Source organism: Poecile atricapillus, chromosome W, assembly GCF_030490865.1.
Source record: "Poecile atricapillus isolate bPoeAtr1 chromosome W, bPoeAtr1.hap1, whole genome shotgun sequence".
Lineage (NCBI taxonomy): Eukaryota > Metazoa > Chordata > Aves > Passeriformes > Paridae > Poecile > Poecile atricapillus.
In genome coordinates, this window is record NC_081288.1 from 62,158,975 (window position 1) to 62,302,462 (window position 143,488).

At 42.7% G+C, this 143,488-nt stretch overlaps 4 protein-coding genes across 4 annotated transcripts; 2 read left to right on the forward strand and 2 right to left on the reverse strand.

Annotated features, from left to right (window-relative positions):
• Positions 1-5,253: 5,253 nt before the first annotated feature.
• Positions 5,254-45,430, forward strand: LOC131591762 (laminin subunit beta-4-like). The gene is made up of 34 exons (XM_058862799.1): positions 5,254-5,287; positions 6,512-6,669; positions 9,754-9,889; positions 11,518-11,591; positions 12,223-12,411; positions 12,566-12,629; positions 13,174-13,388; positions 14,661-14,781; positions 15,419-15,607; positions 16,203-16,382; positions 17,086-17,195; positions 17,645-17,724; positions 18,701-18,851; positions 19,782-19,913; positions 20,633-20,818; positions 22,017-22,138; positions 22,846-22,966; positions 23,914-24,091; positions 25,432-25,575; positions 25,791-26,022; positions 27,623-27,780; positions 29,360-29,584; positions 30,695-30,915; positions 32,088-32,184; positions 32,506-32,881; positions 33,246-33,406; positions 36,556-36,761; positions 37,707-37,910; positions 39,453-39,597; positions 41,393-41,597; positions 42,208-42,346; positions 42,582-42,758; positions 43,770-43,923; positions 45,291-45,430. Exons 1-34 carry the CDS (start codon positions 5,254-5,256, stop codon positions 45,428-45,430), a joined length of 5,424 nt encoding a protein of 1,807 aa, XP_058718782.1.
• A 2,471-nt stretch (positions 45,431-47,901) lies between these two features.
• Positions 47,902-50,190, reverse strand: LOC131592104 (putative cuticle collagen 80). The gene is made up of 4 exons (XM_058863380.1): positions 50,181-50,190; positions 49,790-50,074; positions 48,875-48,969; positions 47,902-48,398 (listed from the first exon to the last, which is right to left on the reverse strand). Exons 1-4 carry the CDS (start codon positions 50,188-50,190, stop codon positions 48,339-48,341), a joined length of 450 nt encoding a protein of 149 aa, XP_058719363.1. The 3' UTR covers positions 47,902-48,338.
• Positions 50,083-92,726, forward strand: LOC131591917 (laminin subunit beta-1-like). The gene is made up of 33 exons (XM_058863037.1): positions 50,083-50,225; positions 50,380-50,549; positions 53,198-53,333; positions 55,291-55,364; positions 57,214-57,402; positions 57,510-57,573; positions 59,069-59,271; positions 60,545-60,665; positions 60,763-60,951; positions 61,222-61,401; positions 61,814-61,926; positions 62,758-62,837; positions 65,320-65,455; positions 67,516-67,674; positions 68,402-68,529; positions 68,980-69,103; positions 69,637-69,841; positions 70,001-70,144; positions 70,242-70,473; positions 70,988-71,151; positions 71,610-71,834; positions 72,647-72,864; positions 72,972-73,068; positions 81,878-82,247; positions 83,889-84,073; positions 85,272-85,513; positions 86,974-87,177; positions 87,562-87,706; positions 88,446-88,653; positions 88,820-88,961; positions 89,807-89,983; positions 91,231-91,390; positions 92,282-92,726. Exons 1-33 carry the CDS (start codon positions 50,189-50,191, stop codon positions 92,416-92,418), a joined length of 5,358 nt encoding a protein of 1,785 aa, XP_058719020.1. The 5' UTR covers positions 50,083-50,188; the 3' UTR covers positions 92,419-92,726.
• A 4,552-nt stretch (positions 92,727-97,278) lies between these two features.
• LOC131591846 (dihydrolipoyl dehydrogenase, mitochondrial) lies at positions 97,279-112,102 on the reverse strand. The gene is made up of 14 exons (XM_058862948.1): positions 111,993-112,102; positions 111,005-111,080; positions 110,213-110,292; positions 106,622-106,690; positions 104,803-104,872; positions 104,347-104,447; positions 103,888-104,031; positions 103,622-103,723; positions 102,385-102,575; positions 100,831-101,001; positions 100,259-100,448; positions 99,742-99,879; positions 98,394-98,483; positions 97,279-98,291 (listed from the first exon to the last, which is right to left on the reverse strand). The coding sequence occupies exons 1-14, from the start codon at positions 112,029-112,031 to the stop codon at positions 98,226-98,228; spliced, it is 1,527 nt and encodes a 508-aa protein (XP_058718931.1). The 5' UTR covers positions 112,032-112,102; the 3' UTR covers positions 97,279-98,225.
• Between the last annotated feature and the right edge of the window lie 31,386 nt (positions 112,103-143,488).

Below are 143,488 nucleotides of genomic sequence, written 5' to 3' on the forward strand. Positions count from 1 at the left end.
TTCTTAGCATTTTCAGCAGTACAGAGACCATTAGCAGAATAAGAGCACTGTAATGCTCTAATAACAGATACAGTGGTGCAAAAAGCTTTCCGGTGAGAAGCTTCATGATTAAGGTGGCAATAGCATATTCCTCTTCTTTTTTTCTTTACAGTTCTCTCTGCTAAGCTTTCATGTGCATTAATACATTTTTTTTTCTCTTAAATTTAGGGAGAATAACTATTTCTGATTAATAGGCCAGAAAAGCAATGAAAAATAAAAAAAAATCAAGTCCTTGTTTATTGTTATGAGAAGGTACCCTTGAAAGAGTCTTGTCCAGTTATACTGCATGAACTCACTGAGTAAACTTAACATGAGAATGCAACAAGTTATGTGACAGATTTCAGGATGAGAACATCCTCCCAGTCCTACTGCCAGCAGGGAAGTGTCAGGACCTTAGGAAATAACATGAAACATTGTATCTTGAATATATGTAGCTTGACTAGCACTTTTAAAATCACACCGGTATTTTAAAATAAATATACTATCTTTTTTGTGCTTCAGGAATGTTATTCTCCAGTCAAGTACTCCTGCTAAAACCACACTGCTGCTTCCCCCTCCCCATCCCTCCAATTGGAGGCACAAAGGCAAGAGGTTGAGATAAGAACAATTTACTGGAAACAGCAATGAGATAAGAAAACCAACAGTAAGAGCAACAACATTAACAACAGAGGTGTACAAAAGAGGAAGTGATTCACCTGCAAAAATGCTCACCACGGACCCCTTGACAAATAAACAATGCTGGAGGGATTCTCCCTGCCATGTTTACTTCACTGGAAGGAAAGAGAGTTCCCATCTCCTGCCCCGGGCAACGACCTGAGCTGGTATTGAATAGTATCAGGGTCCTGGCCATATACCCTCCCAGCTACTGCAAAAAATTAACCTGTCCTGGCTGATACCAGGACAGTCTTTAGTGATGATTACTACTATCAGCAACTCTGTGCCTGCCAGGGAGATAATATTCGAGTTGAAGCTGCATTTCTTGTTTGTGGTGGAAAATCAAAGACTTCAAACTTGCACACAAAAAGTGAAGGGCACTGTGGGGTACTGTGACTGTAAGAAAAAGAAGAAACCGCTCATATCTTACGCATGGACTTGACATCCTTTTGAATTCTGGAAAAGCTCTTTAAAAATATTTATTAAACACAAGTTTAAAAGTAGCTGTTTCTTCCAGGATGCACAATATGGAGGAGCAGTCAGCCAGTGGGATGTGGAGGCAAGGAGGCTGGGGGGTAGCCTTTCTCTCCCATCATATCTGAATCCTTTAGCATATCCCTCTGCTGTCCTTAACTCTCTCTTGAACAGATTTATGAAAAAAACCCCTTCTCTTACATGATTGTAAACTTACCATTCATTCTGGTTTTATTATTCAGTGCTACATTCTCCCAGTATGTAAAACCACAAATAACACAGTCTTTGCCTTTGAGAAATTGTATTTTAGGCATAAGACAGTCTAGAAGAAATGAGTGCAGAAACAAAAGAGGGGAGAAAGAAATTTAGGAAGATCATTTTGATTTTCACACCATTAGATTTTGTTTAAAGTTTTGGCCATGGGTAGGATTCATCTCAGTGGAGTTTAGTTGCTTAAAAAACAGCAATAAAATACATCTGTCCTAAACTAAGGAGCTGAGCTGCCCATAACCAAAATAAAACAGCAGATATGTCCAAAAGGGGATTTATCTCTTTAAGGTGTCTAAAAGAGGTGGTGGGATGAACTCTGTAGGATTCCCTGTCTTTCTCCATTGACATGGAGGAAGCCTGAGTGATTTGTTTAGATTAAATACTTACTTTTTTTTTCTTACTTTCACACAGTAAGAATAATCCTAGACTCAAATAATTTTATTTCTTATTGAAAATTTAAAGTGGTGGCTCTACTCCTGCCTCTTCCCTCACTGCTAATTGGTGTCTGTGAAAGGTATATATGCTAGAAATTCCCATTCTTTGTGTGTACTGAGGATATGCCTTGGGCCTAAGCAATGACAGCCCTTGGACCTGTGATGACTTGAAAAATCACACACCAGTGCTATCTACCCTCCAGCCAGCATGGGACGAGTGATGCATTATAAATCCAGATCCTTTACCAGTGCAGAGATTAAAGAAGCAAGAAAGAAGTTTCTTAATCCCTGCCTCAAGCAGTTTAAAACATCCTTCTTGCTTGGGGTCCTACATAAATCTGAACACAGGACTGGTTATACTCTGCAAATAAATCCTCCTTGATATTTACTTCTCACATAACTTCTCTGTAACAAATTCTGAATTATCTACAAAATATGCTAATAAAATGTCAACTATTTTATAATTTAGTAGCATCATAGTAATAATACTTTCTTCACTTATATGTGTCTCTTTCAGGCAACATTTGACGTACAGTTTGCACATAAAAGGTAAAACTAATATTTAATATATCATTTAGTCTTTTTCCTAATACCAAAACCCCTAAGTATAAACAATCTACAATAATTAATCATGCATGAGTGCAAACCAAATGCAGATTAAATTGACCTGAAAAAAAGTCACAAGTAATTTCCACATGCATTTCAGGAAAATAATTTCAAAAAATTTAAGTATAAGAATTATATCTGCTAGAGTTAACAATCATAAGAATTGCAGAGGACACTGGTACTGAGCACTGCAGTAGGATAAGAGAACACATTTCTTTTTTTTTCCAAAGGAATAGGAACAACCGAAAGAAAAGGCAGTGATAATTTATAAAACATATTTTGCTCACATAGAAAGCCTTCTGTTTAAGGATGTGTGATGATACTTGGCATACTTTCATGAATTAAGCCTTACAAACAGTCAGAGGGTATCAAATATGTCATCTCTAAAATTGTGTATCAAGGTAACCTGACATTGTGAAAACTGTAATCACAGTGCCACAGGTTTCAACAAAGACACCAGAAAACAGTGGCCAGCTCTGTGCTTGAGCTGTTGAACACCATTTCACAGCTGCTCCATCACTGTTTTGCCTATGACCATGCTGTACCCACACATCAATCCCTGGCCTGTGCTTGCTGCTGGGGACAGTACAGCCAAAACTTGTGCTGAAATGCAAAGACATGACTCAAGTTGCCCTGTTGTCTTCAGTTTTAAATTGAGAAAAAGCTAGTGCTCACACTGATGATCCAGAGTTTGAACTGTTTCAGATTTGGCTCAATATGTTTACAGAAGTGCAATCACAGCTGTCTGGCAGGCATGTTTACAGTCACCTCAGAACCCCAAACAGCCCTCCAGACCATTCACACTCCTGCTGTGAGGAGTTATCCTTTTTATCCTTTTTAGCCCATGCTCGGATAATCCAGAGCCACTAGATTTCTGATGTTAACTAGCTATAAAGACTTTGATGTTTGGTTTCAAGACCAACTGAACAGATGTTTAATTAAACAACAGACAACGTGTTGTTTGCCAGCATTTTAAGAATCTCAGCCTTCTGTTTTCAGTTGCATGAACTTTTTCTGCCATGAACTTAACCTGTCACAATTGTCTTTCAATGAATATATTTGCTGATGCCAGAAGCAGAAAGAGTTCACAAATCAAGCTTTTGACAGGTAGCAGGCTGGGTCTCATTCTCACCTACACCTTGGTGCCTCGGGGGACGTGCTGTCTTCTCCAGCTGAAGTGCACAGGTATGCTTTTTCTTGCTTCCCTCACTCAGCTCTGTTCATTCCCAGCTGCGACACTTGGCTGCCTGGAACCCAGGTAAGACTTCTTCAGTATTTAATTTTCCTGTTAAGCATGGAAACAAAGTATGTTGGGGTTTTTCTGGTCCTTGTTTCTCTGTTAAAGAGAGTCAGGTTTAGAGGATATCACTGGTATTACATGTCACAGTGTTAGAGTAGGAATTGGATGTGTACCTGCCAAGATTGCTCACCAAGGGCACCTGTATTTCACTACAGTGCTGTCGCAGTGATTGCATCTTAAATCATCTCTGAGTCTGTCCATTTTTCTGACAGAGTATAAAATTTAAAGTCCAACACAGGAGGAAAATATTTACTCAGTTTTGCCTCGGACAGTGGATCTGTGGCCAGGTCTCTCTGTAGCCAGGGAGCAAGGCACAGCTGCATGGATGCTCACCAGCATCACCTCCCTGTCACATACCAGGCTCTCTGTGGTTGTGGCAGGTGAGAGTAGCTGTAGCAGCATGAAAGCCTGGCGACTCTTGCTAGCTTTCCCTGATGAAGTATTCATCTAGGTACAGCTGTTGCGTCATGTGCTGTGTGCACCAAACCCACATGGAGCCTGTAACATCTGAAGTGCTTTTGTTTATGTTCCCACTACTCTGGGGGTGTATTTCATTTAAGTTCACTCAGTACAGTGATGGCTGTGTGAAGGTGAGGAACAAGAACACAGCTGGGAAGTGGTGCTTGGGGCATGCTCATACAGGGATGCCCCAGCAGCTGGAACTTTTTCAGGGCACACCAGCCCCGGTGAAGAAGGAGATGAAAGATGCAAAGACAGGGGCAGGTTTGGTTTGGGAGTTCTACTTGGTGGCGGGATGCTGGATTGTCTTTTATAGCCATGGCTGCGTTTTGTCTTCCCAACAGAAGTTTTGTGTTGGCAAGTTTCACTTTTCTCCAGGTAAATAGGAAGAGGAAGGATGCCACAATGCCATAACCAACCTCTCTTGGACTCATACTGAGGCTCCCCTGTATAAGTTTTTTGCATCGATGCTGACATTACCTGGTTTTCTTCACTACAGCTTAAGATGCATTTAATGTCATGTCTTTGACAAAATTTATAGCACCTGACATCAGGCATTTCTCAGAGGCATCTTCATTAGGATTCTGACTATGTTTTAAGTTAATGAAATCAAACAAGAACCTCCAGAAAAAGAGCTAGATCTCTGCAAACAGCCCTGCTGAATATACTTAGAATTGAGCTGTTTTTATTTGAATACTACAATATTTTAGCTGATAGCATTCTGATTATATTTTACACCAAGTGTGAATATGTTTTCATGGTCTACTCTGAAAGCCTTTGTGAAGTGCTCCTCTGATTTCATTCCAGTTTCAGTGCCAAAACTTCCATCATGGGATTTTTTTTTCTACAACTAAATCAAAGCCAGGGTTTCCATTTAGTCTTTATATTTTTATTACATCTCTGTCCCTTTACTAAGGCTGGTTCTGGGTACACCTGTGAGCCCTGATGAGAGGGAGCACCAAGTAATGGACCAGTTTTTCTCTTGCAGCACTACCAGTCAGAGTTTGATGGGGAGGCATGAGGCTGGGGCTGGCCATCCTGTTACAGCTCAGTAAGTACAGATGCTACAGTTACTCAGGCCAATTTTGAAATTTTATCATGATTTACACACATCTCCAAGATTTTGTCAAAGCACTTCTTTTAGGAAAATGCTGTTGAGAAACACCTGACAGTGAATCCTTATTCCCCACTCTCCTACCAGTGAGGGACCTACGAGTGATAAGAAACCTTTAAGTACAAAGAAAACATGCATGTTGTGATTGAGTCTGATTCAGGTCCTGAAAGGGGAAATCAACATCTGCTAATGAATAATGAGCATGGATATGTGTAACTAAAAAGAGCAGGCTAACTAAACAGGCACTGCTTTACACCTAAGGAGTCAAGTCACTCATCATCTGAATTACAGCCTGAGTCACAGACTGAAATCTAGCTATAGAATGCTGTATTTTTACTGCTGTAGTTGTGTTTCTAGTATTCTGTGGAATCTTCAAAGTATAAGTTGTTGGGGTTTTTTAACTGCACCTTTTCTAACAAGTTGAGCCAAGTAAAGCTGAACAGATATAGCCTCCAAGGTACCCATTCCTTTTCAGAGTTTCAGGACAGAACTTGTTTAAAAGAAAAAGCCCTGTAAGGGAAGTCTTAATATAATGGGGAAGATACTGAAAGTTGCTTCAGGCAATACAAACAAAAAGTCCTGCAATTATTCAGAGAATTCAGAATTATTCTGTTTATTTATTAATGGCCACTCCATGGAGTCTGAGAGGGTTCTGACACTAAACTAGGGATTCATTGCAAATTAAAAGAAAATCTGAGGGACTCCTGATGGCAATCCTGGTCTCAATCCTGGTCTCATTTCCACCATTATAACTTGTAAATCAATGGAAATAAGTGGAATTAATTCAAATCTGTCTCTGTTCACAGAGTCAACTGAAATGCTCACTGTTCCTTTGTAGGATTGCTGGCAATGAGTGTATCAGGGCAGGAAGCACAATAAATTATTTCTCATGGCAGATTGGCATTTTACTGAATAATGTGCTGAAATATTAAGTTTTAGCATAGATTTGCAATATACTAGTTATATTTTTTTATGATTATTTTGCAGCAGGTGTGTTCATTACTGAAGCTCTTTAAAAAACTTATAAGTAAGGACAAAAGGGGTACAGGCAAAGGATAATTGAGTTTTCTCAATGTGTTGGGATTTAACTGATTTTGTCTGGAGAGTACCGCTGGCTATACAAAACAATTTAATCTTTCTTTGATCTTCTTTTATGTTCAGTGCTGATAAGACCCCAGCATGCACAGCATGACTGTGATGCTGGGTCCTGCCACCCAGCCCTTGGGGACCTTCTCCAGGGCCGCAGCAAGCAATTGACAGCCTCATCAACCTGTGGGATGAACAGCCCTCAGAAGTACTGCATTATAGGCTACCTAGAGGTTGGTTTGCTTTCTCTTTTAATAAACTGAACTCTTATTACTAACCATATTCTCACTCTTCCTACTAACCATACTCTTATCTGTACAGGGAATTTGCCCAGGCTAGGAAGCTCCTGTGGGAGTTACCTGAATAATTATCAGACAGTGCAACACTAAGTCTGGGGGAAGGCTGTGCCTCACTGCAACACATATGGAGGGTTTGGCAGCAAACAGCCCCCGCAGTGATGTATATCTTCTCAAGGGGGAGAAACATCCCTGAGATGCAGAGATTGAGCACAGGGGTTTCTGAAGGAGCTTTACTCCAAAAGTTCTCTTCCCACTCAGGCCCCAGAGGTGAAGCCCACAGTCTGTGTGTGTGAGTGCAGGGGGAGTGGGGTCCCAGAGGCTGCAGGACCTTCTCTGGAGGACATGTCCATATGGTGTTGAGGCAGCTTGTTGAGAGAGTCACACCATACACTCTCCTCTCTTTTGATCTGAAATAAGGCCAGTGTTGCTGAAAGCAGAAAGCTGCCTCTGAAAAGGGAAGACCTAATTCTGTGGTTCAGGTTTTGGCCATGTGGCTGGGTCAGCAGATCCAAAATGTGGCTGACCAGAGGGTGCCTCTCATTCCCTGGCTGCAATGATGAGGGGGAACCACTAGGTATATGGAAGGTGTGCAGAAATGAGGATTCCCCTGTTGTACATCCTGGAGGACTTGGCCACACTGAGCTAATAAGTCATCACAAATAGAAATATTTTCACTAAATAACAGCCTAGGCTGAAGAGGAAGTTAAAATACAGCTTAATTTACAAGCAATTGAAAATAATTACAGTTCATGACCTTATAGCTTAATGTTGTGACACATCTGCAGAGTAAAGTATGGACATGGAACCAAGAACTGTTCCAAGTTGCACATTGTATCAACAGTTTTCTGCAAAATGTCTCTCAAAATGTAAATATCTCTTTCCTTTGTTGAAATAGCCTGAATCTTCTTTATGGCCTTAAAGTTGGATGATTGCCTTTTACTCTTGGTTTCTAGGAGGAGATCAAAGAGCAATAAAAAATTAATATTTTCACTTGCCTGTACTTATCCTTTGAATTATGTAAATACAGACTCATGAAAAGAAGCAGCTGTTCTGAAATAATCCCTGTGATTTCTGCTTCAACATATCTTGACCCCTGGTGGTTATCTCCTGAAGAGGGTGAAAACTACAAACTCTGGTTCTTTGCAGAGCTTGGGGGAGAGAGATGATGCTCTGGCAATGTGTTCTGTTCTATCAGTTTGCCTTAAATGTGTTGTCACCTACAGTGCATCAGAGTCCCAATTCAATTTCAATTTGCTTTCTCACCAGCACATTTTGAATGCTTTGCTGGAGGTAGACCAGGAAGTTTTGCATCTTGCATCTTGTAGACCAAAGTTCTTCCTCTCCCAGTTCCCCGCCTGATGACTTGTGTCAGGCTTCATAAAAGCAAACCTTACTCATGAAAGTGGGTATTAGTCAACGTGCCAAGCTACTGAGAGCCAGGATTTAGCTGGGATTCAGACGGGGAAAAAAGTAGAATTCAACTGCTTTGTGTTTGGAAAGAAGTGCTACAAATAATTTTTAGTCTTTAATATGTCTTACTGTTTTTAGAATATAGGTTAAGTGGGTTTTAGCTCAATGATTGGATTTACTAGTTACACATGTTTTGAAAGGAAAAGCCAGGTCACTCAGTGTTGAGGAGAATATAAAGCTGCACAATTCAGAGGCAAGTGGGATATGCCAGGCATGAACATGCACATACTTGTCTTTTGAAGCAGATTTTTATGGAGCAACCTTAAGTTGCCCCCATGTCTTATTTTATGTCTATATAAACCAGAGTGTGAGTGTGCACAGTCCTTCCAACTGCTTCAACAGACTGAGATCTCCTTACCAGAGCTTTGTGAAATGAGATGATAGAGCATTTTTTTTTTTTATTTCACTCTCATCTTCTAAAATGTGCATTCATGCACTTGTCAAGTGTAGCATAGAATGACTGAATATAATACATAATTACCATGTTTAAAATATATGAATTATACCATACCTGTAAATCTATATCTCTTCATTTATTTAAATACAAATAATTCCCAGATGATTTCATAATGCAAAGATGTAAAAACTATTCCCAATTCTTCTCTGTGGATCCTGAGTGTGCCAAGAGGATGAAGCACACAAGAGTGTACTTCTCTAACCATTTCCTTCTGGGTCGTTTTCAGCCTCCCAGCTATGAGCACTGAACTCATGTCTCCTTCTTCAGCTCCCTCTGGAGTGCTGTGTCATCCCTTCTTCCTGCCACATTCCCCAGCAGCTAGGCACACAGCTTGGGCATTATCTTCTGCTGTGGCGTATTCCCTCATCCTCCCACTCAGGCTCTGCCCAAATCTCCTCAAGTAGTCAGTCTGCCCAGTGTGTCCATCCGTGCACACCCTGCTGAATAGTTCCCTAGGGCCCTGCTAGCTGTGATGGCTGCTCAGGCTCTCCATATGGCCCAGCACATGTTATCCCAACCCAGCATGTTAACCTTGTCACCTCTTCTTGGTCTCCCACTCAATCTGCATTTTACCACCTTAAACAGGAGCTCCTTGCCCTATCAAAGCCTCTCATTCAGAACTGATATTTGTTAATCATTACTACCTTCGTCTTCTGCTTGTAGCATTTTCAGACAAGACCCTTGTATCCTATTGATTATCCTGTTTTTCCTCCTTTACATTGGTTTTAAACTTATCCAGTTTCCTTATGCTTCAAAAGACACTGACACAGTCAAGGTGGTGGTGTCATCCCAAAGCATCTACTTACCTTTTACCTGGTCTTACTGGGATCCCTTCTCCACAACTGAAAAAGTCTAATTTTTTTTTTTAAGTACCTGGGGAAGACCATGACCAACACTTTAATATGTACATGCTTCATGAATATGCTGGTTCTGTTGGGCTTGTGTATGGAAAGTCTGAGTGATTAAAAGCACAGGCATCCAAAGAAACAAGACAAGTTCAAGCCTTGCAATGGCATAAATATATGTACATCCACTTAATTTTTGGTGGAGAATCCAAATTAAGCTTTTATTCTGCTTATTTTTTTTTCTAGGCTGAAGAGAAGTGTTTTCTCTGTGATTCCAGATACCCATATAATCCCTATACCCAGCACAACAGTCACATGGTCGAAAATGTTATCACAACGTTTGAGCCCGAAAGGAAAAAGAAATGGTGGCAGTCAGAAAATGGTAAAGTTTCTTAGAGAAAATATTACTGCAAAATGTTACTGTGAGATTTCCTTACATAACTGGCTTTCACAAAGTTGTCTTCATGAAGAGATGAAAAAAAACTGCATTCTTTGATTAGGTAATACTGAGAGATTTAAACACATTTCTGTGTAGCAAGATAAGATTTCAGAAAGTCTGTTTTTCTATGGACAAGTTTTAAACTCAGAACCTCCAAGAGCTGTCCAGAGGACCTGTGGCAATGCTGGGTTATACATGAAAACCATATATTTTCCACAGGCTGTCTGCCCTGTCAGAAAATTTTCATTTGGGGCAAAATATACATTTGCTTACAGATGCAATGTAAAGACAGTGTGTAAAACACAAATACCCATTTAAAAAAATTATTTTAAAAGCACTAATATTTCAGGAAAAAATTAAATAAATCCTGGCTATCAGCTCCCTCATTCTGATACTCCCAAGTTCCTTTCCTTCAGGGCTGTTCCTGATGTTTTAATCCCCCAGCTTGTATTGATACCGGGGGTTGTCCTAACCCAGGTGCAGCACCTTGCACTTGGCCTTGACAAATCTCATCAGACTCCCATGGGCCCACATCTTGAGCTTTTCCAGGTCCCTCTGCATGGCCACTGATCCTTCACATGTGTCAACAGCACATAGGCTTTGTGCCCTCTGCAACTTGCTGAGGATGTGTGCAATCCCAGAATTGATGAAGATAGTACCCTTACAGCTTCTCTGGGAAGACATGCTAAGAGGAGTAACATTGACTGTCTTATTTGACATACAGTGATTACATGAAAAATATTTGAATGGCTGGAAATAAAGGCATAGAGAAATAAGATAGTATGTTATCTCTATTTTGAGTATCCAGCTGAAAATCCATTAGCCTTGTTTTTTTCATGGAGTTTAGCAAGGATCTGTCACTGGCTTTGGACACCACTGCCAATAAACCTGTGGGCCAGCTATGAGAGGAGCTTTCTTTCTTCTTTCTATCTTTCTTCTGGGATGAGGTCTCATGCACAGCCTGGTCAGTGAGAGTCCTGACATGGTGCATGTAGATGTGCACAAAGGGGATATCAGCTGAGCTCCTGCAACTCTCTACAGAGAATGTGTGATTTCTGGAGTGGTTTTTTTTCCATATTTGTTTTTTTGGAAAGACGATGCCTGGCGCAGTAGCTGTTCATGACAAATTTCACATCTGGAATTATAGAAGGGTTTAACAGGTCTGTTTAGCATGAAGAAAACACCTCATTTTATTAGTTTTCTTTTTCTTTCTTAGAAATAAGTAAATTACATGAATGGATTTTAAAAAATAAACCTAACTGGATATAGAAACACACAAACCCAGAACCCTACCATGACCACCATTTACAGCCTGAATTATGTGAGCAGGACCTTCAACCACCTCCTGCAGCCTCTGCTGGTACCATGCAGCATTGCTGGTACCAGTGCCAGGAAGGGAGCACATTGTATTGCCGCAGAGAGAGCAGTCCAGCTGCACTGGTTTGTGTACAGGGGAGGCCCTAAAGGGTCTAGCTGCTCTGCTGGAAAAGGCATCTCTAAATCCACAATGGGAAAACTGTCTTAGCAACCCCTTAAATGAACTGTGCACTTAATTTTCCTTCTTTTTTCAGGCATTGACCACGTCAGCATTAGATTGGACCTAGAAACTTTATTCCAGTTCAGCCATCTTATCCTGACCTTTAAGGTACATCTTTTACCAGAGCTTTTATGCAATGTTATATTCTAATTACTTAACCACAGGAATAAATAGCTTAGAGAGGCAATGAAAACTCCCTCTTTAGAGGTTTGTAAGAACAGGTTAGATAAACACCTGTCAAGTATGGTTAAATTATAGTTGAACCTGCCTTAGGGTCAGAGAATAGAATGAACAGCTTCCTATTTGTGTGCCTTCTGGTCCTATTTTCTATAAATCCAAGAATTAAAACTGAAAAAATACTTTGCAAAATTAAACTCTAAAGATGTAGGACATATCTAAACTGCAGTTGTTCTTTCCATTTAGTTCAGCTCATGCGTATCTATTATGATCCAGATGATTACAATTTTTTTTTTTGTAAAAAATTCCTATATTGTTATGGTAAACTTCCTTACTTAGAAAGTAATCATATATCTATATGAAATGTTACCTTTCCCATTTGCTAGAGAGAGGTTCTAATGAGCTTTTTCAGAGACCCCTGTAACCATCATTGTACCTGTAACAAGCCTATAAGTTCTCAAATACAAAATTTTAGCATCCTTCAAAGGGGAATATCAATATAGCAACCCCTGAGGTGTCTCATTAATGCCTGCTTAGGGAATTCTTGAAATGTTTCTTGCAGACATTTCGGCCTGCAGCAATGCTGGTTGAGCGCTCTACTGATTTTGGTCAGACCTGGAAAGTGTTCAGATATTTTGCACATGATTGTGCTGTTTCTTTTCCCAACATCTCTTCTGGTCCAGCAAAAAGTGTTGGAGATGTTGTTTGTGATTCAAGATATTCAGACATCGAGCCCTCCACTGAAGGCGAGGTACTGTAAAGTGTCTGTTTGTATAAGTTCAAATCATATGTGGAACTGAAGGTCTCTTGTCTGTGTCTGTGTCTGCTAAAAGCAAAGGCCTGTTATTTGAGCCCTTTGGTGGCGGCTCATCCCATCTCTAGAGCTTTATTGATTTGTTTTGCAGGTTGTTTTAAAAGCTTTGGATCCCAGCTTTGAAATAGAAAATCCATATGTGCCATATATCCAAGGTATGGACCCTACATGTTTTGTCCAGAGACACTTTGCTGGTATTGTTCGTTTTGTATGCTGAAAGGGCCAACAGCTCAGCTGGTGTTAAGTCAATGATGTTGAAAATTAGGTACCTAAAGATCTTAGGGAGATATTGTAGTAATAAATTAAATGGGCTAGCCTTGTTCTCTAACCCTGGGGGCAAACAGCAAAGCTCTGCAGAGCACATCCATGGAGCTAAACTGTCTTTCCCTCTGAATTCAGGCCCAATCCACACTGCTTTTTGAGAGCAGCCCCAGAGATGCACATGAACCCATGAAGACAGTGGCTGGGAAAATGCAGAGCCATACCAAGCAGGATGCTAACTCTTAAATATTAACACTGTGTGCCAGGAGTGGGTCCCTGCACTGCTACTGTAGCCATTACTGGTCTTGGCCAATAGTGGATCATTTTCATTATTTCTTCACTACAGGAAAATTCTTGGATGACTGATTCACGCTGAAGATTTCATACTGTTCATTTTAGACTGAACTCTGGCTCCTGATTGCTCTCCTTTCCTTTCAGATCTCATTACACTGACAAACCTAAGGATCAATTTTACTAAACTGCACACCCTTGGAGATGCTCTGCTCGGGAGGAGGCACAGTGATCCCCTTGAGAAGTACTACTATGCCATCTATGAGATGGTTGTGCGGGGCAGCTGCTTTTGCAATGGCCATGCCAGCGAGTGTGATTCCATGCAGAACTTACGGGGAGATGTTTTCCATCAGTCTGGGATGGTGTGTCCTTAATTCTGTCTCTAAAAGGGGAGGCTCGATTGTTATTTTGTAAGAGTAAGAGATGGAGGGAGAGAGCAGAAGGAATATCTCTGATAATCTTTGGATTGACCATTTGCAACTTCTAGTTGTTAAACGTTCCAATGCAGACTCTTCCTTTAAGACCCGGGGTTGGAATGCACAGAAGCTGTCTTTGTTGGCACTACTGTGGTGTTTCAAAAGCAACTGGGACAAGACATGTTGATAATAGCAGCAAAATTCCAGAGCTGTAATGGCGCAAATGTAATGCAGTAAGTAGCCTATGGCATGTGCAGACTTGAATGGCCACTTGTTGGGTGCATTCCACACTCCAGCTGGGCCTGGAGGCTCTGCAGTGGGAGAGGAGGCATTGGCACAAAAAATAGCTGATAATGCAAAGCTAACCATGAAATAGATGATCTTTGAAAAATAGCATGAAATAATACATGAAAATGGGTTAAAAATTCCAGGAATGCGATTGCAAGTTCTTTCCCTCTGGGAACAAGAGTTTTTTTCTCCTGGAAAATATGCATCTCACTATGAACACATGTAGGGGTTCATAGTGAGATACATATGTAAAATGTTGAAGGCTCCTTTGAAATATCTGTAAGTATTTCTTTTCTAAATGTTGCTCAGCAGCTTTAAAACTATTTGGTTAACGTTTGCAGGTATTCACCAGACCTTTTACACAAATAATTGAAATTTATGTCAGCTGAGGGAGCCAAAGAGCTTAAAATTTTCCTGATCTTGCTGACATACCTTAAGCAGATCTCTCCTCTCCTCTCCTCTCCTCTCCTCTCCTCTCCTCTCCTCTCCTCTCCTCTCCTCTCCTCTCCTCTCCTCTCCTCTCCTCTCCTCTCCTCTCCTCTCCTCTCCTCTCCTCTCCTCTCCTCTCCTCTCCTCTCCTCTCCTCTCCTCTCCTCTCCTCTCCTCTCCTCTCCTCTCCTCTCCTCTCCTCTCCTCTCCTCTCCTCTCCTCTCCTCTCCTCTCCTCTCCTCTCCTCTCCTCTCCTCTCCTCTCCTCTCCTCTCCTCTCCTCTCCTCTCCTCTCCTCTCCTCTCCTCTCCTCTCCTCTCCTCTCCTCTCCTCTCCTCTCCTCTCCTCTCCTCTCCTCTCCTCTCCTCTCCTCTCCTCTCCTCTCCTCTCCTCTCCTCTCCTCTCCTCTCCTCTCCTCTCCTCTCCTCTCCTCTTCTCTCCTCTCCTCTCCTCTTTCTCTCTTTTGTCACCTTATCTCCTCTCTTTTCTCACCACATTACAGGTCCATGGGAGATGTATCTGCCACCATAACACTGAAGGTTTGTCTTGTGAAAGATGTAAAGATTTCTACAATGATGCTCCATGGAGGCCAGCTGAAGGGACACAAGATAATGCTTGCAAACGTAACTCAAACATGATATTTTCCTTTTTAATAGCGAGGAGTGGGTGTGACACAATCCTAGTCCAACCCATAATGGGATGGCCAGGTTTCTGGGAGGGAGACTTTTTCATGCCTCATCCAGAAAAACAGATTCCTGCCTCTGTAGGTGCTGTGTTATCCTACAAGAGGAAGAGCTGTTCCATGTTCTTATTCCTTATACAGAGAAAAAGAATAAAACAATAGAGGAAAAAGAAACTAGTGAAAAAAGATCATTCATTGGTTTCTACAGTGTTTTTCATGTGAGTGGAAGAATTTAGACAAGGCTAAATTGTTTATTTCCACAATAATGAGTAATATAGTATACACAAGAAAAATGTATTTGTCCATAACAAATATTCAACAAGAGATTTCTTCAGCAGGGCAGTGTTCCCCACTGCATATCAGGCACACTCGCCTGCATTTCCAAGTTTAAGATACAGTTCTGTCAGAAGACTCCAATTTTTCCCCCCCGGCTGTAACACACAAGGCCTAGGAATAATCTCGCTGGACACTGAAATCATACAGCTAACCAGTAACCCTGTGTTAGGTGTAGACAGCAATGTGGCCAGACCACAATATTTACATAGTGTGAAATACCCCACTGCTTGTTTTGGTTTCAGGTTGTAACTGCAACGGCCACTCCAGCAGATGCCACTTTGACATGGCTGTGTACCAGGCCAGTGGCGGGGTCAGTGGTGGCGTTTGTGAGGACTGTCAGGACAACACCACCGGCCAACACTGCGACAAGTGCAAACGTTCCTTTTACCAGGATCCGCTCAAAGTCATCTCAGATCCTCGGGCATGCCTCCGTAAGCTTCCCTTTTTAACTTCTGTAAGAAAGTCTCAAAAGAGTGTTGTGCTGGTTCCCTTTCCTCTGAGCCCTATGGCCATCCCCATGCTTTAATGTCCACATGGTTGTAAAAATGTTACCAAACCTGTAACATCCAAACTGCCTTACCAAGTAGCTTCATGACAGCACTGTAAAAAGAGCAGCATATTCCAACTCCTTGCTAAACAGAGCTTAGAAATCCAGCGAAGCTATAATTTTTCTTGAACAAGGTCAATATAAATATGAATAGCAGTGGTGATGTTGCTTCTGTGACCTTCAGTGATTACAGAAGAGGCTCCAAAATGATGAGAGGAGTAAATAACTTTTGCTAGATGCCTTCCATATGCAAGAAAAGTAATCTTTCAGACATGAGAGCTCTTCTTCTGAAAGATTACCTAAATTCATTATTAACATAGGATGTGGAAAATGCTCTGAGGGTTATTTAATTGTAGCAATTGATTAGCATGCAAAGTCCTGAAGGAGCTGAGGGCAGATTACCAGCAGCTCTGTAATTGTGTTTCCATGCTTACATCTACATGTGCATTTTTTATGTGTCTCCTTGACCCTGCCTGTAGCATGCAACTGTGACCCAGAGGGTACCTTGCACGAAGGCGTGTGTGAGAGCCACACTGATCCCATGCTGGGGACGGTCGCGGGCCGGTGTCCTTGCAAGGAGAATGTGGAGGGCGCTCGCTGCGACAAGTGCAGGGCAAACTACCACGGGCTGAGCAGCAGCGACCCCCTGGGCTGCCAGCGTATGTAAACCACCTCTTCTAGTCTCCTTTCCAAAGCATTTTTAAAGCATGGAGGTTAGTTGAATGCACAGATCCACACTGATGCTCTGCTTCAGTCAGAAAATACCCAGTTGCCTACTGTAATTTAACATCAACATAGTTCAAGGTTTCTAGTGCAGCATCCAAGACTGAAACAATGCAAAATCACTTACAGAATGCCTAATATAGCAGATCAGACTTTGTTAATAGAAGAGTTTTTAAACACATAATTTAATTGAAAAGGGCTATTGAGATGACCAGAGCTTCTGCTTTGCCAAGAGAATTTCCAGCCAACCATTCCTCTGAGAAAGGCTTGGTGAAAGCACATGCCACCTCTACCCAGCTGCAGTCTGGGTTTATGAGCACATTATGCCCACACCAGGTGCTCAGCCACACACAAGGCCTTCAGTGCAGATCAGCTCATTTCACTTGGCAAACCACAACAGAGGCCTTCTGCTTCAACAGTGTCTCTGCTCCCCCCAGAGAGGGACCCATGAAGGAAATTGTCCATTTCCAAGGGCAGTCTGAGGGCTGGAGGGTGCCAGAGCACATTCATCTGCAGAGTGTCTGTGTGAAGGATGGAGACTGCCTGTCATGCTGATGTCATGCCACATCTAATGTAAATGCCAGTCCTGCTGCCATCACTGGGGCCTGCAGAGGTAACTGCACTTTTCCATCCTTGCAGCCTGCAACTGCAATCCTTTGGGCAGTTTGCCCTTTTCCATCTGTGATCCTGCCACGGGAGAGTGCCTCTGCCAGAGGTTCACCACAGGGCAACGCTGTGAAAAATGCCTCGTATGTACTCAGTTTCTGGTTTTGCTTCTGCATGTGGTTTTGGAGGTCTCACATCTTTTCATTGCCAAAAAAGTAAACAATTAGTCAAAATTTGAAATAATTTTATAGCTGTATGCTCCCATTTTACATTGACATGTCTGCTTCTCTTTCACTAATCCCAAACATTTGTGCAATCAAATTGCAGGGGGAGGAGCACTCCCAGGAAGGAAAGGAAATGCAAAATTATGTCCTTGATCCATCTTTGCTGTTTACAGAGCAATTTGCTTTTACAAGTGGGTAAATATCTGGCTCTTGTAGTGTCTGAGCACCCCTGCTATCCCATAAGAGAAGCGATCTCCCATGGCCAAGCACAGTAGTGCTCCAGAGCACTGTTCGTCCAGCAGAATCAGTTTTGTTTTGCTTTGCATACTTCAATATTTGCCATAAAAGAACCTTTATTTTTATACCAGGCAGGATACTGGGGTCTTGGCAACAGCCTGTATGGCTGTTCTCCATGTGACTGTGATATTGGTGGATCCCAGAATAACTTGTAAGTTAAAGTTCTTCAAGTTCTTTCTTAGTTTTAATTTTTATAAACTCTTAGGCTAGATTCTCTGGTTAAGTTAATACAGTCACAGTACAGATAGGAAAATAGAATGTAGATGGAATTTCATCATATGCAAACAGTGTGAAGTTGGGTGGAGATCTTGGAAATTTATTTGTGGTAAGGGGACTTTCCTATTTCTTTTGAAGGCAACCTTAAATCAGGTTGAGCCAATATGTGTTTAATATGAAATACAAAATGTATGCCTTGAGAGAACCAGAGGCCCTAATATTATTAGAAATTAGAAGTAAGTTAGAGATGACATTTTTAGCTTAGCTTCCTACATCTACCTTAAACGCTAAATTTTTTTTTTCTGGCTCCTATTTCAAATGTATAATTTTAGAAGCAAGGCTGGTTTCAGTTGGGCTCCTCCAAAAATCTGTTGGGCAGTGGTCTTCACTACTGCTGTTAGACTTCAGTTAGAGGAGCACACAGTCCCATGCTGCAGAGCAGCTCCTTGTAAGCAGGTAAATCACCTGGTGTGTTAAATATGCTTGTAAGTATATGAAAACATTCCATATCACATGAAAGGTCCTTCTGATCTCATGTCCTGCCTCCATAATTGTGGGTGACAGATTGTTAAGGATAGTGATACAGTGATTCTTATAGAAAAAGATACAAGAAATTATACAGGAGCAGACAGTAACAGATGCTCAGGAAACAAAAGGATCAGTGCTTCAGGTATGGAACAGACAAAGACAAAGCAGGTCATGGACTCTGAAGTAATGGAAAAGTAGCATTGAATAAATCCAGTATCAGAAACAGAGGAGGTGGGTGATTGGAAGAAGTTTAGTAATGGGGGTAATCCATCAATGGGAGATATTAAGCAAAGGTGGAACGAGGGTGGGTCTGAGCTGTCCTCATGCTGTGAGAGCCCAGCTGTGCCACACTGATGTCCTCCCTTTGCCAACTCCTCCCATAGGTGCTCCCTGATGGATGGTCAGTGCAAGTGTCTGCCCAACATCGTGAGCCGCCAGTGCAACGAGCCAGCTCCAGGATACTTCTTTCTACCCCTGGATTATTATATTTATGAAGCTGAGCATGCAAAGCCCCTTTCTGGCTCTGCACCTTTGGTAGGTTTTTGGTTTTTTAGGTATTGTACTGAGAGAGGATCATTGAGGTGGTGAGATGGGAGCTGAGGCTGAGGAGGAGAGCCCTTGCTTGGAGAGCAGCTCTTTAGCAGGAAAATGCAAAGCAAGTCCCTCGACCATCATCAGTTTGTCTTTGTTTTTTGTGGACATGACTATTCCATAACTGTGGCTGTTAAAGAAGGACAGTCAGTACAGCACAGTATGACCTGTAAAGCTGCTCTTGCTGCTTCTCAAGTGCAGGCTGGCCTAGCATGAATTAGAGAAATTAATTTAATTATTTAAATTAGAGGAAAGTGTTTGAGTTGCCAATAGTTCTCATGAAATGTTTTATTTCTGGGAATCTACAACATGGGAAGAATCAAATTACTTTCTGCTTCATTGGACTAATTCCTGCTGCCTTATATAAAGGCACTGATTATGGCCTAATTTCCTCAAGGATTTGGCATCCATCTGTAATGTTTTTAGAAAAATTAATTATTTTTTTCCCCCTTCAACATGGGGGTGGTTGTTCCCCATCCTGAGTGCAAGCCTGGAATGCATCCCTTCCTCTGTCTATGCTCTTGCTAACATTTTTTCTCTGGCATGTTGTACAGAAACTCTAGGTAAGGAATAATAAAAAAATGTTTATTTTCAGGTTGCATCTACAAATATTTATCTATAATCACATTCAGTAATTATCCTACAGTCCAGTAATTAAATGGAAAACAGATGTGTGGGGAATAGCTTATGAGGGAAAAGTGCAAGTTGATTTTAAGGAAGTGAGGGAAAAAGGTTTCCAGAAGCTGCTGGGCCTTAGTTTAGTTTCTCCCAGAAGATAATAGATCTTGTTTTAAGAATGTGGATTTTCATTTAGTTGCTTACCACTCTTCAACACTGTTGAGACAGTGCTGCTCCTCTTTTATTCCTACATAGGTTCAGCCAAGCGCTCTTCCAAGGTGTGACATCTACTTCCAGAGGAAAGGCTATGAGTTCATGATTGAAAATGGAAAGATTGTGTTAAACAGGAATAAGAAAAGAACTGTAAGAAAATCTGGACTGGAACAGGTAAATTAGTACTTGAGTAGTTACTTAAATTTACACCAAATAATAAAATTTTATTTTGTAACAAAGGGCAAGGAAATGCCTGAGCACATGGGATTCGCAATCTTAGACATTAAATTCCTGACACAAATCAATTTTTTGGTACACAGTTGTGTTGGACATTTTATTATTCATACTGACAGGCTTGCTCTGCTATATCCAGCACTTATGTAGACTCAAGCTCCATGAATTTTTGAAGGGAAAAGTCCTTATGAAAGGTAATTTTTTTTTTTTCTTGGTTGCAAGACATTTCCAAGAAGTTTACCAAGACATTAGCATGGTACCTCCTGCACTTAAATGCAGCCATTGTAAATATCAGTATTTATGTATCCAGCTTATAATGAAAGGCCCAGCCATGTATGAAATCAGGCTTACTCTGTTTAAGGTTTGCAATGTGAATGTTTGGAGATGCCAAATATTTAGAGGTGAGTGGATTGTTCTAGTCCCTGTTATTGCTGTTGCTGCAAAGTTATAGGGGGCTTTTCATTACATGTGACCCTAAATATCCTACATTTGGGAGTTCTTATATTGTTGACTATGAGCTTGTTCAGAAAATGAGACTGATGGCTAAAATAAGTAAAGAATGTAGCAAAAATATTTCGTTTCTTTTTTCCGAGTGTTCTTGTTTTTGTTTTTGTCATTTGACTCTGTGTGCTGTTGCAAATGTCAGTGTGTCTTTGCAGGGTGCGATGCAGTTTGGACAGGACTTGGATTTGGCGGTGGTGTTCCGGCAGCCCAGCGCTGGTCGGGCTGTCACATGGACAGGACATGGCTTCGCCCGCGTTCCCAGCGGAGCTGGGCTGAGATTTGCCATCAACAATGTTCCCTTTGCTATGGACTTTGATATCACAGTTCGTTATGAGCCTGAGGTACTTGTGAAGTCGTGTGTGTCTTGTGATGTTGTAAGGTGCAGGGTCTATTTTGTGAATAATAGGATGAGCAACTTGTCCTATTCTTTATAGCTAAAATTAATTTTTTTTCCTTTTCACCCAGTAACAAGTTGCCCTACCAACCAAGTAATATATCCTCCACTGACCCCCTTAACCCTTTCCACTCAAATATGAAAAATCAGCACTAAAGGTGTTTTCTAAGCATCAGCCAATATTTCATCTTCTGAATGTTTCTCTTTTGGCACCTTTACTTGAACTGGACTTTTACTCAAAAATCAAAATGGAAAATACATGGAAAATACAGTTCCTTTTAAACAAGCATCCTATATTCCTAGCTAGGACTTTTTGGGCAGTAAAATGTGCACAGGCAGGAGTGATCTGCATAGATATTTATCCAGGCCTTTTGCAGGCATCCTGCTTCCCAGTTGTTCCAGCTGGACTCTGAGATGTGTGAAAATTGTAGGAAAATAGCCAAATTACTATTTTTTGCCTGGAGAAGATTTCTCAATGATGATGACATGTCTAGGGAAATCTGTTAATCCACATCTGGTTAAACTCAGGTCCCCACCCATATCTTCAAAAACACAGGCAAGTATTTTATTGGTACCAGGTTTTGTATATGCCTTACTCTTTTGCAATTCTCTGGGACAGTCCCACAACTCAGAATTTTCCTGCTGCCTATTGTATTCTATTCTCTGACTGTCACTCTGAGAGAAAACAATCTCCCAGTATCTTAAAACATGGGAAGAATTTTTCAGTGGGCTGGTCTGAGGTAGCTTTTCCTGTCTAAGTGTTGAAGAGCTGGGTTTTAAATACATTTGTTACAAAGTCTTTTATGTTTATTATTTCTTATTAGATGTGTGAGAAGGCAGCTAATGAAGGATATCTCCAGAATAACACTGTGCTAAGAAAAGAGACAACTCCAAGGACTCTAACAGAGCTGTTTCCATTTGAACCAGCTGAGGTCCCATTTCCGTCTCTGCTTTTCATTAGCCATTGCAAATACAATGAATTTTTCACAAATAACATAGTTTTTCAGTGCTGTAAAGAATAAAGAGAAAATCTGTTTTTTCACTGCAGTGTGCAATTATTCAGATGGCTTTCATTAACGTTTGCAAAGAGAAAGCAGTTTTTTCAGATACAAAATATAGCCATAATTTTTGTCTTTTGTTTATAGTTCTTGGAAGACTGGCTTGCAAGTGTTGCCATCCAGCCTGCTGGTATCTTGTCAGGTCAACACTGCAAAAACAAGGTCCTTTCACGGGAGCCACATGAGTTGCCTCTCCCAGCTACAAAGAGGTCTGACTGTTGCTGTCTTTTTGTCTGTAGATCTTCCGTGTACAAATCATTTACTGAAGCACTGCAGAGCGGCGCATGTGTGAGAGAGTGGGAATATCAGAAACACGTGTGTGGCCTTTTCTGTTGCTGGCACACCACAATACAACATAGGCCCTAATGAAGAGTCTGATGTCCCAGTCCTTAGTCTGGCAAAGGTTTGCCAAACCCAGGAGTACAGCCTGAGATCCAGCTGGGGTTGGTCGTTGCTCTGGTGAAGATCCAACTGCAGCTGCTTCAGTATAGAAAGGAAATATTGACTTAAAGTCACTGTCCTAGTCTATTTTCAAAACCAGCTTTTCAGCTTGGACCCGTGTAAAGAACAGAGAGAAGCTAAGAGGATGTGACAAATGTCTTGATCAAATAGGGGCAGGAAAGGATGAATATGAACAATGAGTTGCAAACCCCCTTGCTTGAAATAGTAAAACCTATAATTTTCAGTTTAATCTCCCCAGGTTTAAATTGTGCTTGGTGAATCATCCAGCAGAAGCCCTGAATCTTTCCCAAAGCCTGCAAGCATGGGGCTGGGTGTGCTTCTCACAGCAGAAGGGCTTGCTCAAGGCTGCAGGCATCAGTTTGCATGCACAGAGGGAAGGGAGAGCTCACAACATCCAGTAAACTTGCCTTGTCCTGACTCCTGGCTATAACTGTGCTTTATTTTTGCTAAACAGGATGGCAGTTCTGCAAACTCCAGTCTGCCTGGAGCCAGAAAGAGAATATTTTGTGGATGTGTATTTTTCTCATCTCTCTGCCTCTGACAAAAAGGCAAAATCATTCATCTTGATTGACTCGGTAAGTCACCAGTTCTGTCACCAGTCCCTTGAGGTTGTATTTATACACAGTGGTGGTTTTTTTTACAGACTTGTTAGAAGTATTTTAAAATAATTTATAGTGTGTTTTAATAGAAATTCAGCTTCTGTTTATCTCCACTGACAGTGTTTGCATATTTTTGTATGGAAAGGGAGAATTGTATCTGGTTAAATTTTCATGGATCAATACAATGAGTCATACTTGTTTCATACATTGCATGTATCTCTATCTGTTGCTCATTGATTATGAACAGTCCATATATATGCTGATAAGATGCTGTGGCTATGGATATAAATTTGTGCAGCTTCTCATCACTGAAGTTTTGTTAAATATTTCTAATTTGTCAGGGTCACGGATATTTTTAAAGATGATATTGGAAAAGTGAAATTGGTTGTGTACTTCCTGGGAATCAGGTCCAGATATTTCTGAAGTTTCCATCAAGTTAGGAACTGGGTGTTAGTTTTGGGTCCTTCTCTTGAGAAAAATATTTTTAGGTCTGTTTCTCTAATTACTCCTGTAGAACTGGACTTTGCAAGGGTTGGCTATATTTGGACATAGAACCTTCAGCTGATTTTTCTCAGTACCACAGTATCACAGTAATCCAAGTAAAAATTTTGGCCAGATACTGCTTTTGGAGTCACTAACACAGCACAGCAAGACCAGTTCTGAGCATATATCAGAGGTCTTACTATAACTGGGTTTTTTTTTAAACACAGTCTCTCTTAACTGAAGAACTCAGGGAATGTTTAGACCTTCAGAATAAATATGAATTTAGATGACAGAATGGCACAATTGCAGATTTAGAAAACCAGTGCCATTGCAACCAGGCCTCTGTTGTTGCAATGGAAAGCACATTAAGAGAATTTGGGAAATTCTGGTTTTCAACATATCTAAGCAAAACTATTTTCTTTTCTCTCTTAATGACAAAGCTTGGACTTATTCCCAGAATCAGCTCCGTGGAGAATTTATGCAGTGAGAAGGATTTAGATGAGTACCAGAAGTATCACTGTATTGAAATTGCATCTGAAGTTGGGCCTCACGTGCTGCCCGAAGTGTGCGCACGGCTCATAGTGAGCTTGTCAGCCCGAATTCACAACGGCGCCGTCGGTAAGGACCAGCCTGCACAGGCAGCTCTTTTGGGCAGTTGCTGGTTTTCCCTTGAGTTTGTAGGATTTGCAGAGCTCTCAGCCCACGCTGATATAGAAGTGAAGCTGGTCAGCATGTGATATTCATGGATGCGTAGGTTATATCCAGCTGAACCCTGTATGTGCTGCAAACACAGGTGGCACAAATCTCAGAGTTCATCACTCCTAATAGGCTTCTTGGAGCAGCATTACAGGGACCACAGCAGTGATTTTGTGCCTTCTGAAAAGCATTTAAATGAGATGCCTTTACCATATCACCAAGGCATATTCCTACTTTACTTCAAAAAGGCAGAGAAGTTTTCTAAGCCCTTAGTGTAGAAGCTGTAGGTCAGCTGAACACCTTGGTAAGATTCCAAACATGTTGGTATATAACTTGGTGTACTGGAAGAGATTCACCAAGAAAACCTTGATGATACTCCAGCAAGAAGGCAGGTGGGATTTGAAATTCCTAGGCAGCCTCCTGGACCCGCCATGGAAAGGTTAGCTGGGCTCAGTAGCTCAGGGAATTTCCCAGGTATTTGGCCAGGAGAAATGGAACTCCTCTGCACTTCCAGTAATGGGAGGGACCTTTCTGGACAGCTTCGGTGCCAGCTTCTTTCAGGGAGCCTAGCAGCAATGCCTCCAAAGTGATAGCATCTGCTTGGATTGGGCGAGTTTTAGAAGGATTAGTGTCTCACACTTAAATCAGGTGAAGAGGTCACAAGCTGTGCACAGTGAACCCCTCATTTGGGCTTGGGCTGTGCTAACTCCCCATTGGCCTGATTCCTAAAGTGACAAGATTCTCCTGATGAAATGTGGCACTTTGGTTTTCTAGTGCTTTCCAGAGCATCCTGGGCCAACATTCCCTGTGGGTTAGCAGAGCATCTTCACTTAACAAGTTAGTCCAAGGTGTCCAGAAGAAAACAAACAGTACACAGATGCAGACTAAATACAGCTTGCAGGTTATGTCCAGTGCTCTAGCTAGATGCAGATTCATAGAAAACCTTTCTAGACTTCAGGATGTCTCTGTTTGCATCTACACTTTTCTACTCCCTTTCTGTCCTACCCCAAATGCATGCTGAAGTCAGTGACTTGAATGTGGCAACTGCAACACCAAGACTCGTGCTGGTGCCTGATATACCATCACCATTGATGCTACACCATCAAAAGATTTAAACTATAGCCATCATCAGGCTAGTGAACCCCTGAGAAGAATAATCAAGCTCTTTCCTACCTATTTTAAAGTGTGAAACCTGCAAGCTGATGAGAGCAGTAAAACTCCTTGACAACCAAACCTGTTTTGATTTTCTTTTCCCTCACCAGCATGTAAGTGCAATCCACAAGGGTCGCTGAATGCCAGCTGTAGTAAACTGGGGGGCCAGTGTCAGTGCAAAGCCAACGTTGTGGGACGCTGCTGTGACACCTGCTCTGCAGGCAGCTATGGCTTCGGCTTCCATGGCTGCTACGGTGAGTGCCTTGCAGCCAGCACTACTACCAGTACCACTAGCTGGCTCTTCACACATACCCCAGTTTTAGGGCTTTGAATCCCAGATTGTGTGAAGTAATATAAAAAACGTTTCTGTAACAAATTTTCCACCCCTGCTGCCTTTGAGCAGGGTCAGCGATGAGATGGGCTGGCAGGAACACTTTAAGGACGCGGCTTTGCTTTTGGTGTTTTCCAGCATGCGAGTGCCACCCGCAAGGCTCGCTGAGCACACTGTGTGACCAGGTGACAGGGCAGTGCTCCTGCCGCCGGGAGGTGGACGGCCAGCGCTGCAGCCGCTGCCTGGCTGGGTACTTTGGATTTCCCCACTGCCGTCCTTGCCCTTGTAATGGCCATGCGGAGCTGTGCGACCCTCTGACCGGAGAGTGCCTCAACTGCCGCGGGTTTACCGCTGGAAGCCACTGTGAAAGGTCAGTTGATGGGCAGTGCTGCAAAGCTCCACCAGACACTGGTGGTCTCCAAAATGCCTGTGTAGCTGGGTGCCTACAAATGCATCCATGACCTTAATAGGAAACACGTATCTAAACCAGGATGAAACTGGCCTTGGCTGCTGAATGTCAGGTATCTATTTCTTTGGCAAATGCATGTGGGAATGTATATTCCCAATGCACGTAGGTGGATTGCAGGCAGGGCAGGCACCCAGCATTGCAGCAGGCTACCTGCAAGAAGGCATTTGAGACATGGATTCCATGGCACCATGTACTTGGAGACATGCACAAAGCACTGTGTGTGGGATAAACTGACTCCTACCAGGTTACAAGTTGCCAGTTTCCAAATTTAAGATTCAGCACGAGGCTAGCCAAGAGGCTTAATATTGTGCTGAATACTCATTTTAATACCTGCAATTACCTCTAAGGAGTTTAAGTAAATATGACCTCTTTGCTGATCATATTAGTTCCGTATCACCAGTAAATTACTTTTCCCACATGTTCCAGCTCCATTCAGAACACTGCTCCTCTTTTTTGTTTTGTAGACTGGCAGCAGTATTGCAGTTCAACATGGACATTGAAATTAAGTTTGTTTAGTTTGGTTTGGCTGGACTGTACCTTGTCATTCATTTTTAAGAGGATTTCTTCATGAAACCTGTTGAGCTTTTTGGGCAGTGCTTTTAGACAATGCAGTCTTTGGCTGTTCTATTTGTAGATGGCAAACAGATTAAAAATGTGAAACTTAAACACTTTTTGCCCTGTGGCTTTGCAGGATCTCCAGACCCCAGGGGGAGGATAATTAGATAGACAAGTCTTTTAGCCTTGCCTGTATACATTTGGAGAACTGTGTTCCCATTTGTCATAGGAAAGTAAATCAAAGACTGAAGATGCTTCAGAAGCCTCTGCATTGCTTTTGCTTTTGCTGCAGGACTATGGGGGGTTTGGAGGCAGAGGCAGTGGTGGTGGGCAGGGTGTCTGAGCCCCCAGGGAGCCCTGAAAGCCCTCACCAGTTTGAGTAACAGCCCAGCCACCAGTGCCTTGAAAGAGCCATTACCCCAGGTTTGCAGAACATGTCAGACAGAGCAGGACTCAATACATATGTTGCATCTAAAATATGCAGTATTCTCTGACTACTCTTAAGGAATCATTGCTTTTTTTTGTCCTGTGCCAGCACCTTTTATTGTCATGCCAACCACTCTATGTGTGTGGAAATAGATGAATATATGTGCTAACAGGTAAATATACAGATTCTTTACATTTACAGATTCTTTAGCTGCCTATGCAGAGCATGTGTGACATGCCATATCATAATAATTTAGATTAAAATTGTTCCAGAGTAGGTGAAAATCTTTAAAAAACATTTATTGATAGGAAAACATACATCTTTTTGGTTTTGCTTTAGATTTTGAGAATGCAGCTCTGATTTTACATTTTAGAACACCTTTGAATCTTGATATATCTCTACCAATTGATGGAGATAACATTACAATGATCTGGAATACTAATTTCAAAATATTATAAATTGAATCACCTGCATGAAACACCTGACAATTTTTCCTCCTTGTGTTGTCTGCTTTGGCAGGTGCATGGATGGCTATTATGGAAATCCTCTGGATGGAGAACCTTGCCACCCATGCATGTGCCCAGAGGCACCTACAAGCAATAGATATTTTGCACATTCCTGTTACCAGGACTCCCAGTCTGCACAGCTTGTCTGCAATTGTCTCGAGGGATATTCAGGTATGAAGCAAAATAAGGTTTCAATACTACTAAATTAATGTAAGAGAAAAAAAAGGTCATCCTCCACCTGTCATGTATTCAGAAATGATGATGAGGTAATGCTAATAAAACAGCTAAGAAGAGTTTACTCAAGAAGAGTTACTAAGAAGAGTTTATCACTCAAGTTTACTGAAATTATGTGGGTAAGTTCTGACAAGGAAGAATGGGAATTGTGCAGTTAGTGCTTTAAAAAGGGATTAATGTATGTGGATACAGTGAAGTCATTCATCATGTCACTCTGTGGAAATCTCCTCCTTTCCAGGGGCATTACATTACATTACATTACAATTACAATGTACATTACATTACATTAATCTGGTGGGGAGGTGTGGGGAGATCTGCAGTTGCTTGTTACCTCTGAAAAGAAGCATTGGAAGCCCAAATGGGAATGATTAGGGCACCAAAAATAGCTGATAATATTTCCTAATCAGAGAAAGTCTTTCTCCACATAGAGGAAACTCTTTGATGTTATGCCTTAAAGTGACTGCTTCATGGTTCAAATGGTCACTTTAGAAATGGGGTTTCTATTCTCAGCTGTCTCAAATGCAGATATTTTTCCAGTAAACTGATTCCTCATTTCCTAAGATCTTGTTGACTTAGGTTGAATTCCTGAAGGAAAGCTGAGGATATTTTGCTTCCCTTGGGCATTAGGAAGATCCCCTCTGATGGAAGCAAACCTTAGTGGGAAGCACTGCTGAAAATTAAACCAATGCTGTCATCTTTACTTAGGCAAGATTCCTTTATAAGTCAAGAGTGGTTTTGCTCCAGTAATTGCTGTAGGGCCAAAATGACTCATGTTGGTGCTCACCCAGGGGACTTCTGTCCTCACAAATCACTGCACTCCTAAGTTTTGGACTTTATTGCTCCTGCTCCTTTCCAGCAAGACTCTTGGTCACCTTTGTAGCAGTGGTTGCACTTTCTCAGAGATTGAGAAAGGCTCTGGGTCCTGAGGAGCACAGTGAAGGAACAGAGTCCTGGGCTGAGGGTGAGCCAGTGGATGTGGTTCCAGAAACACCAGTCTTCCCAGAATGGTTTCTGAAATGCAGAGGTAGCACCCTAATCAGGGCAGGCATTGAGACAGAATGCAGAAATAGTTGTAATGCTAGCAATCAAAGACAGAGCATCAGAGCTCATCTGAACTCCTGAGTATTCCCCAGCCTCCAATGCTGCTATTGGAGTGAAGGGCCAAGGAAAAACCTGCAAATATGGCTAACCCTGACTACTGTCATTGAATGGACTTTGATGGAAAAAGATGTTTGGAGGTGTTGTATGATGGAGCACCTATTTGCTCTTACTGAAAGGGCTTCCTTGGTATAAGCAGCTTGGGATGAGGAGGGTGTATTTCCATCAGATTTCAGTGGGGAAGATATAAGTTAAACTGATCAGAGGATTAAAGGGCAATGGTCTCAAACAGGTGGATATTTTCCATTGGAAATGTGCGTTTGAACAGACAGTCTGAATCTTTTAATAATGTTAGTGGAAATTACATGTTTCACTTGAATTACCATCAGCCATCAAAATTTTCACCTTGCTCTGACAGGAAGTCAATGTGACGAGTGTCCTAGTGGGTTCTACAAAAATCCCAGCAGCCCTGGGCTTGACTGTGCGCCATGTCCCTGCAATAACAACATTGATTTGACAGACCCAGAGTCCTGTAACAGGGTCACCGGGGAGTGCACCAAGTGTTTACACAACACCCATGGAGCAAACTGCCAGTTCTGCAAGCCAGGTTATTTTGGCTCAGCCCTCAATCAAAGCTGTCAAAGTAAGTAAAAGCACTGCAAGTCTGTTTTACTACCAAGAAAATGTTTTTAAAAAATAGACTATAGGAAAAAGCTAGATCTTGGAGGGAGGGCAAAAATAAAGCAGAGAAACAGAGCAAAATATAAGAATCACAAATCTATTTCTCTATTTGCTAAATATAAATATATCGGTGATACAAATGGTGATAACATGGCATCTATTAAATTCTTTGTCATCCAAGTCTCACTAAATCTCACAGTGAATATCACTCCTAGGAAATACTAATTTATGAAATGAAAACAGTACTCTCTGTTAGAAAAATAAATGTGCATTCAGCTTATTCAGGAAGTAATCAAAAGTAAAGGAATCACTGATAATTGTTTATCCATGTTTCTGGCTGATGCCAACTAAACCCAGTTAGAGCTCAGTTAACCAGATGATCTCTTGCTGAACTTCCTGCCTTAGCAGTTGTTTTCATTAAGTGGCTAGAGTAAGAGTGTTCAGGCAATTTAATGGATTCTATGAGGACATGTCAGTAACTGAGCACTTTGAAAAGAAGAGTGGTAGTGTAGGGAAAAGCAAGGCACAAGCTTCTTCCCAATTTTTCTCTATACTCGTTTTCACAGATGTGCCTGATTGAGGATTTAATTTTTATGGCCAAGATGATTACAAATATAGTCAAGAAACTGTTTTTCTGGGAATCTCTAAAATACGTTCCAAGCCCATCCCTCATTCATTCTTGGAAAATGTTAGAAATCGTTAAGCAAAAACTTTTGGCTCCTCACAAGGAAGGCTTCTTATCTTACTTGACTTACTGGGGATTCCCATGCTAGATAATGCCTACTGTAAATCAACTTATCCTTACCCAACATATTTAACATTGCATTCTAATAAGATTCAAAATTCACTGAGCCCTCATTTTTTGTGCCTGTATTAAAAGTGCTGAACATTCACAGTAAGTTTTCTCAAAGCCATATATAAATTATTACAGAAAGACAGGTAATGTGTATGAGATTAAACACGTTCAAGGTCACTAAAAGTAATGCTACAGCGTGGGCTTTATATCCAGTTCTGATTGTCCATCAGCTGTCTGTATTACTGTCTGCTGTAGTAATTGTCCTTCTTTTTCCAGGCTGCACATGCAATCTGGCAGGTGTTCGCCCTGCCATGTGTCCGGGAGGGGACGCAGCCTGCCTGTGTGACCCAGCCACAGGAGCTTGTCCTTGCCTGCCCAATGTGCTGGGTGCCACATGTGACCAGTGTGTCTCTGGCTACTGGGACCTGGCTAGTGGAAAAGGATGTCAGACCTGTGACTGTGATCCAAAAAACTCCCAAAGCAACCAGTGCAACCAGGCAAGAAAATTACTCTGCTTTCCAGAAATCAGGGTGCTGGTGTTTTGACACGGAAAAGTGTCGATCCTCTTATAAATGAGGACGGGTTTTTTGTCATGTTCCCTGAAAACAAAAAATTCTTTGGAAGTCTGTAGTTGGTGCAATCACACTGTGAGTAATTAAATCCAAAGTGTTGTTCTGATAATGTGGCTTTGCAGCTTGCAACAATTTCTCATGCATGTTGCTTCTTTGTCAAGTGGATCTTAGAAATACTTCATAAAAAAATGTCACAGGAAAAAAATGCCTCATAAATACGCATATATGGAAGAAGGAAATTCAAACTTGGACCCAAGAGTCTTATGAGTATTAAGCTTTATATGTTTATTTTCAAAAAGTAGCAGCCGTGGCCATTACATTAATCATGCCTCATGTATCATACTGCTAGAGTACCTTTTCTCATATTTAATTGCTGTGCACATTTTAGGGCTAAAATGTAGAAAAAATTAAACAGTGTTTCAGACTAGAGAGGTGAAATTGTGGTCCCATGGAGTCAATAGCAATTTTACCATTGACTTCAGAGCACCAGGAGCTTAACCTAAAGTCTTGCTGATGCGTTTGCACATTTTTCTTTCAATATGCTCTCTGTTTGTTCCAGTTTGTTCCAGTAGATTTATAATTTTTCATAGCAAATTTAGTTCTTGACCTCAAAGAACTACTAGCAGTTATCGAAGTTGTAATTCCCTGGAGTTTAATTTAATAGCTGATTTACAGAATAATCATTCTAAGGCAATGTGCATAATATACCCTCAAGATTTTCAGCTGAAATTGATATATCATGTAGTTTAAAGCTGAAATGTTAAGATGAGTACTTAGATCCAGCAAAAATAAAAAATAAGTCTGTTTTGCAAAGGAAAAGAATCAGATCATAGTCAGAGGATGAGTTCTCAATCAGCATCAGTAGACTGGATTGTACAAAATCCCTGACATCAGTAAAGTAAAGCAAAACCATTTCTCAGAGTGCATTTTGTTTTCAGGACCTTCAGGAAGAAGACAGGAAAGTTGGGCCAATACTGTGTAAACCATAGTGTTCAAAGACTGTGGGCGAGCAGTGCTGCCACAGTCCTTGTACAGCTGAAATAATGTCTATCCAGCCCTATGGCTCTGCTGGAGGTTACTCAAACCTGTCTTTACAGCTTACAGGCCAGTGTCCATGTAAGCCAGGTTACAGTGGAAGATGCTGCAATGAATGTGAGGAAAACTACTTTGGCAATCCCCAGATGTACTGTGTTTGTAAGTATTATTAAATGGGACAACTGGATTAGAAACTGCCTTGACATAAATGCTTACCTTTTATATTCACAGGGAAGACAAGGCATGCATGTAGAGAAACAGCCTTTCATATGTTTGTGTGTAGGAGATGGACAAGTGTTTATATTATTTATCTATATTGTTGTTTCAATGGTTATGATGGAAGTCAGAGATGAAGAAGAGCCACTACTGTGCAGTCCACCTTGCTCTAACTCAAACACTGGTTTTCTTTTAATATCTTGAAATGCATTAATCCTACAGAAAAGGAACAACTGGATGTAACCTGCTGTTCCTTTCTTGCAGCATGTGAGTGTAACCTGGAGGGGACCCGCCAGCCCACATGTGACAAAGCCACTGGCATGTGTAACTGTCGTGCTGGTGTCACTGGCCGGCTCTGCGACCAGTGCGGCCGCGGCTTTGAGAAGGACTTTCCATCCTGCCATCAGTGTCATCTCTGTTTTGATCAGTGGGACACTGAAATTGCTGCTCTTGCTCTGACTGTGCAGGGGTTAATGAGGTTTGCAGCAAAGCTGGAAGATAAAGGAGGACGAATGCCCAGCTGTGATATGCGCTTCAAAGCCTTTGAAGATGCCATTTCTGAAACTGAACGCATTTTGAGACATCCTGTCCTTTCACTTGAGGCCCTCTCAGGCATCAGGGATTTTCAGAGCTACCTTCAGTAAGGGCTAGGTTGCTCCTGAAAAAATCCCTTAGCTGAGAAACTGTCTTTCCCCAGACTCCACCAGCCAAGTCCACATATCAAGTCCTACTTCTGATCAGCATACAGATGCTGGTCTACTAAATCACTGTTTTCAATAGATCTGAGACCAAAATAATCCTTAATATAAGCCTAACCCATACAGACATATACTTAAATGCAGAAATTTTTTAGTTCATACTGAGGGCTTTCTAAATAAGCCATAAAATTAAATGTTTCTGCATATTTATAAATGTATCTCTTGCCCTCTAAAATATTGTGTAACTCAGTTCTAGTTTAAGAACAATTTGGTCTGACTTATGCATAACCGTCTTTTCCCCTTCAGACAAAAAGTTGCACAGATGGATCCCCTTCACAGTTTTCCCTTTGAGTTTCCTGACCTTAACAAGGGCATAGAAGATATTGGAGAAGAAGCTAATCTAGTTTTTGAATTTCTACAAGAGAAAATACATCTGCATCAAAGTTTTCAGTACTTGAACTTAAAAGGTAAGCCAGCAATGAAATAAAATGGGTGGACATTTTCCCTGAAATTTTGGAATTCTTTCTCATCGTTAAACCATACAACATTTCAAAGATCCTTAGATTTTATGTTCCTATGGTAGCACAAAATTGTTGACACTAACAACATTTTATATTGACTTTCCAAATTCTCTTTTATCTTAAAATTCTGTGACTTCTAGCATCCCAAATTTCAGATGCATGTGTCAGGGTCACATCAGTCAGATGTCTCATAAACTAAACCCAAATGCTTACATCAGGATACAAAAGAAACCCTGTTTCACAGTACAGACTCACATGCAATAGAACAGCAAAGGATTCCCCCACCATGTTTGACTCCTCTTGCTCATAGGGGTACTTAAAGAATGTTGTACAGGAATGGTTTATTTAGTTAAACCATAGTGTCATAGTGCAGCTTCTTAGTGTTCCCATGGGAAGATGACTTTATGAAGATGACTTTATGTGGGACAGAAGTAGCTCTCGATCATCAAATATGAGAAAGCAGAACTGAGCTCCTTGGCATTTTTGAAATAATTACACCCTCTGTGCTTGAGCTAAGTGCAGTCTCCATCAGCTGCTAATAGATGTAATGATGATGTCCCACACTAATTTCTGGAGAAAAATGGGGATATATCAGGCAGGGATCTTGGACAGATGCTAGACCACCCACAATGGCAGGGGATAGTCAGCAGAATCCTCTCCACAGACATGGCTGCCAAGATACAAACCCCCAGGAGACAGGGTGCTCACCACAGAAGACACAAGGTACAAGCAATATTGCTCCCACTTACAGTTCCTCTGTGTTTCATTCAGGCAAGAAAATCTTGGCCCAGGCAGGTTTTGTGGGTTTAAAAAAACAAAAACAAAACCAAAAACAAATAAACAAAAAACAAACAAAAAAAACCCCAAAAAACCAAACCAAAACAAAATATAAAAAAAAAAAAAAAAAGGAAAAGTCAACAAAATGCAAAGTGGAGGGAATGGAAGAGGGGAAAAGAGAGATTTACTAAGATTTAGGGCTCCCTTGCCATGTTGTACTTGGCAGCCCCCTGGGGCAGCTCCTTGTCTCAGGTCCCTCTGCAAGCAGCCAGCACAGCTCTCCCAGGCTCTGCTTCTCAGTTCAACTGAGCCTTGCACAGACTGAGAAAGGCAGAAAGGCAAAGAAACAATAAATCCCAGGGAGGTCAGTGGATGCAGAGCTGAAACAGCCATGGTGCTCTTTGGTCACATTCCAAACCCACTTCATCTTTTGGCCTCTGGATAGATAAACAGCCTATAAAAAGCACACGGGAGTGTGGGGAGGGAAAGACCTTGAATTGAAGATACATTTCCTATCAAGGCCACAAATATTTATGGGTTCTGCTACCAAGCACAAAAATAACACTTACTTCAAGATAATCAGCTTTTCTGATACCCAGGAGAGAGACTGGCTCCTCACTCCATCTTCATTTTGGAACAGCAGCATATCCTATATATGTCTCTGTCTTTTTGCTGGGGTAGAGCAGGATATGGCTACATACACCACATCTGGCACTTGTGCTCTAGACACACACACAGAATGAGCTCCTGCCTATGTCTCTGCAAAGGATCAGGAGTTGTATGCCCTCCTCACAGGCATACATGACCTGGAAACATCAATATCTAATGATAAATTAAAACCATTGGAAAAAAAAAGACACAAGTGTCCTTTAAAGAACTCTGCAGTCTATGAGATCTCATTAAATTATGGCTTTCTCGCATTGGCCCTGGCTTTGCAGCCAAGTACAGCAATGCAGTGAGAGAAGCTTCCTAGGCTGCTGTAAATCATCCCTGGGCTAAGACACTGTGTTTAATGTAGAGGAACTTGGAATCTCTATAGCTCCATCAAAAACCAAACGTGGAAAATGCATTAAGGCCACTTAATGGAGAGCTGAACCACTGTGAAATATTTCTGCAATGGAATTGTTGCACAGAAAGAAGTGTCTGGCATAGATGAGGAGTTACAGCAGTCTCTTGCCAGGTATTTTGAACTAAGGGCTAACTTTAAACTGTATATTGTTTCCAAGAATTACAAGATAAATAAATATCCCTGATTCCACATGCTAACTGAACATTATTCAGCTTCAGTCAAAGTACAGCCAAGGGCTTTAGAGCCTGAACCAAAGCACACAGGATTTGAGTGTCTTGTCTTCAACTAGTAACTGAGTCAGTTACCAGCACAAAGAGAGATGTCAATCAGAGACCTCTAATGCTTTTTCACTGCTGACACATCAATTCTGGCTCTGGGCATATTTCTGCCTAGGAATGTGGGGACAAATCTAGGCTCTCTGGGAAACCTTGACAGCAGCAGTAACAGCTTTAAATTATGTGTGTTGCAAAGGGCCTGAATCCTTTTCTCAGACTACTAATCTGCAAAAAATGTAATATTCTCCAACCCTTTTGAGCCTACTTAAGGAAAAGCTGTCACTAACCAAAGAAGATTCTTGCTGGAAAGCATTTTTTGCCTGGCTTATAAGCCCATGGTGGAAATGCTTTTTTTTTAATTCATCAGTCCTGAAAGTGGATTTTCTAGAGACAAAAAATGCCTCATATGTTCCCACTTGTACTGTAAATTTTGGTCTCAATCTAGCAGAACACTTAATTCTTGGGTGCTATGCTGAACAGAAAGAACAGACGCTTTCCTGACTCACAATCAGGGAGCTGATCATTTAATGACAACTGGCAGAAACAGTTTTTCTGCCTAAAACATAATAAAAGTCAGGAGCTTCTATCCAATCATGAATGGCAGCAATGCATAAGCGACTGATGAATGCAGATCAGTAACAGGTAGTGTCAATAATGGGATCTCCTTCACACTTTTGGCTATTCTGTTGCCTTCTCATACACCTTAGCATTCTGTGGATGACTTAGGACCCACCATAGTTTCATCTAGTTTAGCAGGTTTTATGAGCATCAATAACTATTTCTATTTGGCAACTGAATAAGTAAAGGATTCAAAAGCTTGGCTGAGGAAATGATAGTTCCTGTTCTTTCCCACTGCTCCAAATCAAACACCAGTAAATTACTTGTCACTTGGCAATTGTCCAGAATTCAAGTAGATGCACAAACTGAATGCAACCAATTGCAGTTGGTACTAAACCCTATTTCTGTTGGTGCAGAGGCCATCAGCAACATTAGAAAACACTCTGAAGTATCATTGCTGGCAGAACAGAAGACCAGGGGGACAACCCCTGTTGTAAGACACTCAGAGAAGACCAGGAACTATGCACTCGCTATGTTGGACCATCGGGTCTTAAATGCAAGCAGTGTGCTGCAACAACTCAGAATGATCAAAAGCCCTGGCATCCAAAACTTGAATGAAAAGGTAGGCTCTGTGGATTTTGAATGAAAATCCATGTTGTTTGAAAAAAACAGCAAAAAAACCAATCCAACACCACCCCCCCCCACCCCCACCCCCCCCTCCCCCAAAAAATGCTTTTTTTTATGTTGTAGTAGATTTTATTTTAAAAGGGTGCTTACATGCATTTTTTAAGTCTGGAAAATGTCACTTTCTTGCCACAGCCATGCAATCCCATTAAAAACAGCTGCACTTCTCAGCTGTAGTTATTTTCAACCTTTTGGAAGCCATTGTTCCCAGCACAAGGAACTGTTCAAGCACTCTCTAGTCTCAAGAGGATATCAGGGTAATTTCAGAAAGATTAATGCAAACCTCCTCCGTGAGTAAGTTAACCTAAGCAGAGTGACTTTGTCCTGGAGTGGATAGGGAGTGCTCACATATCCTTTGTGTCACCTCTGGGAAAGAAGGGGATTTCTGTTCTGCAGGGCAGCAGTAAATACCACATAGTAGTAACTCATGACAAATCTGGAAGAGGTCATCCACCTAAGACTTTAGGTTCCATATCTGTGTCAAAATATATGGAGGTCTAGACGTGGCACCTTGTTCTGCTCTGTTAGAGGTTACCTGGATCCTTTAGAAGACATTGACCCTTGGTCTGGATATAATTAGGGAACAGTTTCAGCCCTTTTTCCCAAGAAGAGTGAAGCAAGGGTCTTCGTGCAACACATGGAGCCTAACAAATGGCTCCTGCAAGGCTGCTCAGAGTCATGGGCTGCCATTGCATCCTTCAAATCAGGGGAGAGGGACCTGTAACTAGCAGTGATACCCATCTTTAAAAGGACCAGATGCTGTGTTTTAGGGAAAATCCCATCCTATATTCAATGTTCATATGATATCAAACATCTTCCTTCCTTCAGGAATGTATCTCAGACCCCCAGAGGAGTCCTGACATAAGCATCTTCATTATTGCAGATCTGTGGTGTTCCAGGAGACCAGCCATGTGCCACAGCAGCCTGTGGGGGAGCTTTGTGCCAGGACAGTCATGGACTAAGGCAGTGTGGAGGCCCAGACTGCACTGGAGCTCTTCCTCTCTCCTCTGAGGCCTTCAGGAAAGCTGAGGAGACTGCTGTGTTGCTAAATAACTTGACTACTCAGCTACAGGAACCTGAGAATCAGGTGCTGTATATCAAATCTACATTTGTTCAGTAAAATGGATGGAGGATGAGATTTAGGAGGTTACAAATCTACAAAATCTCACCTGCTCTTTGGACAAAGAGCAGTGACATAGTGATGGAGTCTGTCCCAACATCATAGATCTACCATGATTCAATACCAGGTGCGAGCCCCACCAAAAGATTGGCTTTATCTAGATCTTCTTCCTCACAGCTGCTAAGATTTCAAAAGTCATGGTGCCCTGTGTCTATGGGAGTCAGTGGAGTCAGGCTAGTATTGTCTATATTTTTACTGGGAAGGATTTAAATGGCACCATTTGTCAGTAGCCTGACATGCTTATTGCAGTGGGATTACTGCTGTGCATGGCATTCAGATCTATTTATACAACTTCATACTACTCTTATGGTTGCCAATAAATTACTTTTGAAAATAATTTCAAGATTAAGCTTTTCTTCCCCCAGGAATGTTTAGGAGGGCATCAATTAGTTGACTATACTGCACAGTTACAGTGAAAAATAATTCAAGCAAAGTGTGGCCAAAGAAACAAACCAGACAAATCCCAAAGCACCAGTAAGAAGTTTGTTCTTATTAACATTCAGAGATGCCTGTTACAGTTATAGGCAAAGCACATTTTCCAGCAGAAATTACATTCTGCTGTGGCTTTGTTCTGTCGCTGCAGGATGCCTGGGCATCCATTTCCTCTTTTTAAAATGCACATGATACTGCATCCCAGCCAGCAGGGAAATTGGGGCACCGCCCTGGGGCCCCAGGACACAGAGAGGCAGCAGCCAAAGGCATCTGCCGAGCCAGGGAGCGCCAGCCAGGCTGCTGGGACATCGCCTTTGGTGCGCACAAACCTCAGGCACTTCTGTGATAATATGAGTGAACTATTCTGAGACGTGTCAGAAATAAAAACATCAGCATTTTTCTCGTTGCATGGGGAAAGACAAAATCTCTTCCCTCTGCAGACCACAGGTGTACCTGGGCCACTCTTGAAGGCAAATCCCCTACCGAAGTAAAATACGGTTGGAATTTAATAATTAATCTGAAGTTCTCACTTAAATTATCAAGAACACTAATTTAGTGGTGAAATGTAACTTTCAAAAACAAGCCTTGAACTATACCTTCCTTGTGTCCTCTTCAAGTGTTTTTTTAATAGCAAGTCCAAATGAAATGACAAATGAAATTACATCTTCTGTGATCAGATCTGAACCTCATAAGATCTGCTTTGATTTGAATCTGATCAATGACAAGCTGCCATACTGCAATGACTGTCGGTACTCTTTTTTAGAAGCAGAAGGGGGTTGTGGTTTAGCAGTGGTTGCAGAGAGAAAAAAAGACTTGAATTAGGCTTTTTCTGAGGCCAGATGAAGACCAAGATGTAGCAGCTTCTGGTGTTCCCCAAGGGGAATCCTACTACTTTCCACATCAAATGATTCCAGCTGAGGCTTGGATCAAAATTACCTTTGTGTCAGAGCCCAGCTTGCAAAGCAATGACAGATAACCTACAGAAAATGGCACTGCTGTTTCTAATAATATTTCCAGGTTGAAAGCATTAGAAAAATGGCAGAAGACAGCAAACTGAAAGGCTCACAACTTAATGGGCAGCTGGAGATGGCTATGAGTCAAATCGAAGCTGATGGTGAGATCACTAAGGAGTTCATCCGAAAAGTGAAAGACTTCTTGTTAGGTAAATAAGTGCTGTTCTTTTGACTAATTTTTCATAAATATATTCCAATATAATGCAGCATGATAGACAGACAGATGATCTAGCTGTATATGTATGAGATTTCTTATCTACCTCTTGAGCTGTGTAAACTTTATCTAGTGCTTCTTTCTCCCAGGTGACAGTACTTTGTATCAATTTTACAATATATTGGTTACATTCTGATTATCATCTTTTATTACTGTGTTTAATTTGAAGTAACTCCTGCTGTTCTTGATTTATCTGAGTAAAGGACTACTAAGATAATTTCACACAATATATAATGGCCAGGCACATCCAATGCATCCTCAAATTGTTATTCTACCCCCTTCCTCCAGGCCCATAAATAGAGGCTCTCGGTAGGGAGCGTGGGAATTAGGACACATCCCACTCCATCGTCTCCATAAAGCTGTAACTCAAAGAATGAAAGGATTCTGGTAGAACTTCACTGCTCTCATAAAAAAAATAACAAAACAACTGTATATACCCTAAAAATTTTCCACTCTTGGGACTGCAGAAAAATGCTGTAGGAAACAGATCCTAAAGTTTTTAACCATATGCACATCAAAGGGTTCAAATGTGGTAGGATTTTCTTTAATCTCTTCAGTGCAGCTGATCTCATAAATTTCTATGGGTTGCAGTCTTTTGGCATTCATACCTCTACATCCAAATGGGAGCAAGGGCAGAAGACAGAAGACTTATTTTTTTCAGAAAAAAATTACATTATTTTATTGAATTGAAAGATTTAGGTCCATTTCGTTTCTTAAGAGTCTCAAATTTTTATTGATAGCACTGAAAATTCTATCTTTCACTCTTTCTTTGTTTCTTAGTAGACATTCAGCATTCATTAACAATTATAAAAGAATTTTTTTAAATCTTTGCTTTGTTAATTGAAGTTTAAGAACAGGAACAGCTGAAAAGCCTACGGTTACATTAAATCTGCTGTAGTCAACATTGATGTGAATGGTGATTTTGGATGAATATATGGCTACAGAAAATAACTCTCAGGAATGCACTACTGTTTGCACACTAAATATCTTCTATTTAAATCTTGCTGAATTAAATTACTCTGGAGATTAACACAACCATTTAATATATTGCAACTGCTTTATCACACAAGGTCTTGTCTATAAACGGAAGTGAGCAGAAAACAAAACTGATGATGTGACTTCTCAAGGCATTGACTATTCAACTGTGCATGCCTCTGCCTCTTAGCAAAGAGCTAGGACAAGCTCATTTGTAATGGGAATTGTCAAAATATGTTTTTTTCTGTTGTAAATTCTAATTCTATGCAAGTCTGACCCAAGTTCCCTCTGCAGCTTAGCCTTTCTCATTAACCAGCAAAGGAACCACTTTCTCAATATTGTGGCAACTCCAGGGAAGGGATTACATCCACTGGCCAGCTTGGAAATCTCCATTCACACCCCAGCCTCACCAGCACCTCTTTGATCTATGGGCCAAGGGAGAAATGGGCTCTGACACATCTAGCTGTGCTGGGCACTGATTTAAAACCCTCCATGGCCTCTGTCCTACATCAGAATTTTAATAACTTAGTTCAAAGTGGGTTCAAATCCTCATTTCAGCCAGTTCTGACAACACTAACAGCAGTACCTGGAAGCATAATATTAAATTACAAAATTTTGGGGATAATTCTCTTACCCCCTGGCTGTGCCTGTCAGCTTTACTCTCCCACGTAACTCAAAGGGTAGGCAGCCATAATGACCATCTCCTGGGAGGAAGGAGCTACTTCAGGATACTCACAGCTCCATTTCTGTTGCAGATGAGAGTGCACCTCCAGAAGACATTGAGAAAGTGGCAAATTATGTTCTACAAATAAACCTTCCCCTGACTCCTCAAGAGCTCACACGCATGCTTGGCAAACTCCAAAGCATTATGAACCACTGTGAGAAGTACAAACTGAATAATAAGAGAAACATAAACAGGGAGGATGCTCAGACGCTGCTGGTGGAGGCACAAGAAGCTGAGTAAGTAGAGTATTCTCATACTGGTGTGGCAGCTCCAGCTGGGGTACCACTGTGCACAGGAGGACTGCTCCATACCCCTGGCAGTATCCCAGTAACACTGGAAGGAGAGCTCAGATGGAGATTTGCATTTTCCACAGGGCCTCTCCAGCAGGAAGGAGCCATAGCTGCTTGTGCTGCAGGAGCCAGCATGCTGAAAGGAAGCAGCTCCTGACAGCTCTGGCTCCTCTTCCTGCTGAGTCAGAGAGGCCAAAACAGCTATTTAATTCCACCTTGGAGCTGGTGGAGCATTACATATGGCTTACCGGGTGGTTTGAATAAGGGTGAGAAAGACCCAACAAGAGAACATACATGTTCATCTATAAGTCTTCCCTACTAGCAGTGCACCACCAGGCAGCCAGAGGCATCGAACTTCACCCTGAGTACAGCAACTCAGGTGCTCCCCAACAAAGTCCTTTTCTGAGGTTTTGCTTTACCAATTTACCACAATTTTAATGGTTGTTTTTGGACTTGAGGAAACATTCCTGCATGACATCATGGGTACATTTCAAACATGTTCTTGTTTTGCTCACTGCACCATGATATGACACACACTTCCTTTTTTCCATTTTAGCAAAGCAGCTAAAGCTCTTACGCCAGTGGAAGAAATTAATAATAAATTTAAAAATGTTGTGAAGTCCCAAGGGCACTCCAAAAACACCATCATGAAGTTAAATGAAGAGATACGAGTCATCAGAACACAAATCTCTCAGGTATCTTGCTGCAAATATTTTAATTTATTTGCTATATTTATTAGAAAAAGACACTTCATTCTGAAGTTTCCTTAATATGAACTTAAAGAAATAAAACCAGAATGCTGCACAGATATGACACCAATTTGATACTGCTTAAGGGTCTCTTAATCCACTGACAGTCCCTCATTACCACATTCCGCAAGCTGGATAGACATTGCATAAGGAATCACAGCCTTCAATTGCTCTGTTTTAGGCTGAGAACCAAGTGAACCAGACAAACAATAAACTAAATGACTTGTCAGCCAAACAGACTGAGATGGAAGATGAAAGTGCCACATGGCAGGCAAAAATGCTGATGAACAAGGATCAAGCTAAAAAGGCAAGAGCAGAGGCAGAAGCAGCTCACAAGCGAGCCCAGAGTATTGATAATGTAAGTCCTTCTGTCACATATTAAGGGGAAAAAAACCTCCTCCATGATTATTAGTACTTTTGCTTCAGAAGCATTGCCTTGCTGTCATCAAAAATTAACATTTTTTCTTATGCCACTCATGTAAAATGCCACAGGTTAAGAAGAATTTGTGTTTTATTTTAAGGTTTCTGGCATACACTTCTGTTTGCTTGAATGAAAGAAAACATACACATTTCTCTGGATACTTCACAGCATTTTTTCTTGCACTGTGTATAAGATATTGTCCATGGCCAGTCACCATGAGCACCAATAAACACAACAGAACAAATCACAAAACCAGATATTAAAATACATGAGTGATGGAAGCAGCCTGACAATTCATCCTTTGCTGTTCTCCTTCAGAGAAAATTGCTTTGGAAGTTACTTGGAGTTTTTGGTTGGCTTGATACTTTCCAGTAGTTCAGTTTTTTTGGAATATACAGCTAGAAATTTGCTAAAATGGCAAGAACCAAGTACCCACAGCACAAGCTTGGAACATGGCCATATTTCCAAATTACAAGAACCATAGGCAAAATCTAAACTACAGCCACAACAGCAACCTAGATCAGCAGGGAGCAGATTAGCCAGTAAATATTACTGCAATTGAAAATGTAAAAACCCCAATGTTGCTACAGATAATTCATTAAATTTTAATTAAGCCTTAGAGCAAAATGAAATTTACAGAAAAACCCTATCAACAGAAGTAAAACCAGCATAAACTTAAAATACCTTAAATAATATTTTCTTTATATCCTTGCCCTTCCCTCTCCTTTAGATTACTCCACTGGCAGTTTTTTAAAATTGATTTCTGTCATGTTTTGCAAAGCATTTTCAATGTCTACAAATTAAGGATATATTTTTTAATATTTAAGAGAATGAGAAATCTAAACTTTGGCTCAAAGAGGATGTTAAAAAAAAGTATTAAAATTTCCTTCTGTACACCAGATTAATTTATGAGATGCTCTTGAACTAAATAATGGCATTTTGTTACAGGAATTTACTGACATTAAAAGAAAGTACAACATTCTTCAAAAAAAGCTAAAAACCCAAGGACCTCCAAAAGTAACACTAGACAAGGTGAAACAGTTGAAAGAAGAAGCAGAAAAATTGGCTGAAGAGACTGAAAAGAAGATAAAAAGAATAACAGGTAATGTTCTGACTTCTACAGTGAGTGGTAAGCACTTTGATAGTCATGAGTTCAAGGCTGAAGTCCTTGTCCACAGACACTAACACACTAAGTTCACCTAAAATTAGGTCTAAAACAATTTACCTGGTGAAAATCCCTGCCTGATGCTACTCATTTTGAAAGTATTGGCTTATGTACTTTTTCTGACTTAAATACATTAGTATAAGCAAAGGTTAAGAACTGTCCACACAGGGACTTGCAGTGATTTTCTTCAGTTTAAAAACAGGGCAAGTGCAAAACCTGCATAAAACCTGGCTGCAGATTTAGCTGGAGTCCCTGATTTATGCGTTTGCTTTGGGCACTTGGACCTCTGATCCTTCCTCTACTCTCTGTCTTTCCCCACATCACCCCAGTAAGGGAAAATACAAGTAAGGGCTTGTGTGATAGAGCTGTAGGGCAGCTGTTTTCTGTCAGTCCATACTTGTTCCCCTTTGGACATTATCTCTGAGCAATGGCAGAACAAACCAGGTACAATTACCAGCTTGTGGAAACTGAAGCTGACGTGCCCTGAATCTGTGAGGCCATGACTGTCAGGCAGAGGGGTCATGGGCAGTGGTGACTGTAGCTGCTGTGGCTGTACCAGCACCACTGCTCACACAGGCTTAGAGGGTCACCAAAAAGGAAGAGCACATATCATGTCCCTGAACACAGGGAACCTAATTGTCCTTGTACTGAAGGTCTAGGCATTCCCACAGGGAGCCCTTAGGCCTTGGATCCTGCCAGGCTCAATATCAGAAAATACCATGTAACATCAACAAAACCAAGCAGAAACTCTATCCTAATAGAAAACTCTTCAGACAGGATCCAAATAAATATTTTGAGCACATACCTTGAGGGAAGGCATTAAGATCATCCCAGTCACTCCAAATGCCTGCATGATAAGGACATTAGAAACATGCAGTGAATCCTGTGGATTTAAGTCACTAGCAGTATGTTTACATTAATGTAGCTTCATAGGAACCAGCAGAAAATAGTTACACGAGTAAAGGAGACCTAAGCCCATCACACCCAAATTGTCTAGGCTTTACACTCCTCAGGGGACACACTGTTCCTCTGAGTGTTTCCATTTAAACCAAGTCCTTTAAGAGCTCCATGTCCTGCCCCATCTTAGCTGATGCACAAAAGCACATGCTGAGAAATTAATTTCTTCTTGCCATGCTCCTCTTGCTATCCAGAAGACAGACTTTTCCCTCCAGTTGCATATATGACATTCCCCATTCAAAATGGGATTATTGCTTCTGAAATTTCTGGGAAGAGGAATTCTGTTAATCCCTGGATTTTACATACACAACAAATGTGAGCATCATTGCATGTCTCTGCTCTTCCAGATTTGGAGAAGAAGCTTCGGGAACTGAATCAAACCAAACAAGATAAGGCAGAACAACTGAGAAAACTAGAGGAACAAGTGATAGCCATTAAAAATGAAATTGTGGAACAGGAAAGCAAGTATGCAACATGCAAGAGTTAGGGTTTGAACAGACCATCAGGTAAAATGAAGCTGAAATCACCATGATTACCACATCCTGAGCATCCTGGCACAGGCCACTGTCCTCTGGAAATACATCTGGAGTGGCCTCGTGAATAATGTAATTTTAATTTTTTTTCATTTTCTTCTTTTGTCCTTTTGAGTTTATATGGAAATAGGAAATACCTTGTAATAAACCATCTGATTTAGTAATCAGATGTAGTCTTTGAGGGAGCTCTGCACTATACTCCTGTGCACAGTCTAGGGCTTCTTGTGGTGGGGGAGTATATCAGAAATGCAAAAGAAGATTGCTCAGAGAGCAAAGACAGACTCCCAACACCCTATGTCTTCTGCCAAACCCCAAAAAACGTGGTTGTGCCATGACCCTGCACGGGGCTGCCCAGACTCCGATGGGGCAGTACAGATGAAACCCTGCGGGCTCCTGCAGCCACCCCTGCTGACAGCCCGCAGCATCCCCAGGCATTGTCACTGCTCCAACCCCATCTCTTCACTGAGACATTGCAGGGTTCCCTCACCAGGAGCCCTGACGATGTGAGGGTCCCGCTGTGTTCCCTGGAAACGCGACGGGCTCCGGGCGGCGGCTCCGGGCCATTAGCGCTGGGCGACAGAGCTGATTCCCCAGTGCCCACTGGATGGCGGTGCTCAGATGCTGAACGCTGAAAGCAACTTAGAAATCTTTTCTCTGGCAATGGACTCCCGCCGTGCCCATTTTTCTTATGCTTGTAAGGGGTTTCAGACATTTTTCATTAGTATAACCAACAACTGGAGAACTCCACCTCTTAGGTTTAAGCAGTGAATCTAAAGGGCCAGAAATGTTGAAAGCCGGTTTCTCTTCTTCTACTAATCCAGCACTTCACAGGAGTCAGGATTCTCTCAGCAATTTCTTTTAGCCATCAAGAGTGCATGAATTAGCTTAAATTTTAGGCTGTATTTCTTCCTTTTTTTTTTTTTTTTTTTTTTTTTTTAATATATAAATAAAGAAGGAATCTGCAGTTAAGCAAACGTCATAGACGTGCTAGAGTCTTAAAAAGACTGAAATGACTTCAGTCACGCAATTTCAAAGTCCCGCCCTTGGTATACACACTCCTGCTGGACACAGAGCAGACTAACGATGGAGTTTCCCCATTCAAAGCCAGTCGTGTCATTCCTGACCTGTCCCACAGCGAGGGATTTATTCAGCACTGTGCTGCTTCAGAGCTCGGATGTAACCCAGACCACATCTGTAAGACGAGGAATGCTCTGCGGGAACACAGGGCTCTTAACATTTACCCATGGCAGTAGCACCCGTGAAACAATCCTCATCGATCCAACGGAGATAAACACTGCATAGTTATCACCCCGTGTTTACAAGAGCTGAAGTAGCGCTGGTATGCGCTGGGGGCTTGAGTGGGAAGTGCTGGAGGATGAGATTTCAGATACTTCTCTAACTCAAACCAGCTGTGCTCCAGGGCAATGTGCAACACGCATTACTCTGTGACACATTCTATTGTGAAAACAATGGAATCAAATTATAATTTTGATATAATCTAACAAAGCCACCTGAAGGGAGGAACACATGGAATTTGTGGGTTAGCATTTTCTGAATTTTGGCACTTTAAAAAAATCATCTGTGATGTGTGAAGTTTCTTTCTAAGTTACTAGGCTGGAATCACAATTGTATTTAGACTGACTTTGATATAATGAAATCAAACATCTCTGTTTTACTCAAAGCACACACCTAGCTGCTCCCATGCAGATCTCCAGGTAATGAAGGATTTTCTGCAGGTTTCAGTGCATCTCTGCTGGACTGCACCTGGAAGAGGCAAACTGAAGCTCTTAGAAATTCCCAATTGCATATAAACCAAAATTCTTTCATTCATAGCTTTAAAAATCTGAATTCACAAGCAAAAGGTTGAAAGAGGACTTCCTCCTAAAATACACTGTTGACTAGAAGAATTGCTGTATGGCTTTCCACACGCTGCATGGATGAGGAAACAAGGCAGTTGAATAGGCCTTGAGAGGATATGTATCCATGGGGTGAAGCAGAAATAGCTGGAAGGAAAGCGGAAGCAGGAACAAGAAAGTCTACAGTCCAACCTCCCCTGCCTGCCTCCAAGCATGCTCAGACACACAAAGGAAGCAGATCCGATGGGACCAGTGGCCACAGAACTCCAAATCCATCCTGTGACAGCTTCTGAGGCATTTCCCATTGGAAATGATGCAAAAACTTTCAAAGTGTTTTTTTTTAAGTTAATTAGTGGGGAAAATGCTGCTTCTAGATAAAAACTACCTATTTGTAGTTCCCCCTGGACCTCTTCCTTGTGGGCAGAAATGGCTTCAGAAAACTGTTTCTTGAAAAAGAATTGAACTAAGTTTCTTGCTGTAGAGCATTTTGGATTCAGTGGAATTAATCAAAATACAAACACAACCAGACTGACATATAATCAAAGATCTATTTAATCAAAATCATATCATCAGCTCTATCTACCAGGCATTCAACCACTGCAGTGTTTTAAGAAAATGGGTGAACAAGTGAGTCCCACTGGGGTCAAATTCTGAAATTTTGTTTTTTGAGAAGACTTCCAACCATGCACAAACATGGACACTCCAGGGCTGTAGAGGTGGTTTACCAACCATAAGGATAGGGCACGACACAAAATTGAATTTTTATCGTTTGAAGAATCAAATTAAAATACTCCCACTCGCTATTTGTCATGAGCACTGCAGAGAGGGAGAAGCACAAGTTCCCTGTTCCTAATTACTCACACATGAAATGTGGTGGTTTTGGTTATGTCTGAAAGAATACCACAGTTGTGGGTGATGGTGGCCACCCCAGTCTGTGGCTGAAGCTCCAGCTCAATCCCTGATGTCACATGGCAGGGTCAGCCCCAGGCTGGAACAAAGCACGTTTTCATGTTCTCTGTGGCAAGGCACAAAGGAGCCTATACAGGAGGATAGGACTTCTACAAGGCTGTGAAACAAGAAAAAAAACAAAAGGAGAAAACTTCAACAAAAGTTGAAAAAATAAGAGGCAGAAGAAGTCCAGTGGTAATTAAACAGTTGCACATGGGGTGATGCCACTGCCCATCTGCCATGGACCAGAGGAGGCTCTAACACCAGCAAAGTAAAAAAAATTCTGTTAGTGAGGATACAAAAACATTTGTTGTAATGAAACTTAAAAATGTAACAGGGTTATGAAACTGAATTTGTTTTGTGAATTTAGAAGACCAAATTGCAGCAGATATTTAGAATATTACAATTCCTGCCCTGTCCATTTAGAATGATTTAATTTCACGGATATCTTTAATGAAACAGCTCCACAAGTTCTTTAATCCTGAGTCTTGGGTTATGTTTCAAACCTGGTGTTTAACCTTTAGGGCAAGTCACTTGGTATCTCCCTGTTTCTGCTTATCCATCTGTAAAATGAGAATGAACATATTTACCTACCTTGGCAGGGTTTGCTGGGCCAGACAGACCATGGTGTGTTTTCATTCTGGCACTGCAAATAGTGAGGGCAAAGTGTTCTTGAGGGACACTGGTACCTGGTAAAGATTTACACAAGTACACGTGTTACACGTGCACAAGCAAAACCTGGGTATATAAACCCAGGCATTTGTCCCAGCCACATCCATCTTTTATACAGACTCCTAGGTGTTTATTTACCAGTAAACCTTTTCCCTGGGTGCTGAGGGGACTGCCACCAGCCAATGAAACCCACATGTTCCCTAGCAGAGGCCAGGGAACTGATGTGTGAGGCTGGGGCACAGGGTCAGCTCCAGCACAGCCATTCATTCCTTGCAGCCACCCCAGTGCCCCTGAGAAGGTAACAGTGTCCTCCCAGCGAGTGCGACACAGCCTGGCAGTGGCTGATCTAGGCTTGTTGGGCCTCTCTGCCTGTGCCAGCGCCAGACCTGGCCACATATGGCAGCATGGCCATCATCCCCAAGAATGGCACTCCTGAGCCACACGTGCTGGCACCACAGCACCAGGCAGAGTGGGGTACTGAGCCTTGCGTGTGACAGTTGCCAACCCCCTGGTTCTTTGCTGGGTTTTTGACCTTACTACATAAGCATGCACCATTGTCCGTCCGTCCGTCCATCCATCCATCCATCCATCCATCCATCCATCCATCCATCCATCCATCCATCCATCCTTTCCTCACAGGGGCCCAGCTGCTCCATCCACACTACCGGCAGAAGGCAGGATTAGGTCAATAACCCCATTCCTTCATTGATTCTGACAGGGGCAAGGAGGGGCCACCCGATTCGTTATTCCCCCCCACCTATCCGCAGCCTCCTCCCGATTGTCGCACCCTGCCCAGAGCCCGTTCCCGACGCTGGGGAGCAGCGGGAAGAGCACAACCTGCGGCCCGGGCGGCTGGAGCCCCTGGTCCCCCGCTCGGGGCTCCCTGACTACAGCCGGACAGGATCTCCCCAGTCCGCTGTCCCCAGTCCGCTGTCCCCAGCCCAACTGAGCTGCCCTTCCTCGACGGCTGGCTCCCTGCCCCGGCGAAAGGCCGGCTGGCCCGGGGCGGGGGGCCGGGCGGGAGGGGCTCGGCCCAGCCCCGCGGATGCGGAGGGGCGGAGGAGGAGGAGGAGGGCCGGGGGGCACCCGGCGGCGCGGGGCCGCGATCGGGAACGGCGGCGCCTGCGTGGAGCAGCCGGAGCAGCGGCTTTCGGCGGCGCGTGGAGGGGCAGCCGCGTCCCGTCCCGTCGCGTCCTGTCCCATCCTGTCCTGTCCCGTCCCGTCCGGCCGCCCGCCATGGGCCGCCTGCCGCTGTACCTCTGCTGCTGCCTCGGTAACTCCCGCTCCGCTCCGGCCGCCGTCGGGGCACGGCGGGCTGGACGCGCCCCTGCAGCGCCCGCCGGGGCGGCTCGGGGCGCTCAGCTCGGCCACGCTCCCGCTTCCCTCTCTCACCCTCTGTCCCCCTCTCTCCCTCCGCGGCCGCGCAGCGCTGTGGCCCGCGGCGGCACAGGAGCCCGAGTACAGCTATGGCTGCGCCGAGGGCAGCTGCTACCCCGCCACCGGCGACCTGCTCATCGGCCGCGCCGCCCGCCTCTCCGCCTCCTCCACCTGCGGCCTCCGCCAGCCCGAGCCCTACTGCATCGTCAGCCACCTCCAGGTGAGCGCCGGGTGCGGGCGGGCACCGCTCCCGGGCACCGCGCCGGCCGCAGCGCTCGGTGCCGGCGGTGGGGCGGGCATCGCCTGCTGCGCGGGGCGCCGGGGCTGCGGGGGCTGCCCGGGAAGGGGAGCCGGGGCTGCACGGGAAGGAGAGCCGGGGCTGCCCGGGAAGGAGAGCCGGGGCTGCCCGGGAAGGGGAGCCGGGGCTGCCCGGGAAGGAGAGCCGGGGCTGCACGGGAAGGAGAGCCGGGGCTGCCCGGGAGGGGGAGCCGGGGCTGCCCGGGAAGGGGAGCCGGGGCTGCACGGGAAAGGGGAGCCGGGGCTGCACGGGAAGGAGAGCCGGGGCTGCCCGGGAAGGGGAGCCGGGGCTGCCCGGGAAGGGGAGCCGGGGCTGCCCGGGAAGGGGAGCCGGGGCTGCACAGGAAGGGGAGCCTGCGTGGTTCAGGGGAGCCTGCACGGGGTGCACGCCCGCGGGCAGCGCCCGGGCCGGGGCGGCAGGACGAGCCGCCGCCGGCGGGTGGGAGGCGCGGGCAGCGGTCTCCGGTGGGGCAGCATCCTGCTCCGTGCTGGACCGCACACCCCGGGTCCAGGGAATCCCCCGCGGCTTTCGGCTCCCGCCCCCCCTTTCCTGATCGAGGCCAGTAAGGAAGAATGTGCTGCAGAAAGTTCAATTAATGCTTTATTTCCAGGCTCGCTCGGAGCCGTCTAGACAGCTTCCTAAAGGAGAGTGGGCTGTAGGGCCCGGCAATGTTTTGTCCACAATCCCCGTAATGAAATTACATGTGTATGGTCTCGGAGTGGAAGGATGCAAATAAGGTTGTCTCAGCACATCTGGTGAGCTGCAGCTTTTTAAAGCCAGAAGCAGCTCACCAAACTTAAAATCTCTGAGACAGAAAGGATGGTGGAGGAGAATAAACTATCCGTTATACGTGGAATTCTGTTGAACTGAAAGTAAATGGATAATCTCCGGATGAATTACTGTAGAGACAATAGGGCCGGATTCTGGCACTTGGAAGGAAAACCACGGGAAGCAGGAGGGGCTGTAGCACTCGACCCATTTGTGTCCTGAAGTTACCAACTCTCCCTTCATCCTTTCCCCACCTTTAGTTTTACCGTATAAACTACTGTCTAGTAGAGTTAATACTTTATTTGACATGGGATTTAGCTTCACTGAACATTTTCAGTGTATGTTGGGATTGACTTTAACAACATAAGCATCTCTGGTAGAATAAGACAGCAGAGGTGCTTTGTTACATTTTCTTGTCTCAAAAAATATTGAAGTGCATTTGTAGAAAGCATCACTTCAGAAGTTCTCATGTGCCCATATCCTTGGTCTCCCAGCCCCGGTTCAGCATTTGGGATGTCCCTGAACCATAGTGTGTGGTATTGAAGAAATCGTGGCAGGTGCCAATATCCTTTTAGTAATATGGGGCATGGTTGCACAGGGTGCTTGGCAGAATTAGGTCTTCTAGGATTCAGTTTTGGTCAGAGAAGGAGCAAGCTGTGGTATGAAGTGCAGGGGGAGAGAAGCCTGGAGCAGATAGTAGGGAACTTCTTTCCTGCGACCCCTGCTCTTGCCATTCTTTCTGCTGGAGGAGTGTTTGAAGGCTCGTGGGAGGTGAAGCCCTGAGCTTGGGAGGAGCCTCTGAAGTCAGAACTGGTGAAAAGGAGAGCCTGTGTGGTGCAGACCTGCCAGCTCTCACATTCTTGACTGACAAAGAATTGCGTTTGTCTCCATGCTGGAGGAATGAAGCCTGTGTAGCTTTGGATGGGCGTGAGTTGCTGGTGTGTTGGGGCTCCTTCACTGCCATCCAGTGAACTCCTCTCCCTCATCTACCCCCTCCAGTTTGTCTGGGAAGGAACCCTGCCTTTTGGTTCAGTTTGCATCCTCCCTTGCAATCAGAAAGTGGTGGTTTTAGGCAGAAGGACAATGCAAAACCAGCACTGTTTGTAGTAATAGCCACAATGAGGTTTTGTCCCCCTGGTGAAGAAGCTTCCAGTTTTCCCAAGCAGCACATGCCAGAGTTGTTCCGAGCTGGTTTTGCTTGGGCAGACCTTGTAATATGGGCAGATGGACTTTCTGTACACAGTTTGGGATTGTAATACCAGCTGAAGATGTACAGTTGGAGTTTGACAAGCTGAATTCAGAGAAAAGGGCTAAATCACTGAGGGCCCCTTGATGTGCACTGAAGCCTCACAGGAGGTGTCCCTAATGCAGGCAACTTGCATCTCCAAGCCAGCTTCCAAAAGCCAGAGTTATTTTACACAAGTTGTTAAGATGCAGTTTTGCACGTATGCATTTTTACAGAAGCAATTCAGCAATTTTCTGTAGATGCTGCCGTTGGTTTTGAATTCCAGAGGAGAATACGTATGCTGGAAGAGATTTCCTGAAACTGCAATTTTCATTGAAAACATGCTTGCCCTAAAAATTAATTTTATGGAATTTCTGGCATATTTTCCATTTGGCAATTCGCATTAATTCATAAAGGTAAAAACACTTAGCATTTCAACAAAAAAAAAAAAAATCTTTGATGACTACTGCAAGCAAAATGAGTGGAATGTGATATGGATGGAAAATACTCTTATCTGCAGGAAGCAACTATTGCCCCATGGATAGAATCGGTAATGCTAATTATCGTGTTGTTTCAGGAGGACAAAAAATGTTTCATATGTGACTCGGAGGACCCCTTCCACGATACTCTCAATCCCGACAGTCATCGCATTGAAAATGTCGTCACCACGTTCGCTCCAAATCGCCTGAAGCTCTGGTGGCAGTCGGAAAATGGTATGCGGTTTGTCCAGAGCAATTTCCGGGGCTGGGAGCTGTTTTCCCTCCTTTTGTTTAAGGGTACCTGTGGGTTTGCTGTTATCTCTGGCCTGGTGATTACTGCCCTGTGAAGGATCACGCTGTGTGAGGAGCAATGAGTAAAATTGGCTGCTTTTGTGTGCCCTGGAGCGGTCCTTAATCTGTAACACCCCCCCAGTCCTCCAGGAGTGTTGGAAACAGCAGTCCAAGCGCTCTGCAAGAATCCTTTCCTAAAGAGAAGAGTTTTCCACACTGGCCTCAGATCTCCCTCATATTTGGGCAGCAGGAGCAGAGCAGCCTTCCAGGAGTAAATATCCCAGGGTGGTGCTGCCAAGGCAGCGCAGCAGGGCTTCCCGCGGGGCTGGAGGCTGTGGAAGGAGGCGTTTGGCCAGAGCTGGGGGCTGCTGGCCTGCCTGCAAACCTCCAAGTTCCTTTTCCTACCCCAGAACAGTAAAGCCAGGGATATCTCTTACCCTACAAGCTGCCTTCTCTTTCCTGAGCTGCCTGAATTTCTGTAACATTTGCCAAGCAATAAAATGAACTGCAGAAACAAGCCAGCTAGTTAAAAACAAAAAAATACATATAAATTTGGTGGGGTTTTTGTTCTTTTAATCCTTCCTCCGCCTGTTTTACTTTTCTGGTTCTGCTTTTGGCATGCCTTCATACACAAAACAAGGCAGTGAGGGTTTCTCAGCAGTCCTACCCCAAAGCCTTAAAGCCAGCTGGACAGGATGGGATTTCTGAAAATGCATTGGCAGTAACTGCCTTATTGTATATGAAAAAAGAAGGTAATATTTGTAATAGTTTTTCTGCCTATTAAAAAAAGGTTTTCACTAAATCCCTTTTTTAACCATTTAGATCAACCTAGTAAGCCACTTGCTTCCAGCGGTTCTCTTCCAGCATTCCAGATAATTCATGTTTTTTGCAACAGGCTTGGCAGCATTCATACAGAAAAGTTTCTTAGCTCATAAGGTCATGAAAATGTCCCTCAACAATAAAAAACAAATGATTCTTTCTGTCCAATTCATGTTTTCATCTATTCAGGCATACAGCATAAGGGACCATTGCTGCATGCTTCACAGAAGGTTACAGCTGGTCAAAAATTTAAGTGCCTTATTGTTTTATTATTTTCATTTCTTACCCTTTCTCCTCTCTGTAAATCTGGATTTTATTTTTTATTTCTAACTACAGTATAATTAGTATCCAGCTGTTTTGAGAGCTCTTTTCACAAGGCAAAATAATATTTCTAACTGTTTTTCTTCCTTTCTGTGTAGAGTCCTTGACCACAGGTAGTCCCTACAGCAGTTCGGAAAACCTTTTGCCTCTCACCACTTTCTTTATGCTTGGTATTGCAAAGTGGGGCTGTAATAGTTGCTTTAGGAGCATATCAAACCCAGGTTATAAAGGAGCTATTCTTGTGGACAGGAAAGTCCAGAGTGAGTGAAAAATGGTGGGGAATGGCCCCCACCAGACATAATGAGACTGGGGATGTTAGGGCTGCAGAAGCTTGCTGCTGCTGCCAGAGAGGCTGTGGTGTGGGAGAACAGCCTGCGGCCACCACACAGATCTGGGCTCAGCATCCCCAGCTTGGCAGGTCCCTGCTGGGAGCTTTGGTGCCAGGACTCAGCTTGTGGTGGTCCTGTCCTTGCCCCAAATCCAGCGATGCCAGCCATGGTTCTGTCTCAAACAGCACTGCAGGCTCTGGGTGTGGTGTGTTTGGTGCTGATCATGTGCAGGAATCCCATGCATGATACTCTTCAGCAGGGTCTTGGTGTGTCCTCCTGTACCTCAGGCACGCGCTAAAGCATCATTCACACACAACCAAGTGGTAAAGAAAATAGTCTCATGCCAACAGAGTGAAGAACTTTGGCAAAATTTAGATGTAGAGACTGGAAGGTGTCCTTGTTTGCTGAACACCTTTTCTCTGTCCCTGCAGGTTTGGAAAACGTGACTATCCAGCTGGACTTGGAGGCTGAGTTTCATTTCACTCATCTCATTATGACCTTCAAGGTAAGGAAGCCACAGCCTTAGCCTGAACCCTAAAACATGAGGAAATGAGAGGTCTCACAGTCCTTCACATCTATTTGATATTTGGGATTTGGGCTTTGTCTGAACTATTTGGTCTGAATTTTTTGGATCTGCCAACCATTAACCAGTGCCGAAGCCATGCAGAAAGGCTGAGTTCTGACTTGTGTTTCAAGTCCAGTGAGGCTGCAGAAGGAGTCATGCTGAAGCTGGGTTTTGTGTTGGTGTGTGTCTTGTGGTTGTATTCTAGAAGATTGTTAGCTAAGTCACATAGTAGCAAGGTTTTTTTCCTGAAAATAGTTGGCCATGGTATCAGTTTTCATTTCACAAATGGAAAGGTCTTCAGGAAGAAGGAACATCTGTACACAGAGCGTCTTTGTTTTTTTACAAACAGATGTCTTGGAAGAACTTGTCTTGTACGTCCTAAATGCTCTTCCCATGTGGACAAATTAATCTCTTCATTTTTATGCATCAGCTTTCTAGGACAGCTGGTTCCTCTTTCCTGTGCTGTCAACTAGGATTTCTCTCTGTGCCTTAAGGTGGTGGCTGAGGTGGAAGGTGGTAATTTCTACTGAAGACAGCAGTGAGGGACCCCCAAAAGACCCCTGACATGATGTGGGTGCTGCAGCCATCGTACCCCAGTGCTGGGGCTTGGTCTGCAGTCTGCTGAAGGAAGACTGCAGGGGAAAGTTTTCATGATGCTTTGTGGACTTTGTGTTGTAGACAGTTGAGCTGCCTTACTTCTGGGTTGCTAAATTTTTTTGTTGGGTGAGATACTAGTTTCTAAGTTGGGTGATATTTTCAGCCAGGAAGCAGAGAGAAAATTTCTTTCCAGCTGTGACTGAAATGCTTTTGTGCTTGGCTCAAGGAGGTCCTTCTCTGAATATATAAAACTAAGGAAGAGATTGTTGGCATTTCTTGGTAGGTACAAGCCAGGGTTAAATAAATAACTGGTTTTTGAAAGGCAGCACAAAAATTAAAGCATTATTTTTTTAGGTAAGAGGGATTTAAAATCTTTTCAAAACTTCATTAATTTCTTGTTCTAGAGTTGAATACATGTAGGTAAGAAGGACACTGGTTTGTGTGAAGCAAATGCAGCCTGCCAGAGTCTGGGGAGGGCAGCTGGAGGAGGGTCACTGGGGACTGGGGGGGTCAAGTGCAGCATGAGTGGATGAAGCTGAACTTCTCAATCTCCATAAAGGTTTTCTTAAGGCAGCACAGAGGACAGTTGGCACTGAGATGCTGCAAAAGGTCATGTGGTCAGACTAGGAGAGAAAATGCTGGGTCTTCTCTGAGCATTAGAGGTACCTGCTCAGCAGTAACTTCTGGGCATTAGAGCTGGAAGGGAAGCACTGGCAGTGGCCTCCTGCTCCCTAGAGTAAGGAGAAGAGGCCCATTAGGTCCTTTGCAAAAGATCCCTCAAAGAGGTACAGCAAGGAAGAAGGCTCTGCTGGTTTCCACAAGCTGTGGGGAAAAAAGCCTTTTGTCTCTGTAAAGCCCTACTTTAACCCCCACTTTTCAGAAAAGGTTTAGAATCAAAAAAACCTTTACAAGTTTCCTAGTTTATTTTAAGTGTGTTCAAGCACTTGGACATTGAGTGCTGTCTTTTGAAGACTGGCACTGTGGTTTGATGTGTGTTATTTCATGTATCTGACTCTGAGAAGAAAGCAGAATATCATCAGAGAGGTATTTACAATATTTCCACATATTGGAAATATTCGGTTCAGGGAGAGAGATTAAAATCCAGACATGTGGATTGCTCATACTAATAAGACTCAGTGTAAATGTAAGTAATAATAAACCAAATTAAATCTCTTGTTTTTCTTACTGTTAGACATTCCGTCCTGCTGCAATGTTGATTGAAAGATCATCTGACTTCGGAGAGACTTGGCAAGTTTACAGGTATTTTGCATATGACTGTGAGAGCTCCTTCCCTGGGATTTCAACTGGACCCATGAAGAAAGTGGATGATATAATCTGTGATTCCCGATACTCTGATATTGAACCTTCAACAGAGGGAGAGGTCAGAGACACTTTTTTCTAATATGTTTATTGTGTAGACTTTTTCCTTAGAAATTCAGATTCTCTTATTTTGGAACCTGAATCTTCATTGTTTGATTTTTCCTCCAGGTAATTTATCGTGTTCTCGATCCTGCTTTTCGAATTGAAGATCCATACAGTCCAAGGATTCAGAGTATGTATGCAGTTACCTTTCAGGCTGATTTGAGAGCATTTCAGTACTTACTTGCTTACAAAAACCACTAATCCACTAACAAAGTCATGCATTAGCCCCAGTAGCAGTTTTGAAGTCATATGAATACCTTTGTGTACAGCTCCTTTTCCTGGCTCAGACAGTAATGTGCTCGGAAATAAAGATCAGTGTTGTGAACTCAAGGGATTGTTCTTGCACACTTCATTGGAGCTGCTCCTTTTCTTAATTGAGCAGGGATTTATTTTCATTCAGGACCCTCTTTCCCCAAAATACATGCAATTGCCAAGAGAAACCTTGGAATGTGGTCCTGTACTTGTATAGTACTCAAAAAGCAAATAAACAGAGCTGCAAAGGTATTTATTTCATTTACTTCAGCTAAAATGAATGGGGTAACGTTTTATTTTTCAGAACAAAGTTGTGACTTTGGAACAGCTGGCCATGGTGGCACTGCATGGCTGGACCACACAGATTTGGTCATAAACCACAATTTGCTGTAGTGTTTTGTGCGTGGTCACGGCAATCCATGAATGCAGAGGTAGAGAGATCTGTTACTCAGAGTGGCTTAAAGAGAAACCTTGCAGGGCATTTGGCCTGAGGGAGCTGCAGTGCTTGACCTTAAGCTGACCTCAGATTTAATATGCATTCTCAGGTTGGGTTCGTGGCCCTCAGTGTAAAGCTACCTGAAGCAAAAGGAAATATGTGAAGTAGAGGAGTGTCTGCTGGTTGCTATGAGTTTAATGTTGGTTTTTGCCTTTACTCAACATTTTAAAGGAGAAACTGCTTTCATGGGCTTGAAGTGCCTTGTCAAGCCTAGTTCAAGGCTGTAAGAAATTGCATAGGATTCACAATATCAAAGGAAACATGTGAACGGTATTAATTACTGCAATATTGTATTCCCATGGATCATCCCTCAAGAACTTCTTTCTATTTGATCAGTGATGGGGTGTTTCCCACAAAATGTAACTAATTATATTTGCTAGGAAAGTTGGGCGTATACAAAAGAAGAATTATTTGTTTTTGTTTCCAACTAAGGCTTTTTCCAAAAGTCTCACAACTCCAATGGATTCTGGTCCACTTGGCAGCAGTTTCTTGATATCAAGTCCTTACCCATCTTATATTTTAAAACCCCAAAGAACCAGTGTCTTTTAGGTGGTGCTTTTCTCCTTGCCTTTAATGTTTGCGGATGTGCCTGTGCATGTCTATAACAAAATAGACCATTATTTTAAATTATGCTTAAACTTACCTACATAGTTAGTGTAGTGGTAAAATAATGCAACTTCTTTTTTTTTCTTTTTTTTTTTTTTTAATTTGGGGAGTGTGAAGTGATGTGTAGGTGCTGAAATGAAATCTGATCTAATCTGCCCATAGGAAGCGTGCTTAGGAGGTCACTCCTGGCTTTCTCCCATTCAGCATATTATCTAGTAAATAATTCCAAAACAGGCCTGCTGGTTAGGTATTTTGTGTGTGTCCCCTGCAGATCTATTAAAGATCACAAATCTGAGAGTCAAATTTGTCAAGCTGCACACGCTGGGGGATAACCTCTTGGACTCCAGGATGGAGATCCGAGAGAAGTACTACTATGCCATCTACGACATGGTGGTTCGTGGGAACTGTTTCTGCTATGGGCACGCCAGTGAGTGTGCGCCCGTGGAGGGCTTGGATGAGGAGGTGGAAGGAATGGTAAGTATTTGCACTTTTCTGCATGAAATTCTTCTTGTCTGTGTCTTTTTTAAGTGATTTGAACACAAATGTAAAGATGACACTGTCTCTCACTCCTGCATGGTTGATTTTCAAACAACAAAGCTGTTATAATTATTCCTCCTTGGCAAACACATCTGTTATTATTGGTGTTAATCAAACATCTCAGATTATGTGATAATTTTTTACATTCCTTTTCTAATTATGTTAAAGAGCTGATGAAATTGAAATGTAGGAATGAAGGAAGGGAGTGTAACCTTATTAGGTCAGACACCAGTGTATGAGTTGACTTGGTTACCTCCAAATTGAAGTGGAATAGAGGCATCAAAGGCTGAAACTCTCGTGAATCAAACATAACCTGTGTTTGTATTAGTCGTTACCAGCACAGAAGTGGAGGTTGTAGCCCTAATAAACACAGGCCCTGAAGGAAAACTCTGATTGCCTCCATGGTATGCTGCTGCACAAGTGCCACATCCCTTCTGGGGTCTGTTTTTCCTCATGATTTTTGCATGACAAGCAATAATAGCACCCTGTTAATGGGTGAGTTATTAACTGGTTGGAGATGTGGGAGCATGTGGGACAGTTGTGTGGGCTGTCCAGAGCTGCAGGATGCCATCGAGCCGGGTATGCTCCATTGCCCTGTGTTTGGGTCAGTGTCTCCACCCAAGCTTTGCCTTTAACATCATGGCTACAGTGCTGGTGGTCTGTGGCAGCAGCTGTCACACAACCACTGTTGGTCTGCTTGGTGCTTGTTCAGTACACTGGGCAAAGGCAAAGCCTGGGGCTGATGGATAAATGCCATCCAAACTGGCTGTTATCTTTGCTTTGAGAACCAAGGCAGGGCTGGAAAGAGGGCACTGGGCTAGTGACCTGCTGATATAAATAGATGCATGTTAATAGCTAATTACCAGCTAATAAACAGCTAACTTTTAGTTCCAAGAGGCTTCTGTGATTATTGGGGTGGAACTGTGCTCTCCTTGTTTATTTCTGAAAGCATTTACTCAGGCACTAGTTCCAGTAAGGAAAGAAGGACAACTTTGTATGAGGACACCTGGGCAGGTGAAGGACATTCCTATGGCCCTTTATGCCTTTTCTAAATGCAATTACATGGCTTAAAGTCTCCAAAAGTATATGTCCATTATGTGCTAGCTTTATTTTGCATTCATGCTTTGGGTTTTTTCCTTTTTTCATTTATAACCAACAGGGTTTTTTTTAATTTATTTTCCTTCTTTTTTCCTTTTTTTTTCAATTACAGGTTCATGGTCACTGCATGTGCAGACATAATACCAAAGGATTAAACTGTGAGCAGTGTTTGGATTTCTACCATGACTTACCCTGGCGCCCTGCTGAAGGTCGCAATAGTAACGCATGCAAAAGTGAGTTGCAGTAAAATGCAGAACTGGGTGCCATGAGCTTTACATGCTGTTACTTGTGCTTGTGTGTAAAAGTCTTCATGTTCTTTGGCTGTCACAGAGTGCAACTGCAATGGCCACTCCAGCCAGTGCCACTTTGACATGGCTGTGTACATGACGACGGGGAACACCAGCGGTGGGGTGTGTGACGACTGCCAGCACAACACTGTGGGACGCAACTGTGAGCAGTGCAAGCCCTTCTACTTCCAGCACCCGGAGAGAGATCTGCGGGACCCTGACGTCTGTGAGCGTAAGTGCAGCCCCACTCGGCAGCCTGGGAATGGCCTTGGGATCCCTGAGCAAAGGTGGTTGTCTTGGAGGTCTTGAGTGAGCCTTGGCTGGGTTTTGTTTTCTCTTTGAGAGACATTTACCCAGTCCTTGTGTGTCCAACCCATGTCATGTCTAATACTTGCAGGAGTGACAGTTTTTCTACACAGAGCTGAATTTCAGTAATTCAGTGTGAGACTTGTCCTTTAATTTTGTAGCAGTTAATAAAACACATGTGGTGCTTCCTTCTTAGCTTGCAACTGTGACCCAGCTGGCTCCCAAAATGGGGGGATCTGTGACCGCTACACTGATTTCTCCACCGGCCTCATTGCTGGACAGTGCCGTTGTAAATTATTTGTCCAGGGGGAGCGTTGTGACCTCTGCAAAGAAGGTTTCTATGGCCTGAGTGCTGATGACCCAGCGGGCTGTCAGTGTGAGTAAAAACGTATGTTCCTTTATGTGTGATCAAAAGCTCTTTGAGGAGCTGTTAGTGCCAGGAGAAGTTGGTTTGTGGGATGGATTTTTTTTTTTTTTCATGTTTTGGCTAAAGAAAAACATTACTGTAGATTTGACCTAGCTTTCAGTCCACCAGCCTTTAAAATGCAGTTTGCCATTTGATCCTTCTAGTGTATTCAGTGGAAATAGCATAATCTTCCTTATTCCTTTTCAATTATAAGCCTCTAGGCCAGGAAAGTTTTACTGGGATGGGTGGTGGGCAAAGAACAAAATTAATTTCTATAATGGGGAATTGAGGAGAAACTTTAATGTATATATTTAAGTTGAACACTGTCTAAAATACGAATCCAGTCCTGCTTTTGACCTGCTATTTGTATTTCCCAATCCAGCTTGTGCGTGTAATCCTCTGGGTACCCACCCCGGGGGGAATCCTTGTGATTCGGAGACAGGAAACTGCTATTGTAAGCGTCTGGTGACAGGAAAGCAGTGCAATCAATGTCTGGCAAGTAGCTCATTGTAAAATAAATTAGGCAACACTGGTGTGAGGGAGGCTGGAGTGTGGGAAGCATGGAGCAAGGTGCTGGCCACTGTCTCTGACTGCCTACTAGCCCATGCATGGCATTCAGGCTGTGGAGGGCACCTTGGGCTGTCAGGAGCCATGAAATGTGGCGTATTTTGGGGACCTGGGATGCATGTCAAGGCAGACAAGAGCCTCCAGTCTAATTCCTGGGACCATAAGGAGTGAGACATTGGGATACCTGTGGTTGCTCTGAAAATGAGGGATCTAGGGCTGTTCTGCTGAAGTCATTGCTGGGGTGAAAGATGAAATGGTCAGGGAAACTTACCAAAAAATTGCTTTCTAAACTGGCCATTATTTTAGGCAGGGATTATTTCATACACATACATTTCCATGTAGTGTTTATGCATGCTGGAGTGTTACAGAAACACACTGTCAGATAACTGGATGTCTTTATACAAACACTGAGAAACTCTTATCTAGCAGTGAATTGCACGGAAAAGCCAAACAAGTCTGTCTGTCTGTCTATCCAGCAAGCAAGTTGCAGAGTAGCAGTCCTGCAAGGGCAGTGCCCTACACAAATACTCACTGCCCCATGTGTGGCTCTCTTGCCCTTGAAATGGTCAACAAGGTGGGAGGAGAGCAGGTAGGGAAGTGGTGTTGGTGCTTAGGGGGTAGGCCCACAACCAGGGGAGCAGGATTCATGGGTTGTGGGGCAGTCTGGGATAGCTTGTGCTCTGTTTAAAAATGTGCCTTTGGGTTAGATGGAACTAAGTGTGCACCAGGTTACAGCGCCGGTGATGTTTTCTCCTGCAGCCTGAGCACTGGGGCCTGAGCAACGACATGGATGGATGTCGGCCGTGCGACTGCGACCAGGGAGGAGCACTGAACAACAAGTGAGTCTCAGCCCAGTTACTCTCCTGTAATCGTTCACCCAGTTTCATGTTTTTGCAACCACAGCATCCAGGGCTCAGTGTGCTCTGGGGGAGGATGTTTGATACCATCTTTCTGCTTCAGAAGGTGGTAGATCTTGATTGTAGCAAGGGTGATGCGGCATCCATGTGTCTTCTGTGCTGAGCAGCCTCTGTTTGCCACTGGTGCAGGTGAACATGTAAAACTATTTTAGTGTAGCCCTGCCTTTGTCAGCCAAGGTAGGAGCCAGATGTGGATTAAGCTCTTCCTTGGCTGTTACCCATGGCATAACCATGGTTGTTAAAAAGCTTTGCTCTTACAGGATGAAAGCAGGAATCGGGCAGTGACATGGACAGGCTGGTCTTGCTTTGCTCCCAGATCACCCTTTGCCCAATCTTTCCTCCCACTGCTGCTAGGGGAAGCATGCTAGCTGCACAGTACTGCTCTGTTGCCCCAGAGGTGCTGCGTGGGGTGGGATGTGGACCTGGAAGTGGCCACTGAGGAGGCGGACATTTTTTAGAGAAAGTTGTAGGTTTTGAATATGTATCCATCAGTATCTGCATGGAAAGTAGTGGCTTAGATGCCCTGTCAGTGGGGTGCTGGGTAGCCAGATTGCTTCTCTGACCAGAGCAGTTCTCTGTGTGCTAGGTGTGTGTCCAACCCCTGACATGTCAACAGCAGCACGTTCTTTTCCTTTTTTTTTTTTTTTCCTCTCCCCTTCCTTCCACAAACCCTTTGAAATGTCATGCTTTTGTCTAAAGCCACAGAAGTTTCCCAAGGGGGTCAAAGAACTCTTTCCCTCTGAAGCCCATGGGACAATGCTGGGGGAGTGTGGGACTCGTCTTGGTGTGCCTCCCATAGGTCGTCACAGCCTACGGACACCCATCTGCATCAGGGATTGCCGTGGGAATGTCCCACAGGCCATCTCTCCTGTCTGCTCCCAAGTGAATTATTAGCCCTTGGCAGACAGCAGTGTGGATGTTAGGGATTATTTACTCCCCCGTGCTTGCCCCTGCGCACATATGGGTTACACCACACAGCTCATAACAGCTCCCCCAGCACAGCTGCTTCCAGGGCTTTGGGGTAACAGCCCAGCCTGTTTCCCATGCACTGAACCCAGCGATTGCAAAACCATGTGGGGAGGGGACGTGCAGCATCCTGGCATGGGCAGGCAGCAGCTGTGCTTTCCTCCAGCCACAGGAGAGCCGCAAAGCCCAGCTCTGGCTCCTGACTTCACTCTCTCACGTCATCAGGAAGGGGGAGCTTTGCCCTCCTTGGGGCTCCTCAGCTGCTGAATTGCTGCTTTCTGGCTCCCATTCAGGGTGTGGGATGCTGTGCCTCGCCCAGAATTCATCCCTGTGGTGTAACCCAGGTGGTGGAGTTATTGTCTCCCTGGAGGGAAAACTTCCCAGCTCCTCTTCTGGGACAGCTAAGGCACTTCTGGCATCTCAAAGTGAACATTTAAGTGAATCTCTGCAACTTCAAAACCACTTTAGGTTAAAAATTACTCATTGTCTGGAGGCTTGAGGAGTCTGGAGATTGTTCATGGAAACCACAGGCATTTACCTTTAGAAAATGTTTTTATATCATACTCAAAGCTAAAGAAAGAGGTGTAGTTTGATGGACCAAAAAAACTTCCTTTGAAAAAGTGTGATTGGATGTGTGCAAAATTGCAATGTGCTTGAGGGATCTTCAATGGATGCAGGATGCAGGGCAGACACTCTGGGGACAATAAAACAGCCGAAAGCAGTTTGGGGATAGAGCTGTACTGAGTAAAGAAAATGGCTCATTATGAAAGAACAGGAAATCTGTGTGTCACTCTGGACAGACCTTCTGGTGATGGCCCTGACTGTTCCATGTCACTGGTTGTGTCTGTCCTACTCTAAAGCAGCCCTGTGTAGCTGCTGATGGTGACCTGTCTGGATGCTGTGCAGCAAGTGAGAGCAGCTCAGCATCCTGGGGCATGTAGGGTCATGCATGTTCTTGCTCTGCCTGAGACCATACAAACCGATATGCTGCCTGTGTGGCTTGCAGGAGCCAAAGGCTGCCCTCGGCTTCAGGGCAGATGTGCCTGTTGGCTGTATCTGGTAGCAAGTCAGAATCCCAGGGTGCCTGTGTCCCAGGGAACCACTGCATCCATAGCATGAAATCCTCTTGTCACCCAAACAGAGGAAACTATTTGCAAACTGCCCACTGGAATGGTCCTGGTCCATGCTTGCTTCCAGCCTGAGCCTAGATGTTGCTTTGGAGTGTGATAGCTGGGTTGGACCAGGTCTGTACTTCCAACTGTGCTGCCATGTTAGTAGTGCAGGTGGCCCAGCTGCAGAGCCCAGGAGCATCTCCTGTCTGCTGTGTTCAGAAGTGCTTCTTCTCCTGTGTTATTTAAAATGTCAAAGCAGAAGACAGCTCCAACATTGTCTCAGCATAGCCGGGATCTGTTGTAAATTCATTGCTCTTCCATTTTAGCTGCTCAAGTGAATCTGGCCAATGTGAATGCCGGCCCCACATGTTTGGACGTCAGTGCAACCAAGTGGAGCCTGGCTATTACTTCATTTCACTTGATCATTACCTCTACGAGGCAGAGGAAGCCAACTTGGGTCCTGTGAGTATCAGTTTTAGTGGTCTGGACTGTCTGGAGAGTTGTGGGAAAGTTGTTTCACCAGTTGGCTCTTGGAGGAGTCTTTTATACCCTGTGTGTTTTGCAATTAAAATATAGAAAACACAAAACCAAAATGTATCAGAAAACCATTTGCCTATAGCTTTTCAATCTTAGTCACAATAAATAATGGAATAATTGAGAGAGGAGGATTTGCAATTCTTCTTTTTAAACCTGTTTTTGATCATGACTGTACAGTTTGTTTTCTGCCACCATCCCTCTCTGTACCCACTGCATGTGTACCTACCACATCCACTTCTCTTATCTCTAGAGGTAGGACACAGACACTGGCTCTTCTCTTTGGTGGCACTTCACTAGGAGTGAACAAAGCACATATTTAAGCACATTGACACACTTTTTATAGTTTCTGTACACCAGTAACATGCCTAAAACCATATTGGTTGTGCAAAATACTGTTTTTGTAAGTGAGGTTGCCTCTAGTTTGTTTTGCCTGCTGGCATGGTACAACAGGATCTCTGGCTTTCTGTTGCCCATCACACAGCCTTGCTTTCAATTCATTAATAGCAGCTAGGTGATCATATCATTCACTTTTGCCTCCAGCAAGGAATCAGGGAGATGGAAATAATTGTTTCTCTAAAGAAGCAGATCCTTGACTGCCTACAATCAGGGTACTTGGTGCCCTAATTTATTTATTTTGAGCAAAATGCAGCCACTTTGCAGTTTCAGCCAAGGCAGAGGATTTTTGCTCTCATATCAGAAATGGAAGACAGCACAGAACAGAATTTGTACCACAGCAGAGGGCACATGGCCTAGCACATGGTTTTTGGTGCATTTGTGTCCACCCAGCTGTAGCGGTGGTACCCAAGGCCATTCCAAGGCTCAGGGATGGAAGAGCCTGGCACAAAAATCCACTCCAGACAGAGCAAGGGGATGTGCTGCTGGCTTGCCTTTTGAATCCTTCAGAACAAACAATTTTAAAAAGCACCAATATTGAAAAGCTTTCTCACAAATCTGATGATAGAATAAAACTCTGAATTCCCAAGTAGGGGCCCAACACAAGACAAAATGCAGTGGCACAGAGTTACAGGGATTGACAAGCAGTGCCAAGCCCCTGTGCTCCTACAGCTGCACGCCCTTGCTCACTTCCTGCCTACCATCCTTTCTGGGGAGCTCTGATCTTTGTGCAAAGTCAGAGGCTAAAAACTTACAGCCAAGTTCTATTCAAAGAGTGTGAGAATACATGATGGGACATCCTGAAGTGATATGTATATATGTAGACATTTCCTTGCATTTTATCCCTTTCTACTGAAGCAGCTTCCTTAGGAATTCACAGGATGTTGTTCTATGGAGAGAACTATTTGTGGATACAGATACACTTGAAACAGGAAATTTGAACAGCATGTTTCTGTTTTCTGTTACCTTTTTCCTCTTCTTTGCTTTATATAAAAAACAGATAAAAAACCTGACACCTCAGACTGAGAAGGGTGACCACGTGTTGATTTGGCTGTTATACCTGTCAATGATTAGGATCTCTGTTCTTTAGTGACACCGTGTTCATTGAAGCCATAATCTGCTTTTCCAATGTTATTTTGAGCAGTGGCTTGCTTTGAAACAGCCTGGTGTAACCAGGAAGCAATTAGCACTCAGGCTTGGGTGGTTAATGGAACTGTGATGTGCCACCGCAGTGAATCCTACTGCCACAAGTACAATGTGGAAATCTGTATGGTAAATGAGATGTCATAGCTCGTAAATTAGTTACTCACAACAAGTTTTTAAATTTCATTCTGCACCATAGGAGAGAAATAAATTAAGAGTTGTACAGTTTTGTTTTGCTTTATCTCTCTTGCATTTGTTACGTTGTTAAGTGAAAGGGCAATGGTGTGCACACATATGGATTTAAAAGAGAATTTGTGTTGTCTGGGATGCAAACAGTGGATACTGCAATCCAGAAGTCATCCATCAGCAAAACCCCACACTTCATGTATTCCCATGGGACTTGCAAATCTAATGGATCAGTATTGAAATATCTGTTCCCTGTCTTGTAGGGAGTGAACATAATAGAGCGCCAGTACACACCAGACCGCACACCGTCATGGACAGGCATAGGATTTGTGAGAGTCCCTGAGGGGTCGTACCTGGAATTCCACATTGACAACATCCCCTACTCCATGGAGTATGATGTTCTGATCCGCTACGAGCCGCAGGTGGGTCTGTGAGTATGGGCATTGCTTCCTCCCAGCAGGTGCTGGCTGTCCTGGTGCACAACTGACAAGAGCCTGGCACTTTAGGGAGTCATCAGGGCTCAAAGACAAGGACAGGTGCTCAGTTAAATGTCTGAGATGTGTGAAAATCCAAAATGATGTTGAGTATTTCTAGCACTATTTGTTCTAGAGTTTGTTTTACTATTGCATTGTTTCAGCACCTGTTTAATGAGCAAATTAAAAAGCAGCAAGTCCCATCAGGACAGATTAAACTATAAATCTGTTATTGGCCAGACGGGCATTGTGCACCTTAGGAAGCAAATTGCCTATCTTGGATGTTAAATGCCTGTAGCCAAGAGTTTGCAAGAAGTTGGCTTTGATAATTCACAGAGTAAAGGGAAGGAGAAAAATGCCATCTCCTTGCCTAGAGTTTGGCAGCAACTAACTGCAGTGAACACTCAGATACAGGACTCAGAGGTGAGAGGAGGTCACCAAACCCCCTCCCTGGTGATGCCATGATGCAGATGGGGCTGCTGGCCACCTGCTCCTTGCTCTCAGCCCACACCTGCAGCTGGTAGATGCCCCATTGATGCTGCAGCTGTAGCCCACATACTCCCTAAAGCACAGTGACCACGCAGTCTGTGCTCATGCTTTTCCTGGCCTGAGCTCTGGATGCTTCCAGGGGTTTATGATTAATACTTGATGCTGATGAGCCTTCTTTTTTCCCTAGTTGCCTGATCAGTGGGAAAAAGCTGTGATCAGTGTCTCGCGCCCAGGCAAGATTCCCACAGGCAGCCGATGTGGCAACACAGTTCCTGATGATGATAATCAAGTGATCTCACTGCCACCTGGATCCAGGTTGGTAAAACTGGATAGACAAAAGGAGAGGAAAAAAAATATTTAAAAATGGAAGTACGATAATGTCACATTTCTAGTTTGCTGTAATCTCTATGAAAATAGATGCAAATTAATTTCCAGTGGGTAATAAAAGCCACATTTAGTAGTGTGTCTGTAGACTGAGAGCTTTTAAGTTTATTCTCATTTTCTCATATGGTTTGCTCACTGAGTAAAGGGAGGGGGTGGTGTTTGCACAGCCTGTGAGTGAACATTGATTCGACTCTTTACCTTGCTGATAACCTTTCTTGGTTCTGACTTCCACAAGCCTCCAAACCGCCTCTCTCACATCACAGCTTTTGTTCTGTTGGGTCTTGGCTGCTTTCTGTTATCTTGATTGCTTTATAGGGGCACCTGAAATGCTTTACAGTGCCGTGCGTTTGAAGTAAGGACTGTTTCCTGTTCCTCATTCAGATACGTTGTTCTCCCACGGCCCGTGTGCTTCGAGAAGGGGCTGAATTACACCATCCGCCTGGAGCTGCCCCAGTACTCCTCGGTGGATATGGAGACAGAGAACCCGTACACACTCATTGACTCTGTGAGCAGAATTTATTTCAGGGATGCTCTTAAAAGCCTGGATATTTGCATCTCCTCTGGCATGTGTCTGTGTAAATTCAAAGTAGTATTTTGCAGCATTGCTCCTTACAGCTGAAGTCAGATTTCAACTGAACAATATAATGCAGCATAGGTTTCTTCAAAAGTTCCTCAAAGTATGTGAGTTGTTTTTCTGCTAAGAGGCTTTTGAGGTATTTTTCAGGACTGCAGCTAGTCCACAGACATATAGTTTCTTTCGGGAGGCTAATGTGTGTTATGTAGGTCATGAAAATCAATGACAGTGTCAATCTTCTTTAGAATGGATAGAATTTGGTAGATTTGGTAAGAATTTGTCAGATACCAGAAGTATTCCACCAAAACTAGAGAAATACTGTCATTTGCCTTCCAAATTCTGTCTGGCTGTTTGCTTTTTAGCCAAAAAAAGGTTAGAAACTGGGATAATACTGAATTTTCACAATTTTGGTGGAGGCTGTTTATAAGTGGTAACACTTTTGTCATTGTAAAATTATTTTGTAGCTTGTTCTCATGCCATACTGCAAATCGCTGGACATATTCACAGTGGGAGGCTCGGGCGAAGACGTGGTCACAAACAGCGCTTGGGAAACCTTCCAAAGATACCGGTGTTTGGAAAACAGCAGGAGTGTTGTGAAAACTCCCATGACAGATGTCTGCAAGAACATAATATTCAGCATTTCTGCACTACTGCATGAGACTGCATTATGTACGTAACCATCTACTCGTAGGGCAAGCTGTGCATGGGAGCTGGATGGCGCTTGCAGGCAGAGCAGTCTGCATGGGGAAGGCGTGTACATGGGATGAGGCAGGGCATACATGTCCTGTGCCACAGTGCTCACTCTTTCCAATGTTTTTCTCTGCTCAGCATGCCAGTGTGACCCTCAGGGCTCCCTGAGTTCAGTGTGTGACCCCAATGGAGGACAGTGCCAGTGTCGTCCCAACGTTGTTGGAAGACAGTGCGACAGATGTGCCCCTGGCACCTTTGGGTTTGGGCCGAGTGGATGCCGACGTATGTTAAACCCTTGGCTCTTGGGCTGTGCTGTTGTTGGGGCTCTGAGTTTATGGCTTGTCCTGGAAACTCAGCTCCTCTCCCGCTCTCCTTGCAGCGTGTGAGTGCCACATCCGAGGCTCTTACAACACCTTCTGTGATGTGGAGACAGGCCAGTGCCACTGCTTCCCTGGGGTGTACGGGCGGCAGTGCGACCGCTGCCTGCCCAGCTTCTGGGGCTTCCCCAGCTGCCAGCCCTGCCACTGCAATGGCCACGCTGATGACTGCAACCCCTACACCGGGGAGTGCCTGAGCTGCCGAGACCACACAGCCGGACACAACTGTGAGAGGTATGGCATGTGCGCCCTTTCCCTGGCCCCTCTTCTTCCCCACAGCAGGGTGGGCACAGCAGCTGTTCCTCTCTGGTGCTGATGCTCAGGCAGGTGTTAAGCCACAGGAAAAGTCCCTGGGCCCGGGGAGTCAGAGAAGTACTTGTGGTTCTGGAGATTGGTGGCAGGGGGATCCCCTCTTCCCTGCCCGCAAGCTCGCACCTCACAGCAGTACCTGCATAAGTGACCAAGAGTACGCTGCGGGACCCCAGGCCCTTAGTGAGCCATTGCAAGTCTTCTGAGAGGCCTCGCAGTGGCAAGGCTGACATCCAACCTTGGATCTCCTATGCTGGTGTAAACCAGGCAAATTTGTGTCTGTGGACACAGCTGCTAGGAGCTTGAGTGGTAAGGGAGAGCCATAAGGATATTTCTGCCCTTTGCTTCCTCACAGTGGTAGAAAATCTGAGCTTAGTCACAGCAAGGCCTGCAGTGTGTTTGCCTGCAGTCCCTGCATGCTGTGTACCCTGTCGTGCAGGTGCCAGGCTGGCTACTATGGAGACCCCATCCTGGGATCTGGTGACCACTGCCGCCCCTGCCCTTGCCCTGACGGCCCCGAGAGTGGACGCCAGTTTGCCAGTGGCTGTTACCAGGATCCAGTCACACTGCAAGTCGTGTGCGTCTGTAGCGTGGGATACATAGGTACTTGGTGGGAGTATGGAGGGGTGGCTGGTTGGATTGAACCTCTCAGGGAGAGGGTATGTTCATATGGGCTAGATGTGACCACAGCACCAGCATCAGTGGGTTGTTGCTGGGGGTTGCCTCACATGGAAGGTGCCAGGGCAGAGTGGCTTGGGTGTGTTATGCCAGCATGACCGTGACCCTCATCTCCATCAGTGTGGCAAGGGATGACCAGTGTTCAGCAAAGGGTGGGCAGGACAGCACTGAAACCAAGGGGATAAGCAGCGTGCCTTGGTGCCCTGGGTGGTACCATCCATGCTCTGCACCAAGTTGCCACGGTCTCACCAAGGGCTGTCTCTGTTTCTTTAAACATGATCCAGTTAATGCCCCCCAATAAAGGTCTTTATTGCCTTGCCGGTTATGGGCTGTGCACTGGGAGCAGCGATGGCAATTCCCACTGTGCCTGTTTGTTCAAACAGGCAGTCGATGTGATGAATGTGCGTCTGGCTTCTTTGGGAGCCCCGATGAGGTTGGCGGCGCCTGCCAGCCGTGTCAGTGCAACAACAACATCGACACCACTGACCCAGAGGCCTGTGACAAGAGGACCGGAGCATGTGTGAAGTGCCTCTATCACACCGAGGGTGAAAACTGCCACCTCTGCAGAGAGGGCTACTACGGGAGTGCCCTGCAGCAGGACTGCAGAAGTGAGTGGACTGCAGCCCCAGCACCCCTTGTCGGGGGCAGCAGTGGCCACCTGAACGCTTTTTGCCTGGGAGCATTTGGGGTGGAGGAAAAACTTCTTTACTTCCAGCTGGAGTTGCCTGCAGCTGGGTGGGGCTCCTGACCGGGAGGGGGGCCCTTTACTCTTGAGAGGGAAGACAGAGACAGCACTTACATTTGCTGAAAGGAGGGGGATTTTGCAGGATGGGGGCTTTTTATTCTCTTGATACTGGTCTCTGTTTCTCTCTACTCCAGAGATAAGGCGGGGGGGGGGTTGGCTTTTGTTTATACCACATCCCTGCAGGTGTGGTTGGGCAGTGGCAATGGGGGCCATGATAGGAAGCTGAAATGGGTGTTGGGGAGGCAGACCCACCTCTCCTGCAGCATCAGGCACAGCCCAGCGGGACAGACTGGTCACTGGGCAGCTGAGCTCGCTGTTGGCCATTTGGCCACTTCAAGCAGATCTGCCACTATAGGTGACTGATGAGAGCTGGGCAGACCTGGGCTTTGGTTGTACAGAGGGAGGAATGGAGAAGAGCAGGGAGGGCTGGGTTGCTTGAAGTGGCTGCTGGGGCAGAAGCTATAGAGATGGCTAGCCATGGGACATGAGGAGGGCTGTTGAGCAGTGCTGGGTGCCATTCAGTGTTGGGTCAGCCGGGCCTGGCCACTAGTATTGGGACATGCCAACATCTGCCCACACCCCTGCAGACTCAGAAAATAAACTAGATGTGAAGTGAGGGCAGTCTGGTAGCGGGGGGCAGGTCGACATGGAGGTGCCATGCTCTTTCTCTCACAGAGTGCGTCTGCAATTACCTGGGCACTGTCCGGGAGGACTGCGAGGGCTCGGAGAGCTGCCGCTGCGAGGCGGCCACGGGGCAGTGCCGGTGCCTCCCGAACGTGGTGGGGCAGACCTGTGACCGCTGTGCCCCCCACACGTGGCGGCTGGCCAGCGGCACTGGCTGCGAGCAGTGCGACTGCGACCCCGCGCGCTCCCTCGGCCCTGCCTGCAACGAGGTGAGGGAGCACAGGTGTGTGCCACAGGCTTGGCCTCTGCTCTGGTGCAGGGTCGAGCTGCTGAGAGGCTCATGTCTCCTGATGGGTTTGTGTTTTGGCTTCGGCAGTTCACAGGACAGTGCCACTGCATGCCAGGTTTTGGAGGCCGGACCTGCCGGGAGTGCCAGGAGCTCTTCTGGGGTGACCCAAGCGTGGAGTGCTTAGGTGAGTCCAACCTTGGTGCCTGCTCCACCTGTTCCTTTTGGAAATGTCTGTGTGGCTGGGCACACCATCGCCAGGACACCCCTGCTAGGAGCAGCCCACTTGAGCCTTGGAATAGAGGGAAAAAGGCATGGTAGGGTCTGCCCTGGGGTTTTGATGCCTTGTGGGATAGGACATGTGGCAGGAGCCCAGCCCTGTGCTTGTCTGTGTTTTTCTAGTCTGACCTTTATTTAGAAACAAACCTCTCTGCTTAGAAGAAACTCTTAAGGGTAAGGTTGCAATGCTGTCAGGTAAGCCAGCATGATAACAAAAACATATCACAAGCATTTGAGTTTGAGAACTGGTCTGGAAACCAGTTTCCTTTGCCTTTCAGTTGTGTGTAGCTCAAGACCACCAGCTCTTGTGTCTTCTTATGGAGACTGGAGGTTTTTTATTTAGGAGACTTTCCTTATATTTCAGATGAAAATAAACGAGAAAGCAGAGACCATGCAGCAGGATAGCCATAGCTACATGCTGTAAAACAGAGCACCATGGAGTAGGCTGTTTAGAAAACTGGATGGCCTGTGTCCTTTCATTATAAACAAGTCTGTTCGTTAGCTGGAAAAGAAACTTCAAACATAGTCCAGACCAGAACAAACTTGTAGCTCTGATCTGTTCAAATAGAACCCTTTGCCAGTAGGGTTTGCAATAGATTAAGTTATTTTTTCCTGCAGGGAGGAATGTGCTTGCTTCGGTCTTTAATAAATCCCTTACAATAGAGATACCTTAGAGCCCATTATCTTGGTAGATAGGCAGGTCACAGCTACTTGGTTACTGCAGCAGATGAAAGGACTGGGGAATTGTTCCAGTTCCTGAGTACATATTGGGTTTCTTGGGGGAATGGCTGCCTTTCGAGAGGCTGTGAGTGTTCTGACACGGTAAGGGGTGTGCTGACCCTGCTGGCTCCAGGGCAGGGCTTGTCTCTTGGTATCAGTTGTCTCCATCGGGTTCATTGATGGAGACCATCTGCATACCTTATCAGCAGGATTTTGCAGCATACCGTCTTTTCTGATCTCTCTGGAGTTTCTGCTGTCTTTTGAACATGTGATAACCTGTTTTAATGTTTCTGAAGTAAAGAGAGAATATATTCTTCAGAGGCTCTTTTTACTGTGCAAGATCTACACTCCCAGTCTGCCATCCCTTCTGTGCCCTAGTGACAGAGGAGACTCCTTCAGGTGGAAAGGCAGATTTTCCTTCATGATTACATCCAACAGGAGGTCTCTGTGGCATGCCCAGGGCTGAGCAGTGGCAGCCTGTGGCATGATGCACTGGACAGGCTCCAAGCGTGTGCTTGCTCATGGAATACATCCAGCTGGGTGGTGCTGCAGACTCTTCCCGGTGTGGTGGGGTCAGTGCCTCCTGCCTGTCTCCTATCTTTCCTTGGCAAGAAGACAATTGACTTCTCAGCCCTCAATTAGCCCCAGGGAGTGAGTGGTGATGTTCAGGCTGGCAGACCTGCAGCTGCTGCGTGGGCAGGTAGCAGTTCTCAGGGGTGCACGGGTTACAAGCAAACTGGAAAACTCTGATGTTTAAGGAGCTGCTGAGCAGTGCCCCTGGAAAACAGCTGGGATCTGGCCTGCAGCCAAAGTGAAGCTGGAACTGAGACAAGGCTTTGTCACAGACGTCTGCTCCAGTTGCAGGGAACATGTGGACTCTTGCCATGGCATTTGCCACCTGGCATGTTCTTGCTGGCCCAAGCAGCCAGTATGGGCACAATGTGTGCTGCATTCAGGAGCAAAATAGAAACCAGTCTGGATAGGGAAGAACAAAAACTCTGAACCATGTGAGTGTGGACACAGTCTTCACTGAGCTGATGCAAAGGCGTGGACATTGCTCCCAAGGACTCCAGCGTGGGATCCTCCACTCTCTAGGGGAAGTGGCTTCTGCTCAAGGTTGAAAACCACAGAGTGAATCAACTACTCCGAGGATGGTGATGTGTGATCTCTTCACATGATGTCTTCAGGTTGCTGGCATCAAGAAACACAAGCTCCTGATGAGAAATGGGAACCATACTGCTCATGCTGCTTTTACAACCTCTACAATACTAAAAATTCCCAAGCACCTGCAAATAAGCTCTGGACATAGCTGTGCAGAGATTTGCAAAGTGACCCATCTAGGACAGGCTGGAGGCTGCAGCTCTCCATGGGTTCTCAGGCACTTGCAGCAGCAGTGAGTTGTGGATGTGGGCCAGGGTCCCAGTACACTCCACTGGAAACCAGGCTCTAGGGCACTCTTCCCTGCCATCCCCATTGCTGCCTGTGATGTCTTTTCTAGAAACCTTGGTAAGATCAGACATGGTGAAGCAGAAACCAGGGAAGGCAGGTTTTTGTACCTGGTCTGGGCGCTTTGATTTACAGTCTGTGTGCCCCCCTGCTGTGGAGAAAAAGTGTCATCTGATGTCTCCTCTCTGAGTGTCCACAGATCACACTGGCACCACACTGCTGGGGCAAGCTGAGGTAGGTGCCTGTATTTGGGCAGCTTATTTAGGCAGAACCTACAGCACTGGGTGCACTTCAGCACCCACAAATGTCCACTGGGAATTATACACCACAGAGAGCCAGTGGGCTGGGTCTTCAGAGACTGCTTACTCCCTGTGCTTTGAAAAAGCACAGCAGTCTCTCACTGCATTTAAAATAATACCTGAAACGAGCACAGCAGAAGCAGAGGATGGGGAAAAGCTCAGCATTTCTCTCTTGGCCTCATGCAGGTTCCTGGGAAGACTACAGTGGGCAAGAGCTGTGCTGTGAGCATTGCCTGCTCTGGGGGCAGGGCCAGCCCCTTGGCAGGACTCTTCTGCCATTGCTGCAGCCTCGAGCTGTCTGCAGCTCTGCATGAGCCTGCGCATGAATGTGTGCGTAAAAATCCTCCCTGAGGTAGTAAATAATGGCACTACAGAGTTCATCAAATTCATGTCTCCCAGGCATTCTGCTGGAGCTTTTCCAAAGCCTGGCAACTAAAGTGCAGGACTCAGCATGCCGAGTTCTGCACCAGTTTCAACCCACAAAGCCTCCAGCAGAAGGCTCCAGGCTCCTTGGAAGCCAGAGATGTGGAGTGGCTGCAGATGCAGCTGAAACAGTGCCTTTGCACAGTAGATACTTAAAGTTTATGTTTGATCTAATATGAAGATTACAATTCTACTTCCATTACTGTTGTAATAAATTGAACAAGCAGACTGAAGTGCAGTTAGTAGGAGGTACTGTGTGAGATTGGAAGTTAGGTGATGTTGCTATAGCCCCTTCACAAGAAGCATGTCTTGTGTTGGACATGAGTATCAAGCCCTATTGTAAAATTAAATTGAACTGTGATGAAAATAGTCACTTTTTTTTGTCAAATACATACTGCTTACATTGACAAGAATGTTATTTTTCCTAGTTTTTAGTCCTTGTTATGTGGCTGGTGCAGAAACAGCTGTTCAATGAAAATTACCCTCTTGCCATTTAAGAATAAGTTTTGTAGTCTTAAAATTTGACACCTGGGTCTTAAACTATTCACATAGGCTGCTTTTACAGGGGGTGTTTTTGGTGTTGAGAGAAGGTTACCAGATGTCTTGTTTCTTTCTTGTTTCTGTGAGAAGTGTCTAAAGGAAATCAGATAAATTATATACTGAAGAAAATGTAATTTTCACTTTGAGTTTCATAATTTTAATTGACCTAGTGTCATAAAATATTGTAATGTGTATTGATTGTTTCCAGAAAACCATCCTTTTGGCATGGTCTGCTAGCATGTTACGATGTAGCACAACTCCAGTAATTTTAGGCTGGGATCTTATCTTAACATTCCTACTGAAAATCATAATGCTGAGGAGTTAGCACTATACTTGCAGGGTAACTTGAATCAATAGCTGATTATTCAGAAGAAATTTGCTAGCTCTGCAAAACTTCCAACCTTACAAATTGTTGAATGGTTTTCTTATCACAGTGCCCCACTACCCCTGGGAAATGATGCCAGGAAATCATGTTTGAACAAAACCTGTGTGTTTTTTCTGTGGGGGAGTTAAACATTTGATGCTCACCGCCCTCAGTCTCAAGTAGTAAAAAAATATTTCTGGAAAAGTTATTTCTAGCCAGTGTAGGATGATGTGTAACACTTGTTCAATCCTGGCACCCCCCAGTAAGGAATTGAACACTGATACTGGTCTTCATACAGCCCATTCAGTATCCATTCTATCATCTCTGCTATTAAGTGCTCTGACACACCTGAGTTTGAATTACGTGATGTGCAAATATACTGCATATTGAATTACAGTAGTTTAAATGGAAGTGAGTTCTAAATATTTAAAATCAGATTAAAAGATAGCAGAGCTGTCAGAGTAGGTGAAAGAGCAATTCATAGAGCCTTTTGAGCTTAAAGCAAACCTCTCAAGCTAGTTATTTGCTTCTTTTGGATTTCTCCTCTTAGGTTTTTACATGACTGCATTTGGTATACATGTTTGAGTGTTACTTCTGTCTTTGGCATCAGGAAAAAGCAGCAGGAGAAATGCACTGATGAAGCTGATACAAAAATTACCCATGGATCTTCAGTGTATGCATGCACATACATGCACATGCTTTTGTAAACAGATACAGCTACAATCCTTTATACTCATAATCTGATAATCAGCAGATCCTGACTAAAGAATTTGGCTAAAACTTTTCCTGTCAAAAATATGATTTGCCTGAAGTTGAAGTATGCCACAGAAAAATTGCTGATTGAGTTACACACTCAGTTAAAGAAAACAATACGCCTAGTTCCAAAATGACATTTCAAAACAGAAACCTATTGTTTAATTTAGTAAATGCTCCTTTGAAAACCCTTAAATCTTGGGCCAACAATTTCCAAAGAAAAATCCTTCTTTTCCCCCACTGTGTTTTCCATGGGAGGTACTGCAATGTCCTGCCCTGCTTACATTTTGAAGCCTGTCTAACACTGATCTTCTGTGCAAGCAGCCATTTCTGTGTTAACTTTCAGCCTTTCACCTTGGCTTTGGGCCATCTGTCTGCATGAAGGGACACTAATCAACCATTTGTCTTGAAGGCATTTCCAACTCAAAGTGGTCAAGGCATACAAGTATTTTGATGTAAACTCCATCTGTTTGATTTTGCAGTGCAAAATGAACTACTTTCCCAGTTTCTTGTCATGTAAGCATAAGGAAGCCACATAAAAGGAGTTTACAGGACTTTGTCTTTCCTTATACCACATATACTCTGATAAGTAGAGTATGAAGCTGTTGAGCTACATCTGAAACATTTCTGTATTCCTAGATGTGCCTGTGTGTTTCTTGTTCTTGAAAAAAATCAGATTAACCAGAAACACTTGCACTGGATGTGTTGTATTGCTTGGGTCTTACATCAGACTTAGGAGTGTGCTGGTTGGAGCCAAAATCTCCTGAGCAAAGCATGACTTTGAAGGTTGTGTGTGAGTTAGCCTGTTTGGGTACAGCAGAAGCAAAACTGCTGTAACAGCAGTCTCAGTACTGGACTGCTTCTGAGTCACACGATGGCCGTAGGAATAGCTGGACATAACAAAGGAGGTGCTGGAGAAACAAGAGCTCTGCTGTGCCAAGAAGTGATGGTGCAGTACTTTGGTCAAACACAATACTGGGCATGATGGGCTGGATCATTCTGACATGGTGTTTGCTCTGTTTATAGCAGGTGATAGGAATCAAGGTATCTCTGGTATTCACATTCCAGTTCATTGGCAGTGATAATTGAATGTCACAGGAATTTTTTTGGTGCATGTGCAACCACCATCATGAATGATGAATGCATAACTCAGTTGTTATTCCATGAGGTATTTGCCAATCCTGTGCCAGTCTTTTCCAGTCTGTGCCAGCTTGGAGGTCCTCCTTTCCTTTCACATACATCCTGCCACTGTCACTATGTTTTTGTTCTTTCAGGATGAAGTCATGCCCTTCAGTCAAAGAGACTGAAGCCGGTGGGTTCTTGGCAGACAGGCATTGCCTGAGGCAGAGGTGAAAGCTGGCAGTGAGCTATTTGCCTGGTGGACTGCAGTGTTCAAGGTGCTCCTTGCTACCTAGAAGGCTTTACATGATCTTGCCTTGGGCTTGCTTTCCATCTCTTGAGAACTGGCCACAACTGAAGTGAGTGGAGGGTTTGACCCCCACCATGGCATAACAGGAAGGTGCTCTTCTTCAGTGGCCTTGAATGTGCTCCTTGCTGGGGGTTAAACTGCCTGGTGCTGGTGTCCAGGGCACAAGGTACAGGACTCAACCACTAGAGGTGTTAGAGGTATTTAGGGGTGAAAGCTGGTATGGTCCTATATATGGCTAATGTCTTGGGAAGAGCATGAAGAAGAGGAAGAGGAATATGAAACCAGCACTTTTGAAAACCATTTTATATATATTTCAGTCAGGGGACTGAAGTAATTCAGAGCCAGGATTGCTTGCTTCTGGGCTTGATAAAAAAATCTTAAAATGGAGGAATAACAGTAATGTTTCTAGCTGCCTTGTACAATTTTCTCATGGTCCTGCAAAGCTTGATTTGGGAGTTTTGTAGGACTGGATTCTTCTAACTGTTGTGCTGCATTTAGAATAAATTTCTTCTTTGCTCTTATCATCCCCCAGCAGGGAGCTGTGGAGTTTGGGTTTTCACTTTGCAAACAGTACGTCAGTGCCTAAATTCTTCTCTCTTTTTCCTTGGTTTCTTTCTGATTTCAGAGATTTTGAAATCCACTTCACCATGTAAATGCTACTGAAGCTATGTCATCTGCTTTTCCTGAACATGCAGGTATTCAGGAGTAGAATTACCAACATGGGGTTAGGGTTTTTTGCTTTTCACATTAAGCCTTTTAAATCCGCAAGTAAATATAGTGATCTGATTTGCCAGCAGCAAGTACTCATGTAACTTGATCAGACCTCAGGATCTTTGAGAAAAACCACATGCCATTTAGCCTCTTTCTATACAGAAGAATTTAGACAATTCATCATTATACCAAGGGCCTTATTAGTTGACAGAAGGGTTAACTGACCTTCAAACAGGAACTCAACGGTTTGCCTGCAGGGAACATATTCCATGGTGAGTTGACTACTTAAGCACTTTCGATGTAAAGTAAAAACAATCTCTTGTGTCAGGGTATAATTCAAAGAACAAAGGACCGTTTTGCTCAATTGTGCAGGCAGCAGAAGTTATTTTTGTCTCTTGCCTATCATATTCACATTGTACAAGAAAGTCGTTTTGTTGAGGAGTGATTTGTTCTGCTGAGGCTCTTTGTGTGATTTTTGAACTGAAGACCACCACTGTGTTCTGGCATTGAAGCAAACAATGTACAGTCTTGAAAACAGCTTTGTGTTTTGCCCTATTTTCAAGGGGGCATTTGCTTTGGGTGTGTGAATTGATTTATGGGCCCTTTTGAGCCATTTAACCTCCTTTGAGAAAGCCTGGTAAATGGATGCGTAAGGGAGGGGTTTTATCAGGTATGCCAGTCCTTTTCCTGTTTAAGGAACATGTGCTTGACCTGCTTCGAGTGTATTCTGCTATAATGATAGGTAGATGATGTACATATTTTCAAAGCTTCTCTTTTTGTTGCTTGCTGCTGTCTTTTTATTAAAAGGTTTGCATGTTGGTGGTGTCTCCTGCTGCCTCCTGTAATTAAGGAGGTCAAGTGGCAGCCTCGCTGCATGGAAACGCTTTCTGATAGCGTTACTGTGTACAAAGCGTGTCTATGCTTTCAGCAGTGACACTGCATCCCTAAGTTAATTGACTAGCTTCTCTCTGAAGTGGGTTAGTGCCTGCCAAAGAAGTGCATTTCATGAAGGTGTGAACTCTGAAGTTGGTGCTCAAAGTGTGAAATAATTTTAAAAATTTATAAATCTGTTAAGTGTCCTCATTTTCTCTGAGGGTGACATTGAGGGTGACAAACAGCATGTAGGCTGTTGGTTGTTAATACTTCAAACACTACAGGGCTGCTCATAACCACATTCTTTGTTCTAGTCTGCTTTTCACTGCCAGATTTTTTCTGATTTTCTGTATACCCAAAATGTCAGCCCAGTGCCCAGCCTCCTCAATGTGTGTTGTGAATATTTTCCCACTGTCTATGGCAGGAGCATGTTCTCAGCCAGTCCGTGTACCTCTGCCTAGAAGATCTCACCAGAGCTTTTGCTCCATAGATTTTTCCTGTTCTTGGAAGCCAATTCAGCTTTTAGCACCCACAGCACCTTACAGAAGAGAGCTCCTCCACTTAACCAAGTGCTGTGTAACCAGTTATGTCCTTTTAGTGTGCTGTTGTGGGAGGTGCAGGGGAAGGTGGCTGGGTTTTGATCTGCAGGATTCCTCACTTGACTGTTACTCCTCTGCTGGAGGAGAATATGTAAAACAGTAAATGGTTGTTCTTAGTTCAATTTTTCTTTTTCACTCATGGCTTGCTCTTAAACCCTCTGCTATGTCTTGCCTGCCATTTCTTTTCCTGTCCCGAGAGCCTTGCTCTACTCAATCTTCATTGCAGGAGAGAAACTGGGATCTTTGTTTTCAGTTGCTATCCAGCTGACATCTGAATATTGCAACAAGCAGTGTCCACCCTTGCTCCGTCATTGTCTGTACTTCCAAGATGTGCAAGTCCTGGTCTCCCCTAGAGTTATTTCCCCACCTCTCACCCCTTTCTCCCTCACACTTGATTTCTCCATACACAAGTGATACATCCATAATTAGCTTTCTATAATTCAGACATTGACCATCTCTATACTCACCACTTTATTATAACTGATTTTTCTTCCACCGTGCCAACGTCACAGTAATTTCCCTCTCCATGGCCTTCACATGTGCCTTTTTTCTTCTCTCAGCATGTGATTGCAATCCTCGTGGCATCCAGACCCCACAGTGTGACCGTGCCACTGGGCAGTGCATCTGCAGTGAGGGGGTGGAAGGGCTGCACTGTGACAAGTGCTCCCGGGGCTACTCAGGCTTCTTCCCTGACTGCGTGCCGTGCCACCAGTGCTTTGCCCTCTGGGATGTGATCATCAGCGAGCTGGCTAATAGGACCCAGCAGTTCTTGGACAGGGCGAATACCCTCAAAATCACTGGAGTCACTGGCCCATACCAGCAGACGCTCAACACACTGGAGGAGAAGCTCACTGAAATTAAAACCATCATCGCTCAAAATCCAGCTGCTGAGCCCCTGAAGAACATTGGGAGCCTCTTCGAAGAAGCGGAGTGAGTACAGTTGTAGTTACATGAATAAGTCTGTCCTGAGAAGGAGTGGGAGTTCCAGTGAGTTGGATTTACTTGTGACTGGTGTCCCCATGCTGGGCTGAGGGCACTCCTGCTCCTCTGGCTGGCTGAGGGTGCTGTGGCTCCTGGGCTGCTGAAGCACCTGGCCATGCTCAGAACTGGCAGGGAGTGCCCATCCCGGGGGCAGAGACCTGGCCAGGGCAGGCAGGAGCAGTGCAGTGCTGGGCTGGGGTTGTCCTGCTCTCACTGCTCTCCAGGCAGCTAATTACCAGGGAGCCACTCATGCTTGCCTTGTGCTGCCCCAGGGCAAAGGACAAACGCTGCTATTATGTGAGAGAATTAAGAGGGGGAGAGATTAAATTCCTGGATTTCCAAGTGTAGCTGATGAGTTGGAAACTTGGGCTCCTTTCCGCACTCTGAGCATGTGTTGGGGGAAGTACCGGATTTATAACAAGGATTGTTTCCATTTTTCTCAGGGTAGAAGCCTTGTATTTTCTTTTAGGGCTAAGCTTACAAAAGATGGTAGTCTGGAGATGGGGCAGTCCAACATTAAGCAGGATTACAGAGGCTTTCTAGCCGTATCTGCAACTGCTCCAACTTGCTTGTGCATTGTAAAGGGAACTGCACAAAGCAAAGGGGTGAGGATCAAAGCACAAATGTCTCAATTAGGAATAGTTTGTGTCCTACAGCTCCCCTCCCTCCTGCTGGAGAGCTGGGGGTTGCTGCTGCTTCTGGGCTCTGTGTGTATTGAGGGAGGTCAGAACAGCTGAGGAGCTGCTTTTCCCTAACATACCTTTTGTGTATCTGTTCTTGCTCCTCTGGCTGTATATAAAAGTACTGGGCTTTGGAGGAGTCCTGGAAAACAGCAGGCTGTTGGGCTATTGAGAGAGCTGTAAATTGATCTAGATCTTACATACTGCATTAATTCTTTCAGAATGAGGAAATACTGGGCTTGATGGGATCACCATGCATGGGAATAGCTTCCTATGCCCACTTCTGTTCCACAGCAGCCTTGACATGTAATACTCACTTCCTTTTAGGGTTATCCCACTAGCTAAAGCCTGCTCCGTGGCTCACTGAGTGAATGCTTAGAGCAGGAGGCTTTCCTACAAAACCCTGGTGAAGAGGGATCTTTACTGAAGAGTTTAAAGAATCCATTGTGTTAAAACTAAGGCTCCCCCTCCCTGCTTCCTGAAGTTCAAATCTGTCCGATGAGCTTGTAGTAATCAAAACTACATTTGAGCTGTGTGGGATGGGAAGCAAATTATGTATGGATCATAGTAGTCAACTCTGACCTATGCAGTTGCCATGATACAAGAGCATTACACCAGTCCTCTGGAATCTGCCTCCTGTTAATATCTTACACAAAGCAGCTGTTTTCTGAGTAATTTGGTGCTTTGGGTTCATAAATGTGCTGTAGATTAAAAAGTAGTTTTGTATAATAAAGGAAACAAAACAGTATTCTAGGTAGGCATGTTGCTACAAATCACTCAGAGCTCCACTGGGGGAGGACAGGTCTTGCCATGGGAGAAGCTGGGTACATCTCTAGCCACCACACTCCAGTGAAGTACGTGCATATGACCCTTCTTCCTCCCCACGTTGAGTCCTGTGCCTGTTTTACAGAAAGCTGACAGCAGATGTTACAGTTAAGATAGCTGACATAGAAGAAAACCTATCAGCCTTAGCAGCAAAGAGCAACAGCACAGACACAGACCTGAGCACGCTGGAGACAGATGCCAAAAGTCTTGACCACATTGTGAAGGAGCTTGCAGAGCAGCTAGAGTTCATCAAGATCTCTGATGTTCGGGGTAAGTGTTGCAGGGAGGGGAAGAAAGCAGCAGGGTGGCCAAAGATTTAATTAGTGCATGGGTTTAAGTAGCGGATTAATCTTCTAACTTGTAATAAAACACAGTTCCTCAGGGATAGGTTCTTTCTGTGCATTAGCAGAGTTGCTGATGCAGCAGGAATTTTTGCCCCCTCACCCTGTCTCTCTTCCTCGGCACATTGCAAAGCTGTCTCAAATTACTGGGGCACAGAATCATCTTAAGGTGTCATGCTGAACACATTGTAGATGAGACACAGCAGAAGAAAGTGCACCACAGATTTCAAGATATGCCTGGACATCCCTCGTGCTCCCCTCAGTCTGTTCAATTGCTGTTTCTGGGTGAAAAAAAAAAGAGCTCGTGGTAAAGGGCCCAGTTCTTCTGAGCCACCCAAGCCTTGCATGTCCATTGGCAGATTGAAATGGGCCAAGAATCAAAATTTGCTGAAGGAGGAGGAATGTCACCCAATTATTTGTAAATTTGGAAAGCTGACTTCAAAGACAGTATTTTGAATTTTTCTTATAAATTTCCTGGTTGCACAAAGTCTGAGATTGTTTCCAGTGATCATGGGAGATTTCAGAGTGAGGCGAGTAGCATGTAGAACAAGGGAGTCCCTGACTTTTGGTATTCTGCAGAGGAAAGCTGCCCCAGGATGCAGAGTATAGCCACCCCCATAGGGTCCCTCACACCCACACAAGGCCTCTCTAGGAGTTGTCCAAAATCAACAGTTCTAAAAATCATCATCTTTCCTCAAGCAGTTGTTTCTTAGGAAAGCTCTGACTAGTTTCCAAGCAGTGACTCCATAAGCCAGACATCCCAGGGCAAGCAGTAAGAATTAATGGGATAAGGGAATCCTTAGAAAACAGACTGTTCCCCTAAAAACCTTAAAAGGCCAAATCTCCTTTTGCCCTTAGGGCAAGCACAACTTAGTCACTAGGGTCAAGGGAAACTTCAAAGTCCAGCTTGACACACTGTCCACTAAGCAAAAAAGAAAACTTTTTTCTATGAGAGGCCAAATTCTGTCATCCTTGCAATGGCACTGAACACAGCTGCCAAGGCCAGTGTTTCATTTACTGTGATGTGAAATGTCACTAACCCTGATGTGTCATCTGCTAACATCTATAATATATGTTCCTTTGGGTAACTTAACAGAGTTCTCATCAGCTCGCTCTGATTTCTGCAGGAGCCTTGGATAGCATCACCAAGTATTTCCAGATGTCCCTGGAGGCAGAGGAGAGGGTCAATGCCTCCACTGTTCATCCTGATAGCGCCGTGGAGCTGTCAGCGCAAACGCGGCAGGAAGTGGAAGACTTAATCAATGAGAAGGAGGCCCAGTTCAAGGCTAAACAAGAGGAGCAGTCGCGCCTTTTGGATGAACTCGCTGGAAAGCTTCAGAGCCTGGATCTCTCTGAGGTGGCTGAGAAGGTACACAGCTGAGAATTGCTGGGATAAAACCCCTAGCAGAAATAGTCGTGTTTGTGACGGGTGGGGAGGAACTGTAGGGTGACAGTGTGAGATGTGCGGCTGGTTTGTGAAAAATGTACCTTGCTTGGTTGAGCAACCCCTCGATTTTGTGAGCTAGAACTGGGTTGTTTTACTGGTGGGCTCTGATACTACAGGCTTTCAAAGACCAGCCTTTCATGGTGGTTTTCCTCCTACTCCCCCCAGCTCCAACAGAGCACCTGTTTTTGCATCACCCCGTTCTAATCCAGTGTTCTTTGCTAAGGATGGAGTTCCCACACGCAGAAAAGTGTGGCAAATCTGCTGGGCTGAGAGCCATCCTCTTAAGCCTATCCCGAGTTCAGTGCTTGCTTTCCCTAGGCTCCCCTCTTCCCTGCTGCAGCTCCATCGGGTACACTCTGTGCCTGTGCTGCACCTGGCCAGGCTGAGCTTCTGCTCACACCCACGAGCCTCAGCATCACCCCAGGCTCATCCTCCTGCTTGAGCCAAAGCAGAACTTACAAGGAGCTGGAGTCAAAAGGGCATGTTCTCTGTTGAACGTGCCTGCTCATCTGTAAATATGATTAAGGATGGCTTTTTCTTGGGAGAGGCTGGGTGTTCCTTCAGTTTCTCTTGGAAGCTGGCCAGCTGCATTCAGTGAACAATCCCTGAACAACCCTGGGTGAAGGCAGGCTGCAGGGCACTGCTCATTAACTCCCCTAGGCAGGCCAGGCCTGTGGTAGAGAGCAAGTTCTTCACATGCTGATTGTCTCTTGTCCTTTACAACTAGTCATTCTTCCCACTCCCTCAGCCCTCCTTTTTTCTCTGTAGGGAAGAAAGAGACATCTTTTTGTTTAGTTTCCCTTCCCCTACATTCCTGCCCTGACTGTTCTTGAGGACTGAAGATCTTGGGTAGATGTTTATCAAAGCAGTAAATACTGAGTTGCTCGGAGGTGCAATCATCACACACACACACACACACACACACACACAGAATCTTTCTGCTTTCTAGCTACTGCTGGGTTACATGCCAAACAGGTAAGAGAGACTCATTTACACTTCACAGGAGACAGCTGCAGCTAACTTGGCTCAGCCCCTAGGTTTTCCCAGGGAGTATTTTGGCTGCAAAACCTGAGTTAGTGACTATCATTTGGCAAAAAGAGAGTGGGGGGGTGGGGCATGAAAAGATAAAAGAACCTCACAAGAACAGGGAATTTTCTGATTTTCCCTCTGGTTAAACCAACTCCCGTGTTATTTCATAACCAAACAATTGACCAAGTTGTGGATAATTCTCAGCACAATGTTGCTGATAGAAATACTTTCACTTCTTGAAAAAAGTTTACTCTCAAATATTGTGGTAGAATAGCATCCTACTCCATTCCCCATGCAGCCTAGCAATGGAGATCAGCCTGTGACTGCTTCCTTTGTCTCCTGTGTCCCTGCAGACGTGTGGCACTGCTCCGGGAGCCTCCTGTGCTGAGTCTGAGTGCGGAGGTTTGAACTGCCGAACGGAGGAAGGCAAGAAGAAGTGTGGAGGCCCCGGCTGTGATGGGCTGGTGACCGTAGCTCACAATGCCTGGCAGAAGGCTATGGATTTTGACAGAGACATCCTCAGTGCATTAGCAGAAGTTGAGCAACTCTCCAGAATGGTAATATGCCAAATCAATTGTTAAGATAGTACAGAAGAAAAAAAAAAAATCTGTATGTTGTAGCACAGACGCTAATTGACAAAGTACGTGCTGGGTTTCTGCAGAAAATACTTCTTTTGAGTTGTGTAACTTCATTATGCTTATAAATATCTTCAGAAAAGGGAGCTTGCTAAAGTGAAGCTTCATGGATAACTAAACATCAGCCTGAATTGTTTAAACTAGCGCTGGTGGTATGGATCAGGGCCAGCTTCCAAGTGTTCTGTGAGTTTTATGAGAAAAAGCATTCCTTGTTACTGTTACTTCTGACTTCAGATGAATTGTTTTAAAACAACCCCTAAAGCATAAGGAGATAAGCAAGGAAGCCTTCCATTTTCCTCTCTTTAGGTTTCTGAGGCAAAACAGAGAGCAGATGAAGCAAAGCAAAATGCACAAGCAGTTTTGTTCAAAACCAATGCTACAAAAGAACAAGTGGACAGAAGCAATGAAGATCTGAGAAATCTTATTAAACAGATTAGAGACTTCCTAATGCGTAAGAACTTTATATTTTGATTATATTTTAATTCTGTGTTTGTGAAAACTAGCTTTACATCTGTATTATCTTCCAAGGGTTAGTGCAATGGTTGTCATCATTCCCCCCACCTCTCCTAGACAGACAGTGTGTATGATGAAATCTGGAAACATGAGAAAAACTAAGAGAAAACCAAGATAATAAGAAAGTGAGAGCAAACTGTGACATGTTCTTGTGCGCATTTCAGCTGAGGCTCTTGTACTGCTGTACTTTGACAAGTATGTCTGTAAGTTCTGGCCAGAAAGACAAAGCAGTATAAAAGGGGAAGGAAGTCAGAAACTGCATTTCTCTCTCTGTAAGAAAGCAGGTAAAGGTTAAACGAGAGCTTTGTTTGCCAGCAGCCCATTCCTTACCTGTTTGCTCAGGGCTGACTATGCTGCACATGAGCACAAACACATCTACGTGCAGCTGTTGGTTTTGTTCCCTGTGGGCTCAGGTTCCCCCCAGCTGAGCACCAAGATCTTCAAATGGCTTCCAAGAGGGCTGTGCCAGCAGGGCCTATACACCTGCTGGGCCTCTCCTGAGAAGGAAGTTTCACTTTGGGAAGTAGTTTTAACACCTTGATTTTCCATAAATCTCGGGGAGGAAGTTTGCCCATGATTTTCATTATTAAGGAAGCAGCTGAACAAGAGTTTGAGTGCTGAGACATGACAGAGGGAAGCTTTTACTCACATCTTTGACATTTGTGTCCATCTGCTAGAAGACAGCGCTGACCTGGATAGCATTGAGGCAGTGGCTAATGAAGTGCTGAACATGGAGATGCCAAGCACTCCCCAGCAGCTGCAGGCCCTGACAGAAGATATTCGTGAGCGTGTAGAAAGCCTTTCTGATGTTGAGGTCATTCTGCAGCAGAGTGCTGGAGACATTGCCAGAGCAGAAATGCTACTGGAGGAAGCTAAAAGAGCGAGGTATGCAGCCCTGTTTCATCTCATTGTATCAGAAAATGCAGTTTAACTTTCCCTGATGTAAATTTTCATTCCTTCTGTAAGGGGCAAAACCAGCCCATTGCAGCCTATGTTCTTTTTCCAGTTCCAAAGTAAGAGCATTTTTAGCATTAACAATCTTGCTCCACAGCAAAGGTGCAACAGATGTCAAAGTCACTGCAGATATGGTGAAAGCAGCGCTGGAAGAAGCTGAAAAAGCTCAAAATGCAGCTGAAAAAGCCATCAAACAAGCTGATGAAGATATTAAAGGAACTCAAGACCTGCTGACTTCAGTGAGTTCTTTATGAGTATTTCTTAGGATAATAGAAACAACACCAAGTCTGATGCTTAGAAATTGATGTAAGCCTGTCTAGGGAAAGCTCTTGGGTACTGCAAAGCAAAGGCTGCAGTTAAAATGCATCTAAACCATTCCCACCTTCACATCAACTTTGGAGTGAGTGGGACAGATGCTAGGGGACTATCTGCTCATGCACAAGCCCAACTAGACAACAACAACAAAAAAACCACCAAAAGGCTTTTCTCACCCCATTGGCACCAGCCAAGTTAAATGAGCAGGACTGTAGCCCTCCAACACAGCAGGTCTGACAAGACCCCTGGCAAGCCACACCTGTCAGCCACACTGGCTGTGTATTGTATGCTCAGTGTCATCCACACTGCAGCACCAGACTAAAATAAATAAATGCTGGATTGAAGTGCCAAGCGCCACAGTCTTGTCAGATAAAGTATTTGCAGACTTCATCTCAAAGCCCTCATGAGACCACAGTGCTAGCTGTACTTATGAAGCTTGGCCAGTTTAGAAGCTTCTCAAGTCCATTATCACATGATGGAGTCAAGTGTCTGAAATTTTGTCAGCAGATTAGTCAACTCTTGCATATATAATGCAATCAAGTACTTTTTGACCATGTTCCTTAATGCTTTTGCAGCCCCATATGTACCATTCTCAAGCACTGAGCTTTTTCACCCTGACTGCAATGGGACATTTTTTTGCAAACTAAAACACTGTTTTAAACTCAGATCTATGGACACAAACTAGTTAGTTGAGCAGGGTTTAAGGAGAAAGTTTAGTATGATATCCACTGTCTTTTGCAAGTCTAACTCTTGTTCTTCTTTCACTTAGATTGAATCTGAAAATGCAGCATCTGCAGAAACACTGAACAATGCTACCTTACGTCTGTTTGAGTTAGAGAAGAGTGTTGAAGACCTTAGGCAAAAGGCTGCTACAAATTCAGAGAATGTGGGAAATATAGAAGACAAAATAATTAGTGCAAAACAAAATGCTGAAGAAGTCAAAAAGGTGAGCTTGGGAACAATCCTAAAGGCAGCAAAACTCCCCCAGGTTTGGCTAAAATGAGATCAGTGAATACATGTGATCCGTCACACTTATTGTTCATATTCTGGGGGTAGAAAATACTCCAACATTTATGCTCTTACCAAAGATAGCTACTTTTTACTTTGGTATCAGATCCTGAGAGAGATGTATTGAGAAGTTTTCAGGTTCTGAAATAGCTGCAGGAAACCTGTCAGCCTTTCAGAGATAGGTTTCTATTCCTCAGCTTTACGAGCTGTCACAGGAGAATTGGAAATTTCTCCCCACTTGCATAGAGTATTTATGATTCTATGACAATGATAGGTTCTGGACAAACAAACCAGAATTTGGCATATACAGAATCAAGCAACAGGAAAAATAATTATCTTAACATAAAACTGAAGTAATTGCTAAATATCAGATTTGCAAGATTTTCTCTGTGAACATATGGCATTACTCCCAATGTTTGCTACACACTTTTGTAATAGCAAAAGAATGTTCATTAACAAAACAATTGACCAATCTGCCAAAGGAAGTTTCATTGCTCCCATCTCTCGTTTCTAGTTAGTGTATCAATCTCCAGAGAGCCATTTTCTGACAGGAGAGCTGCATTATCCATCAACTCAACAATATCCAAACACTAAGTAGTATTTCAGGTGCTGTCAAGTAAACAAAAGAGAATTCCAGTGTAGCTATGGTTTGTTATCTTGCTCAATGGTTGAATTTAGTTGGGCCATAGGACTTCTTAATTTTAACCCCAGATTCTCAGCACAGCTGAGAAACCAACCTCATGCCTTTCCCAGCATTTTCACCAACACCAGCTGGGCAGCTAGTTCAGTTATTGTTGCTGACAGAGTAAGCAAGGGTATTCCTCCCCAGATGCAGCCACTCAGCCAGGAGCAGTGCCATGTGTAGCTTCCCAGCAGTTCTAGGGGCCATGGCTTCCATTAGTTACAGAACCCTGTTACTGAATCCCATAAACCTCTGCCAAGTGCCAGTATTGAAGCTGTAAAACAGCCACAGAGCTGCGAAAGAGCAACTGATGAGTCTTCATTGCAGCTCTTAGTCTTGGACAGGAAGTAGGAAATACCCTAGCCCTGTTTCTGCTTTTGTTAACTGAGCTCCCAGCTCAGTAGTCTCTCCTTGCACGCGGATTAGTAAAGGACAGAGGAGGAAATGCCAAGTCCCTGTGTTGGCTTTGTGTGAGCTCCATCTTGTGCTTGAATTCGGAACAGGTCCTCAACAACGAGCTGAGCGGCAAGTACAGAACCGTGGAAGAGCTCATTGCCAAGAAGACACAGGAGTCGGCCGAGGCCAGGAGGAAAGCAGGCGTGTTGCAAGATGAAGCTAGAGCCTTGTTGGCTCAAGCAAACAGCAAACTCCAGCTGCTCAAAGGTAAGGCTGTTCTGAGGAGGTAATTTAGCACCTTAGAACATGAACCAATATCACACTGTTAAACCAGCTATTCATCAGCAGAAGGGGAAAAGAAAAGGTACTTATTTGTTACTGAGACTTGATCTGCTTTCCTTATTCTTATGGACATAATACAGCTTTTTGAAGCAAAGATTTCTGTAGAATAAGCTGAAACTTACAGGTGAGACACAAACTTCTGGTGTGGCACCTCTCACTGCCCCCAGAACCACCACAGGGAAGGAATAAAACTGCTCAGGACAAGGACTCATCTGTTCCAGCAAGACCCCCCATCCCCCAACAGTACTCCCCTCACTCCACCCTGGAAAGCTCTTAAAACAAAAGCTAGTCAGGACACAGGACTTACAGTTTACATATTAATTAATCATTTACTGTTGACAAAGTTGATTGAACCAGGATGAGGCAGTCTGTCCCTTGCTACAAGAGACAGAATTAACTTTTCCTTCTGGTTTTGCCAGGCCAAGAACTCAGTCTTTCCCTGTTTGCTACTCCTGCACAGTTACTGTGACTTGCTGAGTAGATTTAGTCATCACAAGCCAAAACATTTCACTGTTCTGTAAACACGACATAGAGCAAAAAATGACAATTATTTTAACCCTCAGAATACAGTTTTGGATTTTCACCTTTGGAAAATAACTTCCTTGTTCCTTTACATCCCTATGTTAATGAAACAAAAAGGTGCCATTCCAGCCTTTGTTTATTTTTGTTTGTTTGTTTGGGTTTGGTTTTTTGCCCCAATCAGAGTATCTTCCACAATAGAAATAAATTTGAATAGTTTATCCATAGCTATAATGAATTACATGTATTAAAGCACTAGTAATTAAGCTATTTTTTTTTGCCTTCCTTTGCCTACAGATTTGGAAAATACATACGAAAACAATCAAAAAGTTCTGGAAGACAAAGCCAAGCAGTTGGTGGAGCTGGAAGAGACAGTTCGCTCCCTCTTACAGACAATCAGCCAAAAGGTTGCTGTTTATAGCACCTGCTTATAAACAGGAGTGGGAAATGCTTGTGTTCAGGATGGATTTTACAAGTATTATACTAGTTCTTTTTGACATTACACTAAGACCTGATGAGGTGAACAGGTTTTATATTGAACTTTAAAGCCACAGAACCAAAGAAAAGTAACTTTTTGATATTGAAAATAAACAGTACTTTTGTATCACTGTATGTACCTAGTATGACTTATTAAGTTCCTTCCTATTTTCAGTAGCTGCAATGGTACATCAGTTAGTCCTTTAGCGAGTTTTGTTCTTAAACTGGTTAGAGATCTAATAAAATCTTGGCTTGAACTATGTAATTCTAAAGAAGGGTTCCTATTACTATGAAATATAGTATGGTGACTCACACCAAATTACCAGAGAATGAAGAAATACCATCCACATGTAGTTAGTTACACCACAGTACTCAAAAAGAATTGTGTACCCCCCACTGTCATGTCACTGATTATGAAACACTTGAGATGTAGAGTGAAAACAGAGATCAGCACTGAAAGTATAAATGCCCCAAATTTATGTGATAAACCAAGCTTGGAATCACAAAATAAGCAGAGCTGGGGTGGATCCAACTCCTGACCCTGCACAGGACACACCAAGAGTCTCACCATGTGCCTGAGAGTACTGTCCAGACTCCTTAAATTCTGCCAGGTTGGTGCTGTGACCACTGCCCTGGGCTGGTGCCCTTCCCAGTGCCCACCCACCCTAATTATCCAACATCAGCCTCCCCTGACACAACTTCAGACCACTCCCTCAGCACTGGTCACCAGAGATCAGTGTCTGCCCTCCTCTTCCCCTCATGAGGAAGTTGTAACCGCAGTGAGGTCTCCCTTAAGTCTCCTTCAGGCTGAACAGAACAAGTGGCCCCAGCCACTCCTCATATGGCTTCTCCTCAAGGTCCTTCACCATCTTGGTTGCCCCTCCTTTAGATGCTCTCTAATAGTTGAATAGTTTTTATATTGTGGTGCCCAAAACTGCCCCAGCACTCGAGGTGCGGCCACCCCAGAGCAGAGCAGAGTGGGACAATCCCCTTCCTTGCCCAGCTGGCGATGCTGTGCCTGATGCCCCCATGGGTGGGTGGCCCTCCTGGCTGCCAGTGCACTGCTGACTCATGTTCAACTTTCCATCATCCAGGACCCCCAGGTCCCTTCCACAGCGTTGCTTTCCAGCCTCTCATTCCACAGTCTGTCCATACATCCAGGTGCAGAATCTGGCACTTTCCTTTGCTGAACTTTCAATGGTTGGTGATTGACCAGTTCTATAATTTGTCAAGGTCTCTATGCAGGGCCTCTCTGCCTTCGTAGGAAGTCAAACAGATGCTGCCTGTTTTGTATTATTTGCAAATTTGATTAGTATCCCTTCCTGTCCTGCCTCCAAGTCATTAATGAAGAGCACAGAGCTGAAGATGGAGCCCTGTGGAACTCCACTAGTGACAGGTCACCACTCTGATGCCACCCATAACCTTTTGATGTGTTTATCCAGCTGTGTGCTGGATAGCCTGTCCAGAAGGCTCTTCTGAGAGACAGTATCAAAAGCTTTGCTGAAATCCAAACTGGGTACACCAATTGGCTTCCCTTAACCAGCTATGAGGGTTATCATGTCATAAAAGGAAATCAGATTTGATAAGCAGGACTTTCCTCCCATGAAGGCATGGTGGCTGTGACCAATGGCTGCATTGTCTTTCAAGTGTTTTTTGACACCTCTCAGAATAAACTCCATAGCTCTATCAGGCATTAAAGTGAGATTGACAGGCCTCTGACTGCCAGTTTCTGGGGTCCCCCTTGTGCTTCATAGAAATCATGGACAACTTTCACCACTTTCCAGTCAGCTGAGAGCTCTCAAGAGTCCCAAGACTGCTCAAAAAAAAAACCAAAACAACAAAAAAAACCCCAAAAAACCCAAAACAAAACCCAAAAAACCAACAGGCATTTTGTGATGACAGCAGCAGCTCCCTGAGGATCCTTGGATGAATCCCATCAGGCCCCATAGATTTTGTAGGGATCCAGCTGCAGCTAGAGCACATCCTGCACATAGTCCTCCAGCTCAGGGCAGTGAGACCCCGTTGTTCCCTCATCTGTGTTGAAGACAGAGGCAAAGACCATATTAAACACCTCAGCCTTGTCCCTGATCCTGTTTGTGACATGACCATCCTCATTATTTAATGGGACAATGCTACGTCTTTTGCTATTAATATATTTGAAAAAACTCTTTATTATCCCCCACCACTCTGGCAACTTCAATTCCAGTTGAGCTTTGGCCACATGATTTTTCTCTCTACAGTGGCCAGCAGCATCTCTGTATTCTTCCTCTGGCACCTAACCATGCTTCCGCTGGGCACACATCTTCCTTTTTTCATCTTAATTCCAAGACAACATTCCTGTTCAGCCAAGCTTCACCTCTTTGACTTCCAACACTTGTGAAGTGCCTGTTCTTATGCCCTTAGGAGGTGATGTTTAAGAAGTGACCAGCACTGAGACACCTCAACACCGGAGACAGCATTTTCCCAGGGGACCTGACTAGTTCCCTGAGCAGCCTGAAGTTCTGCTCTCCTCCTGTCCACAGCTGAAGTTTTGCTGGCATTTTTCCTCCTGTCAACAGAGATTTTAAACTCAATCCCTTTATAGTTGCTGTGGTCAAGACAGCTACCACTCTCCACTTATGAGATGCACTCTGTTGACATGCAGTAGATCAAGGAGGCCATTTTTCGGAGTCATGTCCCTTAGAACTTGTCCCATAAAGTTGGCATCCAGTTGTTTAGGAATCTTCTGGCCCAGGTGTCATGTTACCAGTTAATTTCTTGCAAGCTGGAGTTCCCCATAAGGTCAAGGAGAGTTGATTTGGAAGTATCCCTTAGTTCCTCAAAGAATAATTCATCTGCATCATCATCCTGGCTGGGAAGTTTATAGTAGGCTCCCACAATATGCATTATTTGCATATTGTATAAATATATTGCATATATTTATCATCTGCATTATTTGTTTGCCCCTTGATTCTTACCCAGAGGCTCTTAATGGTGCCATTGCCAACATTCTATCCCTTCTATTACACACAGTGCCACCCCTCAGCCTCACCTATCCCTCCTGACCATCCAACAGGCATGCCACTAACAGGACTTACCCCACTTTGTTTCACTTACACCTATGATCCCTATTATCCCAATGATATCAAATCTATGGGACTGGGACAAAGCCTCGAGCTCCTCGTTGGTTCCTCATGCTGCATGCATTAGTGTAAAAACATCTGAGAATTAGGCCTTCCTGGGAAAGAACTACAGAAGTTCACAGGGCACATAATGTGAACAGTTGAGGAGCTGTATACAAACAGCTTTAAGAACAGCCTGTACTTAACACAAATGATGTGCAAGAGGAGCATCCAGTTCACCATGACTTCAGTTCAAAGTTACTGTAGTACAGTGTACCTTCACAGAGCTGTACAGTATGGCACAAACTGATTTACAGCTACAAACATTCATCAGCTACACAAATCAGCACCCAAAACTGCAATGTGTTTGCACATCCAAACTGTGAACTCTGACTCCAGGATTCTGTGTATGTTCTTTGACTAACATCATCAAAATCAGGACAAATATGGCAGGATACAGCACCACCTAAGCAAACTGAAGAACATTATGGTTAAATAAACAATTACCCCTAAGCTCCAGAGGTTACACACACAACAACAAAAAAAATCCTTTGAAGGAATTGATCATCACAACAGCATCATGTTCACAGTACACTCAGTAGCTTCTACAAAGTGCCAACTTGGCAGCACTCTGGCCTAAATGCCATGAGACCACTGACAAATTGCTCAGGAGCTCATTTTACTTTCACAGACACTTTTTTGTACACTTAACAAGAATGGGAATGACAGTGAGAGAAGTAACAAAAATAATTTTAAGGCCTTGACTTTTATTTTTAAATGTCTGGAAAACTATAGCCTCCAGTACAGACTTAGCAGTAGTACTGGTTGTAAGTTTCCCAGGCTTTTCAAACTTAATTTGACATAAAATGACACAGAAACTTTTGTAACTGATGCAATTCTGTAATGAATTGCAGTTAGGCTGCTACAAGTATTCAGGAGGTGGAGGGAGTGGACACAAAACTGTTACTCAAAGAGCAAGGCTTCTGGGAAGAACTTGCAAATCACATGATTAACACTTAACATTTACTTGCCTTAAGCTAGAAGTGATTCTGAAATACCAAGATCTATTGGAAGAATCAAGCTTTTCTTCCCTGTTGTCTCAGCTTTGCTTTCCATTCAGCAGCTTCCTACTAAGACCTGAAAGCAGATCCACATTAATTCACTAACCCAGCATACCCACGAATCAGATAATAATAATAATAAGCTTAATGAGGTATCATGGTTTAACCCCATCTACATTTAAAGCAGGAGTTAAGAAAATAAATCACAATGAAGAAGAGTATCTGGTGTTTTGCCAATTAACTGGTATGGTAATGCTGGCATCCATCTCCATCACTCACTATGGATAATGGATCAATACTTGAATAAGAAGCTATTAAAGCAAACTAGAAAGATGTAACTATCTTGTCTATACACAAAACCAAGTAGCTGTAGCATCACTTTCTGAATGTACACTTCTCATTCCATTGGCATAATGAAAAAGGACATGCACAATACCAGCAGGTATTAAGGTTTTCTTCAAGGCAGAAGAACCTGACAAAAAAGAAGTAACGGCACCTTGGAAAAGTTAAAATGAACTACTGGACTTAGGCATGCTCCATACACAGATTAAAGATCTTCCAAATATGCCATCTGTTTGTGAGCTTCCTCACATAATCAACAACCTAGACAATACAAGGATCCAATCAGCAAACAAAATCCAAGAAGACCCTCCAGTCATGTCAAATATTTATTAAGCTCTCTTGCTACAGAAGAGACAGAAAGGGAGAACAAAATAGAAAACAGAAGAGAAGAAAGTATATCTTAATTGTGTGGAGAACTGACACTGCAGCCCTTATGGGTGGAAGGTGCAGAAGAACCCTCATGTCATACCACTTAACAGCAAACACTGCTTCACTACCCAGTTTTAGCATTTCAAGTTTAAGAGAGCTGGACAATGGAAGCTTTAAAACCAAAAAAAAATAGGTAGCAGTACAATGAATTTGTCTTCAATCTTTCATTTCTCAATCAGCACTCAATTTTTCCCCTAACAAGTTTTCAATATGAAAACATGACATGGAGAATCACATAGAGAGTAATTTTCTCTTTAGAAAGTGAATATAATTGTAATTGATCTACACGAGCTCCTCCTCTCCCAACATCCCAACACTATAAGGTCAAAATAAGATTTGGTACTCATATGTAAGAAGAAGGTTAAATACCAAAGTTAATCCCTTCAGAAGAAAACACATTTTTTGTGCGGAAGTGACAGTGGCATTTTAAGTGCCAGTGGCATTTTAAGTGCCAGCATTTAACTGGTTTATTGTGTCACTACTTCAAATAAGAAAACACAAAGTATTCTGGACAATTATCCAGAGTTCTGACCAGCACACCTGATAATCCCATGCAGCAGAAAAACATTTGGTTTTGGAAAAGAAAAGAGTTCTGTCAGGCTGCTTTTCTGCAACATTCATTGTGTAAATAAACATGTAATTTTAAGTATTTAATTTACAGAGACTGGATAATTCCACTTGTTCCAAACTCTACTTGTTTAAATATCTGATGTTTAAAATTATGATATTCACTTAAGTCAGTCCTAAAATCCTCAGACTCAGCCTTCCATAAGGGCCCACAGTCCATTTTCAGAGATGTACTATATATGTACAAAGATCTGCTCTTTCATTTTAGAAGTTGATAGCTTTGCCAAAGGATGCTGCTAGGTTTGCTTCCCTGAAGGCTTCTGACACCGTCTGTAGAGAGCAAACACAAAAAGTTACAAGTCATTAACTGCTACATGGAGTAACAGCATGTGTGTGTAATGATGTTCAACAGCCCCTTTAGAAAACACTTACTGGATGGGCATGGCAAACTCTGGCTACATCTTCACACGATGCTCCGTATTCCATAGCAAGGGCAGCTTCATTCACCATTTCACCAGCACCCTGTAATTTAATGGTACTTGCAATTAGCACAAATCCTCATGCAGTTGTCCAGATTCTGCTGTATTAGTAACAGCTTATTTATAAGAATTTTCTGCTAAAAAAGAAAAGTTATGTTTTAGCCAGCACTTCCATCTGTGTTCTAATGTAAGTCGTAAGTACTTAATCTATTTGGTGACTGTGCTAAAACCCAGCTTAAATCTAAACATTGATGAGAGAACTTGTTCTCTTATGCCTCGGAGTTGCGCAAAAGCTGGGCATTTTTCCATGAAAGAAAACCTAACCAAAACTTCAGTGTTTCCCTGCATGTTACTACACCTACACCATCATTTCTATTTGCTGTATTTATGCATATCTACTAAGAGAATGTATCTTTGAGGAGTCAAAAATAGTTAAATTTCCTCTCACATTTTTAGTACTTAGATCCATGACAATAAGATTTCCCCCCAGTCCTTTCCTAATGAAGAAAATTAGATTTGTTGGTATGAGACAGACAAAGTTGTGTTTCCTTTAAGGCATGTTGGTTTCTAAATTACTGCAAGTGCAAGAGAAAATAACTAGCATAAAATCTTATTGAGAAAAGTTTGGTGTTTCCCTTGAAGAAAGCTGTACACAAAAATGTATGGAAGTGTTTCTGCAAACATATTTGCAGAATATATATTTTGAAAAAGAAAAATATTTACAGCTAAAAAACAAAACAGAGAAAGATAAGGGTCTAAACTTTGACCAAAAAAAACCCAAAAATCTCCTAAGCAGGGGAAATCCCAAAAGTTTTTTTACTCTAAATTCCACAAATTACTGACCCCAGATTTGGTGACTGCAGCATAAGATTACCACCTTTGCTGAAGTCTTTAGCTGGAGAGAAGGGAAAAAAGAAAACACCAATGAAAAAGCCACAGTCTTTTCAGCTCCCTCAACTTCCAAAAGTTGAATCAGCAATTTCTGCTGTTCTCTCAAGTATTTGGCAGTATTCATAAAAACAAAACACCACACCACCACCAAAAAAATCTCACCACACAAAAATGGCCAAAGAAACCAAATAACCACAGCAATTCAAGAGGAGAAAAAAAAGCTGGGCTTTTTTCTTAGTTACACCAAAGTAACTAAAATGTGGAAAGGGGGGCAGGGGTACAGAACGTTAAAAAAAAGTAGCAAACTCAAACCTTCCTGTTTACAAACACCAGTTCTAATTTCAACAACTACGCAACACTAAATAAGAAGAACATCACAAGGCCAAGAAAGCACAATTGATGATACTTACTGAGCCTAAAATGTGTGCACCCAACATCCTGTCTGTGGACTTTTGACTAAGTATCTTCACCATGCCATCTGTGTCAGCATTTGTCTTTGCTCTACTGTTTGCAGCAAATGGAAATTTCCCAATTTTGTATTCTACACCCTGCAAAACAGATGTGTTACTGAGTTAATGCCCAACAAAAACAATGTAACCAACTGTTACATACACGAGGAGAAGCAACAGAAGTAAAACAGGAGACACAGAGGAATGTACATGAACAAGCACCAAAAGTAGTATAAGAGTGTACTAAAAAAGATTAATTTGCAAACAAACAATATTAATGTCACAGAATGCAAGTCATTAAAGAGAACATGGTGGTTCTTGGGAGAGTGGGATGCACAACAGCATCATTCACTTACACCCCCTAAGCAATATATTCAAATGCAGAAATTTGGATAAAGTAGCTAGATAAACAACTAGAGAGTGAAATCAGGCCCAAGGTGGAAAAGCAATTTTTGTTGGAAAAGAAAACAAGCAATACCTCTTCTTTCAGCTGTTCTTCTGACTTTCCAACCCAGGCCACTTCAGGGTGAGTGTAGATCACGGAGGGAACGCAGTTATAGTCAATGTGAACTGCTCCCCCAGCCATGCCTTCTACACAAATAATGCCTTCATCCTCAGCTTTGTGGGCCAGCATAGGTCCAGCAACTACATCACCAATAGCATAGATGCTATCAGACCAATGAAACAGAATAAGACACTGTTTAAAAACATCCTAGCACACCTGGGCTACCTTTCATAAGTCTTTTGAAACATGTTACTGAAAACTCTTATTCAAAACAGATTAGAATATTTCATTTTAGCAGTTTCCACAGAATGACTACACTTCAAGAGGTACTTAGTGACATGAAACAGTGACCTTTAAATTACAAAACTTCAAAGGCTGACTAAAAATTTTAAGCTACTGAAATGATACAGATATCTTGAGTTTTCTTTTCAGAAAAGGAAAATACGTTCTGCTATTAAAAACCAGAAGTGCTCTAGTAAGTTAAACTTTAAAAACAGATGTTCTTCATAAAAAAAAAAGGAAAAAAACAAATGAGTCTTACTTACTTTGGAATCTTGGTTTGGAATCTGTTGTTGACTGGAATTCTTCCCTTCTTATCAAGTTCAATTCCAAGTTCCTCAAGACCTAGATTTTTTGTAAAAGGGCGCCTACCAATGCAAACTAGGAGCACATCACAAGTTATTACTTCTGCCTTGCCACCAGCAGCAGCTTCAACACTACAGTAAAATAAGAAGCAAAAATGGTAAGCTGTAAACTTGCAGCCTTATCTCTCTCTGGCTAGTAACTAGTATGACCTAAGATGGTGACCTGCTGGCTGGGTCTGGCACCCAAAGCACTTCATTCAGCCTTCCCCATGATGCCTCCTTGCAAGAGTTCAGCAGTAAAATACGGAAGAAGGGGCAACACCTCTTACTACATTTCTTAACAACTGTTACAGAGAAATTCAGGGTGTATTTTCAACAGCAAATAGCATGACCGGATAGGATCAAATCTGTACAGCAAAGTAATTGCTTCTGAGTACTTGCCACCCAAAACATATATGGTTTGGGGTGGGGTCGAGCCATGTATTCTGAGCAAGCTTTCTTCCGGCCCAGGAACCAAACCTGTGTTAGCAGCTGCCGTGCATTCCATGCATCCCTCAAGTGCATCTTGTGTTTAACTGCACCCAGAACAAGATCAGTTCACGTACTCTGAGAGCACAGGAACCAAAGCATGGGAAGTGAGGATAATTGGAAGTGTGCTTCAAAAGCATGAACCAAAACGATATTCTCAAAGTAGGAACAGACTACTTGAGAGATCCAACCAGCATCAGCAAGGCATGTAAAGAAGCCCATGTCCTGGACCTTTACAGTGATGGATGACAGACTACCCCAAGCTACAGTGATACATCAAGTAAAAGTCACTATATTAAGTCTCCAGTGAAAAAACATTCAAGCTTATTTTTGTGAAGTAACATCAAGCATTTTTTTAAAGTACAGTTTCTGCATGGAGAATCCATTAACACAAATGGAACTAGTGCATACTTATGGACTTTTACTAAGCAAATTTGCTTTATATGTTTCTGTATTAACTGTTCACATTAGTCACATCTCACTGAAACTTCGAAGGTCTTGAGTATAACCATTAAAATAGACTCTCTGGGTAATTTCATTTATTTCTGTTCAAGAACAATAATATCTCTGCCATGCTTACCCTAAGACATGATGACCTTCCAGTATGTAGTCAAGAATTAATGGCTTGGAAATTACTGTATGAACAATCATGGTATTTATCCTAATTATACCAGAAGCAAATATCTTCCATGAAAAGAATTATTTACAGTTCTGTTTCTATTACTGATCTCATTATAACAGTGGTTTTATGCCAGCAAGCCCTCAACTCAAGTCAATGGAACCTCTCCTGTATAAGCAACTTAGGATTTAATAAACTCAAATTATGAGGTCTGTAAGTTACAAAGGCAGATAAACACTTAACTGCACTAAATAATTAATTTTCATTCCTGTTTAGAAAATAATATCAGACTGTATTTTGAAATAGGTTTGATGGACTGGGAGGAAGAATATATTTTGCATTCCTTGAGTTTTATGTTAAACACTTACGCTACATCTATTTTTCCATCTGGTCTCTTGGTAGCACCAGTAACTTTGGTGTTCAGTTTAAACTTGAATCCCTGCTTCTGAAGAATACGTTGGAAGTTTTTAGAGATCTCCATGTCAATTCCCATTCCACCAACATGGCCCATGAACTCAACAGCTGTCACATCTGCACCGAGGCGCTGCCAAACTGAACCCTGCATTCACAATACAGATAGAGTTTTTGAAAAGCAAACTTCAGATACTTTTACTCTAATATTTACAACAGACTATAAACTCTTCCAGAACAGGATAACACGCAACAGCAAACTGATGAGTTTCTACAAACATGACAGCATAAAATAAGTTCAACTTTCCCCAGCCTTTCAACAAAAGAGATTTATCATTGTTTATTTGCAGACTGAAAACTTCCATGACCAAATAGCTAACAAAATAACTAAACATAACTCATGTGTGTTTTATACTATAGGTATAGAAGAAATCCAAAATCAAAGAATCTGAAAGGAAAGCCCAAAGGGAATTGCTTGTGGTGCTCTAATACCATTACTAATTAATCAAAACAATACCACATTAAGGAAATTTTATGCAACAAAATGGAGTCACTGCTGGTCCTGTCTGTATTTATAACCTTAACCATGATCAGCCTCACCAACAAAACCCACGTACACCCTATTTACCTGCAGTTACCCATTATCCACCCAACACAGAATTTCACTTTGCTTACTCTTTCCCAGCTTAATGGTCAGAAGGCTAAGCAGATGGGCACAGCTTCCAGAAACTGCAAGACCAGGAAATATAAATTCTTTCTGGAACGTGTAGGTGTGACGCAAAAGGACTCAGACGATGATGAACTACAAAGTCTCCATGCTTTTGGCTGATACAGTATGTACTATCACACCACATTAAACATCTCTTAAGATTAACTACTAAACATAAGAATTTATCCTGAGTATCCTGGCATTCCCTCCACATCCTTACTCCTCCAAAACAGAAAAATAAATATTCAAGGCCTGTATGCTCCTCTCTCATTTCTCTGCTTATCTAAACAGCTGCAGAAGTACTGCCCCAGCAAACACTTATCCCAGCTTTTCTGGTAAAAAATGGAGCTCATAGGCTATGAAGTCTGAACAGATTCACTACAACTCACTGAACTGTTAAATCACAGCAGAAACATCAAATACAACAAAAAGTAACACCCTTTCCATTACAAATTAAAAGTCAAGTGGTTTAAATTTCCTCTCACCAGTTCCACACCAATGACTCCTGCACCAATGACAACCATCTTTTCAGGAACTTTTTTCAGTGACAGTGCACCAGTGGATGACACAATGTTATCTTCATCAATCTAATGACAAAGAAATGCACAAAGCGAGGTTTACAATTTCTTTTACATATTATATACAAAGCACACAGATCGTGAAGTGCAATCAAGTGCAAACCGTTATTACACATTAAATTATGTGGCTATGAGACACTGAAAAGGAAGTACAATTAAGTTCAAATACGTACAGTAATTCCAGGGAAGGGAGCAACTTCTGAGCCTGTGGCTATGAGTATGTTCTTTGTATTGATAACTTGTGTGCTGCCATCTTCTTTAGTTGCAGTCACTTGGTTTTTGCCAGTTATTTTTCCAAACCCAGATACATGTACAACCTTTAGTAATCAGAACACAGTGAAGTCAGGTTCAAATATGTAAGTTTGGCTACATTTCATTAATGCTTAGAAGTGCTGCTAAAACACCTCTCTGTATCACTATCTGGTACAAATCACAAAGTAACTGTATACTACTCCTTTAAACAGATTAAGAAAGAAGGCACTGGGCATTTAAAAGTATTCTGGAAGTGAAGCATTCAAATTCTGCCCTTGTCATATCAGTCACTCTAATTTATGCAGTAGTATGAAAATGTAAAAAAGTAAGAAATTCATATCAGAAAAATACATATACCTCACTATATAATCCAAACTAACCTTGTTTTGTTTAAATAAATGAGCAATTCCACCTGTTAAGGCCTTCACTGCACTACTCTTCTGTTCCATCATCTTCTCTAGATTCAAACGGATTCCTGTAACTAAGGTTAAAACAAAATAATACATCAGGCATTGCAGTGTGTTAATGTTAAAGAAGCTGACCTCAACACAGTTAACAGCTGGCACAGAAAGTTGAATGGCCCTACTAAATGCTAAAGGTTACATTCAACAGCTGCTATGCTAAAAACCAGTACTGCACTTTCCAACTATAACTTACCTAGCCATTATTCAGAGTTCAAAGAGCAGTCCCTAAGCCTCCAAATGACAGATAAAGGACATTATTTATAACTAAAAACATTTTCTGACCAGAAAACCATACTAATCAGATTGGAAAGACTAAATTTACTTCCTGGTGGAAACCACTCATGTAAGAGGCACTGAGAGCTCTTCACTCACTTTCAATTCCTCTGTTAGCGAAATCTTTTCCATGGGCCAAATGATACAGATGTGAGTTGTTCAGCAAGGCCTAAAACAGACACACAAAAACATGAATTTGGACACACATTCACAAGAAAAATTTATTTATTATAAGGAAGAATAATTATACTATTTGCAAAATGTTCTCACTATTAAGTTTGATACACACGTATTTGAAGAAGCGTATTTTAACCACAGAAACTGTACACAGTAGCTCCTACTGAAATACTCAATGAAGTTACATACTTTACATAGAAATAGAAAACAGTTACATCCACACCTATCTTTTTTGCTCATTTCACCATAGAAATCAGAAATTACTCCACAGAGATCAAAAAAAAAAGAAGGAACAAACTGAGCAGGGGAAAAGAAAGGTAATTCTGACTGATGGCCAAAGAGAAGATACAGAAAAACTGGACGAGGAAAATCTAAACTAAACATTAAAATGCCTGTTAAGATTTTAGCCTGTGTAGACATATGAGTTAAATTTTGAGGTTTTGTGCTGCTGAAGTTTCTATAACCACATAGCCAGCTGAGCGTGATGGTTTGGAGCTAGCTCAGGTATATGGATCCTCCAAATCCATAGATAAAATTAGAATATTTTTTATATGGATGGCTATAAACTAGCAGCTTCAAATTCAGAACCTAAATAATTGTATTTCGATTAGAAATAACAATATAGTTAAGGCAGGATCTTACTTAGAAAATTGATTCCTTTGTTATAGCCACTGCAAATATGAAATGATCTGTATCTTCGCAAGGACAACAGTGCAAGTTTGCACAGACTAATAAGATAATTCCATTCTTATAATTTTTATCAACTGTCTTTAAAAGTAATTTTTCTACTTCACGTAACTGACACAGCCCTGAACCTCTAACATCCACATTACTTAAAAGATGTAACCACTTTCAGCAACAAGAAAGGAAAAGAAAAATCCATGCCAAATGTATTATTTTGGATTGTTTTCTGGAAAGGAATATCAGAATCATTCGTTATTGCTTTGGTGTACACAGCCTACATATCCACTACTTAAGTTTATTGCCATTCAAACAAACTCTAGATAGCATTCAAGTTTAGCCATTGGTTTAATAGTATTTTCATAATAACCCTAAAGGATTAAGGGAAAAAAAAAGGGAAGTGAGAAGTTAGTTAAATAGATCCTAGCAAAGTTTCAAATTTCAAGGTGCGGATTGACATTTTTGAGTGGTGCTTCAATATATTAAGATACTCTGAACTTCATTAAAATGATTACTAAAATGTTTAGAAAAATTAATACAAAATTTAAAAAAAACCTTAGTATTTATACTGTATTTTTTCCTTCCATGCCAATGGAACCTCTTGAGCAAAAGGATCAGAAACAGCAATACAGTTAGAAGGTATCTTGTTAAGAATATTATGTCTGTTACTACAGCCATCACAAACCTGGCATTAGCAGTGTCTTCCTTCAACAGCTGGGTGCTATTGAGGCAGATCCCCCAGCAACAGCACTGCTCTTGTGGAGGTAACAAGACCTCACCTCAAAGGCTGAGGTTTGAAATTACTTTAACCTAGACTGGCAATGTCAAATATGAAGTTCCTATTAATCTCTTCTTGCTTGTCTTTTTTTTCTGAGTGCATGTGTTGGACTCAGCTCTTTCTCTCCATATGTGCATTACTCCACACAAGCATCACCAGCTTCACCTCCAGGCTACTCTGTACATGTACATCCATCTTGAGAAACTCCTTCCTAATCTCCTTCCAAGTGAAGCACATCATGTCAACTGTTTAATGAAGCTGTGACAAACTATACACACTTACCTTGGATGGAATACATCCAACATTCAGACAGGTTCCCCCTAACGTTGCATTTTTTTCTACACAGACAGTCTGAGGAAAAAGAACAGAGGAAAAAAAAATGTTTTAGTAATACTATGCCATCATTTCCTCACAATTTAGAATTGATGACAAAGTCATTTTTCTACTTGTCTAGTAATTCTATCTCTACAAGTGTCCCATTAAATTCATTCCTAGATCTATTTTACAGCTCATATTTCTCGTCTCTTGTTTTTTGTTAACTTAAAACCCACAAAGTAGCTGCAACCAAATTGCAAATTCTCTACCACACAACAGCTAATGCACCATTCATACTTTCATACAAGTGCTGTCCTACTACAAAAATATACAAAGTAAATAATAAATACAACACTAAGTCCAGTGAAAGATGTTCCCTAACAATTACAGAAAAAAACTGCAAAAAGCAGAACATGTAAATCATGTGAAGATTCATAAAAACAAGAAAACAACTGGTAAGTGAACTGGCATGGATTGAAATCCCATGATGCAGTATTTTCTTCAAAGAAAACAAAACAGAACAGAACCCCCAAGTCACAAACAACATTTCCTCCCACTGCTATAAAGTTGTACCACCACCTATAAAGAAAGAGAAAACAAAAATCAAGTAAAGCAAAACCAAACAAAAACAAGGTCAATAGCAACAGGGATGGAAAATATGTCATCTCCTTCTCATTAAACTGACAACATCAAAGTGTGCAAAGGACAAAAACAACTGCCAAACCTTCATATAAAAACAGATCACTGGGAGACAAGAATGGGGGAGAGAGTATCCTGAACTATTTTTGTAGGAACAAAGGAATTGGCATCTCCTTCTTTGGAAGGCACACACATATTCAAAATAATTGTTCCTTGGTTTACACTCTTCAGAGTTCCATTCCACTGAGAGGCAGCTACCTAGGTGAAAGCCTTTCACAATTTCTTCAACTTGCTGCTTATGTGCTAAGGTAGGGATGACGGTAACATGAAGAACAGAATTCATCGCATCAAATCACAAGAGCATTCTGAGACATGCTTATCCCCTACCTCTCCCTCCTCTTGTTTTAGGAACATGAATACATGAAACACAACACAAGGGCTTTAAAAGCTGCACTATGGATCAAACAGCACCAGACTGCTCCTACCTTTACCCAATAAGGATGTTCTGCTTCATCCGTTTTACATAAACTTCACTGACAAGGTCATGCAAAGCTTTTGGAAAGCCAATATCCAGAGAACACTATTGGCAATAACATGGGATGCTGTGGTGGTTATACAAGGACTCAATGCCTGTGCTAGCAGAAATAGCACTAAAATTGAAATTTAAGTAATTCAGTAGAGAAGAATCAGGCTCTTCCATGGATGATGTAACTATGAAATCTTTTTGCCAGTCTGCTAAAAACACCTCCATACATTCCTCAAGGACACCAAAAACATTCTACATGTTTATTCAATGACAATGGCAACATACACAAGTATGTCAAAGCATTTTCCCCTCTCTAACTAGCTACGAAACAGTGTATTTATATTAATAGTGTAATTATTTTTTACTATCATAAAAAACAGAATCCAGGGCACTTTGTAACCCCTCTGTGTATGGTATCCTGTTGTTACTCACAGATATGAAGCACTCAAAGACAGTACTGTTCCAAGAAAAGCTGCTTATAGCCAGCCACAAAAATAGCTTTAAAATAATCAAACATGAACTCACAAGGCAGATGGCCACAATCTTAATTAATACCTGCAGCACTGAGCACCCTTTTTTCTCAGGCTGCTAGCTAAGTAGCCACATACATCCAGAAGCAAGAGCATTTACTATGACAAAAGAGTAATTCACAAAGATATGTAAAGACAACTCAATTATTTTGCACTAGGTCACAGGCAGATGTACAACTTAATGGAATCTCAAACATATATATTTTGGGACAGTTACATATTAGAAGGCTAGAAGATACCCAAAAAGATGCTACTGACACCCAGTTGTGGGAGTACTGACCAATGAGGGACAACACTCAGAATTACTCCTTCTCCAAAGAGTCAACATCAAAGACATTGAGGGAGGTGATTCCCTCCCTCTACTCTGCTCTCATGAGACCCCACCTGGAGTACTGTGTCCAGCTCTGGGCCCCCAACACAAGACAGATACGGACCTGCTGGAGTGAGTCTAGAGGAGGCCACCAAGCTGACCACAGTTCTGAAGCAGCTCTCCTTTGAGGACAGGCTAAGAAGGCTCTGGGAGGACCTTACTGCAGCTTTCTAGTATTTAAAGGAGGCTTGCAGAAGGTTGGGGAGGGACTTTTCACATTTAGTGACAGAAACAGCCTTAAGCTGAAGGGCGCAGATTTACATCAGCTCTTAAGAAGGAACTCTTTACTGTGAGTGAGGCACAGGAAAAGGTTGTCCAGAGAAGCTGTGGATGCCCCACCCCTGAATGTTCAAGGCCAGGCTGGATGGGTATGTGAATAACATAGTCTAGTGGAAGGTGTCCCTGCCCATGGCAGGGGAGTTGGAACTAGGCCAGCTTTAACATCCCTTCCAACACAAACCATTTTGTGATTCTATCATGTATCAGGTGGCTCAGGGCCTTGTACAGCCAAGCTCTGAAAATTCTGAAAGATGAAGACTACATACTGCATGGGCCCCTATTCCTGTGCTTCACTGTAACTCATCACCACGAGCTCTTGTCCTTGCCAGGTGGTCAAACTAGCTCATTTCAGTCATAAAGTCTATTTTAGGTAATTCAGAAACATTTTGACATATCAAACAGCAGAAACATGCTCAAGACTGCTAGCACCACCTTCTGAGAGATCCAGGTAATTATGAGAACAATAATGCAATGCCAAGAGTGTCAGCTGGTCTCATATTAAGAAGTGAAAGCAAAAAAATATCCTGAAATCACATTTTGTATTTTTGTAAGTTTAAAAACATCTGAAATATAATATATACATACAACTCTCACGATACTTAATTAAATGACACAGCACTAGTACACATCAGACACAAACCGCCTCTTCTGAAAGGCATTCAAAGACAACAGGCAGAACAACAGAGATGAACATAAATAAATGTAACTAAGATACTACAGTATTTCTACACACATATTTTTGCCTCTAAAATTCTCACATGGCAGTAGAATTCCACTAATCACATTCAAAAAGTGTTATCAGTTGAATATGGCTTTTTCCCCTTCTGAGTTCCCTCAGTCTGTTCTTCAAAATATTCTCCAGTGGTCTTTCTGTCACTTATTATCTCTTTATTTTTCCCTCTGTTGAGAGAAAAAATCCTTCCTAGCATTGTTTTCTCACCTTCTCTTTCACAAGAGTGTAAGCCCACCTCAATTATCAGTTCCAACCAAAAACCAAGCTCTCCTAAGCAGCTCTGTCAGTAGCAGGACTATAAAGAGTAATACAGACCTCCATTTCAAACTCCACATAATCTGGGTAAGCAAGGTAAGGAAAGATTAACAAAACATGTCAACAGCATCTGGTGGCCCAAGATGTGACAGAAGAATTACAGTATTACACAGACACCTTTCAAGTTCACCTGGATGAGTATTCTGCTATCTGTGTGAGGTCTCACCTTAAATCCAAGCTGAGCTGCTTTGATAGCAGCAACATATCCTCCAGGCCCAGAGCCAATAACCGTGACGTCAGCATCAACTGAAACATAGAATAGTTGAGTTATTGCTTTTTCAGCAAAATAACTGCATATTAAGAATTATGCAAGTTAATGAAATAGGATTAGATAAGGAAGCTATGCCTGTATCTGAAATTAACTTTCTGGACACGGGGAACGGTTGTGTAAAGATATTCATTCCACAAGAAAAATAATCAGTCTTAAATTTCACAAGGAAAATAATGTAAAATGGCATAAAGAAACTGAATTTCCCATCCCTCTTGTTCTAAAGCCTTTAAGAACTTAACTCAAGATGTCTCCATAGTTTATTGTAGCATTTTTTCAACATACCTTCTATTGATGTTTAGCACAAAACATAAATGCTTACTGAATGCCACAAATTTATAAAGGGGAAAACATGGCTGCAATAGGTATCTGTGCAACCTCTATTAATTATAAAGCAGTGGAAGCTATGAACTTTGTACATAATTCATATCTTGTAACCACAATCTTTTAGAACATTAATTAATACTGATTAATTAATTAATAACAATGGTGAAGTTCCAACTTTTATTTACAGCTTTAGCTTGAAATCATATTATGCAAATAAACAACAATTTTCATCTAAATCTCCACCCTGACATAGACTTCATCTGGAAGACTGATTTCTGAGTTTGACGTATTGTTCTGTTTTTTGTGGGAGTTTGTGTTGATGGGGTTTTTTTGTCAAAAAAAAGGTTTCTCACAAGAAATTACCTTGATCAGCATAGGACCTTTGTGGCACTGCACAAACCCCCTGAAGACCATGATGAATCCGATCAAAATGGCTTCTCTAGAAAGGAAAAAACAAAATAAAAAGAACCCCTTAGTTTTACAAGTTTATGTCTATCCTCGAGGAAAAATAAATTCAGTCACACACAGATGAACACAGAATTACTGTCACCAGTTAACCAAAACAGGAACAGCATGACTGAAGCACAGTGGGCACTGACTGGAACAAGAGGCAGAAGTTGCTCTGCCACCTCAGTCTGTCATCACACCTGCTCTCAGGTCAGTCTCACCTCAGGCTGCCTCTAACTACAAAACTTTCAACTGTTTATATGACACTCTCAAACCGCATAATGACATAAACTATACATCCACAGAAGTTCAGAAAGAGCCTTGTTCTGTAACCAACCCCTTCGGCCACTTCCTATAAGTAGGCAGCTGCATCACATAGGAGGTGCGGGAGGGCAAGTTTTTTTAACCTTTACGAAAAAATAATGGGACAGAACAGAACAGCTGCTACAAACACATGGAGGGCCGATCACCCTGTAACTGGAGTAGAAGATGTCCCTGGAAACACTTGCAAAGTCCCCAGCACCGCAGCCCAAACGCGGGGCCGGCTGACGGCGGCGCTTTTCGCAGTCACCACGGCCGCGGCCTCCCGCGGGCCGGGACACCGGGGGACCAGCACCGACAACGCACACGGCAGCAGGGAGACTGGTCCCTGCCGCTCACGGACCCTGAGGGCCGCCGCAGCCGCCGCGTCCCCTCCGCCCGGCCGAGCGGCGAAGGAAAGGGACAGCGGAGCAGGGAGGGGAGCGTGGCCAAGGCCCGCGCCCGTCTCAAGGCACGACTCCGGCCCCGCCCGCCCCCGGCGGCCTGAGTGGTCTAAAGAAAGCCCAGGCCCGAGCTGCCCGCCGCGGCTTCCGTCCCTTGTCCCCTCCCTTGCCCTCCCCTCGCCGTCCCGCCGGTGCCGTACCCGAGCGAGCGCACAGGAGACGCGGCCCCAACGCTGCATGTCCGCGGTGCCGCCGCGCCTCGGCCGCTCAAGGACTCCGCGGACGCGCGCAGGCGCAGGCGCAGTGCAGGGCGGGCGCGGGGCGGGGCCAGGCGGCAGCGGGGCCTCAGGCGAGCAGCGGGCACGGTCCCGGCAAACCCCGCCTGCGCCGGGACACCTGCACCGCGCCCAGGCGGGTTTGGAATGTCTCCAGAGGAGGAGACCCGCGACCGCCCTGGGCAGCTGTTCCGGTGCTCTGTCACCCTCACGTAAAGTTCTTCCTCATCCTGAGGTGGAACTTCTTGTGTTTTTTTTTATGGCCAACGCTACCCAACCTGTCTCTGGCATCACTGAAAAGAGTCTGGCACATCCTCTTGACACCAGTCTTTGAAATATTTATATATCTATTTATAATATAGAATATATATCTATATATTTTTGGAATCAGAGAGTCATAGAATATGCTGAGTTGGAAGGGGCCCCCATCAGGATCCAGCTCCTGGCCCCGCACAGAACACCCCAAGAGTCACACCCTGTGCCTGAGAGCATTGTCCAAACATTTCTTGGACTCCGTCAGGCTGGGGCTGTGACTCCTTCTCTGGGCAGCCTGTTCCAGTGCCCAACCACCCTCTTGTAGAATAAACTTTTTCTAATATCCAGTCTAAACATCCCCTGACTCCATGATGTTTCCTCAAATCCTGTCACTGATCACGAGAATGAAGAGGTGAGCACCTGCCTGTCTACGGCCCCTCATGAAGAATGTTCAAGACCACAAAAAGGTCTCCCCTCAGTCTCCTCCAGGCTGAACAGACCAAGAAGCATCATAAAGTCTCATAAATCTTCTCATAAGGTTTCTTCTTCAGACCCCTCACCATCCTCACAGCCTCCTTTGGATGTTCTCGAATAACTTCATGTCTTTTTTATATTGTGATGCCCAAAGCTCCTTCCAGGATTTGAAGTGAGGCCAGCCCAGGGCAGAGCAGGGTGGGATAATCCCCTCCCTTGCCCAGCTGGTGATGCCCCCGAGGACATGTTTGGCTCTCCTGGCTGCCAGGGCACTGCTGATTCATATTCAGCTTCCCATTTGAATGTATTGATGCGATCCCTTCTCAGTCTTCTCTTGACTACGCAGGCCCAGCTCCCTCAGCCTCTCCTTTTAAGACAGTGTTGCAGTTCCATAATCATCTTTGTGGCTTCTGTTGGACCCTCTCAAGCAGCTCCTTGTTTCTCTTGTACTGAGGAGCCTGGAACTAGACACAGCACTCTAGATGTGGCCTTGCTAGGGTCCAATAGAGGAGGAGGGTCACCTCCCTGGACCTGCTGGCTATACTGCTCCTGATGCACCCCGGGATACCATTGGTCAGTCATCCCGGCCACAAGGGAACACTGCCAGTCAACTTATCATCACCAAAACTTACAGGTCCTTCTCAACAGAGTTGTTGTCAGGTAGGTCAGACCCCAGTGTGGTGATGCTTGGGAGCTCACAGACCCACCTGACATCAAAAGGAACTCTGGGGTAAGCAAAGGAGCCCCTGGTCCCAGATTGACTGCATCAGAACAACACTTGGGCACAAGCAGAGAAAGGGAAATTACGTGTTTCAGACAGAGACCTCTTCCATCTAATTGACAGTGAAATGCCCATACATTTTAAAAATATTAAGAAATGTAAAATCTAAGATAATTTTGGAAATTTTGGAAAGACTTTCAATTTATTTAATCAGGAAAAAATTGAATGAGAATATTCTTGAGAACATTCTTTACAAGAAAATTCTCCTTGAGAAGAGGTGACTAAGAGAGGACCTCATCAAGGTATACAAGTATCTAAAGCAGGGCACCAAGAACCAGGAGCCAGGCTGTCCTCAGTGGTGCCAAGCAATAGGACAAGAGACAATGGGCAGAAACTGATGCACTTGAATATGAGGAGGAATGTCTTTACTGTGCAGGTGACTGTGCATTGTAACAGAGTGCCCAGAGAGGTTTTGGAGTCTCCCTTACTGGAGATATTAGAGAACCTTATGGATGCAATTCTGTGCAATGTGCTCTGTGATGACCTGCTTGGGCAGGGAGATTGAATGAGACGACCCACTGTGGTCCCTTTCAATCTAACTGACTGTGTGACTCTGTGGCAGTGAAATGCACATAAATTCAATTTTTAAAGCATTCAAAAATATAAAATCTAAAATATTTAATTTTAGAAAGATTTTCAAGTGTCTTGGAATAATTATTCCCAATTTATTTAATCAAGAAAAGAATTGAACTAGAATATTGACACATTTTTATAATTAGCATGGTTTAATTTAACACTGTTTATTTTTCCAGAACTTATATTTTCTTCTGGAAAATAGATTGTATTTTCTTCTAGAATAATAGATTGCACACCTTGCATTCCTCTGTTATTTTCACTTCAGCACATCAGTAGTTTAAAAGTTAAATCCTTCATTGCCTGCAGGAGATCAGCAATTGGCCAAGATAATTTTCCTTCTACAGTGAATTCTACCTAATTTAGGATATATGTAATATTCTGTTCAATTTATGCTAAAAACACCTAAATTTTGCTTTAGGTAAGTGATATGCAACATAGGTCATACTATTGATTTCCCCCCTTGCCTGAAATTGAAATTATTTTCTGTGAAAAAGATTTCTCAAGTTTTCTAGACGTGCTAATTTCTTGCATACGTCAGTGTTTCCATCAGGGGGCAGCGTTCTGCTATTTCCCACACAGCTGGGAAAAAGGAAAGGCGCTATTCAGCAGGCAGAATTCCTCTTCTATCTTTTTCCATAAGGATTTCTCTGATCGGCCCTTCAGCAATGCTGGAGACTGTATATGCCCAATATTTTTATATTTAAACCCCCGTTGGTTAGAGCGTGGTGCTAATAATGCCGAAGTTGTGGGTTTGATCCCTATATGGGCCATTCACTTGAGCTGGACTTAATGATCCTTGTGGGTCCCTTCCAACTCTGAATATTCTGTGATTCTAATGAGAAAGCATCCCAGAGTTATCCTGGTGGTTGCAGGGACAGTATCATGTCCCCATCATTTCCTCCCACACTCATTAATGAGCCAGCCAAAGAGAATAAAACCCAAAACTGCTCCAGCTGTAGCTGACTGAACTACTCAGGCAACATGTTTTAATCCTCCATGGCCTCCCAGCCTTGGTGCACGTTGGGATACCAGAGCTCTCTCCTCTGCACAGGCAGTACATGAGTATTTCATGTATAGTATAGGGAAATTACAGGTTTTTTTCAGACACAATCTGAATGCCATGAGAATGTTGTTACTGCAAGCAATGAACAAGACCATCTCCTGCAACAAGAAATGACTGGAGGCTCTGTATGATGCCTCCAGTTACTGTGGTCAGTATAAATGGTTACTGTGGCCACTGAAGGGAGGGCAGCTTGTGTGGTTATTGCTTCAGCATCCAGGCAAGAGGGTGTAGGGGGTCTGGGGGAATGCAGGAAGCATTAAACTGTGTATTAGTGGGTGGGGACAGTGGGAAGGCAAAGGGGCACACAGGAAATGCAGAGTTAGATCCCTCCATTCCATTCCATTCCATTCACCTCAGCCTTGGCAATCACCTCTGAACAGCCTTGCCCATCAACTAACTTCATGTCCCTGGGGGTCATGCTGGGTGGGACAAATGTTCTGAACCTTCCTGGGTACTCTGCGGAAGTTTGGAGATGGTTAAAATTCTTTTTTGCAGTTTTACATCTCTGAGTAATAAAGATTATAAAGACAGTATATTGCCTGTAGTACTGTGGCAAAATGTTACAGGCCATTACAACATTACTGCTGTGCAATGTGACTCCTCAAAAATAATTGCAAAAAATATCTAAGCACTCCCTGTACTTTTATTTCTAGTTCTGTTCCTCTTACACAGAGCAGCATGTCACATTTCCTGTAATCTGTTTTCCAAAACCTGAAAGCTTGAAAGCTTGCTTTACTCTATTAAATCTACTCATTAAGATATAGGGACTTGGCACTCCACAGAGACCTCTGTTCACTTATTGAGTGAATTATTTATAACCCACTTAAAGGCAGTATTGCTGTAAAATATTTAAATGTAGTTCAGCCTCTGAATCAAAGTCAATATAAACTAGACTGGTTTTGCCAAATGGAATCTGGAGATTCCCTTTCTACTCTAAATTTTTTCTGTTAGGATAATTTTTTAGCAGGACAATGTTTATCTCTGAAGAGTATTCAATATATGTGTATTTTATTTGAAAAAAAACCCCACAGCTCTACTTATAAAAACACAAACACAAATCCCAACAAAAGCTGTTTAGCTTTTGTTGGGATTGAACAGCCTGTCACTGTTTCACAAACAAGTTCTACAAGTAGTTTTAATTTTTGTAGACTTATTTAAAATAGCCTATCTTCCGACAGTTGTTTCGTATTTGAGGCTTATTTGGGATAATGACTATGTACCTTATTGTTACCGCTGAAGGTGAATAGATCACACGGACACAGGTCGAGGTGTGGTGAAAGAAAAGAGAGAGTTTATTTTTCCCCCCAGGATTTATAGGTTCCTGACCACGGCCAGGGGCTGGATGGTCAGGATAACACTTTCTCACTGCACTGGCCATGAGAGATGCCCATCACAAGACGTGTAACAGAAAGAATGTACACATATCTATGTTTACAGTTACTGTCCTGGGAAAGTCTTTAGAAAACTATGTTAGCAAGCTCAGAAGCTGAGTTTTCAGGGCGACACCTTATTATTGTATTTATGAAAGAAAAAAATAAAAAATCTCCTGAACCATAAAAATCTAAAATGATGCATGCAAAACATGTGTTTTAATCACATTTAATCACTTAAGGTATCAAATTATTTATGCAAATAGTGACAGCAGATTATTAGCAAAAGCAGTTTTTGGAAATGCTCACTTTACTGATGGCAGCTATGAAGACTTCAAGATTGAAACCCAAGGCCTGAGTAATTGAGGGGGGCAGGAAAATTATATATACATTTGAAAAGTTTAGTGTTTCTTTTCTTTAAGAATTTAGAATCACCAACTAGATAGTAAAATTCTACATTTATTTTGCTCGCAGGTGATTTTTCTAAACTCAAATCCATGCATATACACAAACACATACACTCAGATTGCTGAGTCCACCCTGAGACTATCAATCCCACCATGTCACCTTGCCCAGAGTGCTGAGTGCCACAGCCAGTTGTTCCTTGGACTTCACTAGGGCTGGAGACTTCAGTGCCTCCCTGGGCAGCCCCTTCCAATGCCTGACATCCCTTCCCAGCCTCTCTGCCCCAGGCTGGAGCTGAACGGGTTTGGTGTGACCCAAGGGCAGGACCTGGCACTTGGCCCTATTGAACCTCAGACCAAATGTGTGGCTTTGCACAAGCATGCCTGGCTTAAAGGGCAAAGAGCTGGACTGGAGCAAGGACCACATATTCTGATCACCCCTTCTTTTGTCCATTGCTGCAGTTTTGTGTTTTTCTGCTGTGCTCATCACAGAGCCAAGTGGGCTATCCTTTCCTCAGAGGAAAGGCAATTATTTTCCTGATTTAAAACAAGAACCTGGAAGGGGTCCTGGTGAGTGCACAGCAATAGACATTTGGCCCCTCACAAGCCTTTCCCCAGTGCTCAGTATGCACATACTGAGCTAAATTGTACATTGTATATGAATGATTTGCATTTAAATGTACAAGACAGATGTGCTAATAATGTGCATAGACTCTCACCCAGATGTTGCAGTGCATTTATGTTCATTATATTTGATTCAATTACCTTCTGTATTGTTAAGTTGTACCGCCCTCCTTGTTAATCGTTTAGTCGCAGTTGTGCCCCCCTACCCCAGTTGCCAATCCACACCTGCCCTTTGTTCCCTGTTCCCCCTACCATTAAGCTGTCAATCCTCCCTTGTGCAAACCCCCTGTCTGGACTGCCCCTTTGGAATTCCCCTATTCCTCCAAGCCCCATTGGCCCATGTGCCCCACTCTCCTCCCCTGGTGTTCCCCATTGGTTTAGGTATTGTGTAACCCCACCTTGTGCTCATCCCCCTAAGTGTTCCCTATTGGTTTATTATTTGTACACTCCCCTTGCTCCTCCCCCATATATAAGTTGCTGTATCTTTTGTCTTTCCTCCCTGGAACCTTTAAAAGAATAAATCCCTTTTGGAAGCCGCATGTAAGACCTCTCCCTCATCCTTGCTCCTGCCCTCAATGCTGGACAGCCTGTGCTGTAGACCATAAGCCCTAAGCTGCCCTGATTTCCAGGAGCAGCCCACTCTTGGCTTGGTGCTGGGAGCTGGCTGGGGAAATTTCGGCACTGTGTCGCCCAGGGGTGCACAAAGTTTGGCAGTTGATGTCACTGCTGATAAAAATGTAAGGAAGGAGACAAGTGAAACCCTGCCAAGTGAAAAGTGAATGGCACATCATTTTAGCATGACCAGAGAGTCTTTGGATGCAGGGAATGGAGGTTGAGCAGGTACCACCAACTGATCTCTGCCAGGCTCAAACTGAGTAGGAAGTGAGAGCTGAGCACAAAAGAGCTGCTGAGCTGATTTATATTTAATAATTGCACCTGGAGCTAATCATTGTGTGAAAAAAATGCAGTTTTAGCACATAACATACAGTCCCTCCTTCCCATTTTCCGTCTGTCATCATAGTTGACACCTGTCTAAGGTTTACCAGCATTTTATCACAGTGAAATCCTCTGCACTGGGAGAAACACAGTGAGAAACTGCTAGAAGTTTTCCTCCTCAGCTGTTAACCCTGCAGATGAACTTCAGACTTGCATTGTTTGTAGTGATAATGCCCTGAGAATGCCTGTGACAGGCCAAAAGGCAAAGAGTTACTGCTGAGAATAGATTTGCTTCAAGAATGTTCATCCCAGCATACTCCATTTGTTCAGCATATTTACACTATTAAGACACACTGTGTGTTTGCTTTTTTGGGTAGTTTACAGTCTTACATGAAAACAGCATGGTAAATGTAAATTCACAAGGGAGAGAGGTCTGCAGGGAATGAATGGATGGAGACAGCAGGATTTGCAACTGAAGAAAGGGGTGTCTATCATTCCCAGTCCAAATTCTTCCAGCTGCAAGAGATAAGCAATTGATTTTATAAAAAATCTGCATTTCCTCATTTGCAGAGAAAATTGTTTGAGAAGTTGACATCAATTTTAATATCTGGCACAAAGAGATAACATATTTACACAATGCCTTTTTCCATAAAATATCTAAAGATATGCCTGCAGTCAACCTCAACAGCTAAAACAGACAACTCTATTGCTTGCCAGCATTATTTTAGTGATGCAAAATATACTAAACATTTTCTATTTGGTGATATTAAACCAAGCCCAGAAATCTTGTGAAATTGTATATGAATATTAACTTAGCAAACAGCAACATCTGAAACAATGGTCAAAGCCAACTGCTTAGGGCTGCTTTTATAAAATTCATAACATATAGGACTTGAGCAGTAGAAAACAATCCTGGTACTGGATACTCAAAAAAAGGAGTAAGTATAAGGGTTAAAAATATGCTTACATTACATAGAATTACCCATTGATACTTCAGAAAGTAGCAGGATGTATTCCTGAGCAGGATGAAGTCAATTTGAAGCAGAGTAATTAGGGATAAACAGCTGCAAGTGATGGAGTGGAATCTCTTCAACAGGAAAAATTATACAACGTGAGAGGCTGGTTGGTTGCCAGAAACACAATTGTCACCATCAGTTGCCATTTGTCTTCACGGGCAATGCTGCAAGAATAACGAGTGAAATATAGAAGCAGAATAAAGATGGGTGCTACAGCCCTGGAGGATGAAAGCCCCACATGGTGAGGTGAACAACTTGGACACAGAGCTCACCTTGTTTAACCACTCAGCCACCGTATTCCAACCTGGGTGAGCCAGAAACATGTCAATGGTTTTAGTAACAAAAACATCAATTCAAAATACTTAAATGTTTAAGATACCCAGAGGAATAAAATTGAATTCTTACATGATGCTGCTTGTTGGAGTCCAAATCTAGGCTTTACAATACTAAAAGCCCTGGAAGACAAGACCTTCTAAAGACAAAGGAACTGTTCTGGGGAAAGAAAGCAGACCTTGCTTTTGGGAAAGAAAGAAACTCAGGAAAGGACTTGATCTATTGACTCTTGTGGTTTGCTTTAATTTCTTCAACAGCTTCAACAGCTAACCAATGTAATCTGGTTTTTCATGCTCCTAAACAAGGTGGAGGCTAGGTGGAGTATAGGACATTTAAAAGAAACAAAGGGGTATTTAAACTGGCTCACATGAATGAAGTACAAACCAAATACACCATTATAACCCCCAAGGCAGATGCTGGATTGACCATCCAGATGCTGGTAACTCATCCTGCTTAAATCCCTCTCCTGCAGTTCACACAGCTGGAAGAAACACGAGTAGTGACTGACTGTTGTATTGGTGCACAGTAAGATACACAAGATAAACTCCCTTTCCAATCTATTGGGAATATTCTTTGTTTCCTTCACAGAGCATGATAACTGCTTCTAAACAGATAAATCCCTGCATCTGCAAGGTGGAGGATTTACCAGGCTCGATGCTAGTGCTTCAGATCTTGCCTGTAGTATCTTTACTCACCCAGATATTTTAAAGACAGCAGAAACATTCAGCCTTCTTATTCCTGGACAGCCTTCATTATTTCTGAAACAGAACACACAGGATATGTTTGCTGTGAGATGATTCCAGCTCCTTCAGAGGGAACTAGATGGGAACACAACTTGTCCTTTGCTCCTCCACTGGCTGCGTTCATACATCTACAGCTGTCTGTCTCATTCCCACAGACTAGGGCGTGGGTTAGGGGTGCTCCCAGCCTGTGGTGTGTTACTGAAGATATTTACCTGCCCGATGTGGAATATGGAATTCAGGAACGTGTGTGAAAATAACAGCTGCCTCAAAAGAATGAAGTCTCCAGAATACTCAGAGAAACCAAAGGCTTACAAATGTTTCCATTTGTACATGGAAATGGCTTGTTTCCAGCAAAGCTGGTAAGGACCAGGCCTCCTTTACTGTGCTGGACCTGGGGTATTCCAGAGATAGGATCACTATCCCAGTTTGGGAAGTACTAGGAAGATTCATAAAGCTGGAGCTCTGAGGAGGTCACAGGGCAAGCATTTTTCTCCAAATACATACTTATGAATATGTTTCAGAGGAGCATTTCCAATTCTTTCCAACATTACTTACAGACCCCACAGATCATCACATTCATAGCATTTATTCTGGAGACAAGGTAGAGCTACACTTCAGACCTAATGTAATTACTACATTTATGAAGATGTGTAGCCATGTCCTGTGTGATATATATGAAGTCTGAGAAGAATACTAAACACAGACAAACTAGATGAATCCTGAACTCTTATGGATGTCCTTGGTAATCTGTATAAATGAGAAAAGTATCCATCTTAATGTCCTCTCCATCAGCAATGCATTGTGCAGGGAGAAGATGATTTAAGTTACCAGATAATGTTGGCACAGAGTGCAAATATAAATAAATATAGATAAGGACAGAGGAAGGAGATCTGTAACAGAAGAAAAGTATTCCTCTGAAACACTGTCCTGGTAGATGCTGAGAAAAACTGCTGGACTGAAGATCTAAGATGTATTTTTGTAGCAGATAATGTGTCATGCTTGTCACAACAAGTAAACTGGACTCAGTATACCAGAAGGTCCATCCAACACTAAATTCCCCAAAACAACTGGACAACATAAACCTGTTTCCAATCCTTTATTGCATTTATTTGGAAAGGCTTAAGACATTGTGTTTAATAGGACACAGTGAGGCTCTCACCATCACACTACTGGAAAAAAAAAAAAAGCAAGACAACCACTGCTAGGATTTTTAGCTGCTTTTCTGAAGTCTTCCCAGTTATCCCAAGTTTTTTCTCACCTTATGTTTGCAAAATAGAAGAGAGATTGTTCTGTTTCAGTGGGTCACTTCAGAAAGCTTTTAGGTTGGGAATGAGGCCCACTGGAAAGCCTGAGAGGGAGGTAGAGCTACTTCAGACATATTTTTGTCCCTTGTCTCCAGATAGCTCCATTGAAATTCTGTGGGAAATTATACAGGAAATTACATAGAGTGGTGTGACACAGCCTCTCCTTTGAAACTACTCCTGAGCAGACCTCTCTTCACAACTGGGGACATCTCTATGTTGGAAGGTAAAAACAGGACAGCAGAGAAGTGCAGTGGTGTAAACACAGACACTCAATTTTCTGGCATCCACTGTCCTAAAGGGTGCCCCATGAATGCTGAAAGGCATTTTCCTTGCATCTAGCTCCATATGATGGTATTGAAATCAATTAAGTTGCATGATTGAGTTTCAAAAAGGAAATAAAAAGCTGAAGCTTCTGCAGCTGAAGGACTAGCACAGAGTGATAGGCAAGATTCAGAAATGTTTATAGCTTGCATACATTTCAGAAATGTTTATTACTTGTTTCTAGTAATTGTCCCTTTCATCTGCTTCATCCAACACCATCAGTCTGCAAATATGGGCTGCGTACTTCATGAAAATATTTATTTCCATGGAGAACCAGGATAGGAGTCTACAGCGAGTTGTTTGTAAACAGTTTACGCCTTTCTCCTGTTCACCAGGAGAGTAACACCTTTGTATTTATTTACTACCCAGTACTGTTCATTTTATAGCTATTTATCTATGGAGACTGTTCTCAAGTGAGTTCATTACATGTGCCTGGTATTTCAAGTGCCAGGTTTACTGGATGTTGTTACTGCATACTAATTCCCTTAGAAATGCTTCTGACTGAATCAATACTACCCTTGAAAGTCTGGTTTATAGTAGAAATATTTGCATACAGCAAACTCCAGTCTTGCTTCTGGAAATATCTTTTTCTCAATTTTGAGTCTGACATTTAACAAGCAGCTCACTATGGGGAACATTTAGAGGAAATAAGATTGGTCAAAAAAATGCCCCAAAAGACCTATTTTTGCTGTCTCTCCTGATCAAACAGGATTAAAAATAATTGCAGCCTGTTTGACCAAGCAACTCTTCTAAGGCTTTTGAACATAATGATCTTTGATCCTAGACAGAAAAAACAGGTGTCCCTGTTGTTTTAGTGGTCTTTTTTAAATACACCTGTTTTTTTCTAAAACACCCCTTGTTAGGTTCTTCCATCTTAGGTACAGTCAGTCCAGAAGTGAATAACCAGTTAGTTCAGAAATCCAAAGTTCAGACTTCCTTCCTTAACTTTCTATTTGCCCTTAGGCAGAGTTTTCTCAGACCCCCCAAGGGGCTTTTGTTTTCCTTTTGGAGGCAGAGGACAGCCCAAAAAAGCAAAGGTGAGAAGCATTTCAGTTCTACTAAAATGGAGCTGAGGAACATGTGGATCTGATTCAGTTAATCTATTCCTTATCTTAATCAACAGCCTAGTACTTTTTTATTAAGAGGAAGTCATTGGATTCAAGTTTTTTTTTAATAGAGTAGAAATCTAAGGGAAGAAAAATAATCACACTGGCATCTGTGAAATAATAACTCATGTGCCCATGAAGTACTAAGTTACACTAACAATATGCAAAGGTTGGAGAAGCTTTTGTTAACCATCTCTACTGAGGGATTAATGGTCACACAAATGCCTGGCACCTGCTGCTGCAGGAATCAGCTGCGAACAAAATAATACACAAGTATCAGAGTTTCTCTGCATTTCTCTCCTATTTCTCAGGCTTTCTCATTCATCCCAGTGACAAGCTGGGCATACAAACATGAGGCTGTAAGGAAACTAGACAGCCTTTGAAGTCAAGGCTTTTAAGACACAGATACAATACTTCCTCAGTACAGAGGAAGGACAGATGCAAAAGTGTCACTACATTGGCAAAGAAGAGCAGGCAGAAATGGCAGGGAGAAATGAGCATTGATTTCTTGGATTTCCACTCCACGTACACTGGAGGACTGTTTGGAAAACCATCAGACAATTGGGAAGTGTTTTTACTTTCTGGTTACCCAGCCAATTAGTACATGAAAGGCTAAAGAGCACAGCTCACCAGGAAGGGAGTGAAAAGTTGGAATTGCCAACCAGACAGCTAAGTTTCTCTTGTGACCAAAATCAGAGCTCTCTTACCCCTTGTTCAGATGCTCAGCTTTCAAATCCTCCACTAGAATAATTAGATAACTACCACAGGGTATAAGAATAATATTTTCAGGGACACATGAACTTTTCTGTGTCCACCTTCATACAGTAGGTGATTAGGGAATCACATTAGATTAAATTAATTGTACAATGAGACCTTGAACAGATCCTTGAAAACAGACTAAAACTCATCTTACAGAAGGAAGTGGAGGACAACAGTTAATTCTAAAATATCACTTGAACCAAATTCTTGTTTAAGATAAGAAGCGAAATGTCACTAAGTAAGGGTATGATACTTAATCACTGCTAATACTGTTACTTCTCTCTCTTAATTATGTCTTCTTTTCCTTGAAGTAGGGAAACTTTATAGATTTTTCTCATAAAACCCATATATCCAACCTTATTGCAGGTGTAATCAGGAATGTTAGAGCCACATCCTAACTTGTAGCTTGCTGGTAACAGATATACCACTCTGACTTCCACAGCAGGCAAAGATTTTTAGGCAAGTGCTGACAGATGTTGTGGATCTGATGCAGAAAAACAGCCTTTAGTATTTAATGTGATGAGAAATTAAGTTGCCTGAGGCATGAAATATAATCATTTACACTGAAAACCCATGGATGCAAAACCAACTACTGCAGTCATGGATGAGGAAAACGGTAAAATAATAAATGCAAATCTTCTTCGAACCAATGCTGAAATTTTAATATTTTCTCTAATTAGTCTCTGGGGAAAATGCTTACGTCAGTGATAGCATTGGTATAGGTCTCTTGGTGCTAGAAATGGTAGAAAACTTGGTATAGCCACACAGTTGTTCCTCAATGAGTCTTTCTCAGATCAAGTAAGAGAATCTCCAGATAATTTCCCCTATCCCAAGCAAATAAATAATAATAATAAAAAAATATTAATACATGCGCCTTACATTAGAAATTTGGTGTGACATAAGGCTGCAGTCCCAAAGCAATCCCAGAAATTATGTTCTCATTATGAATATTCAGAGTTCATGAAGCATCATGATCCAATATATTATGAGATTTTTTTCCATATCATTTTTTCTTCTTGCAATTTGTGCAGCAAAGGTCACCAAGAAAGAACTGATGGAGTTTGGGGAGTTTAATTGCTTTCAGCTTTGATATATTAAGCAGGGTTTATCTGCAATTATTTGACTTGGAGCTGAAGCTATTCATTAGCTGCAAAGGAAGTTGTTTGTTTGACTGAGGAGAAATAAAGCATCCACATCCTTACCAGTCAACAACATTATCATTTGTCACTGTAATTTTCTTCCTCTCCATAGCAGGCAACAACAGATCTTGTTTGTAAAATGATGGGGAAACCTTCACCTCCCCCAATGCACAGCTGGCAGGCAGCTCAGGGTGGTAACACTGCCCTGCTGAATATTCCCCTCACCCCATTTCTGGATGCCTCCCATAAATAATGGAATTCTATTTCCTCTCAGATCCTGGTTGGCACAGTAGACAAGGAGGTGCCCCTGCCACCACACCTTCCTGGCAGCATCTCAGTGTGGCTCAGGAGGCAGAGAGAACACCCTAAGGCTTGAAATAACGAGCTGTCACTGTCTAGGCTGGCAACTGCAAACCAGCCCGTGACAGCAAAAATAAAAAGTATTTAGAAATGTATAGGTGATTTAAATTACTTTATTCCTTCCTCAATCTCATACCACTCAGAGAAATCATTATTTCAAAAGCCTCTTTCCATGTATTTTTTCCCCCTTGTCTCTTTTCTTATTGGAAAAAAATCATCAAAAACCTGACTTTAATGAAAAGAGGTTTTGTGTGCTTATTTCAGTCTGCTTCTGCTTTGTCCACTTTTTCTTTCCCCTCCTTTTCCACGTCATAATTTAAGGAAAAGGAAGTAGAGAAGGAAGAGGGCTCAAGCTAAAGAAAATAATTCTCAGAAGCTGTCAAAAGCCAGCAGATGCTTTGAATATTCCTTTTGCGATACATTCATTTGTCAAGAAATGCTGCAGCTGAAATATGGCTTCTAGGTGCAAAAAGGAACAGCAGCTTGATTAGACAGGTTTGGTGCCGCGAGGTGGTGACAGTGAGCTACCGCATTCTCATGGCTGAGGATTCTGATAAATCCAAAAAATGTCATCTGTGAGGATAGAAAATGACTATTCTGTGTGACACAGAGAGATGATGACAAGAGCAACCTGACAATTTTTCCCAGGCTTTTGAGGAAGAAAAGCTTCATAGCACTATAATAAAGGAATGTGAGAGGGAGCGCAGAGAGGAGAGATGATGAATGGGAAACACTGAATAATGGGAAAGAAATAAGAGGAAAATACTGTAAAAATATATCAGCTCATGCCAAATAAATGAGTCAAAAAACATTTTTCCTTCTCTCATGAAATCTTCTTTCAGTTTAACTGAAACACTTTGAGTAAAACATTGCAAGTAAGAACTGTTTAAATTAGCCCAGAAATAAAATGTTTTGCTCTGTAAAAAGAAAAAATATCCAAATCTGATACAAATATTGAATTAAACTGAGAAGGTAAAACTGGAAACAGAAGTCAATGCCTTCTTAATTTTTCTGCCAAGAATAAATGGTTATATAAAAAAAGACCTATATAAAACAAATCAATTTTCATGATCAGCATAGATTATCAGTTCCCCCTTTTTTTTTCTAATTCTATCTTTGTTTTAGTCTCTTCTTTTCTAGAAACATTTGAGCTGTTAGTGACAGCAGTTGTTATTCTCTGCAGTTACACCTAGAGAAGAACCATCCTCCTTCTTCTTATCACAGCACCTCTCAATTAAAGAGCCCAAAGAATAAGTTCATCTTGGCCTGCAATGGCTTTCCTATGCAATCCCTCTATCTTTGCAGTGGAAGGATAGGTGAAGTGCCACATGAAAATATCAAGGTTTTAGTTGACAGTATTTAACTTTTCAGATAAAAGAATTGTTATTTGCAATACCTCTACTTGGTAAAGTGAACTACTGGGCTATGACTTGACTTCAATAGAGAAACATTCTTGTCGCTCTATTGGGAACGGCGAGAAGAACAACACAACTCTCTTGTGAGTTGAACAGGAGAGCTTCTAAGGTTTATTACCTCAGATCTTCTTTTATAGACTGATACACAAAAGTACAGAAAGGTAAAACTCTTATTGGTTAGTGAACTAACACATTACCAGCATTGGTCAGTGGGGTACACCACCCCTTGACCTTCTCTTGCAAGAAAACAAGAAACTGACAAACAACACCTGCAAGGCTGTCTTCTGTCTCTGAGGATTGTTTTAATTCCTCCTAATGATTTCCCAGGCCACTTTCTCAGGTGAGTCTGAGAATGTTATGCGGCCTGCTTTTCTACAGGCACTGTACTCCCTTCTTTTGCTCATATTTAGCATCCATACATTTTCTCTACAGCAAACCAACAAAATATTTTGGAGGATTCAGTAAGATCAGCACTTGTCCCTTGAGCAGAGGGGATTTCAGATTGATTTTTCACTCCAGCAATTAAATTAATAGCTTAAAATTGTGCCTGCAGTCGCTGTCTGATCTCCTGAGACAGAAGCTGGTCTACTGGTTCAGAAGCCTCTTTCCTCTGCTCACTCAGGGCTGGCCAGCTTAGGCTACAGAGGGAGATTTAATTGACTTCATAAACTAATTGACTTCATGGCATCCTGTTCGCCAGTAGGCAAAACCTGCTGTCCTCTCCACCTGTCATTCCATTTATTTTCCTTCTGAGAGTCAGCTACCAAAACTTTCTGATGAGGTTGGGAGAAGTGAATAAAACTACTTTAAAGTATAAAAAACCCTTCCAGGTGGCTTTGTTCATTTGACAGAATGAAGACCTGTCTTCTGCACTACTTTCATTTCATGTACAGCTCTGAAAAGGGTTATAAAATTACTTGACATTTTTTGACAGGCTCACTGTCCTTGCCATAACACAAGGGGACAACACAGACAGACAGGCTCTAGCACACACACCAGAGCTAGTTAAGGCAGCTTCTCTGTCCTGAGAGCATTTCTGGTGTACAGCCCACAGAGCAGGGACTGAAAACCAAGCAACACAATGGATTCTTCAGCTACAGGTGTTCAGGTTCCAGATCTGATAAGACAGTTCTACTTTAAACTTCACAGGAAGGTGCAAGGTGAAGATTTTCTAAGCATGGAGTGATGCAGAAGTGTGTATCTTTAAACAGAATCATATGATTATTTTGGTTGGAAAAGACCTCCAAGATCACCAAGTCCAACCTGTGACCAATCCCCACCCTGTAAACCAGACCACAGCAGTGAGTGCCACATTCAGTCATTCCTTGAATACCTCCAGGGATGGGAACTTCACCACCTCCCTGGGCAGCCCCTTCCAATGCCTGACCACCCTTGCCATGAAGAAATTCCTCCTGATGTCCAGCCTGAACCTCCCCTGGACAGCTTGAGGCCATTTCCTCTTGTCCTGTCCCTTGTTCCCTGGGAGCAGAGCCCCAGCTGTCCCCTCCTGTCAGGGAGTTGTGCAGAGCCAGAAGGTTCCCCCTGAGCCTCCTTTTCTCCAGGCTGAGCCCCTTTCCTAGCTCCCTCAGCCCCTCCTGGTGCTCCAAACACTTCCCCAGCTCCATTCCCTTCTCTGGACACGCTCCAGCCCCTCAATGTCCATCTTGTCCTGAGGTTCCCAAGCTGCCCCAGGATCTGAGGTGTGGCCCCAGCAGTGCGCAGCACAGGGACAGTCACTGCCCTGGCCCTGCTGCCACACCACAGCTGGCACAGCCCAGGTGCCTTTGGCCTCTTGCCCCCCTGGGCTCCTGTCCAGCCGCTGTCCCCAGCACCCCCAGGGCCTTTCCCAGCTTTCCAGCCCCTCTGCCCCAGCCTGGAGCTGCAGGGGTTGGTGTGAGCCAAGGGCAGCACCCAGGACCTGGCCTTGTTGACCCTCATACCACTGGCCTGGGCCCATGGATCCAGCCTGTCCAGATCCCTCTGCAGAGCCTTCCTGCCCCCAGCAGATCCACACTCCCACCTAGCTGGGTGCTGTCCATGAACTGACTGGGTGTGCACTGACCATCTCACCTAAATCATTTTACATTTTGAGATTGCATAGCCACAATTTAGAGGAAAGAGTCTTTGTTTTCTGCATTGTCAAAGCCCCCTTTCTAGGAAACTCCCTTTTCAATCAGTCGCTGGTTTATTATGCACAGATCCCCGACTGATTGCTTCCATTAGTAAACCCAAAGGCAGTTTTATTAGAGTACATAAAGGACTGGACAGGCCATACATTTTCAATTCATGATGGTTTTTGTTGGAGGATGGGCATTTCAGTATAATTCCTGTCTTGGAAAGTCTCACTCCTACTGTACAGAGATTTCTGTGGCTCGAAAAAAAATAGGGGAGAAGTTCTTTTGATAGCAAGGTAAATTGACAGAGAGACTGTTATTTTTCACTGCAAACTAGGTTGTAGTTACTGCAGGGATAGTTAAGGATTTATGAGTTGTTTGCCATCTAAATGAAATAAAAACTAGCATACATGTGCCCTGTGTTCTTGTCTCCTAGTTTTGCCTTGGAAGTTTTGAGTGTGACTTCGCCATTATAGTAGGGAAATAAAAAGAGAAAAAAACACACACTTTCAGAAATGTCTTATACATCAAAAGAAGGCTGGTCCTCATTCCTTATTTATAAAAGGAAGCTAACAAGCAAAGGAAAACAGACAATGCATCTTCCTCAACATCCAGCTGTCAGAGTTGATGTCGTGGAAGAAATGACACTCATCATTTTTTCTTACATCATCTACTTTTCAACCATGCATATAATTCACAGATATATTAAATTGAAGACAAAAAGCATTTCTTTCATTAAACATTCAATAAAACACTATGATTAGCATGAAATTTTCCCATTGAGGTCTCTCCTACACCAAGATAAATGGTTATTTTTGATGAAAATTCTCTTTGCACCTAAATGGTGCAAATGAATTACTGAGAATTTAATGTTTCAGTGTCCAAGGTGAAAAACTCCAATTTGGACTTAGCAAGCCATTATGTTATACAATTTCCAATACTTAAATCAGGTGTGGCCAACCTGCCTGACAAACCATTCAATGTCAATATAAAACATTGGTGTCATTCTGCAGAATATCCTATACTCATTACAAATAAAAATCTGCTTATTCACATTTACTATTCTTGAATTCCTTGGGTCATACGGGTTAGCAATGCAAGGTGAGTATACCTAGGTGTAAAATAGTAAAGAGCATGACTTAGTAATAGTAAAGAGTGAAAAGCAATTTGTGGAAACTATTAAGTAGAAAAATCAGGATTGTCCCAGAAAAATTGGGGACCATACACAGGAGGAAGTGTACCTGGAAGGAAAACACAGGGATGATGTTGCAGTCAGCAACCTCAGGATTTCGTCCAGGGAAAGCAGTAGGGTTCTTGAGACCAGCATGGAGCACCAACGAGATGGGCTCCCGGTTCATGAAACCATTTATTCAGCATGGGAACAAACTCAGGTCCAGAACAGAGAGCCCCCAACAGAGGCAGAGCCGGGGTTTTTGTGGGATAGAACTCTTGAGGGTCTCCACCCTTGAGGGTGGAGTTCAGGGTCAGGGACCACTAGAAACACAGCAAGGGAAACCCCCCCCCCCCCAGGGACACAAACCCAATCAGAGCACCTGGGCCGTCCTTCACAAGGGGTTTGGGGTGGGACAATGTAACTCTTTGTCTTCCCCGAGGCACGCTGCAACAGGATGATAAGCTATGCTAGTTTGTGTTTATGTTTTTTAAATACCTGACGACTCACGTGATTTTACCTCGGCTCTCAGCCTTCAGTATTAGTGAATATATTTTTAATTTCTTTTTCATGCAAGGTTTAAAATGATTGCATGTTGAGCAGGCTACAGTGCCCCATGGTCTCCCCGAGCAGTTTTAAATAATTTGCCTCCTTCTACTACCCAGCTGTATCTCTCTCTTATGAGAAGCAAGAACCCTTCCCTCTCCTCCAGGTGGATGGTGCTCCATGAATCGCACTTCTTAATTTCACCTCTTGATCCTTGTCGTTCTAATTGGGAACGGCAGGAAGAACGACACGGACTCTCAAAGGAGTCAGAACAGGAGAGAATCTCTAGTTTATTGCTTCAGTCATGTTATATAGACTAGTTTGTGGAAAGTACAGAAAGGAAACTCTTATTGGTTAGTAAAGTACTACATTACCATCATTGGTCAGTGGGGTTCACCACCCCCTGACTTTCTCCTGCAAGGAAAACACGGGGACAGACAAACAGCACCTGCAGGCTGTTTTCTGTCTTTGAGGATTGTTTTGAATCCTCCCATGAAATTCCCAGGCTAGCTTCTCAGGCAGGGCTGGCAGGCCATGGGGCCTGCAGCTTGCTCTAAAGCTAGCCTCCACAATCCTAGGCAGGGATCAAAAGATGTTTGCCAGAAAAATTATTTTCTCTCTGGAACTGAGTTTATTGAGGAAAAAATACCATCCCTGTCTTCACATTAAAACAGGCTGAAATCCTTTCACAGGTCCAAGCTATGATTCTGCAGTTAGCTGAGCAGAGCTCGAAGTGAGAGGTTTGGAAGAAAATGTCTGAGAGGGTGAACAACCCCAAAGCTTTCAAGAGAACTCTGTGTGGAGGGAAAATTGTCTTTAAGATAAATGCTTAAAAATCACTAGAAAATGCAATAAAAATCAGAGTAAGAAGTTTCAGAAGGCTAACTAGAAAGTAGAAGTTGAGGAATTTTGGAGAATATATTGAATTTAATTGGGTTTTCTGCCCAGTCCTTTTCCAGATATCATTCAGGTTAAGTTCTTATGTGGCTGATAAATCACTGGTGTGGTAGGATAGTGCCATACCACTGGAAAGATATGAATTTTCAGACTGGATCAGATCTTCTCACTCAGAACCCTGTCCCTGCACAAAGCTTAAGTGTGTTGAAAAGCAGCATAAAGAAGAGTAACTACTGAGTTACTCATACTACAAACGCAGGCAGAACCAGTCTGTGAGTGCTGATCTTCTTCCATCAAAAACAAGGGCAGAGAGCAGAACTGCTCCTCCTTAAACCCACCAATGAGCATTCCCAAGCTCCTGGCTGGGAATTCCTGGGTCCAGGCAGGAGAACACCCTTAGTTCACTCTCCTCCTGTGGCCTGCAAGCTCTGCTACCAAGCACCCAGTGCAAACTTTTTGTTCCCTCAAGGATGGTTCTGGTGGTCGCTTCTCTTGTCCAAGATTGTGGGTGCTTTCCATAAAATGGAATAATGAATCCTGTATTTTCACTATGGATTTCTGGATTTTTTTCTTCACCCTGATCACAGATTGCTCTTCTGCCCCCAGATGTTTATGGAGGGGGTTTTTCAGGCAGAGCAGGGGCCCAGGGCCGTTCTCTTCTGTTCACTTCATCCCCAGAGACTTTCCAAGCTCCCAAGTTTCAGGTACCACTGCACTGTTGTGCCCTCCTTTGAAGTTACGAGCTACTTACCCCTGTGGACATTGCCACAGAATTACAGACTTGGCATTTATGCATTAAACACGTTTACTGAATTAGCAGATGAGCAGAAAGTTCATGCCAGAGGACACTCGTGTTTTTAAAGACAGGTCACAAGTCTCTTCTCACTGAGAAACTATTTAACATTAAAGACTTTTTTAGGGATCTGCTTTCCAGTGATCCAGAAAACATCCAGCACTGGGAATCCCTGGAACCTGATGATGCCAGAGCACTGTGACAAAAAATATGCAGTAAAAGCATTGTTAAATCTGTGCCATCACCAGGAAAAAAAATACACAGTGCAGCTGTAAAGCAATGAAGATGAAAGAATAACTATCAGTATTTCCAGTGCCAATTGAAAAATCCAGAGAAGGTCAATTGCACATTATCTCACCTAATCAGCAGAGGATACATTTGCCCTATAAGCACTTTGTATTTTACAGCAATAAGTGTATTAGAATATGATTTTTTTCTACAGTAAGAACAGCAAACTGTAAGAGGAAAGCAAAAATGCTTTTTTATTTCTCTGAACTAAAAGGCCAAGACAGTAAGTGTTACTTCAGGAAGAAATAAAAAGGGAAAAACAGGAAAAAGCCCACACCAAACCCTCAGAATTAAGTGTCTACTCAAAATAATTGTATATGATTAAAAAAATAGAGTGAACAATCACTGATAGACTGTCCCTATCCTGTACAATTACACTCTGTACAATTACATTCTTTGCTTTTCACAACATTATTAATATATTTATAAGAAACAACTGTCTCTTACACTATGTTCTGTCGTTCTAGTTGGGAATGGCAGGAAAGAATGACACGACTCTCAAGGGAGTCAGAACAGGAGAGAATCTCTAGTTTATTGCTACAGCCATGTTATATAGACTAGTTCGTGGAAAGTACAGAAAGGAAACTCTTATTGGTTAGTAAAATACTACATTACCATCATTGGTCAGTGGGGTTCACCACCCCCCTGACCCTCTCCTGCAAGGAAAACACGGGAACAGACAAACAGCACCTGCAGGCTGTTTTCTGTCTTTGAGGATTGTTTTGAATCCTCCCATGAATTTCCCAGGCTAGCTTCTCAGGTAGGGCTGGCAGGCCATGGGGCCTGCAGCTTGCTCCAAAGCTAGCCTCCACAATGTTCCTGTGTCTTTGTAATACCAGACTTACACAAACATCAAGGGATGATAGGAAAGCACAAAGACAGCTATTAAAATATCACAGAATATCCATTAGGTAGATAGGAGAATAAGTTGATAAGGGAAAGAAAGGAAGAGAATATCTCCAGTTTCAAAATCAGAGGAGTTTTCTTCAAGAACATCTGTGCTTGTCAGACAGTACAGAGGCTTGGAAAAACACCTCCAGGATGAGGAAAACACCATGAAACAATCATTTATAACCAGATTTTAACTGACTGTGCTCATTATTGGTACATGGGTTGCAGGATATCATTGTTGAAGATTTTACATTCAGACCAGACTATTTATCAAGTGTAATTAATGTGTCAGACTTTAGTTTGAAAACCTTGCACTGATAATACTAGTTTCTCTACTCTAAGTTGTATTATCCACATGAGGTTTTTAGCAAAAGAACTGTCAGTGATAAGACTAAAAATATGATGGCTTTGTTCTTTTCCTAGCTCAGTCTCTATATCTTACAGGTAGTACATGGCACAATAAAACAAAACAGTCCCAGTACCATTTCACTTCACATGAACCAAAAGAAGCTACAGAATAAAGTAAAAATCTCACAGAAATGGGATTTTGAAAGGCAGTTAGAGGACTGATGAAGCACTGCAGAAATCTGTACTTGTTTCAGTTTTCATCCTTGTTCCAAAGATCCTACTTCAGACACATGTGACACAGCTAAAATTTGGACAAAACCTTGAATGCTTTTACCATTATGACTCAATTCCCATATGTCATGAATTTACCTTGAGGCTGGCACACCAAACCAAGGTTTTAAGTCTTTAAGCAGTGGAAAGCAACTTCATGTAATTGAAAGGTTCAGCATTCAAGCTGAGCTCAGCAAAAGCTTGCAGACAAAAGTGTAACTTCATAAATGTCAATTTGTAAAAAGAAGAAAAATCCCTCAAACTTCTTTTCCTTTCAGAAGCAGGGTTCCCAGTAGCACCTCTCTGAAATGATAAGAGTGAACATTTTCCCTCATCTGAGGAGAAGGAGATAATTTGGAGCTCTTTGTCACATTCCTCAGCAGCTGCAGCCCATTTTGCTCTGGAAGCAGTGTGATCCTTGAGTGGAGCAGGGCCTCACAAGCAGGCCTCACACAGAAGAAATTATTTCTATTGCACTTAGAAGGGTAGCCTAGTGCAGAATGACCCTAAGAAAGCCAACTCTGCAGTCAGCACCATGTTTTGAAGGTCAAAGGTTGGTGTCCCAAAAGTGGGAAGACAAAGCTGTCAAGGAAGCATTTCCTTGACATGATGGCACAGATTCATTCTACAGCTCTTTGTAGCATCAGTGCTCACACCTGGATAAATCTTCTTTACATTTAACTCTCTCCTGCTTTCTTTGTGGACTAAGCATTTTCCTACCATAAGAAATAACAGAGTGGTCAGATAAAAGAAAAGTTCTTTGAAACCACTGAACAATACTTTAAGAAAAATGATTGCAATACATTCTTTCCAATAGCTTTACAATAGCTTGCATTACTACATGAAGCAGCAATAGAAGACTGACGGACTTAGCCAAATACTTCCAGTTCATAATCTTAGGTCTGAAAACAGGAAAAATACTAACTCAAGGTCAGCTCCAGTAAACAGAAAGCTCAGTTCTTACAAATGAAGTTCACATTCAAATCATGTCGGTCAGGGTAATATTTTATGGTATGTGAAGTGTTGTATCACTACTTGTACTACTACTTGTCTCAGTGACTGAAAGATTTTTGCAGTTATATAATATGTATTGAGACATGTTCAGAAAATGTTTAAGGGGATTTTCACATGATTATAATAATTTATATAATTTAAAATCTCAACTGGTTACTATCAAATCATATATCCTCTTTAATTTGCAAAATTAGCTGTAGATTAAACCTTATAGGTAGGATTTTCCCGTGTAACATTAACAAGACTTGTTCTCTATCCTGTGTTGCTGAAGTCATCTGGTAATTGAGTTTCTTTGTAAAGTACAATAGCAGCAGAGTGTAGCCTAAACACTCTCACTTCCCATCACCCCCATCATTAAAAACCCCAGTTATTTATCCAGACCTTGAAAACAGAGCTCCTGTCTTGGCTGGTAATTGAGTCTCTCTCCCTGCACAGGTACAGTTTGAGGGAACTGCAGCAATACAGAAATGCAATTTATATTTATACATTTATTCTTTCCAACTTTTTGGCTATTTACAGTGTCATGCACCTGAAATGATCACAGATACAAGCCTCTATTGTTGAGAAAGCTCAAAGTATAACTTTTTATCCAAGAAACTATTTCAAATAAAGAGACAAAAGTAACCTTACCTCTGAAAAAAGAAAAATAAAGGGAGATGAGGAAAAAGTATGGTAGCTCCCAGGTCCCCAAGAAATCCCAGCAATCCTCCACAGCATCCCTACACTCTGTGCTTTATGCAAAACCTCCCTGAACTTTCCATTCCTACTGCAGTCAGCTGGAGGGTTGCCATCCACCTCCAGGGGGGATGCTGTTCCAATCCCACCCTGTTTCTTCACCTCCTGTTAAATTCATTCAAAACTCACAAGGATGGCACAGAATCAGAGAGGAGAGGGAGTCCTCTGAGTGTTCACAGCTGTCACAAAATTATAGCATGAGATTGAGCTTTGAAAGTTGTGTAACTTGAAGTAATTATTTTTTTATTTTGTTTCATAGATTTCTCAAAGGAAAATGTGAACATCTGGGATTTGGCTGTACCAGTATTTGCTGTACTCCTAAAACACTCAGTGCTTTATGTCTAGCAAAGCCACTTTATTTTAAAGTGAAGAAAACTTGTAAAGGTTTTTATTTTTAAGATGGACAGAGATTATTGCATTTCAGTGAACTCAGGTAACTACTGGAGCATAACAGTTGCAATTATTTCTTAGAGGTTAAGTCCCTCTTCATTCCTTATGGGCAGGGAGAATATGGGTTTGAGTGAACTGTTTCCACTAAAGGCAGGAAAATTACATGGACTTAAAAATCTATAGGTCTCTGCTGAAAATGGACATCAGCAATTACTCTGTGTTTTAGAATGTAAGTGAAGGCCATCAACCACATGTAAGTATAACTACATGTAAGTGAAGGCCAGGCACAATCTCCTCCTTTTAATTCCTTAACAGCCAAAATCACCTCATGATTCATTTTTCAGAGTACGTGTTATGGACAACTTCTGATTCATTGTTACTGTGCTGGCTTAGAATAAATCTTCTGGACTCACATCACAGAAGAAACCAATTTGTAATGCGTGCATAATTACTGGAGGGAGAAACACCGGCCTTAAAAATACCTCTTACTCTGGACATCTGGGAACTTTTTCTAAGTGAAGCATCCCACAATATTTTTGTTTCTGTGAGAAACCCAGGCAGAATTCTTTGAGATGTTTGGTTTGGTATTTGAAGATTTTTTTTTCCACCAAAAGTTCTACTGCAAGCTACCTCAACTATCATTTTTTAAAACCCAGTTTTAAATGTATACTACAAGAAGAAAACTGAAATTATTTGTGTGACTTTTCTGCTGTACACCTTTGCAAGCTGTTTCAGAAGATGAAAGCCTCAAATACCAGCAGAGAATTTTACGTGACCTGCAGTGACAAAAATGTTCATTTAGAGATGATTGTGGATTGCAAATACGAGAATGGCTGTATAGACCAAGATTTTTAAAAGATGATAGAGACAGGGACAACTTTAAAGACTTTCACTTTCTAGGAAATAAAACCTGCTCTGCAAATGTTGTTACCTCTTTGTAAAACAAATCCCAGTAGAATGGCATAGCTGCCAGTCACTGCCACATTTAAGAAAAAAAAATCTTGATTTGCTTTCTGAGCCCCCAGCACATTAATTTGTTAATTTCACTTTTCAGACAGTCAAATGATAAAGAAGCCAAACAACTCTTCCAAGTCACATGCTGAAGCAATGCCAGAGCTGAATGTGAACCTGGCTGCTCATTATGCCCAAAACAGCCATATAGAATTTTGCTCAACACGTTTTTTGATTAGGAGTGATTTTTCCCATAAAAAAATCCATTTAAAATGCAAAATCAGTCTTGTGCAGAATCCTTCTGCATTACCAAGGTGTTGTAATTACAAGTAGAATTCAATTCACTCACTGCTTGAGCATTAATTGTAATTTTGTTCTACTACAGTTTGGGGAAAAAAAAAATCAAACTTCATTAGACTGAAAATTAATATCAAGGGAGTGATTGCAACTCATTTATTATCTTTCCAACTGCTTTTCAAGGAGAGTGGTTTACCAAAACTGTAATGTTTCTCTGTTTTCACATTTGGTGTACATGGTTTTGGACATTCTATATATTCTTTCTTTTAATGTTTAAAACCAGTTTTTGCTGAATGCAACTTTTTAAACATAACAGTAATTATTTTTATTTTTTTTTAATTTTTTTTTATTTTAATGCATAAGCAAGTTGCAACTCTCCTTGCCTATAGTTTGACTTCTACCAAGCTCGAGTTCCTTAAACTTCACACAACTTTACTTTCCAGTGTGGGAAGTTCCATGAAAATGCAAGATCCTGGCAAAGAGGTTTGGGCTTTTTTAATAATGAAATTAAGATTACATAACTTGTCACATGGACCCAAAATACAGACAATGTAGGGTGGCTGCACAAATACCATTTCTGTTTCTAGTTTTGGGTGTTTTAAAACTCTCACTAAAGTGTGGTAAAACAAAACCAAACCAAGCAATCTACATTTTAACAATTTTATAATGAAGTAATCATTGAAAATTCAAAACCAGGGAAATATTGGTGCATTGTTCTCTTGGTACTTTTGGCCAGCTGAGGAGTCAGTTTAAGGCTATATACAGTAAACTGGTTTTTTTTCATATATAATATGGAGCTGTAAAGTAACTTCTGGATCTAACTGCAGCATAGCAGGAAATACATTTAGAGTAAGATGTGCAACGAGTAACAACAAAAGATGGACTCAAGCCTACATCTCTTTTACTATTTCTAATATAAAGCTTTTGCTACAATGGAGACCACTGAAGAAATTGTTGCTTTCTAGTTAAATAGCAAAGAAACAAAATTAGACCTTCTCAGCTCATCTTTGTACTCAGTGTATGCAAGTACAGTGGCCTCAAACAGAAACAAATTCATGTCATTAATATTGTCATAAAAGCCTTGTTATCACTCTGCTCAGCTGATGTGAGTTGCATTTTCTTTGTATTTATAAAAGCCATCACAATGTCCTCATCCTTTCCTTTTAATCAGAAAAAACAAAACCCACTTCCATTTTGACTGGAATGTTTGTTGCTCTATCCCAGTCAAATACTGATTCCAAAACTGGAAAGGAACAAAGACTTTTTTTAACAAGGTTGTGTGACAAGTTTCAGTGGAATTAAGAGCACTGACTCGAAACAATTTTGAAGCCAGGACCCTGAATGACCTGAGGTTTTCTCACCTTCTTCTTAAGCTACATGTTAAGGGTTAAAATTAAAATCCATGTTGATTAAACATCATATTTCATACCTACATATATGAGTCAGACTACCAATAGTAATTTTTTTGACAAGCAGGCTCCTTTTTTTTCATGGTAGATCTCATCTAAATATGAGTCTTCCTATGAGAAAAAGCAAATTATAAAGACGACATCCTAACCTTTCAAAATATATCTGATGTTTCCATTTATAAAATTTCTGAAACCCCAGCTTTTTTTCATGATCTTGAGTAAAATATATTTCCTCACTCTGAGAGATTATTATTATAAATATGGGTGTGAATATAATAAATTAGTAATAGAAACTCTACCACTATGTTTTCCCCATAGAAATCTATGACTAAAGACAAAAGAGATTAAGAAAGTAATCCTAAAAGAGCTGCTATGCTAAGTTTATTTATGGAGTATAACTAGTTTTAGCCTTAGATGAATAAATTGAGGCTAGACAGGACCACAGTAGGGAATGACTTTCCCTAAGAAACCAAAACTAAAGCAAAGCAGGTCCCACCTGTGAGCAGCAGGGACTTGGATGCAATCTGTGCAGCAAGCCTGAGGTCCACATCCAGTCAAAACCAAGCCTCTGAGTCTTGAGAGATTTCCTTCACATCACTGTGAGGCAAACTTTGTGCCCACATTTCCCTAGCTCAATGTAAAAAATGCCTCTTGAAAACAGCTTCTCTTCAAAGGATTTCTGTCCTGCAGATCACACGTGCTTTTCCTTCAACTCTAAAGCCAACTTTGCTGCCAGGCACAGCAGCTCCATAAAAAACCTCAACCCCTGTAAAATTTATGTAAAAGGGATATTGGGTTTTGCTTGGGTTCTGGGTGGGTAGAAACAACAGCAATTTTCTCATTGACAAACTGCCTGCAACTTGCAGAAACTCCTGAGAACACCCAACACTATCAGACTTCAGGAAATGAAGAGAAAAATTTTAATGGACAAAGAGGTAGTGCAGGCTTTGGACTGAACACAGGCAGAGCCACAGAAACCTTCCAGTGTCTCACTGCTTTCCCTGTGCTTTGTCAAAAGGCTATTGACTGTTGTGCAGAAGTTCATGTAGATACTAATTACTCTGGAAAATAATTTCCACAGGGAAATTTTGACTAAAGTTGCAGAATTCTTTGTTTTTCCCCATTTGCAAATTTTGAAGAAGAGAGCACAAGGCCCTGACTCACATCTGAACATTCATCTGTGTATACACAAAAAATTCAACTGTTTATAACCACAGAGATGTCTGTACTGAGCTCATTACTAGGACTTTAATTGTCTAAGTGTAATTACTTGCACAAGAGTACCTGAGACCCTTTCCAGAGTTAGGTATCTGCCATGTGAACCAATTCTAATTCCTTCTTTCATTTTCCAACCTGTTATTGTCAGAACTACAGCAAAACATTCACACTATGTGTTAGAGCAATTCCGTTTGCTGTTCAGACTATTTACTTTAATCTGAGTTTGATTTTAACCAAATTTTCCCTTCCTGAAGGAAGAAAACACAGGTCATGAGAAGCACTAAATCCCAATACTGGTCCAATGGAAACAGAGTCAGTCTTTGAAAAAATAGAGAGTTTTCTGTTAGAATCATAGAAGCATTTAGGTTGGAAAAGACTTTAAAGATCATCTAGTCTAACTGTTCTCTCATCACTGTCAAGTCTAGCACTAAACCGTGTCCCTAAGCACAACACCTACACATCTTTCAAATCTCTCCAGGGATGATGACTCAAACACTGCCCTGGTCAGCCTGTTCCATGGTTTAATAATATTTTTGTTGAAGAAATTGTGCCTAATATTTAATCTAAACCCTCCTTGACACAGCTTGGCGCCGTTCCCTCTTGTCCTGCCCCTTATTCCCTGGGAGCAGAGCCCAACCCACGCCCCCTCCCCCCCCCCCCCCCCGAAGCTGTCCCCTCCTGTCAGGGAGTTGTGCAGAGCCAGAAGGTTCCCCCAGAGCCTCCTTTTCTCCAGGCTGAGCGCCCCCCAGCTCCCTCAGCCCCTCCTGGTGCTCCAAACACTTCCCCAGCTCCATTCCCTTCTCTGGACACGCTCCAGCCCCTCAATGTCCAGCTTGTCCTGAGGTTCCCAAGCTGCCCCAGGATCTGAGGTGTGGCCCCAGCAGTGCCCAGCACAGGGACAGTCACTGCCCTGGCCCTGCTGCCACACCACAGCTGGCACAGCCCAGGTGCCTTGGGCCTCTTGCCCCCCTGGGCTCCTGTCCAGCCGCTGTCCCCAGCACCCCCAGGGCCTTTCCCAGCTTTCCAGCCCCTCAGCCCCAGCCTGGAGCTGCAGGGGTTGGTGTGAGCCAAGGGCAGCACCCAGGACCTGGCCTTGTTTGACCCTCAGACCACTGGCCTGGGCCCATGGATCCAGCCTGTCCAGATCCCTCTGCAGAGCCTTCCTGCCCCTAGCAGACCAACACTCTCATACAACATGGTGTTATCTGCTGCCAGCACAAATGCCTTGTTAATCCTCCTCTGGCTGCAAGTGAATGCCATTTGGCTTGTGCTTGTGCCACCTGCAGGCACTGCCACGGTGTACATCAGGGAGCAGCCCAGCAGCAGAATCCTGTAAACTGACAATTACATGTGATAGGCAGCACCCACCGGTCTCTTTTCTCATGCTCCTGTTTGCCTGAGCATTGATATAATGCAACAAAAATTATCACAAATGGAGTAAACCTCAGCGGAAAAGGAAATTGCATAGAACACTGCTGCTAAGACCATGCTACTCTGCATGCTTTACATATAGCTCTCATTTTCTTCATGCAGCACCCAGAAATCAAAGTGGGGCAGAATTCCACCTTTGTGCTTCATTGATGAAGAATATCCAGATAAATATCTCAATAAATCTGGAAAAGTTGATCTAAACAGCCTCAACAGGCTGAGAGCACTGATCAGTTCCTATCACCAAAATCGTTATGCAGCAAATAACCACAGCATGAATGTGTTAACAGGGAGCTGAAATAGCATAGCATAAACCTGTTATTGAGAACTGGAATTAGTACTTTGCTACTAATGCACACACTAGGGTAGCATGAAAAACAAACTAGGGGCAGGCTCCTCTACTTGGTGCCCTTTCCAAAAAATTCCAGCAATGTCATCCAACAGTTTACAGCACGGGTTGCACTCTTCTGCCAGCAAACTTTGGTTTTGCCAGTGGAACAGATTGCAATTGACAGGTGAGAAAAGTGATGCTTGTAGTCACTATACATCTGAATAATTCAATTTTCTACTGATTCTTAATTTAGTACTTCAATGGTTACCAGGCCAACACAGCACCTGCTAATTAGATTCCTGAAATTCCCTCTATGGTAATGAAGCAAGTCTTGGCCTGTGGGCTTGCAAAGGCACCTGGCACCAAGTGAGTCAGAACAAGGTCAAAGTGACATCTGCTTTTGTAATGACCCAACCTGCCACTAACTACTGCCCATCCTCCAAGCAGTTCCCACTTTAGATGTCTGTGGTGCCAGGTTTTCCTTGGGGATTCTGCTTTTAAAAACAGTTACCAATCCAAATTGGAATCTAGATGTATGGAAAGCCTGGAGTTTGTTTGTTATTTGGCCTAAAATCTGATGCAAACAGATAAAAACTGTACAATATCTTCAGAGGCACTTACACACAACAGTAGATTCTCTTGGCTCTTCAACAGACTCCATATTTTGGTAGGTCTGTGGGGTCAGGTGAGTTCTAGCGGCTCACGTGCAAAATAAATAAAATCAGCCTGGCTTTTATAAAGTAATTTACCTGTAAAAACCATGAAGGTATAAGGCATCTTTCTTTAGGTTCCCCTTTGAGTTTTGGTTTTACTACTCCCTTACACGTGTAGTAAAGCAGACACTGGTGTGTTTAGGGCGAAGCCTGGTAAATGTTTACAGGGCTGGTGAATAGCTTATTCCTGTGAATGCTCATCAAATGATTCTTGAATCTTCATCAAATTTGCATCAAGAGTTGGCTGGGACTCGGTGCATTATAGGGGAAATTTTTCAGAATATTGAAAAGCCTTTTAGCAGCTTAGTCATGTCCTCTTAATGTGAAATCACTACTCCATCCGAGCTGGGTGTCCTACTAACCAAAAATACAGGCACAAAAGGGGCATTGACTGACTCAGTCACTTCTACATTTGCGCTGTCTCAAAGTACATTGCTTAGCAATTATTCAGGGGTGATAATACTGTTCCAAAAAGGTTACATATTCCTTTTTTTGTCCTTCCTTTGTATTAGTTTCCTAAAAAGGTTATTTCAAACCAGAAAGGCTTCCATCATTGCATTTTATTATATTACAGTACTTGCACTGGTGGGGGGAATAAAAAGTGATATAGAAGTTAAAAAAAAAAATCAGAATTACTT

Excerpts from the sequence above, each read along its gene's own strand:
- LOC131591917 (XM_058863037.1), top strand. The coding sequence starts at position 50,189 with ATGGGCCGCCTGCCGCTGTACCTCTGCTGCTGCCTCG. Across the intron at positions 84,074-85,271 it reads CAAGATCTCTGATGTTCGGG|GAGCCTTGGATAGCATCACC; the intron begins GTAAGTGTTGCA and ends TGATTTCTGCAG. Across the intron at positions 88,654-88,819 it reads GAGGAAGCTAAAAGAGCGAG|CAAAGGTGCAACAGATGTCA; the intron begins GTATGCAGCCCT and ends CTTGCTCCACAG.
- LOC131591762 (XM_058862799.1), top strand. The coding sequence starts at position 5,254 with ATGAGGCTGGGGCTGGCCATCCTGTTACAGCTCA. Across the intron at positions 22,967-23,913 it reads CATTCATCTTGATTGACTCG|CTTGGACTTATTCCCAGAAT; the intron begins GTAAGTCACCAG and ends TTAATGACAAAG. Across the intron at positions 42,347-42,581 it reads TCAGAACACAAATCTCTCAG|GCTGAGAACCAAGTGAACCA; the intron begins GTATCTTGCTGC and ends GCTCTGTTTTAG.
- LOC131591846 (XM_058862948.1), bottom strand. The coding sequence starts at position 112,031 with ATGCAGCGTTGGGGCCGCGTCTCCTGTGCGCTCGCTCGG. Across the intron at positions 106,691-110,212 it reads CAGCTCAGCTTGGATTTAAG|ACTGTCTGTGTAGAAAAAAA; the intron begins GTGAGACCTCAC and ends CTTTTTCCTCAG. Across the intron at positions 103,724-103,887 it reads CTCCCTTCCCTGGAATTACT|ATTGATGAAGATAACATTGT; the intron begins GTACGTATTTGA and ends CTTTGTCATTAG.
- LOC131592104 (XM_058863380.1), bottom strand. Across the intron at positions 48,970-49,789 it reads TCCAGCCGCCCGGGCCGCAG|GTACCAGTGTCCCTCAAGAA; the intron begins GTTGTGCTCTTC and ends AATCTTTACCAG. Across the intron at positions 48,399-48,874 it reads GCCCAGCAAACCCTGCCAAG|CCTTGTAGAAGTCCTATCCT; the intron begins GTAGGTAAATAT and ends CTTGTTTCACAG.